At 35.4% G+C, this 144,179-nt stretch overlaps 2 protein-coding genes and 1 pseudogene across 6 annotated transcripts; all 3 read left to right on the top strand.

Moving 5' to 3' along the window:
* Nucleotides 1-19,907: 19,907 nt before the first annotated feature.
* On the top strand, nt 19,908-20,439 carry LOC124986471 (ribonuclease P protein subunit p25-like protein; annotated as a pseudogene).
* A 14,710-nt stretch (nt 20,440-35,149) lies between these two features.
* Nucleotides 35,150-35,635, top strand: LOC124987471 (high mobility group protein B1-like). Its single transcript, XM_047556731.1, has one exon. The coding sequence runs from the start codon at nt 35,150-35,152 to the stop codon at nt 35,633-35,635; it is 486 nt and encodes a 161-aa protein (XP_047412687.1).
* Nucleotides 35,636-63,715: 28,080 nt separating this feature from the next.
* On the top strand, nt 63,716-143,591 carry Tnpo1 (transportin 1). 5 transcript variants are annotated; one of them, XM_047555488.1, is made up of 25 exons: nt 63,809-63,936; nt 94,969-95,082; nt 97,735-97,810; nt 101,175-101,324; nt 106,289-106,395; nt 108,159-108,292; nt 113,389-113,470; nt 117,256-117,378; nt 119,212-119,330; nt 120,542-120,602; nt 121,349-121,517; nt 124,206-124,358; nt 125,056-125,281; nt 127,250-127,421; nt 128,540-128,626; nt 129,601-129,708; nt 129,821-129,979; nt 130,060-130,147; nt 133,537-133,635; nt 133,910-134,005; nt 136,726-136,801; nt 137,685-137,784; nt 140,203-140,277; nt 141,050-141,192; nt 143,164-143,591. In XM_047555488.1, exons 1-24 carry the CDS (start codon nt 63,922-63,924, stop codon nt 141,155-141,157), a joined length of 2,697 nt encoding a protein of 898 aa, XP_047411444.1. In that variant the 5' UTR covers nt 63,809-63,921; the 3' UTR covers nt 141,158-141,192; nt 143,164-143,591. The 5 variants fall into 5 exon arrangements, with proteins under 5 accessions (XP_047411446.1, XP_047411444.1, XP_047411442.1 ...); XM_047555485.1 differs by lacking the exon at nt 63,809-63,936 and adding an exon at nt 66,388-66,444; XM_047555489.1 differs by lacking the exon at nt 63,809-63,936 and adding an exon at nt 94,676-94,836.
* Nucleotides 143,592-144,179: the final 588 nt, after the last annotated feature.

Here is a 144,179-nt window from a genome sequence, read left to right as displayed (position 1 = left end):
TATTTTCTCTCTGAATTTATTTCTTATGTCATCTTTTATCTTGTAAATCAGTTTAACCATGAACTTTCTGAATTCCTTCTCTGACATTTCCTCCACTATAGTGTCAATGGAGTCTGTTGTTGAGGTAGTCTATGTTGTTTTGAATCTTTTGTTCCCTTATTTTTGCATATTGTTTGTGTGTCTACCAATTTATCTGGATGGATCTGAAGCTGTAGAGATTCTACCTTACCTTATGAGTTTATAATTCCCTCTATGTTTCTAGTACCTCACAGATTGGTGGGGGGAGCCCAATGATAGCAAAAATCTATGCAAACAATCGATGTACTTAGTTCCTATTTTGTTATCCACAGTATTAATTGGTACAATATGCAGAAATAGTAGGATCAGCTATTTCCATCAGTAAAAACATGTAAATAATCATGATACAGTAAATAATCATGAATTATGTTTGGCATAAAATCGAATAATTGGTGTTATCTATGATTTTCACCATATTAATTATTGCTGTGACATTGGTAGTAGGGGAAGACATTATATACATCAATTAGTATTAAGAGGTGTTAAATATAGAGTTAAGTATGAGGAAAGAAGATAGGAAGGTAGAAAAGTATTTTCAATTAAAAAGGATGAATGGGACAGATATAGTGATAACTTAGGATATATTATTGTTAATGTGAAAGGGGAAGAAAAAATAGAGGAATATAAAGGACAGAGAGAAAGGAATTTGGCTGTCAGCAATAGAAAAAAAGAAAGTGGAGACAAGGAAGATAGAGTAGAGGCAAAGACTATAAAAAACAAAATCAAAATATGCTATTCAAAAGTCCTAACCAAGCATGGGAGAACTATCGCGTTCCCTCTGCCCGCAGAGAGAGACACGACAAACGTCTGAAGCTTTGGAAGTTTATCGCGTACAGTCTTCCTTTCTTTCCTTCTTATCTATCCCTTTCTCTCGCTCTCTTTCCCTCTCCCGCACTTCACTCTTCTCCCGTTCGGCTCTCGCCTGCTCCGGCCGCTTCATTTCTCCCGCTCGGCTCACGCCCGCTTGCACGCCTCTACTCCCAGCTTCTACTCCTACTCTCAGTTTCTTCTCTCTTTTCTTTCTCTTGCTCTCTTTCCCTCCGCTTAACTCTCACCTGCTCCGGTCGTTCCGCTTCTCCCGCTCGGCTCACGCCTGCCCGCACTCTTCTTCCTCCCTTCTACCCCCCTCTCTCAGCTTCTTCTTCTCTGCTTCTTCTGCTACTTTACTCTCAGCTTCTTCTCTCAGCTTCTGCCCTCAGCTCCTGCTCTCAGCTTCTTCCCTCGGCCTCTGCTCTCAGCTTCTGCTCCCACTCCCAGCTTCTTCTCCTACTCCCCTGCCCATCAAGTTTATATACACCTCAACCAATCAGGGGAGAGCACACGAGGTAAACGCACGGACAGCTGCAGGTATAGAATAGGTAAACGAGGGGAGCATGCTCTAATCACATCGTTAACTAGCCAATCATTGGAATTTGCTGGTTGTTTACTGTATAGCTGGCCACCCTTGGCTCAGCGCCAGGCGCCATCTTGACCGTGCTCAAGGCTGGGGGTCCCGGAAACCCCGACAGAGAACACCACCTTCAAAAAAAGACTAGAAATGAGGAGAGAGAAACAAATATGTATATGTATAGGAGTCCTTGAATCAATCAGTGCCTATTCAAATAAAACAAAAACCAAATATATAAAACCAAAAACAAGCTAGGCATTGTGGTGCACACCTGTAATCCCAGCAGCGTGGGATTATAGGCAGGAAGATCGAGAGTTCAAAGCCAGCCTCAGCAACAGCAAGGTGCTAAGCAACTCAGTGAGACCCTGTCTCTACATAAAATACAAAAATAGGACTGGGGATGTGACTCGGTGGCTGAATGCCTGAGTTCAATCCCCAACACCCAAAAGAAAACAAACAAAAAAAAAGGCAGGGGTTAATCTTGGTGAAAAGTTAAGAAATTAAAGAGTTCTTTCCAACTACGGTGGACAAAATAGTCAGGAAGCATAGGTGTTCACTGTCTGTGCCCAGCTGATTTTCTTTTTGTTTCTTCTTGAGGTCTGAACTGAGCATGGGAGTATGGGCCATGGACTATAAAGTCCTTCCATTTTATTGTGTTACTCACCCAGGCGAAGGCTGGGGCTTAAGACTTCCCTACTTCCCTTCTGGGGATATTGGGGTAGGCAGGCCAGGTTGCAGGCTGGGTGGCAAAGTCACTGGCTGGGGCAGGTTGCCTGGCAATAAGTGGCATGTTGGGCAAGATGGGCTGCAGCCTGGCAAAGTACCTGGCTAGGCCAGGAGGTACAGCTCCTTTTCAGGCAGGCCTGGCAAGCCAGGTGGCAAAGCAGTAAGCTAGGCAAGAGGGATGCCTCGCCAAGCAGCTGTCTGGGTCAGGAGGGCCTGGCTGCTAAATGGTAAGCTGCAGCTGCGTGGTGAAGTGGCTAGCCATGTTTGGCAGATGAGGGCCAGTCAATGGGCCTTGCAAACTTGTGGTGAAGCTCTGGGCTGGACCGGGAAGGCCTGGCAACAAAGAGGTGGACTGGTAGGCTGGGCTATGGGCCAGCAGCAAAGCTGCAGGCATAGTAGTTGGAGGGGTGGGCTGGGTTAAGTACCAGGGCTTCATGGGGCCTGGGGACTGGTGGACCAGAGGACCGGGATAGGTGCCAGTCTAGTGCCAGCCAGGCTAGCACTAGGACAGGTCAGCCAGAGCCCAGTGCCCTCACACCCACCCTTCCAGCTTACTGATCTGCTGTAGCTGGCCTTGTTAGCACCTGCAAGTCACAGAGGACCCACAGAGTTGTGGAGAGCAAGGTTCTCTCTAGCCTCTCCAATTTTTGTTCCCCCAAGGCAAAATGCTCTCTGTTTCTGATTTCCCACCAGTTTGTTAGGCTCAGTTCTGATTTCTTTTCTTTTTTCTTTTTTCTGATTTTTTTTTAACAATTATGAATAATGCTGCTGTAAGAATGAGAGTTGTAATAGCTAAAATATACAGCATCTGGCACTCTCTATATATTAACTTATTTCATCTCCACAACAACCTTGTGAGAGTTAAATAATTACCTTTATCCCACAGAAGTTGAAAATGCGGCACAGAAAATAAAGCAACTTGTCTGAGGTCACACAGCTATGTAAGTGGTGGAGCTTGGATTTTATCAGGTTAACAGTCTGCTGTGGACACTCAGCCACATGCTGTGAATATTTTTGTACATGTCATACGATGCATGCAAGAATTCCCCAAAAAATATCTGAGAGTGGAACTGCTAGGTCATTGATAGCCCATATTCAACTTTCTAGGTATTGCCAGAATGTCCTCCAAGTGGTTATATCAATTTGTATTTGTCATAGATGAAAATAATTTAGTTTTTTTTTTCTGGTTACAGACATATAAATTGCCTCAAGAAAAAGTAGTTTATTTTATGTATTTGCTGAGATTGGAGAAGGCCTCTCCATTTCCCACCCAGGACCCATTCTGCTTCTCATGGCGTAGCTCACTTCTAAATTTTCCTTTCAGAGTTTCAGGAAATAGACTTGACAGGTTCCACTCCTACTATTTGAGTCAGGCCCAAACAGAGATTGTTAGCCACCCTAAGGTTAGCTGATCTTAATCGGGTGCCTACATCTGCCTACAAGATGTGACTGGGTGGCAGAAGAGCCGTATGGTCTAGCAGAGATCAGAAAATTACAGTTTGTGGGCCAAATCTGACTTTAAAAACAAATACAAACCTTTTTAGTATGATCCCAAAAACTGGTGGAAAAAAAAAGACACTGGAAGAATATTCCAGAGGCCTAATGTGGGTTATAAAGTCTGAAAGTCAAACACTACATAATGACGTTTTGGTTAGTGATGGACCACATTTCTGATAGCAGTCCCATAAGATTGTAATTGAGCTGAAAATTTTCTATTCCCTAGTGTTTTCACTGTATTTTTTCTATGTTTAGCAATGTTTAGATACATAAATGTTTACCATTGTGTCACAATTGCACAACATGCTGTACAGGTTTGTAGCCTAGAAGCTATTGAATATATCAGAGAGCCTCAGTATGTGGTAGGCTATACCACCAAGGCTTGTGTAAGCACACTGTAGGATATTTGCACAATGATGAAACCACCTGGCAATGCATTTCTCAGAACAACTGTATTTACTATTGAAATCATCTAACAATGCATTCTCAGAAGGACTGTATTTACTATCTGGCTGTTTATAGAAAAACAAATTTTTGGCTTGCACATGCAGCTACTTTTGTAGGGGTTGTAACAGGCAGGTTTTCTAAGCCTTTGCCTTTTCAGTGAGGTTCACAAATATAAAAAGTACAAACCAGGAATGGAGGCACACACCTGCAATCCCATGACTTGGGAGGCAAGAAGATCACAAACTCAAAGCTGCCTCAGCAACTTAGTGAGACCTTAAGAAACCTAACAAGGCCTTGTTTCAAAATAAAAAAATAAAAAGAGCTGAGGATGTGACTCAGTGGTTAAGTGCCCCTGGGTTCAATCCCTGGTACCAAAAAAAAAAAAAAAAAAAAAAAGAAGTTCATAATTGACTTTTCAAATCATTGGAACCAGAAGGGTAAATACAAATGGTAGTCAATAATCAGGACAATAGTCTAATCACTTACAGAAAGCTTTTATTATATACTGAGGTGTTAACTTTGGGTGAAGGGAATGAGGGAGCTTTCTACATGTTAGTCTTTCTAGTTGTGTGTGTGTGTGTGTGCGTGTGTGTGTGTGTGTTTGTGTTAAAGCATTTTAAAAGCATAGAATTTTAAAATAAAATTCTTGAGCAAAAAAATCTCTTGAATTAGAATTTAAATATATTTTTTAAGAATATAAATTGGTTTCTGATTATATAAAGGCATGTGTATAAAATGCTCTCTTGCAGAATATTTTAACCATTTTTATTCTAAAATATATGTTACATAAAATTTACCATTTTAACCATTTTAAGTATATAGTTCAATAGCATTAAGTACATTCACATTGTTAGGTAGCAATCACCACCATCCATTTCCTAGGACGTTTTCCCAAACCAAAATGATACCAATTAAACAGTAACTCCTATTCCCCCCTCTCCCAAACACTGGCAATCCCATTCTATTTTTAGTCTTTATTAATTTATTCCTCTGGGTACCTCCTGTAAGTGTAATCATATAATATTTGTCTTTTTGTGGCTGCATTATTCACTTAGCATAAGGTCTTCAAGGTTCATCTATTTATGCTACATAACAGAATTTTCCTCTTTCTAAAAATGAATAATATTCCATTGTATATACATACAATATTTTATTTATCATTCATTTATTGATGGACATATGGGGTTGTTTCCACATATGGGCTCTTATAAATAGTGCTATGAACATGGTTATACAGGTATCTATTTAGGTCACAGCTCTGAATTCTTTGGAGTATATACTGAAAAATAAAATTGCTCAATCATACAGTATTGTATTTGTGCGTGTGTTACTGAGGTTTGACCCCAGGGTCTCACCCATGCTAGGCAAAAGCTCTACCACTAAGCTACACACCTGTCCTCATATGATGATTCTAATTTTAATTTTTTAAGAGACTGCTATACCAGTTTCCATAGTAGCGTTCCCTCTTCACATTCCCAGCAGCAATTTACAACGGATCCAGTTCCTCCACATCCTCAACAACCTGTATCTACTGTTTTTGTTGTTATTTTGGTAATGCTATCCTAATGGGTATAAAGTGGTAAGCTCCTGTGGTTTTTGATTTCCATTTCTTTAATGATTAGTGATGTTAAGGATATTTTCCTGTGTTTATTGACCATTTGTATATTTTTTTCAAGAAATGTCTATTTGAATCCCATTTCCATTTTTTTTTTTTTTTTTTTTTTTTTAGCTGTTGATGGACCTTTTTCTTCCTTTATATGCAGTGCTGAGAATCGAACCCAATGTCTTACACATGCTAGGAAAGCGCTCTACTACTCAGCCACAACCCCAGCCCCTCCATTTCCATTTTTAAAATCATGTAGTTTGGTTTTGGGGTTGGTGAGTTATAGTTGTCCTTCAAATATTCTTGATTCTGATCCCTTCTCTGATATATGATATGTTAATGTCTTTCTCCCTTTCCTGGGTTGCCTTTTCACTCTGTTCATAGTGCTGTATAACAAACAAAAGTTTATCATTTTGACAGAATCCAATTTGTCTATTTTGTCTTTTGTTGCCTGTGCCCTTGATGTTAAATACCACTGTTTTTTATTATTATTTTATGAGAAAAATATTTACTAGAGTAATATTTTTAATATTTTGAAATCAATTCTTAAATACATAGATTTTAACATTTGAAAACAGTTTTACATTAGCTAACATCCTGATTTTGATCCTTCAGAAACATATACTTTTTACATCAATAGGGCCATTTTACCAACTCTTTTTTTTCAGTCTTAAACCCTATTACTAGAGTCAAATAATTGGCAGAGACAAAGTAGCACAGACTGGCAGTAGTCTTCTAAATATGCATTCCTTCTCATATTCCTACTCCTCAGAAATGGAGTCCCCAGTTTTTAGCTGAGCACATGGCTGCCCAGGCAAAGACTACATTTCCAAATCTTCCTTTGAGCAAGGTGCATCTTTATGATCAAATTCTGATGAATGGAAAAGTATGTGCAACTTCCCAGAAGTGTCCTTCAATAGCAGCCAAATGCTCTTTTCCCTTTCCTCTTTCCTGCTAGCCAGACTGCAGATAGGAATGCTGGAGCTGCAGCAGCCATTTTAAACTAGGAGTTAAACCAACATATTAAGAATGGTAGGGCAGCAAGATGGAGCATTTGGTCTGATGATTGAACTGCCTTTCCAGACCATGACTGCCTGTGTTTACATAAGAGAAATAAAACCTTAACTTATTTAAAGCACTGTTAGTGTCTATCATTCATACTTAAACCTAATTCTAATAGACATCCAGAAGATTATGGACTGCTACACAATGTGGTCAGTCTGAAAATGAGGACACACTTATTAAATAAAAACATATTAATCCAGAAATGGAGGATGATGAATGTCTTGTGTATTTGCCAGATGATGTTGCTCTAAAATGAGCATGCCATTTAGCAGCTCTTTCTCAGGGATATGCTGTGCAGATGGCAAGAGCTTGTTTGTTATTAGTCTGCTGGACACACGATGTGATTTTTGAAACATTATTCAAAGTACAGAGATATATGATAGATTCAAAGAGGATAGGAAACAGAATTTTCTACTAAAGTTAACAACATAAGCAACACATGAATTTTGTGGTAATTCAAAACTAGAGACGCACAATATAAAAGATGCTATATACCAACAAGCAAGGACAGTGCTGATTTTGTAATAAAAATCACCCAAACAACACAAGTCTAGCAAATTTAGAAACTTTCTCTAAGTTTGGAAAACTTGCTTTAGAAATATATAATGCCATCTCTCAGATATATACTGTCATTTACTAGAATTGTTTGAAGACTTGCTATGCACACTGGCAGCTTGTTCTAGTATGAACTAAATGTCTCAGAAAGAAGTGGGGAATAGGTAAGTACCCCTAAATCTAATAGCACCTTATGTGTGGTTCTGATACTTGTCTCACATTCAGAGAACATTCACTGCCTCCATTCCACTAAATGCTGAGATAACAAAGACAAGGACCTTTCCCTTAAAAGTTTAGAGTCTTATGGAACAGCAAACTGAAAAGAAAATTATTGGGAACAACTGAGAAGCACTGAATGTTCACACTGAGTTAGGCATCATTGTAAGTACTCTATATGTGTCTCTTCAATGTAAAGACAAGGCAATCACATTTTAATCATTTTAATCAGTGAAACAGACATTTAAAAAGCTAAGAAATTTGCCAGAGGTTGCACAGGTCGTAAAACAAGAAATGTCATTTAAACCTGCATCCTCCAACTCCAGAGTCCATAGCTTAAACCACAATGCGATACTGCATCTCACAGGGATAACACAAAAGATGCTGTGGAACATCAGAGGGGCAAGTTAATCCTGCCAGAAAGGCATCTTCAAGGTCCTGAAGGACCTAGTCTTGAAGGATGAGTAGAAAATGCACATAAGGTAGAAGGGATAATATTTGCAAAACCATAGGGTATTAAGCAGTATTAACTTGTAATTTCGAGTCAAGTGACTGTCAACAAGCACAAGAGGAGGGATGCTGGGAATAATGTCAGACAGGTAAGCAAAATTGTGTGGGCTGACTTGTAGCATGAATTTGACCTCAGTACCTTAGGGAAACCTAGGAAAGAACTTCAAGCAGGAGAAAGATATGATTTTGTTTATATTTAGAAAGATCATCCTGACAGCAATAACATGGAAAATGAATTAAAGCAGAGTGAGACTAGTTCACGCATTATTGGAATTGTCCAGGAAAGTCTCAATGAGGGCCTAAACCAGGTCAGTGGCAGCAGATATGAAAAAGAAGTGAGAAATTTGAAAGGTATTTAGAATGCAGAATCCACAGGAGATATGTACAATGTGTGCAATAACAGAGAAATCTCCAATAAGAATTCCCAGGGCTTTTTAGCCCAGGAGACTTAATGGATGGATCTGGATCATTCGTCGCTGTTTACTTAGCACTTCCATGTAGCATATCTAGACAGCTTGAAGAGACAGTTGTAAATACTGACACATAAGGGATAGAACAAGAGTGTTCAAAGTGCAGAGGATCTGGCAAAGTCAAGTGACCTTGACCCTTAGTACTCACATAAAACTAAGAAGAGAACAGCTTGAATTTTTAATAGTTGGGACCATTTCTTATAACTTTCTGCTGTGCCCTCATCAGGTATTGACATATTTTCTTACCCTTTACAGCTTATTGTTTCAGAAGACATTTGGCAGTATGGGGGAATGAAACAGACTATGTAAATATGTGGGGAGAAAGTAACACCCTGTAAATATGTCAGGTTGTAAGATGAGTCTGTTGCCTTCAAGATGAATGGTTCAGAAAACGATTTGGGTTATCAGCAAAATGGAGTGACTATTGTTTGGTTCTGGCCTTAATTTGGAAATAACCAAGGTATATGTTGTTTTGAAATAGAACTTCAATTGAAATCTTATTGGGGAAGATGATTCTTCCAAACAACCTCTTCAAAACTTGAGGTTTTTTTTTTTTTTAATAGCAACTGATAAACTATTAGGTAGAAAATCATCCAGGGTATAGAATATCTGAACAATATGATTAACCAACAGAGTCTAGTTGACATGTAACACTGTCTACCCAACAACAGCAAAATGCACACTTTCTTTCAAGTGCCCATGGAATAGTCACCCAAGATAGACCATCTCTTAGGCCATAGAATCTCAACAAATTTTTAAAAGTTAAAATTAGAGTATTGAAGGATATGAAAAATGATATTCCCCAAGACAGCCCCCAGGAAGAAAGGAGGAGAGTGTGGCCCAGTAGAAGGAAGGGGGCAAAAAGGCAAACATTCATCCTTCCCAGTGACAGTGGGTCCTGAAGGGAGGAGGCAGATGCTGAGGGCGGGCCCTGGACTTTCACCCTTTCCCATTGCTGATGAGAAGGAGACAAGCAAATAGTGAAGCTCTGGGTAACAATGGATCCCGGAGGAAGAATAAGCAATGAGCACAAGTGGCTAGCTCTGGGCTTTTATCCTTCCCAGTAACACTGAGTCCTGGAAGGGAAGGCAAACAAATGGGCTCTGGGATCCAAGTTTTAATCCCCATAAGACTGAGTTTCAAACGTTTACAACTGTTTTTCTTAGTTAGATTTTTAGCCTGTACAACTAGTATCCTGACTGCCCAAGTCTCTAATGATTAAGTCATACTAAACATTCTGCTATGATTAACTCTCATTAAGACCTGTAAAAAGCAGACCCCTCTTGTAACCAGTGCTCATTTTCTCCCCTGAAAATGTGCCACGTGCTGATCCATTTGAGGTCTGTTCCCATCTCAGTTATTTGTACTTACATAATGAAATCAAACCAGAAATCAACAATAAAAATAAGAGAAAAATTCTAAGCACTTGGAAATTAAACAAGATACTTTAAAATGTTATGATTTGGATATGAGGTGTTCCCTAAAAGCTTCTGGGTTAATACAGAAATATTCAGAAGTGAAATGCTTAGATTATGAGAACTGTAACCTAATCCGTCCATCCTTGTTTGAATGGACTAATTGGATGGTCACTGGCAGGTGGGGCATATCTGGAGTAGATAGGTCGCTGGGGGTGTACCCTGGAAGGGTTCATCTTCCCTGCTGCCCCTTTCCCCATTCTCTGCTTTGTGGCTGCTATGAGTGGAGTACCACCCCACCATGATGTTCTGCCTAAGCTTGGGCCCAGAGCAATGGACTAGGCTGACCATGGACTAAACCTCTAAAATCATGGGCCACAATAAATTTTTCCTTCTCTAAGTTGTTCCTGTCAGGTATTCACAACAATGAAAACCGAACTAACTCATACAAAATGGAGTTTCAAATGAAATTTTTAAATTCCACTGATATTATAACATATCAAAATATGCGAGATGCAGTGAAAGCAATGCCAAGAAATTGAAAGCATTTAAATGCTTATATTAAAAGCTGGGCCAGGAGGCACAGGCCTGTAATCCCAGCTATCCAATAGGCTGAGGTGGGAGGACTGCCAAGTTTGAGGCCAGCCTAAGTAACTTAGCAAGATCCCTGTCTCAAAAAAAAAAAAAGGTCTCAGGTTAATAAATCAATTTTCTACCTCAAGAGCAAAATAAACTCTAAGCCAGCAGAAGAAAGGAAATAATAAAGAACAGAAATCAATGAAACAAAAAAAACAGGAAAGCAATAGAAAAAAAGTCAACAAAATAAGAAGCTGGTTCTTCAAGTAAAATTGATAAACTTCTAGCAAGGTTGACAAAAATGATAAGATATTGCCAATTATAAATGATATTACCAATAACAGGAATGAAACAGGGGATATCACTACAGATCCTCCAGCCTTTGAAAGGATGATGAGAAAATACTACACAAAACTCTTTGCATACATATGCAACAAGAAGAAGAAATGGACCAATTCTTCAATGGTCATAAACTACCAAAATGCAGTCTAGAATAAATAGATAATCAAATTAATCCTAAAACTTTTTCAAGAATAAATTTATAATTTCAAATCTTCTAAAAAAGAAGCCTTGGACTTCCGATTTCTAGTCTAGCATTTGGACGTAGCTTAGAAGTGGTCACTTTGCCCTAACAAGTAAAAAATGAGCACATTGAAAAATCAACAGTTTTTCTCAGGTCCACAAGAGAAGTGAGGTCACAAGGCACACCGCTGTCCCCAACATTGTAGAGACAGACAAATACAGAGAATCATAACTAATTAGAGAAGAAGCTGATGAACAGAAGAGGACCTGGAAACCATCCTGGAATAGGAAATCCTGAACTATAATTGAAAAATTGTTGGAGTTTCAGTGTAGATAAGTCTGATGGACAAACACTCCAGAGGGAGATCAAAGGGAGGATAGGGGGCATGGGGATAGAAAGGATAGCAGAATGAACAGATGTTATTACTCTACACCTAGTGGGATTCTACATCATGTATAATCATAAGAAATTATACTCCATCATATATGATGTATCAACATGCATTCTACTGTGCATGCATAACTAATTAAAACCAAAAATTTTTTTAAAAAACTCCAGTGGAACTCAGACAGGGGTGGGAACGGGGAACACTTTTGTGGGTTTTATCTCCTCTAGCTCTACCCCCTTCTACAAGTGAATAATGGAGAAAAATCCCTTTGTGCTTCTCAAAGGGGCGGGGGGAGAGGGGGGCGAGGAACCATTTTTTTAATTAATTTTTCAATTTGTTCTAATTTGTTGTATATGAGAGTAGGATGCATTTATACATTTTGATAGATCATACATAAATGGAGTATAATCTCTCATTTTTCTGATTATACTTATTGTAGGATCACATCAGTCATATATGTATGTATCAGTCATATATGTACATGAAGTAATAATGTCTGTTTCACTCAACTATCATTCCTAGCCCCATACCTCTTCCCCTCCCTTCATTCCCCTCTATCTAACATAAAGTAACCCTATTCTTCCCTATCCCCCTCAATCATGAATTATCATCTACATATCAGAGAAAACATTTGGACTTCAGTTTTTTGGGTTTGACTCATTTCACTTAGCATGATATTCTCTAACTCCATCCATTTACCAACAAATGCCATAAGTTCATTCTTCTTTAAAACTGAGTAATATTCCATCATACATATATACCACATTTTCTTTATCTGTTCATCTGTGGAAGGGCATCTAGGTTGGTTCCATATTTTAGCTATTGTGAATTGAGCTGTTATAAACAATGATGTGGCTGTGTTGATTTTAAATCCTCTGGGTATAAACTGAGGAGTGGGATAACTGGATCAAATGGTGGTTCCATTCTAAGTTTTCTGAGGAATTTCCATACTGCTTTCCATAGTGAGGGTTGTACCATTTTGCATTTCCACCAGCAATGTATGCATGTACCCTTTTCCCCACACCCTCTAAAGGAACCATTTTTAACTATGCCAGAACATTCTGTTCCTAACAATGTCTGTCTTCAGGAGAAACCAATCAGAATTTAGTCTGCTGGGGTTTTATCAGAACTAACTTACCTGGGAGAAAAGCAACACCCACTTCAACTTACTCTAGTCATCCTGTCCCACCTGAAGGAGGGAAATAATAAAGAAGTGCTTTCTAAATTCAAATTCAGCCTAGAGGTACATGCTCAGGAAAAGACTGAGGCCCAATCACAGGACTATAGAACACTTCTTCTCACCCCAGACTTTATCACCATCTGACCAAAGGCCCATTTACAGAAATTCCCTCTACCCAGAATAAATAATTATATGCAAAAATATTAAGGTCTAGGTCCTACAGTCCCATTACAGTACCATATAGGTAGCAAGTCAGGCTGAAAGTTCCACTAAATTATTTCATAATGAAGACAAAATTGGTCTAGACACTATGTATGGGTAAACAACATCTTTACACTCAATTACCTGACAGAGAGAGAAGCAGGAAAAAAATCTGACAGTAATTTGATTCTAGAAGAGAGCTATGATAAAATGCTATTATTAAAGAAAAACTGAAAGGTGTGTTCTCCAAAACAAAATGCCTACGGAAACATGAACATACTAAAAATGTGTTACGAAGCCCTGAGGAAATTGTTGGCCGGCACATAAGTTGAGATCTTAAATAAATCTCAAAGTTCCAAGCTTCTGCAAAGTTCCAAACAAATCAGATGTTTCCAAGAATTAGCACAAAAATAAATCACCACAACTAGAGACAACATTCAAGTTTTGGAGGATCTCAAAGTTGAGATGGTGCGTCATCATCATGTATGGCTTTGTTTTTAGTGTATGCTTTACTGATCTGCCCCTTCCAGAATCATAAGCTTCTAGAAGGTAGGAAGGATTTCAGGGACTCACTCAGTACGTGACTATAGTTCGTGTCTTAGTCAGAGTTCCTTTAGAAGATGATTCTGAGGCAAGACTTTATTGACAAGTTCAATCCTGGAACAGCAAGAATGAAGGCAAAAAGTAGCTTTGAAGCAGAATAGGATAGGAAGCAAATGCAAGATAATGCATCAACCATGCTGGTATTATTCCATAACAAGCCTTGACTTGACCAGTACTCCCACCTGGCCATGCAGAATGTGTCTGGATAGGCTATATGAAAAACACAACTCAGAACAAATGGAGGGAAAAAGAGAGAGGGAATATATCTGCTAGCTCCATCTGGACTCCTATTTCTCACTGATCAAAGTTTACTCTGTGAGTTTGTTCCCCTGAATGCCCAGGCTGGATTCCCTTCAGCAGCCACTAGGGAAACAATATCCCTATGGCATTGCACTGCATACGAGTATGGAAATGGTAAGAGGGGCCAGACACTGAGCATTAGGTAAGAGAAGTGCATGCGCCCACAGAGTCCTTACTGCAGCGGCCGCGGCAAGGTCATAAAACCCCAGGCTTCCAAAGTCAGGCGAGGCTGGAAAAATGCATTCCATAGAGCCAGTGTTGGCAGATACCTGCAGATAGAACCTTCTGACTGTCTGAATAGCAAACATGAAAATGACAAGTACCAGTACAGCTTCACAGTCCTGTCTTACCACTTCATGCATCAATCTCACTCATTCAGTCAGCTTTCACACACACACACACACACACACACACACACACACACACACACCGGCAAGGCAGTGTTGTCACAGAGAAAGGGCTGAGAGACAAAGGATTTTTATTATCAGTGCTCTTTCAAGACTGGTTGTGTAAGAAACAAAGGCCAGGTTTGGGTCAAATTGCTATTCTCACATTTTTCCAATGATTCAGGCCGTTTTCAGAGTCCCCAAAATGCAACCCCTATCCTAAATAGCTGCCTAAGTCCATTCATTTGCTTGTATTTTATGCAAATTTTGAGTGCAAGAATTTGAAATTTTAGTAAGGGCATATTTTTGTGTGTAAAATTCTAATAAATAATTCTAATTCCCTTGCAGAGTGTGGTGGCGCATGCCTGTAATCCCAGCAGCTTGGGAGGCTAAGGCAGAAGGATGGCAAATTCAAAGCCAGCCTCAGCAATTTAGCAAGACCCTGAGCCACTTAGCGAGACCCTGTCTCAAAATTAAAAATAAAAAGGGCTGGGGGAGTAGCTCAGTGGTTAAGTGCCCATGGGTTCAATCCCTGGTATCAAAAAAAAAAATTTAATTCCCTAGTTTTTAAAGGAATTTTCAATAGTTGTGTAACTTTGAAGCTGTTGAGCAATTGTTGAGTAATGCTATGTTGTCACTCCTTACTGGGATTCTTTAGGTGGTAAATAAGCAAGCCCGACACCATATTTCAGAATCAGACATGAGTTATATGAGATCTGTAAACACATATATTCATATAAAGTGTCTACCTGGCATTTTGTTAACGTTATGATCATTTTACAGATGATAAGACTGAATGATCATGTGATGGACTTTTGAGACGCAAAGCCAGTTCTTCTGTCTTCAAACCCCATGCCATTTCTACTGTATTGCATTTATGGCTCCGTTCTTCCCGACTCTGTGTTATTATCAAATGTAATAAACAAGCTTTATCTTCGTGCATGGCCCTTCGACCTTTGACTGAGCCTGTGGTGTTCTACCCAATATGTTCCTTTACACTGATGTCAAGCTAGTAATGGATATTCTTTTAATAATATGGTTCAACTACCCGGCCACTTATCTACTTAAAATGGCAGCAAGACACCACTAATTTCCAAGAAAGTAATAATAACAGTAACAAGCATAGTAATACTAATATTTTCATTTTTAAAAATACTTTTTTAGTTGTAGATGGACACAGTACCTCTATTTTATTTGTTTACTTATTTATGTGGTGCTGAGGCTTGAACCCAGGGCCTCAGACAAGCCAGCCAAGTGCTCTGCCACTGAGCCACAACCCCAGCCACTCCTTTTTTTTCATTTTTTGAGCATGTGATCCTGTCTTGGAGTCTTAACATACATCTCTTCATTTGACTCTCACAATAGCTTATTGTTACTCTCAATTTTACAGGTAAGAAAACAGAGGCTCAGCAACATTAAATCTTGATCCAGATTTTTTTCACACTAACAAAACTGCCTTATATTTGCAAGTACTTTAGAGTTAAAAAAAAAAAAAAAGTTTGCTTGGTTTTTTTGTTTTTTTTTTTTTTTACTTAGGCATTTGTTTGTTAATCTTTATCACAACTTATTTTACAAATAAGGAAAGTAAGAATCAAGGATTTCTGATACCATTTCTTATATCTTACAGCTTCAGGTGACGGAGTTGAAAGTGAAATCTCTGGACTCCTTGGCCGAAGTTCTTTGTATTCAGTTCTTCTCATCAGAGACTGTCAAATGCTTAGCTGAAATCAAGACTGGCTGTGTTCTATTTGTTTGCTAATCTATCATCACAGAAACACTGTCTGGGAAGGAAAAGGAGGATCATGAACTGAAATCCACCTCCATGCATGTACGAGCAAGTCGGGAAGAACCCAACTACCATGTATGACCATAAAGCTCTAATAAAAAGAAAAAAGAAGATCGTGACAACCAAAAGGAAAAAGGAAAAGAAACACTGTGAAAATTATTTCCCACAAATCATATTAAATAAAAAATCACTTAGAACCGTTGGGTCCACAAGTTTCTACCTGCTAAATTAATGGGAAACCTGTATTCATTGATTAACTGTGATTTTATCCTGGGCTCTCATGTGGATTTCAGAAATGAGAGATATCTGAGACACATATAAGATCTTTACAGAGATACTGAAAAGATGAATAAGGAATAAGCATTAAATAGCCAACAACTTCAAGGGAAGCTGAACAATTATTGAAGGAGGGAAGATAGAGCAAGGAAGCTAAAAATGAACGGATCTGAAGCACCATAAAATGACAGTACCTTAATATGCTGATAGAAATATAAAATTTTCTTGAAGAGTTTCTATCACTTTTTGGAATAATGGTTTATTTATTAGGATTGAATTTTGCTGTGTACAATAATAAAACCCAATATAAGAGTGGAAATAAGATCAAAGTTTATACTTCTTTCACAGAACAAGAGGCCAGATATTGGTAATGTGAAGGCTCCATAATATTAGAGATTCTGGATCTTTCTACATTGTTGTTTTGCCATTCATGACTTTCATTTCCGAAGTTGCCTCATGGCCCAAAATGACTGTGAGAGCTCCAGCAATTATATATATGTTTCAGGCAACAGGAAGACAGGAGAGAAGAAGGGTCTAGTCACTCTCTTAAGGAGATTTTCCAGAAATAACTCACACTTCCATGTTTACCTTATTTAGCAGAATTTTAACATATAATCGTATCTACAGTAGTTACAAAACAGAGTTACTTTTTTAGCTGGGTGTACTATCCCCATATAAACATAAAACTCTGTTCTTGAGGAAAGAAAATGGTTATGGAATGTGCAGTTTAGCCAGTAGGCTCTGACACTAGTGGGTAACCTGTAAATATAACAACAATAATAATACAATAGTAATTTACTTGATTTATCGCCTCAAAGACATCCAGAGCAGAATATTTCAAAACCATAGATGGGCACTATGGTACATTTTATATTTACAAAAAAATTTATGTGAAATCAATCTAGATACTTTTGTAACAGCATAATGGAAACAGATTGGCTATGAAGCAAAAAATGGGAAAACTGATTTTGTATTATACTAAAATCACACTACTCCGCTAATCTGGCAACTGTGTTTTGTCCTCAGGCTGTGGTGACTGGATGTATTTGATAAGAAACCCTTTTACATTTAGTGGCATCTGTATTCTCATATTGTTACACTGCCGATTGCTTAAATTGAACTTTCAGCAGCCTACTTTTTACTTAACTATATTCATATTTCAAGCAAATGCAGTTCAAATTTCAAGGGAAAACTTCATTAAAAATGATATTTAACTACTACACAATCAAAATATTTTTTTATTTTACTTTATTTTTATTGTAAACAAATGGGATACATGTTGTTTCTCTGTACATGGAGTAACAGCATACCATTTGTGTAATCATACATTAACATAGGGTAATGATGTTTGATTCATTCTGTTATTTTTCCCTTCCCCCCACCTCTCCCACCCCTCTTTTCCCTCTATACAGTCCCTCCTTCCTCCATTCTTGCCCCCCACCCCCCCATTATGTGTCATCATCGGCTTATCAGTGAGATCATTCGTCCTTTGGATTTTTAAGATTGGCTTATCTCAACAATCAAAATATTACACAGAAACAAAATGCTTACCTCTTTCTAAAATCATATGAAAGTATACATAAAGGAATTTGGGGAGAAATATAAGGTATTTTATGCATTCCTATGCAAGAATAATTGTTCTTCTAAATAAATATACTTTAACGTTCAATGATAATAATAATAGCTAACATTTATTGAGTGGTTATTATGTGCCAAGAGCAGAGCTGAGTATTTTATATTATTCATTAAAAAAAAAAAACTATTCTTGGGCTGAGACTGTAGCTCAGTGGTAGAGCACTTGCCTTGAACATGCAAGGCACCACATAAAAATAAATAAAGATATGGGTCCATCTACAACTAAATAATTTTTTTTAAAAAAAAACTATTCTTCAGTGTGTTGTTCAACATTTTTGTCCATTTGCTTCTTTCATTCATCTTTCCAAAAATGTTTGTCAAACATTGTGTGCCTAACACTATACAAAATCATAAGGATACAGAGACAAAAGACTATCCTAAGGAAGATCATGTCTTAGGTGGATAAGAGAAAAGACATTCTAATTCCTATGTACTTGGCTCTAGGCCAGACACCTGGGTTCAAATCCTGGTTCTGTGATTGCCTTGCTGTGGGACCTGAGGAAAACCACATAATTTTTGTAAGTTTCAGAGTGTCCTCGACCAAAAAAAAATGGGGATAATCAGAGTATTGAATGAGATAATCCTTGTAAAGCACCTAATTCACTGTTTGGCACAAGATTAGTACTCAATAAATGTTAGTTGTTAATATTGTTTACTTATATGAACAATAGCACCCAGTGGGCTAATGAAACACTAAGAAAGACAATGAACTCGGTCATGAGGCTGAGGAGGTATTCAGAAGAAATGACATCTAAACTTGGCGTTGAAGGATTTGCAACTTGGCTATTCCCCCAAGCTCTCCAACTTCCAAAAGGCAAGTTTCTCTCTCTCTTTTTTTTTTTTTTTTAACTTTCCACATTTTTATTGGTGCGTTATGGTTGTACATAATGATGGGATTTGTTGTTATATATTCATACATGTATACAATATAACTATCATTTAGCCAATATCACTCCCTAGTCCTTGCAAGTTTCTCTTTAATGACAATAATCTTATTCACATCCCTATAAAAGCAGAAAGTCACATCTTTCATTGGGTTACCCTCTCAAATATCATGGTGAAAATTTGAATGTGTTAGTCAGCTTTCTATCACTGTGACAAAATTCCTGAGACATCAACTTACAAAGAAAAAAGGTTTATTTGGCTCATAGTTTCAGAGGTTTCAGCCCATGGTTGGTTGGTTCCATTGCCTTTGGGTTCATGATGAGGCAGTCCATCTTAATAGGCAACTTGTGGTGAAGAAATCTGCTCACTTGGTGGCAGCCAGGATATAAGAAATAGAGAAAGGAACTGCTGTCCCAACATCCTCTTCAAGGGCAGGCTCCCAGTGACCCAGCTTCCTCCCACTCGGCCCCACCTCTTAAAGTTCCACAACCCCTCAATAGTGCCACAGGCTGGTCACCAAACCTTTACCACATGTGCCTTTGGGGCACATTAAAGAGCAAAACTGCAGCTCTGAAGAATGATGATAGGTTCCACAAATCCCCAGGTCAGAGCGCTGTTTTTGGATTATTGCTTTACTTCATGCATAGCATCTCTGCTCACTCTAACTGCCTATCTCAGACTCTTTTTGCCTTCCTAGTTTCACTTTGGCCTTAAGCATGGACATCGATGCTCTCTACCACCACCACCATCACCAGGCCCCAGCCTCTACCTCCAGAAGTGCTGTCTCCTGTCATTGCAGGTCCCTTGTCTCGTAGACCCAGCCTCAACTCCTAAACCCACACACCCACAGAGCTATATGGCCTTCCTACCTCCCCCATGCTGTCCCTGTTGCAAAACTGAGGTTCTTTGGGACTTTCCTACCTTCAATTTCCTTGATGGAGGTTGAAGCCTGATCAGAGCCTCAGCTCACTAACTTCCCTCAGGTGGTTGGACCACATCTTGGATTCCAAGTCAAGATGGGCCCTCTTGAACCCATAGATGGCCTCTGATCACCTTACAATAGTCACCAGGCTTTCTCTCAGGCTCCGCCCCCGTACGGCGTGTGCGGCCCCGCCGGCTGGGCGCACTCCCGGCTCGCTCACCAGCTTGACTGCGCTGCGAGGATCGAGTGTGAACCCTCCCGGGCTGCGGAGGTGAGATCCAGTGGGCAGTGAGATTCACAGAAACCACAGCAAGCAGTATGGAGCACTCCCGGAAAGCTGGCTCTGTAGAGCTCCCAGCACCTTCTCCAGTGCCCCAGCTACCTCCTGATACCCTGGAGGTGCGGGTCCGAGATGGCAGCAAAATTCGAAACCTGCTGGGACTGGCACTGGTGGATTGGAGGGAGGCAGTGCACCACATGTGGTGTTCTCAGGTTCTGGCCAGGCTGCAGGGAGAGCTGTCAGCTGCGCAGAGATTGTCAAACGACGGGTTCCAGGCCTGCACCAGCTTACCAAACTGCGTTTCCTGCAGACTGAGAACAGCTGGGTCCCAAATTCACCTGACACAGGCCTAGACTCCCTCACAGTACGTCTCAATGTGCCTGCAGTGTGGGTACTGCTCAGCCGGGACCCCCTGGACCCCAGCGAGTGTGGCTACCAGCCGCCAGGGGCACCCCCTGGCCTGGGCTCCATGCCCAGCTCCAGTTGTGGCCCCCGACCTCGAAGAAGGCCTCGAGACACCCAGTCCTGAATATTTGCTGAACCAGGCTGTTCTCTAGACCTGGACATCTGAGATGGCTGTGCCTTTTCTGAGAACCCCTTGTGACTGCTCAACATTCCTAACAAAGTTTGAATCCACAGAAGTCCTGCTGCCCCTTCCCTCTGGCCTATGGGAAAGAACTACTATGAAGAATGCCATTTGTGGGGTCTCTCCTGATTTCTGGATTGTTTGAGAAGGGCTTCACATTCAGCCTACAGTACATCTGATCTTCCTCCTAATAGAGGTCCAAGGATAGAGAGGAAATAAAGGTTCTGCCCATTCGGCGGATGAGCCTTGGCCTGCTGTGTGGAAGTGGGAGAAAAGGAATGGAAGTCCCTGCCTGCCTTTTGCCCCCTGAGAGCTAATGGACTGGAGACAGAGGAAAGGTAGGCTCAGGATGGTGTTGGGAGGATTTAGTCAGTAAGAATTCTGAAGCAGTGACCTGAATCTGTATAGGCCTTTGGGTGGCTGTTTGCCACACTTTGAACTAGTTTGCAAGCTCAGATATTTCTCTCTATCTGTGGCATATGTTACAGTGGGCTCATGGACTCAGGCACCAGCTTGTCTGGGTTTGAATCCTGGTTCTGCCACTTGAAACTTAACTACCTTTTGACCTTGGACAAGTTACTGTTGTGTGCTTTGGTGTTCTCATCCACAAAATGGGGACATAATAGTGTTTACCTCATAGGGTTGTTATGAGAATTAAATAAAGAGATATACATTTGACACTTAGATTTAAAAAAAAAAATTGTCACCAGTTGGACACACAGCTGTGCTGTCCCATGCCTCAGGGGTCCCTTTGGGTAAGGTTTCCTGACTATGTCACTTCTGAATTATTTACACTGGCCTTTTGGATGTTGCATGTCAATCAACTGGTAACTCCTCTGGATTCAAGCCAACCCTGCCCTTCTTCTTTTACCCTTTCCCCAGCCAGTGAAATCTCAATGTCCCTCACAGCCAACCCCATCTGAGCTAAGGCATAATGAGGCTTTGTCTTACCATGGCGACTCTATAAGTGTTTGCCTCACATGCAAAGTGTCCATGCTGAAAACATGTGACTGAGAACTACATGACTACAAAGACTCAAGAGTGTCATAATTCGTGGCCACATCAATGTTTATAGCAGCTCAATTCACAATAAGTAAGCTATGAAACCAAACTAGGTACCCTTCGACAGATGAATGAATAAAGAAAATGTGTACGTATACACAGTTGAATATTACTCAGCCATAAAAAAGATTGAAATTATGGCATTTGCTAATAAATGGATGGAGCTGGAGATTATCATGCTAAGTGAAATAAGCCAATCCCAAAAACCAAAGACCTAATGTTCTCTCTGATATGCAGATGCTAGCACACAATAAGGTGGTGTGGGGAGAATAGAAATTCACTGTATTAGACAAAGGGGAATGAGAGAAGGGAGGGAGGATGGGAATGGGAAAGACAGTAGAATGAATCAGATATAACATTTCTATGGTCATATATGAATACACAACCAGTGTAACTCCATATCAAGTACAACCACAAGAATGGGAAGCTATGCTCCATGTTTGTAAGATATGTCAAAATACATTCTGGGGCTGGGGATGTAGTGGTAGAGCACTTGCCTCACACATGGAAGACACTGGATTCGATCCTCAGCACCACATTAAAATATATAAATAAAGATATTGTGTCCATCTAAAACTAAAAAAAAAAATTAAAAATATATTCTACTGTCATGTATAACTACAAAGAACAAATTAAAAATTGAAAAAAAAAGTGTCACAATTTGTCAAGACACAACTTGACTGGAGAGTCACAGAAAAGAACAGAAGTTCATATGGCAGGAACATGTGTCTTTTAAGGATAGATCATGAAAACTTTAAGATATTCTACCTTGGTCCCTTGGAACACTCATTCGAGGGAAATAGTCACCCTGCATGAAGACATGTGACCATGTCTTCAAGGAGAAGGTCCATGTGACCAAGAATTCTCACCCCCAGCCCACAGCCAGCACCAACTTCTGAGCGAGACACCTTCAAGTCCAATATTCCAACCTCAGTCAAGCCTTCAAGCCTTAGCTGGCATCTGGATGCAGCCTCATAAGAGACCCCTCAGCCCAAAACCTCCTATCAATCTACTCCAGAGTTCCTGACAATCTGCAACTGCTAGAGATGATAAACTATTATTGTTGATTCTAAAATGCACGTTTATTTTCACATTTTACATCTTTGAAATTAGAATAAATTTTATATTCTTCCATAGTTTAGTGAACAGGTTTTTTGTTGTTGCTCCTGCTATTTAACCAGGGATTGAAGCCCCAGGTGCTTAACCACTGAGCCCCATCCCCAGCACTTACTAGTTTTTATTTTGAGACAGGATCTCTCTAGGTTGCTTAGGGTCTCGTTAAATTGCTCAGGCTGGCTTTGAGCTCAAGATCCTCCAACCTTAGCCTCCCAAGCTGCTGGGATTACAGGTGTGTGCCATCGCATCTGGCTCAGGTTTTTTTTTTTTTTTTTTTTTTTTTTCCCCTTAATAGTACATAAAACAACAGTACATCTCATAGTCAGGAGCATCATAATTTGACAAATACAGTAATCTCTTTTTCTTTTACCATAGTATCCAAGATTGTATTTTATTCCCTCCAAGACTTGACAGATCACACAGCAAAAATAAAAGCATCACTATAATGGATGGTGCCTTGCAATCATTTAAAACAATTGAGAATGATTCTTCCCCATGTCATCTAACTATTCCATTTTTAGAGCTGTAAAAAGAGCTACTGAGACATTTGTGGTATAACAGTTTTTTTAAACAGAGCCATTTTTACCTTTTTCACCAATAGGCTTTGTTAAAAATAGTAATAATAATAATTGCTAACTCTGTTAGTTGCTGTAATATTAGGTCATTTAGTTGTCGACTTTTTATTCTTTTCTTGAATGCACTCCATGAACAGAATTTTCCTCTAAATACTGCTTAGTACTGCTTACTGTCCCAGAGATTTTGATATGTTGTATCATCGTTCTCATTTACCTCTAAGAATTTTTTTTATCTCCTCCCTGATGTTTTCTATTATCCATGCATCATTCAATAGCATATTTTTTAGTCTCCAGGTGTTGGAGTAATTTCTGGTTTTTATTTTGTCATTGATTTCTATTTTCATTCTATTATGATCTGATAGAACACAAGGCAGTATCTCTATTTTTTTGCATTTCCTAAGGGCTGCTTTGTGGCATAACATATGATCTATTTTCGAGAAGGTTCCATGTGCTGCTGAGAAGAAAGTGAATTTGCTATTGATGGATGGAATATTCTATATATGTCTGTTAAGTCTAGGTTATTGATTGTGTTATTGAGTTCTATGGTTTCTTCATTTAGTTTTTGTTTGGAAGATCTATCCAGTGGTGACAGTGGTGTATTAAAATCACCCAGAATTATTGTGTTGTGGTCTATTTGATTCCTGGAATTGAGAAGGATTTGTTTGATGTACATAGATGCACCATTGTTTAGGGCATAAATATTTACGAACGTTATATCTTCCTGATTTATGGTTCCCTTAAACAGTATGAAATGTCCTTCTTTATCCCTTCTGACTAACTCCCTTAAAGTTCACTTTATCTGATATAAGGAAGGAAACCCCTGCTTTTTTACTGAGTCTGTGTGTGTGGTATGTTTTTTCTCATCCTTTCACCTTTAGTCTGTGAATGTCTTTTTCTATGAGGTGATTCTCTTGAAGGCAGCAAATTATTGGGTCTTGTTTTTTAATCCAGTCTACCAGTCTATGTCTTTTGATTATTGAGTTTAGGCCATTAACATTCAGGATTATTATTGACATATGATTTGTATTCCCAGTCATTTTGGCTTCTTTTTGGTTTTTAACTTGACTTGGTTTCTCCTTGATTGACTTTTCCTTTAGGGTAGTTCCTCCCTTTACTGACCTACATTGTTGTTTTACATTTCCTCCTCATGGAATATTTTACTGAGAATGTTCTGTAGCACAGGGCTTCTATTTGTAAATTCTTTTAATTTTTGTTTACCATGGAAGGATTTTATTTATCTTCAAATCTGAAGGTTAGTTTTGCTGGGTATAAGATTCCTGGTTGGCAACCATGTTCTTGAACTTGGTTCATGAACCAAGTTCTTGAACCATGTTCAGAACTTGAAATATGTTGTTCCAGGCCCTTCTAGCTTTTAGGATCTGGGCTGAGAAATCTGCTGATATCTGTATTGGTTTCCCCCTATATGTAATCTGATGCTTTTCTCTCAAAGCCTTTGAAATTCTATCTTTATTTTGGATGTTAGGCATTTTCATTATACTATGTCTTGGTGTGGATATGTTGTAATTTTGTGTATTTGGTGTTCTGTAAGCCTCTTGTAGTTGATTTTCCATTTCATTCTTTAGGTTTGGGAAATTTTCTGATATTATTTCATTGAATAGGTTGTTCATTCCTTTGGTTTGTATCTCTGTGCCTTCCTCAATCCCGGTAATTATTATATTTGGTCTTTTCATGATATTCCATAGTTCTTGGAGGTTCCATTCATGATTTTTTACCATCTTCTCTGTTTGGTCAACTTTATTTTCAAGATTAAATATTCTGTCTTCATTGTCTGAAATTCTGTTTTCCAAGTGATCTAGTCTATTGGTGATGCTTTCTATTGAGTTTTTAATTTGGTTCATTATTTCCTTCATTTCAAGTATTTCTATTTGTTTTTTTTTTTTTTCAGAATCTCTATCTCTTTGTTGAAATAGTATTTGCTTCCTGCAGTTGTTCTTTTTAACTGTTTATTGGAGTGATCATTCATTGCCTGCATTTGCTCTCTTATCTGATCCTTTGCTTCACAAATCATTTTAATTAAGTATGTTCTGAACTCTTTTTCTGACACTTCTTCTACCATACTGTCATTGGATTCTATTAATATAGAATCTTGGTTTCTTTGGAACATTTTCATCCCTTGTTTTTTGATGTTGTTTGTGTATCTTCCCCTCTAGCAGTGGGGATCTGGGGTTTTGCAGTTTCCCCCCTATAGTCTTATAGTGACTCTGAAGGTTTCCAAAACCTCTTTTTTAAGGGGGAGATCAATATTAGTAGCACCCAGTATAGACAATATGCAATCCTAAACCAAATAGCCCCTATGAAGACATTAGTAATATTGTCATAATAAACAGGGAGGATAAATTCAATTATTATTTATAGTTTAACAAATAGATTTGCAATGAAGTCCACAATTTCTAATGGTGGACAAAGAGGATGGGGAGAGGTGTAGGATGTAACGGTTAATGGGATAAGAAAAGAGTAATTAGAAGTACTAGATCATAGGAAGAGTGAAAGCATAATCAAAAGAAGTTGGTTGTTAGCATGAGAAAAGAGAGAAAGAGACTCTGAAGAAACAGGTAAACAAAAGTACAATAGAGCAAGAAAAATAAAGAAATAAAAACTTAAAATTTTTCAAAAAGGAGAAAAAAAATCTACAGTATAACAGTCCTATACTATTCAAACCTCCCAGTCTTTAGTAGCCTGATGCATGAGAAGTACCTGACAATCATCTTCCAGTCTCCAGCAGGCATCTCAGGATGGGATTGGCCCCACATAAAGATGGCTTCTTCTACTTCCAGGATAATCCAAGATGTCTGCACTGGCTTCCAAATGTGTTGGCAAATGGGGAGCTGCAGTGCAGGCCTGAGTGCCAAGTCCATGTGGGGTGCAGTCAGGCCAGGGGTCCTGCAGGTCCTGGCTATTGTCCCAAAATGGCAGCAGCCAGTGTAACCAAACCTACAGGTACTGTGACAGTGGACTTCCAGGCAACAGCTGGCAGCTGGCAATCCTCTGGTGGTCTGCAGGCGGTCCGCAGGCTACTAGCAAGTGATTGGCAGGTGAACCTCAGGCAGTGGGTGATGAGCAGGTGAAAGGCAGGCAATGGGCAGGCAAGAGGCAGGCAAACAGGCAAATGGTGGATGATAGGCGACAGTCAATGAGCGATCTGCACTCAAAAAGTAGTCAATATGCTGGCAGGCTGCAGGTGATTGTGATGGACAAATGGGGTAAACAACAGGGGATGGATGAGCAGCAAGGACTGCCTCACAGAGAAACAGATTTTCCTCTGCTTGAAACCCAGGTTACAGAGTGACAAGTAATGCAGCCTCCCTCTAGTCTGCCATCTTGGATCTCAAAAACAAAATTTTTAAATGGATCACAAATTATTTTAAGTGAATTTGCAACACAATAATCAATTGTACAATCCTTGTACAATAGACTTAAAGATGAAAAAGAACCATATAAATAATTATAAATTGTTTTTGGAAAGAATACTGTTGGTACAGTGTTACAGTGTTGGCACCATTACTTTGTGAGGCATATTTTGTAGGACAAAGAAAATGCATGGTTATATTAATATCCTTGGGACCAACCCAATTCCAGAGTGGAGAAAACAGATACAAATGACATCACATTGGAAATGTTAAATTAAAACCCTGTTATCTTGAGTTTGATTTAGAAGTATCACCATGTTTTGCTTTGTTTTTAATTCCTAGATCTGTCCACTGGAAAAAGCCTAGGAACTTGATTGCAGTTCCAAAACATGATTTTCACAAACAACAACAGCAAAACACACAAAACACCTTGGAAAAGCAATTGATTGTAGAACTGGGACAAAAAAAAAGTGCCAGATGAAGCTGGAATATCGCATCATACCAAAAAGCAAGGAAACTGTAAAAGACTAACAAACTTCTGTCAAAGTTACTCAAGAACCAACTTGATGATGCTTCCACAGATCAAAGATGGGAAAATTTGAACATTAATTTGGATCAAAATACATCCAATAAGGTTTAAGTCCATAAATTCATAATTATCCTTTATTTAAAAAAAATCTTTATTGAAGTTGCCTCACTAGTACAATAGGTAGCATGTCTGTCATTAAAAAAAACATATTGATCACTTTTGTAGGAGAAGCAATTTATTATTTTGAAAACTGGTAAATAAAGAGAAAGCATCAAGAAGATCTTATCATTTTTATGTATACTATACCTCAGACCACAATAAACCATCTTTTAAATAGAAAAAACTTCTCTTTATACAAATAGTCCAGCTAATAATGATACAACTTAAATATAATAATTTTGTAAACCCTCATGAAATAATGAATTGTAGAAAATATTTAATGGTTGCTAACATCAAGAAAGGGACATTATCGTGATAGAATAATACCTAGAAATATACAAGTCTACATTTGAAGTAACCACATGCCACATAATCAAAGATAAATCTCTTAAGCCTACAGAAACACAAAGAACAGCAGAACTTATTAAATAGTACCTGAGGGATATGACTTAGTCCATTTGCATTGCTTTAACAAAATGCAATAACCTGAACAGCTTCTGAACAAAAGAAATATATTTCTCACAGTTCTGGAGGCTGGAAAGTCTGAGATCAAGGCCCTGGCAAATGTTGAGGGCCTGTTACTGGTTCACGTACAGCAATCTTTTGTCTGTGTCCTCTCATGTAAGAAGGGACAAGGAGTCTCTGTTGAGCCTTTTATAAGGGCATTAATTCCATTGGTGAGGGTTCTGCTTCTATGATCTATTTACTTCTCAAAGGCCCCACTTCCTAATTCCATGACCTATGGAGTAGAAGTCCAACATATGCATTTGAGGAAGTACACCCATATGGACTACAGCAGGATGCAAGAAGCATTCTGATCATGAGCAGTTCTACAGGACAAGTGACTCTCTTTCTTCAGCTAATAAATTTCAAAGAATAAAAAGGGAGATGGGGCAATTATACATTAAAAGAGACTTGAGAGGCATAGCAGTATATAGGCCTTATTTATGTTGTGATTCAAACAAACTGGAAAAAATAGAGAAATCTAAGTAATAACTTTTATATTATGAATTATTGTTCAATTTTTAGGCAGAATAATGCTACCTAGTCTTTTAAAGATACATATTAAAACATTTGCAGATAAAATGAAAGGATGCTTGGGAGTTACTCCAAAATAATCTATAATTGAAAAAAGTGGTTGGGGGTGCAAAGAAAAGTCATGAAGTGGTTGAAGTTGAGTTAATGGATACCTAAGAGGGTTCATTATACTGTTCTCTCTACTTTTGTATATATTTGAAATTTTCCATAACAAAAAGGGTTTTAAATATACCACTGCAAAAAATAGTACAATGCATTTCACACCTACAGTAAATGAATCATGTAAAATCTTCAAGAAGTAAAGATAGCATGCGTACATATAAATAAACTCTTCAAAAGTCCTAAAGGTGGTCAGATATTTAGAAATAAAGGACACCATGGCCTGGAGGAAGTATAGAGTTAGATCAGCACATACTCATTCATCTCTACATTCTGTGCGAAAATTCATCTTTGGATATTTTGCTCCAAAGCATGCCAATCTTCTTGTTACACCATTTCTGGAAGATTTGCAGTCACCTCTAATACTAATTACATCTCTGAATATCTTGGAAACAATCTGCTTATTCCCATGGGACCCTTGGCAATAATAAGGGTTTTTCTCCAGGCATCTGTAGCACTTTCTGGGCCCCTGATTTTTTACTTACCAGTACTAGTAAGTCTAGCCACCAAGGCCCCTCACATTTGAAGCTGCAAAGATTTCTTACATAATTTTACAAAGAAGATAAACATCCCTGGCTCCTCTTCTGCAATATTCTGCTCATCTTTCAAGGTCTTAGGTGCACAAAAAGATTTTATTTACCAGACCAAGGCTGCTGGACTTGGACCTGGGCCCAGATAGGAAGCAGTGATGGTGACAGCAGTACAAAAACAGTGGTGACAGCAGCAGTGGCTGCAGCCACAAGAAAAAGGAGATGCTTTGTGTGCAGATATCCCTGCACTCTGGTGGAGGCTGGCTTGCCCATCAGCCCCTGGAACCTGACCCTGAGGCGAGGACTGGAAATGCTGGAACAAACTTCGTTGATAAATTATGACCAAAAAAAAGTTCACACATAGTCATTGCAAGACAGTATATCAGAGAGTCATTAAAGAGTTTAGTATCTTAGGTTCTGGAAACTGCTTCATCATTGCAAAGGACATATCCACAGGCTTAAAATAGAAAGTAAATGTACAAAACATGGCATTTGATGGAAAAGCACACTATATCCATATGAAGGTTCAGGTGAACAAATTATTAAGAAGGAAGATAATCTTAGAATTATTTTTTCCTTATAATTAAAGATACATTGGTAGAATGCATAAACCAGCATTTTGAATTTTATACAAATGATGAAGCTACATTTAGTTTCTTGTAAAAACCTCCACAAGTTACAGAAAATGTCAAAAGAAATTTCATTGTATAAATTTACTTTTAGAATTAAATTTAGATTTATACAAAACTTATTGACACGAAAAGTAAATATTTTTAGAAAAACTATTCCACAAGAATCATTAGCTCTACGAGCACTAAATTTTTTTATTTTGAAATAACTTATCAGAAATGTATTCCAAATGTCATCACAGGTTATAAAATACTTAAAAAACAGTTCTAATAACAATTCTATTGGTAGAAATATCCTTGCCATAATTTAATTTTTCAAAAATTATTTGCAATGTGTCATTGTCCAAGAGCAACTATGTCACTTTCAATTGTATCACTTGAAAATAAAATTGCTAAAAATTAAAATTTTGATGACATATTAAATAAATTTCTGGAAAAGCAAGACTGAAAAATCTTATGATTAACCAAGATATATTAATAATGTATATTATGTATTTATTACATTACATAAAATCATGCCACCCAAAATTTTTTGTACTTTGTAAATTATGTTGTTATTCATAAATCACTATTACCTCTATTGTATTTTATAAGTAATAAAATATTTTTAAAGGAAAAGCTTTATCTTTAATACCCTTACTGACATTTTTTTCCTATTTTTTGAAAAAGGAAACTGCATTATCCCTCCCCCCAAGAGGTGCTCTACTAATGAGCTACATCCCTAACTCTTTTAATTTGACAGGAGAGCTCCCTAAGTTGTTAAGGTGGCCTCATACCTATGATCCTCCTTTCTCAGCTTCCCAAGTAGTTGGGATGGCAGGCATGTATTACTGCGCCTGGCTGCACTTTCATCTTTTAAAGTAATTTTAAACTATGTGAGAGAAGGGAAAACTTATAACCCTTATAAACGTTGAACCATTTCTTACAAAGCTAGCATTATAGAAAATTCTAATTAGGTAGGGTAGTGGGGGACCTTTAAAGACCAAGATTCCACTGTATACACAGCAAAACTGAGGCACCAAATGGTGCTTGTTTCTAGGTCACAAGAGACTTAAGAGGCAGACTTAGGATGAAATCTCAAGTCTTTCAATTCTACCTGGTACAATTTCTACTATCCATTCTTGCTGATTATTATCAGTGATCCAGGAAGTCAGAAAGCACTCTGTTTTGAAAAGAAGGAATCTAATACAAGTGATATCAAAGCTGAGATTCCTAACAGGTTTGTGAGTCAGCCTCAGTAGCTACAGCACCACACCTCTGCCGCCAAGACAAAGGCATGTTCAGAGGGCTGGAGCGATGGAAAGAAGCACAGTTATTGTCTAAGACATCTCCAGAAGCATAAAGGAGAGAGACACCCTGCCTTCTCCCTTCCTCCCTCCCTGCCTTCCATCTTTCACCACAGATTCCCATTAGCAGAACTGAGCTGAAACCAAATGATAGAAGAGCCTAGAAAACACCCAGAGGAGTCAGCCCTTTATGACATAGAGCAGAACAGGGAGGGGCAAGGAGTGGATTTGAAGGCAAACAAGCAAATGACTACAGTGCATGAACCATGGCTAATAACTGGTTTTGAGCATTACCAGAAAATCTAAGACAGTCCAATGGCCAAATATTACTGGACATCCTCAATAAGTGAAATAATGCATTTAAAGCCTTACCATAGGGCATGGCATGTAGTGGAGGTTATAAAATCATCACCACCATCATCATCATTACTATCACTATTAGCACTAATAAGCAGAAGGAAATTTTAAAATAAGAATTGCCTAAGAATAATGAAACCACCACTCAAAATTCGAAATAAGACAAAGCTGAATTTATTGCTTACTACAGGAAGGACTAGAATGGTCAGACAATCTCTCCAAGCATTGCCAACTGATGACCTCATATAGGGATTTTGTTTGGGAGAAACATAAAGAGCCAGGAATGGACAGACTTTCAGGGTGTAAGTGGGCTGACATCTGGAGAAGCATGGTTACACGGGTAAGACTGTAGTTGATTATATTTTTGGCACTCCAAGGTGTGTTGATGGTTATGAGACTGTCCCTGATGGGCTGATTCTCATGAGTGAGGGGTTTGCTGAGGCAAGTTATTCTTTATCCATTTAATGGGTTTAAAACTTGTTCTTGTGGCTACTTGTTTCCATTGATACAGAAAAACAAATTGGTTGTTTCCTAGGTTTATGGGAACTTCCTTATTTTTCAGTTCATCCTCTTGTTCTTCTAGCAATCAAAGCTGCATGAGACAACTTCAAGTGTTGGGAAAATCTTTACCATTGTTGATTTCTTTGAAGGCGAAATTTTGTTGGTGAAGATTCAATTTTCAGTTTTCATATCTGTCAGTGTGATTTTACTCTGGTTTCTGTCTTTGAATCAGTTGCTGAATCATCTGTCAGAACAGTGGCTGCACAAAAGCATGTGAGACTCTACACAATAGACATTGAACAACAGTGAGGCAAGTAAGTATGACTGGAAGGGTCTGGAACACATTTCAGAACCCTGGCCCCAAATCCCCAGACCTGATCGTGAAAACAAACAAATCTCAAAGATTTTCCAAGTCATTTTAGATAGCCAGGTTTCCTTTTCTTTTAGCTTACATATAGATTACTCGAATTCACCTGTTGTGATTAGTTAAGACATACAGTGCTAGCAATGGTGAAGAATCTTCCCTGGTTGACCCAAAGAAAATGCATGGCCATTGTATTACCTGTAACTACACACTTGGTGTAAGCTAGTTTGTTTTGCCTCAGGGGTTGAGTTGTATTATTCACAATGCCAGTCAAAATATAGAATGTATTCTTTATGAGTACCTCTAATAGTTTCATTTCTATAGGTATGATCATTATTCTCAGAATTTTCTTCCCATAAAAAAATTTTATATGGGAATTTTATTGTACTCTTTCTGAAGGTTATAATCCTTTTGGGATGTTGGGAGAATTGTATTATGTATTGCTCTCTGACAAACCATTCCAAATTTGAAAGTAAGAATATTTACTCACAGCCAGGCACAGTGGTACACACCTGTAATCCCAGCAACTCCGGAAACTGAGGTAGGAAAACCTGAGCTCAAAGCCAAGCCTTAGCAATGGTGAAATGCTAAGCAACTCAGTGAGACCCTATCTCTAAATAAAATACAAAATAGGGCTAAGGATGTAGCTCAGTGGTCAAGTGCCCCTGAGTTCAATCCCCTGGACCGACGACTCCGCCAGAAAAAGAACTCATATAGTTTCCAAGGGTCCTGAACCTGGGAGGAGCTCAGCTGGGTGGTTCTGAACCAGCATCTCTTATGAAGTTGCACCAGGGCATCAGAGAAGGGCAGTGCTCTGAAGGCTTGAATGCCAGTGTGGGGTCTGCTTCCAAGAAGACTCGCTCAGTTGGCGGTTGACTGGAGGCCTCAGTTCCTCACTGATTATTGACAGGATGTCTCAGTTCCTTGCCACATGGATCACTCTACAGGGCTGCTCACAATGTGGCAGTTAACTTCCCCTACAATGAATGGTATGAGAGAGAACAGGGCAGAAAATACAATGTTTTAAATAATTGAACCCTGGAATTGGCATACTATCACTATTGCCATTTCTATTGGTCGTAAAGGCCAACCCTGACACAATGTGAGAGAGGTACAGAGTTCACTGACCCATATCATTAGGAGACAAGTTACCACAAAGCATACCCTAGGAATGGCCTAAATTATAATTCAACAGAAAAATGAGCATTGGTCCTACATTGGTGATACGGTCTGATTTCTTTGTAAGAAAAAGAGTGAAAAACTGTATGAGATAACTCAACTTTGGTGGAGCTATAATATATTATACCTAAGTCTTGTGTGACAAACACTTGTTGCTTGCATTTTGTCATTTCCCTGGTGTAAGGACATTTTACTTCATCTATGTATTAAATGCAAAAAGTTAAAGCAACATAGCCTATATCATTTATCAAAATGCCAAAATCAAAGTGGCTTGAAAGAGTTGAATTATAGAGTTAAGATGATAATTGTCTAAAAAAAGGGTCAGTAAACTTTTTCTGTGAAAATTTAGATATTAAATTTTTGGCTTCATGGATCATATATTCTTTCTTGGTTCTGTTGTCATAGCATAAAAGCAGCTGTCGATAATATGTCTTTGAAAAACTGGCTGTGGATGCATTCCAGTAAAATTTTATTTACAAAAACAGGTGGCAGGCCACATTTATTGTGCACGCTATGGTTTGACAACCGCTGGTCTCGCCTTAGGCAAGTCATTATTACTTATATGGGGAATATGATAGACTAAGTCAGAAGTAGAATGCCTTCAAGCTTTAATAAAGGGGAAAAGTATTACCCAAAAGATAACAAACAAGAATATGCAATGGAGTATATAATAGTTAGAAGACTCTTCTCCCAGTGGCTTTGGGCCCAACCCATTTTCTCCCTATGGTCATCACCTGGCTCTGAGGATCTTGGGTAAACAGCCATCTTCTCTAACCATCAACTTTCTTGAGGCCCTCTGAAGAACCTCAATTTACAATATCTAACTGGTGTAACTTTTCAGTTACACCTTTCATTAAGGACCTTTTTTTTTTTTTTTTTTTTTTTTCAGAAGATTGAGGAGGGGGAAGAGGAGCAATAAAGTTTGTGAGCAATGGGAAAAGCCTTACATAACTTAAAGTTATGAATAGGCATTCTAGTTAAATGTGTCTCTGTATCATTGACTAGATAATTGGAATATTCTAAGCAACACAAAATCTAATTGTGCTTCTGTTTTGTTGTTATGGTTTTGTTTTGGATTTCTGACACTGTGAATGCAGTGAATTTTTGATGGGGAAATAATTTAATCCATCCAGAAAATAAATGTACTAGTATTAGTACACATTCATCAATCACAAAGGGACATATGGTATAAAATCCATTTAGGGGTGTTCAAAGGATCACTTAGAATGTGGTTCTAGTCCATTCCCAACATGCACAATATTTTATCTTAATTTAGTTATAGATAAGATGTGAATTGGCCTTGTCTTCTGTTACAATTAGAGAAGTTTTCCAATTAGTATTAAATATTGTGGCAAATTTGTCCTGTGGTGGTGGGATGTTTTATAGAGAATTTGAGCATGTGTCAACTTGAGGTTTCGTTTGGTGCTGCAAAATCTGTTTTGCCAGATCTTACCTCTATAGATCTCAAAACCAGATGATTCCAGTGTTTCTTTTAAACAATTGGGCACCCAGATTCTGTATATCCTCTGTGGAATTTTGTAAACTTCCCCATGGATTTATTATTATGTAATTTTTATTTACATGAGATCCTTGTACAAGGACATTAGCCCATCTTGATAATGTGTACTATTCAATTAAAATACTTCCAAGTTACAGAGTGGAGAGAGTGAGGAGGCTGCGTCTGGTTCCCGCTCTCACAGCCATTGCCATGCATTGAGCTCCATAGAGACAGAGCCCCGGTAAGTGACAGAGGGACCGGCACTGGGCGACTCTGGGTCTCACTGAGGAAGAACAACTAAACATGGGCAAAGGAGATCCTAAGAAGCCGAGAGGCAAAATGTCATCACGTGCGTTCTTTGTGCAAACTCGCCGGGAGGAGCATAAGAAGCTGCACCCAGATGCTTCAGTCGCCTTCTCAGAGTTTTCTAAGAAGTGCCCAGAGAGGTGGAAGACCATGTCTGCTAAAGAGAAAGGAAAATTTGAAGATGTGGCAAAGGCGGACAAGGCCCGTTATGAAAGAGAAACGAAAACCTATATCCCTCCTAAAGGGGACACAAAAAAGAAGTTCAAGGATCCCAATGCACCCAAGAGGCCTGGGTCAGCCTGCTTGTTCTGTTCTGAGTCTCGCCCAAAAATCAAAGGAGAACATCCTGGCCTGTCCATTGGTGACGTTGCAAAGAAACTGGGAGAGATGTGGAATCACACTGTGGCAGGTGACAAGCAGCCTTATGAAAAGAAAGTTGCTAAGCTGAAGGAAAAGTACGAAAAGGATATTGCTGCCTACTGAGCTTTTTTTCATCACAGTTTAAATAACTGAAATGTTTTAAAATATATAGCCACTGGTTTATCTATTTATTCTTTTATCTTTGTAATCTGAAGTACCCTAAAGAAGACCACAGTCGTTTGTACAATTTAATCAACTTGGTAAGGAATTGGATTTTATATGAAAGAATGGACTCATTACTATATAAAAAGCCTGGTATTTTATTGTAGTAAAAAATTATATAACCTATAAATTACCTTCTTAACCATTTTAAAGTGTGCAGGTTAGTAGTATTAAGTATATTCAAAATGTTGTAAAACATATCTCCATAACGTTTTCATCTTGCAAATCTGCAACTCTGTACTCATTAACGGTGATTTCTGGTTTTCCCCTCTCCCCAAACCATGGAACCCACCATTCGACTTTCTGTCTCTCTGAATTCATGTTTCTCATGTAAGTGGAATCATACCGTAATGGTCTTTTAGTATCTGGATTACTTTATTTAGTGTAACATCCTCAAGCATCATTCCTGAAGAAGCAAAAAGGAAGATCAGTAAAGGAAGGAGAATAGGGGGAGGAAGGAGAGGAGAAAAAGAGGGGAATGGAGATTGAAATCAAATTCCTTGTCAAAATGAACACAATTACTATGCTAACTATAATGCTCTAATTTTTTTAAAAAAATTCATTCGTGTCGTAGCATGTGACAGGATTTTCTTCCTTTTTAAGTTTGAATAAAAGCCCTTTCATTCATTCATTGATGGACATTTGAGTTGCTTCCACCCCTCAGTTATTGTGTCTAGTGCTGTTATGCACATAGGCGTGCAGATTTCTCTTTGGGACACTGATTTTGATTCTTTTGGATATATATCCTGAAGTGGGTTATTAAATGATACATATTTTTAATTTTTTGAAGAACCTCAAGACTGTTTTCTATACTTTTTGCACCATTTTATAATACCACTCAGTACACTAGGGTTCTAATTTTTTCACATTTTCTTCAATATCCATTTGGATTTTTAAAAATTAGTAACCATCTTAATGGATGTGAAGTTATATATCATTGTGATTTGCATTTCTCTGATATTGAGCATTTTTCATATGTTTGCTGTATGTTTGTATTTATCTTTGGAGAAATGTCTGTTCAAGCCATTTGGCCATTTTTCAGTTGGATTATTTGATTTGCTGCTGTTGTGGAGTTATAGGAGTTTTTATATATCCTAGATATTAATACCTTATCAGAGATAGAACTTACACAGTATTTTCTCCCATTCCCTACATTGTCTTTCACTCTGTTTTGTCTTTTGATATTCAAAAGTTTTTAAGTTTTATGTAGTTCTATTTGTCTATTTTTGCTTTAATTGTCTGTGCTTTTGGTGTCATGTTCAAAAAATCATTGTCAAGTCCAACATCTTGAAACTTTCCCCCTACCTTTTCTTCCAGGAGATTTATAGTTTTAGGTCTTAATTCATTTTTGAGTTAATTTTTGTATATGGTGTAAGATAAGGATCTAACTTCATTCTTTTGTATATGGAGATTCAGGTTCCACAACACTATTCGTTGAAGACATTGTCTTTTCCCGTTTAGTAGTCTTGACACTGTTGTTGAAGATCGTTTAACCATATGCAATGAGGGTTTCTGATTTGGCTCTCTATTCTATTCCACTGACCTATTTGCTGATCCTGTTTTAAAAATACAAGACCCATCAACAAATATTGTCAGCATATAGGATTGGAACTACAGACTATTAAGTCAGCAGTTGATACCAAGTGTCCAAAATTCTTTTCTGGCCATGGAAATACAGAAACACAATCAGAAAATTTTTCTCCACTTAGTAAGGGAAATAGAGTTAGTGGAATAATAGTATTTCACTAATGAATGATATTGTAAGAAGAAAGTCTCAATATTTTATAATTAGCTAATAATTGACTAATTTCAAAATGCCAAGTATTTCTCATTAGCAATGAGTTAATACATGTAACAACATCAGATTTAAAGGTGATCACAGAGTTGGGTTTCATGGCACATGCCTCTAATCCCATTGACTCAGGAGGCTAAAACAAAAGGATCACAAGTTTGAGGCCAGTCTCAGCAACTTAGTGAGAACTTCAGCAATTTAGCAAGACTCTGTCTCAAAATAAAAAAAATAACAAGGACTAGGGATATAGCTCAGTGGTAAAGAGGCCCTGGATTCAATCCTCAGTACAAAACATAAAATAAAGGTGTTACAAGATCTGAAGATGTTTTAACTAATTTAGTTGAAGCCTATAATTTTTCTGAGGCAAGACAGCTAAGTATCAGCTACTGAATTGAAGGATAGGCTTTAAATCGGTGATATATCTTCAGTGTGTGCCATATTGTGAGTTAAGTCTCCGAGAGCGTGACTTAACTTCTTTATGTTTGTACCAAAAAAGCAAAAAATAATCTAGGAAGACTTTTAAGGGCTTTGTTCTAATCATCTGCCTGCGTCCGTAGACTCTTCTGCCCATCAGGAAGGATTCTGGGATCACAGTTATTTTAGTTATTTCTTGAATTATACATAGTATAGGAATGTCCCTAACCATATCATCTATACTTTCATTGTGTATGAGAAAATTTCTGAGAATTTTAAAAGTAATCCTTTCACAGTATATTTTGTCTGCCATTTTGCAGTAAGCTCCCTACCTATTGGATTTACAGAAATTATGAAACAGAGAAGAAATGAATGTCCTTTTGATAATGATCCCAAAGCATCAATTATAAGCTAGGACTTGGGAAAGGACTTGGGCTTTTTAGATATTTTCATTATTTTAATTCTTCCAGTAAACCAAGAAAAATAAAAGCGTATTTTTTTTTTCAAGCCTTCCATGATTTACTGTATAGCTTCAAATTTTTTAGTATCTTTTTTTGCCATTTCCCTCAGGATAGAACTTTTCTCTTTTTTGTTCATATTAAAAGTGTTTGTTGTTCTTCAAATAACTTTAAATTTTTACTCTGTGGAATCTGAAACTCTATAAAAAACAGATTAATGGTAGATAAAGTTGCTTTTATAGCAACAGGAAAACTTATTTAATCTCTAAGAGTCTGGATATATCTAACCCCATATTGAATATTTTCTAAATTGGCAATTTTACATTTCAACTTATTTTTTATGATTCAATTACCTATTGCAGGATTGATCTCATCTACAATAAATGAGAATATAGTTCTAAATTTTAACTATGAATTCACACTAACTTCTTGAATATTTCCTTTTGTTTACAATTTGAACCTTTTTTCCCCATAAAATAAAATTTTGAACCAATTTTCCCCTTAAAATAATGCCTTGTTAGTATAGTCATTTTTTAATTATTTTTATTGCTGTTTTAAGGCAACTTAAAATGTTTTCTAAAACTGGATAATTTAAACATTTTCTTTCAAGTCTTTCTGCTTAGTAAACATTTTCTCTATCTGGGAGGATAACAGTTGAACTGGTACAAATCTGTTATAGAAGAAATCAGGTACCAAGAAAGTATTGAATTCTATTATAATTTTCTATCTAAATTCTGAAAGTTTAGGAAAATCCTTAATTATGGCCCTTAAGTTAGACCAGAACTTTTATACCAAAATTTTTAATTAATCTTACATTCTAAAAGTTTTATAATGGAATTGTTCTTTCCCTAGCAGGTGGGGGAGAAAAAAATTTACAAAGACAATAGCTCATTTATAAGTTAGAAAAATAGAAAGAAGTATAAAGAGGATAGATTTCAAAAGTTTACAGTCTTTGAGATAGACTCTTGAAGTTAGAATTTTTTTTGAAACTTTTGCATAACAATTAAAGAAAAGGACTACTGACTAACATATTGTCTCCTAATATTTTTGTATTTCTTAAGGATAAAAATTTAAAGATTTGAACATGTCAAAACGTGACATTATTATTCCAAGTCAGTTTTTCTTTTTGCCATTTACCAAGAGAAGTCCAAAAGTTAGAATGATAGAGCATCTTAAAGGAAAGAGAAGCTCCTCCAGAAAGAGGATAAGATGTTAGCATGAACAAACCTGTAACCTAAAAAGGGGCTCCTTAACCAAGTAGAGGTTATGAAGAAGGCATACAATCAGCAACGTGACAATTATTAATTTGAACATGGACAAAACAAAATGAGCTTCTTTCACAAATTAACAAATAAAAAGGAGACTCCATGAAAGTTTTGTGGTTGATCCCTAGACCAATCAATCATTTTCACACCAAAAGATCATAAGTGTAATGGACTTCTAGCCATTAGTTCCTAAAACTGACTTCGCTGGGTTGGAAACTTACTAAGTCTGTGCTTCTACATGTTCTATATGGAATACTCCCTCTACACTCCATGGAAACAAGAAATTCAGTACAAAACAAAAATACATGAGACAAGACTCTGTTTGTATAGACAAACAGCAGCAAAAGCAAGGCAATAAACAGGAGAAAAAAACAGGTTAATGTTTAAAAAGTTATCAGATGGCTTACCTCCAAAACAAAAGGTCTAGTTACCTTGAACTAATACCTAGATCTAATTATTTACTCTATGGGGCATCTTTAAACCAAATGGTCTAATTGTTTTCTACAAAGGCCTAAACGAAGACCTATTTGGATACAAATACTAGAATAATAAAAACAAATTCAGCAAGAAGAACTCTGAAAATTGTTAGAGATCAGATTATTGTTGAGCCTAACTTACTTGAGAGCATATTTAAAGGGTAAATGGAATTGTGATACAAGATGCCCCATGAGTACACCTATTGGTATAATGGTCCCCTGGAATGCTGCCAAACTGAGACTTCAAAACACTTCAGTGGAACCTCCATAATTGTCCAAAAACAAAGAGATCATTATTCAATAGCTAAAATAAAAAGACAAAACTAACATTGCTTGTCACAGTAAGAGGTGCAGGTCAGGCACAGTCCTTTCAAGCAGAACAAATGGCTGATCCTACATAGTGTAAGGGAAGCATGGAGTTCAGAACTGGTTGACTCTGAGAAAAGTAAGTAGGCTGACCTCATCTATACAAGTATGGTTACTCAGGTGAGACTATTATTGATTGGGCAGCACTCACAAACATGCTTATTGGAGTGAGTCTGTTCCTGATTGGCTGACTTTCAGAAGTGAGAGATTGACACTGAGTGGTTGCCTTGTAAAATTGTGTTTACTGAAGCAAGTTGCTCTTTGGTTGAGCAGATTTAAAACCAGTTATGGTGGTTACTTATTACCGTGGTTTCAGAATAGTCAGTCTTTTCCTATGTTTGCAAGACATTTTTTATTCTCAAGTTCAAAAAGAAGATAAAGGAAGAGTGGGGAGAGTATGTTAAAGATTGGAAATTACTCATGGCAGAGCATGGAAAAGCTCTATCATATACAGTACAATTCACCACTGTGAAACCAGTGCCAGACTGGTAAATTTTTCAGTGTTAGTGAGATTCCTTTGTGTAAAGCTATATTTTGTAAGTTTAGGTCACTTGGCAAAGGAGGAAGGAGGATTCTTCTGGCAGAGCTGCAGCTGAACTTGGTACATATTTAGGTAATTTCAAGTATTATTTCCTACAGGCATTAAATTTTTTTTTTTTGTTTTTACAGACTGCATTTTGATTCATTGTACACAAATGGGGTACAACTTTTCATTTCTATGGTTCTACACCATGTAGATTCACACCATTCATGTAATCATACATATACATAGGGCAATACTCTCTGTTTCATTCTATCTTTCCTTCCCCAACCACCTCCCACCCCATTTTCCTCTATACCATACCAAGTTCCTTCATTCTTCTCTCTCCCCGCAACCACCCCCCCTCATTATGTATCATCATCCACTTATCAGAGAAAACACGGCCTTTGGTTTTTTGGGCTTGGCCTATTTCACTTAGCATGATATTTTCCAATTTCATCCATTTACCAGCAAATGCCATAATTTTAATTTTTTTATGACTGAGTAATATTCCATTGTGTATATATACCACAGTTTCTTTATCCATTCAACAATTGAAGGGCATCTTCGTTGGTTCCACAATCTAGCTATTATGAATTGAGCTGCTATGAATATTGATGTGGCTGCATCACTATAGTATGCTGATTTTAAGTCTTTTGGGTATAAACCGAGGAGTGGGATAGCTGGGTCAAATGGTGGGTTTATTTCAAGTTTTCTGAGGAATCTCCATACTGCTTTCCAGAGTGCCTGCACCAATTTGCAACTCCATCAGAAATGTATGAGCGTACCTTTTCCCCACATCCACGCCAACACTTATTTTTGCTTGTATCCTTGATAATAGTCATTCTAATTGGAGTTAGATGAAATCTTAGGATGGCTTTAATTTGCACTTCTCTCATTACTAGAGATGATGAGCACTTTTTCATATATTTGTTGATCACTTGTATATCTTCTGTGAAATGTCTACCCAGTTCCTTAGCCCATTTATTGATTGGGTTCTTTGTATTTTTGGTGTAAAATTTTTTAAGTTCTTTATAAACTTTGGACATTAGTGCTCTGTCTGATGTGTGTGGAAAAAATTTTCTCCCACTCTATAGGCTCTCTTTTCACATTATTGATTGTTTCCTTAGGTGAGCAAAAGCTTTTTAGTTTGAATCTATCCCATTTATTGATTCTTGCTTTTATTTCTTGCGCTAAGGGGGTCTTGTTAAGGAAGTCTGGTCCTAAGCCAACGTGATGAAGATTCGGGCCTACTTTTTATTCTATTTGGTGAAGGGTCTCAGGCCTAATTCCTATATCCTTGATCCATTTTGAGTTGAGTTTTGTACATGGTGAGAGACAGGGGTTTAATTTCATTTTACTGCATATGGATTTCCAGTTTTGCCAGCACCATTTGTTGAAGAGGCTCTCTTTTCTCCGTTGTAAATTTTTGGCATCTTTGTCTAGTTTGAGATAACTGTACAGGTATTAATATTTATTGTACACACTATTCCTTTTTAGGAAATGTATTTGTGATACATATATAAATTTGTTGAAAGGATACTCTGTATTCTGTTTCTATATTCCCTTACTCTTTTCTCTTTTCTATTTGATCATGGCAGATTTATCTTAAAAGAACTCTTTGTTCAATACTGTAAGCCATGTCCAGTTTTAATTTGATATTCTCCTCTTCATTTCCAAGGCAACTGGTTATAATATTATAAAGTTAGAGCTTCATAATAGAACTAAACATTAGAGAAAGTAACTCTAAATTTATTTTTGAGAAAGAAGAAGGAGGAAAAGATATTATCAGTATGATTAACAGCTTGATCTCTAGATTCAGACAGATCTGGGTTTAAGTCCTGGCTCCTCCATGTACAAATTGCATGTTTGGGGCAAATTGTTCAACTTCCCCAAGCTTCTGTGTTCTCAGATGTAAAATAATGATTTTAAATGGCTATATAGAAGACTAAAAGCAATAAATTATGTAGAGAGGTTAGGATAGTTCCTGACACATGTAATAAATGTGATGTATATTTTGTAATTTATAGGAAAAAAGTAGGAGGGGCTTGATGATAATATACTTAATGTATGTGTCTTTCCTTCCTTGTTTCAATTTGTTTCTGTTTAAATAAAATTATTTTTAATTTTTTGAAACTCTTTTCCTAACATTTATAATGCAAAAATCTACTTGATCTTCACAGCCCTCTATAAAGGAATGGACTGATAACTATGTTAATATATTTATGACATGAAACAGCTTTACCTGGATAAGATAACAAGGATGGAAATATGAGGTCAAAGAAATGTATGAGTTCATTAAATGTGGCTAAAGTATCCAGGAAAGATGATAATTTATACTCTTTAAAAAACTTTCACTCTAGCAACACCCAGTTCTTCTAATAGGATAATAATAAACGAAGTCACAGACCACTGCAGTAAAACACCATGAAGTGTCCATTTGGGACAAGGTCTCTCGATGTTTACGAATACCTCAATATGTAGGGACACAGAGAGGACTGCAAAAGGATAAGTGACCCTTCTGTGAGTGTATGGCCCATCCCATTCACCCTGGGAAGACAAAAGTTCTGAATATCCCTGGTTGAATAATTATCTACTGAGTAAATAAACCATAACATATTTAACCATTATCCTACTGTGGAACACGTAGTTTTCCCTCATATTTTTCTTTTCACATTATATGTGACGGTGACACCAGCATTTTTGTACAGAGCATTTTTTTTTCTTCTACTGAAGCAGTGTAGTAAAATGATAATGAATCTAGACCTTGGAGCCACTCTATCTAGCTTCAAATTCCAGCTGTGTCATTGACCAACCATGTGGTTTAAAGCAATTTACTTAGTCTTTGTGTACCTCCGTTTGCACATGTGTAAAATGGCATGGATGAAAATTTCTACTTCTTCTGCCATCTGCGAAAATTAAATCAGCTCACATATGTGAAGCACTTCATAAAGTACCTGGTGCAAAGTAGGCATTGTAGCGGGGTAACTACCAAACTATTAACATTGAAATTTTGACTTAGGATAAGTCCTCACTTGAAAAGGGCTCTTAATTTTTAATGCTAAGTCATTTTTTTAAACTATTAAATTGTATCACTTTACCCTGATAGTAACAGTGCCTGAGTGTTTATCTTTCCACCATTTCATTCACAGTTTGATTTTCTTATACTTTCAAATGTAGCAAGTATGAGATATTACCTTATTGTTGTTTTGATATGAATTTTAATTGCTACTGAAAGTACTCTTTTAAAGTGGATGCATATTGACTTATTTGAATGTCGTTAGTGTCCTTTTGTTCCCTAGGGGTTTTGTGTTAAGCTTTTGTTTCAACTAAAGACTAACATATTCAAAATTTCATTACTTCATCAGCCAAATTTACTACAATAATTCCCTCCATCTCCTGTTCTTTTATTTTTTTACTTTGTTTTCATTATAGACATGCAAAATGTTTATATAGCCATGTGCATCCATCTTCTATTTTTTCCATTTCTCTATTTGTTCTCCTCTCTTTTCTTTTTATTTTCTTGTAGTTTGAGTTGTTAATATTTAACTCCTGTAGTTTTCACTTAAAGGGCAAAGACTCTGTTAGTCATCTCTGTATCTACATGCCTTGCCCAGTTCCAACATGGAATGAGTGGCCAACAATATTTGTGGAATGAATGAATGAGTGAAGAAACAAGTGAATTGGTCCCAGTAGCTCACACACAACTCTGAGATTACATAATAAGGTCACTGTTTCCTTTAATAGCCACATTACAACAACTGTGAACCTATATTCCCAAATAGGCTATAAGAAATTCATTCTTCCGTGAAATTTCCCTGCCATGGGTCTATTACATGTTCCACTAAATCGGTCCTCCTGATCATTTATCACCATTGTTGATGCCATCTGATAACTATTTTTCCAGAATGCCACTCTCCCCTATCAGTTCTTCTCTAAGCACAGACTAGGTTCCTCCTTTAAATTCTCCAAAGCACAGATAAGGCAAAGATAAAACAATTAACAAAAATGTACTACAGATTTGAGTATAAAAGCAGTAAGTAGATTCTAACAAAGACTAGAAGGAGTTAACTTTTGGAACACCCAATGTGGTAGTAGCCAGTTCACCTCTACCAACAGAAAATCTCCAGATATCCGCACATTATGAAGGGCCAATGGCCCTAAGAACAACTGTGGTAGTGGGAAGACAGAGATGGAGGAAAAGAGGCAGAAAAAAGAGACATTCATATAGATCCTCTCTAAATCCATGCCATCTCAGAATCTGCCTGTTGTGAAGATTAAATGAGTTAAACACATTAAATAATTGGCATTGGGAACACCCACCCATGGCTCACACAAGGCAATGGTAAATATCAGTACTGCATTTCCCAGGTTTGAATTTCTTAAATACCACCAGCCAATAAACCTAATCAAATTTGTCATCTTTCTGGAAACTTCGACAAGTGAATACTTGCTCTTCATTTATGTAATTAGAAAGATCTACTTTAGTGGGTTTTTTTCCCCAAAAAATTCTGCTCCAAAGATGAATCAATAACTTCACCTCTATAAAAAAGAAAACAATGGCAACTTTTAAATGATTTAATTCCAGCTTAAAAAAATAAATAAAGTAAAATCCTGATGGACACTTCTTGCAGAATGAATAGAAATGTAGTGTGAAGTAAAGGTCTAAGCTAATTTTTCTCCATTAGAAATTATGGCATTTCCTGGTAAATGGATGGAGTTGGAAAATATCATGCTAAGTGAACTAAGCTAAACCCAAAACAGCAAAGGCTGAATGTTTTCTCTGATATGTGAATGTTAATTCACCAGAACAGGGTGGTGGGAGCAGGGTACGGGGTTAGGAAAGAATAGTTATATCAGGTAGAGGGGAGTGAAGGAAAGGGAAGGGGTATGGGGGTAGGAAGGATAGTAGAGTGAAACAGACATTATTACCTCATGTACATACATGACTACATGACTGATGTCATTCTGTAATATGTACAGTCAGAAAAATGAGAAATTACACTCCATTTATGTATAATCTATCAAAATGTAGGAATGCATTCTACTGCCCTGTACAACTAATTAGAACAAATAAAAAAATTAATTAAAAATTATCTGATTTGTTACAAATTCTTAAGTGATGATTCCTCTCCCATCATTTGGTTAAGCTGAGTTCATATCTTAAATATAAATGTAAACTAGCTTATCTATCCACTTAATTACCTTTTATTTCATTTTTTACTGGTTCTGTATTATTTCCATTCATTTCCTTTAAAATTCTAATGTCTAGCAAGAATAGTTCCTTCTTGTTTTTTCCCCTCTTACAGTACTGTTTGATTATTATTCCCAGTTATTTTGCAAAAACAATTTTGGAATGATTTTATCAAGTTCTAGAATATATTCTTTGACTTTTAATGGGAATATACTAAATCTGTACATTAATCCGAGATCATCTTCACTATCCACAATTGTACTATGTCTACACTCATTTGGCTTTTAAAAAATTCTTTCATTAAAGTTCATGAGTAAGATCACCTTTTTAATTATCATTTCTAGTTATTACTAATGTTTAGGAAAGATTAGGGTATTTGCAGATTTATATTGTACTTGCCTGTTCACTGAATGCTTTAAATATCCCTAGTAGTTTTTAGTAGCTTAATTTGGGTTTTATGTTTCTTCAAATACTTTTTTGTTTTCTGACCCTGCCCCAGTCTTTAGTTCTCATTTTTTAAAACTCTTACTATGATTTAAATTTAAATTTATTAAACTTAAAAATAATAGTGACAAAAAGCACCTTTGTATTTTTCATTTTTTTAAGGGAAATGTTGCTGTATTTGTGCTCCCATTAATGAAGTCATCTCTTAACTTTTTAAAATTCCTAATGTTTATTTTTTAATATCAAGAAAAACAACCCTAAAACCCAATTTTAAGGTGTTTTAAGACTAGATGTTGAATTTAATCAAATGTTTTTACTTTTATTAGCAGAATTTTATGTTTTTATTATTAAAGTTGTTGATATGTGGGTTTTAAAATATATTTTTAGTTATAGATGGACACAATACTTTTATTTTGTTTTATGTGGTGCTGAGGATCGAGAATCCAGTGCCTCACATGTGTCAGGCAAGCACTCTACCACTGAGCCACACCCTAGCCCCTTGATGTGTGGTTTTTATCTTGACAGTTTCCATTTCATTGAGTCATTTGTTGATTCAGAGAGAATTTCTCTAATTCCCCAATCTTGAGTAGCCTCTCATGACTTTTTTTTTTCCTCCCTGCAAATCAAACCCAGGTCCTCCTGACTGCTAGGCAAGTGCTCCACCACTAAGCCACATCGCAGCCCACCTCAAATCACTCTTTTACATATCCCTTATTATATTTTCTTCATGGCAGCTATCACTGTTATCTTTAGTCTATTTGTTTACATGTTTATTGCTATGCAGGGGGTACTCACTGATATTGCTTTAACATACTGATCAAATCAGATCATCGCTGCTGTATTAAATTGTGAAAGACCCTGATCTACCATTGCAATTACTCTCTTGGCGCTGGTGGAGTCCAAATCTGCTTCTTATATCCTGACTTTTCCTGCAGATCTCTTTGAAAGTCATCTCCGCAGAATGGCCTTTCACTCAGGAGGGAGTATGTGTAGAACTGATGTGCCTCAATTTCTGAACTAGTCTTCTGACCTGCTCTAAGTCTTGCTGCTACTGGACACAATGAGATCTGGGATTTAGGTACACTTTGATTCAAAGATTGTACAAATAAGAACTCATTATCCTTAATTTTTTTAAGCAAAAGATAAAGTATTTTCAAACAAATAATGAGATCAAGATAGCTACACTAGATAAGAAACAACACTTGAATTCCAACCCGGACATTTTCATTATTTACTGTGACCTGGGTCAAGTTATTTATCCTCTTACAGTCCTTCTCTGTAAAATGAAAGATCTGCATTAGATTTACTGATGCCTTCTAGCTATAGTTCAAAATGAATAATTTATGAGAGAAAATTATAAAATTAATATTAATAAATTACTATCTAAATTGCAAAATAAATCCTAGTAAACTTGCTATCTTATATGATGGTGGGATGGCAAGATTTTTACATCAAATCATTTATTCCAATTAAATTCAATGATTCAAAGAAGTATTTCTGCAAGAGAAACCTCTGGAATAGTCTCCCTATCCTCCTACCTGTTCTAGAAACTGCTCCTCTCTCTCTTTTTCTTCCTCCTACTATAATACAGCTGAAAAGTGATCCTTCTGGCCACATCTAATCATCTGTGGTCCAGGGGTGGGTACCTTCTTAGGACCAGGGAGTCCCATTCCCAGGAATTTGGGGTTTTTTAAAAAATTTTTTAAAATATCTTTATTTTATTAATTTATTTTATGTGGTGCTGAGGATCAAAGCCAGTGCCTTACATGTGCCAGGCAAGTGCTCCACCACTGAGCTACAACCCCAGCCCAGGAATTTGGGGTTTAGATAGGAAAAAAAGATGGAAAGCAAGTTGGTCCCTAATGCTTGAAGCCATGAGATATAGACCTTGAATGTACAAGGAGTTCCATGTTCCCCTTGGAAAGATGATCTGCAGAAACAAGAGGCAAGCAGAGTATCTGACATTGCTGGTTCCTAGGCCAGCTAAATCCCTGTCTCTAAAGTAGGTTATTTAGCTTGTGCTTGAGAATATTCCAGTGAACTTTTTATAAGTTCCTCTTTTTGACTAAGCTGGTCTGAGTTGGGTTTTGTTGTCTTCTTTCTTCCCCACTCCAAATATATCAAAAGTAATTTGTATCTGAATAAAATGAAATGGTTATCTTCAGATAATCTCCCATCAGGGATAATTATTTCTCTCCTAGCCTTGTTGTTCCGTATGACTTCTGTATGACTTCCTTGAGTTTCCTATACATATTACTCCTTTCTTTCAGTTTAAAAATTTCCCATTAGCTTAACGAGTGTAAGATGTATTTTGTCCAGCCAAAGTTGACCTGAATGGCCTAATGATATGTTCACCTTGATTCACTCACTTACAAACCCTTCTCCCCTTCATATCCGAAAACAGAATACTCTTTTCCCAAAGGAAAACTCATCAGACACAGATCTATTAACTATGTATAGATTTTTGTTGCACTTGTACAATGGGCTTTAATTGCATCTACTCATATCTTGAAGTAAGAGAAAAAAATAAAAAGATGTGTGATAGTTTGTTAGAACCTTGTCTTTTGAGCCAAAATAAGAAATACTCAACATAGTAATATGATTGATAACATCTTGCCTCCTCAACAACCCCAAATTCCATTTGTATTGTATCTATTTGTAACTGTGTTATTATGTACTCCATATAGTAGAACATACTCTGGAGAAAGAACACAAATTATGTGAGCAAAGTAAGCATAACTTAACCAACCAGCATGGAGAAAAGGAATGGGAAACTTTTTTTTATATATATACCTTTATTTTATTCACTTATTTTTATGTGGTGCTGAGGATCAAACTCACTGCCTCACATGTGCTAGGCAAGCGCTCTTCCACTGAACTACAGCCCCAGCCCTGGGAAAGTTTTAAGGGTTATAAATTAATAGCTTATCCATAACTATTGGTGACATTTTCCTTTTTTTTTTTTTAAAGATATCTTGTCTACATATATGTTCTTCATAATAAAATTTCCTAATGGGTTTTCTTTGTAATTTATGTGAATATATGCCTCAGAAAAAATCAGATTTCTCTTTTTTAATTACTTTTTATTGAAAATTACACTAGACTGCTAAATGTCCACCCTTATAATAATCAAATACAGTAATGTAATAGTAACTTACACCAAAACAAAACATACTTCTGAGAGCCATTATTAGAAAAAATCAGATTTCAAAATTATAAAGCTTTCCTTCTGTTTAGTCCTAAGGGATCAAGAGATATCTTCCCCCCACAGGCAACACAAGCCCTCTGAAATGCAAGCAGAGTTTTTAATGCCTTATAATTGATTTCTCTGACTGTATAGTCATTACCAGTATAGGCAAAGCAAATCCAAATTATTACTTCCACATCAGGCCAACTAGGGAAGAGGCGGCCCTGGTTTTACAATTCTTCAAACCTTCCCTGACAGGCATGCTAGGAAAAGCATAATCTAAAGGATCACTAATTGGTCTTTTGACAAACTGCCAATCTATTGACTTCTAAATGAAGAACAATGGTGAACACTAGAGACAAAACAAAGTTAAAAATTGAACTAAAGAGGCATAGTTGAAAATTGAACTAAAGAGGCAGAGGAGGGGCTGGGATTGTGACTCAGTGGTAGAGCGCTTGCCTAACCTGTGTGAGGCACTGGGTTCGATTCTCAGCATCGCATGCAAATAAGCAAATTTTAAAAAAGGGTTCGTCAACAACTAATAAAAATATTTTTTAAAAAAAGGCAGATGAAGAAAAAAGAAGAGCCAGTCCAATATACATGTAACTTAAGACCTTCAAGGAAAAATTTCGTAAGTGAATCTTTTATTGTTTTAAAAGTTCAGAATACACATATTTATAGAAGAATGGTCCCAAGGTTCAGAGGATATCAAGACCCCAGAATTTTTGTTACAGAAATTAAAAAATATAAACACATCTTCCTATTGCCTTTGTTTCATTTCCATCTCCGGGGTTAATTTATTTTAAATGGTATAAATATAGATATCTTAATTTTATTAATCTGTAAGTTTTGCCATAACAATCTGCATTTTAAAATAAAAACCTTTCTGGATATAATATCTCTGTCTTATGAAAACTGTTGTTTCATTTATAAATTAATTTTGTGCAGAATTTTCATGACATAAAATGTGAAAAAAAATAAGGTGATTTTTTTGGATAAATAACTTGTAATTCCACACGTATTAAAATAAAATCATAACATTCCTAAATTATCAATGAAACTAAATATCAATTTAATTTTTAAATATTTAATTCTACCCATTAAACTAGTTCAAAATTGTCTGCACTGTAATATTTTTCTCTTACCTAAAATTAAAAACGAAACCATGTCCAAAATATCATTTAATGGCTTTAAGTACTGCAGAAAATTCTGGTTCAGTCAGGCATGTTTGTAATCCCAGTGATTCAGGAGACTGAGGCAGGGGATCACAAGTTCAAAGCCAACCTCAGCAACTTAGTAAGACCCTGTTTCAAAATAAAAAATAAAAAGACCCGGAGATATGGTTCAGTGGTAGAGTGCCCCTGGATTCAGTCCCCAGTACCAAAGAAAAACAGATTTGAAAGAAGGAAAGAAAAAAGGAAGAAAGGAAGGAAGGAAAGGAGGGAGGGAGGAAGGAAGGAGGGAAGGAGGAAAGAAATTTTGGTTTAATAGGTTGGATGTATTTTTCTCTCTTCTTTCTTCTGAAATTACCTGAAAAGGAAAAAAATTTAAAGGTATAAGTCTATACTCATAAAAAGAACTGGAGAGAGACTATCAAAGATAAGGAATGCTTAAGTTGGTGAAGATTGAAAACAGAAAAGTATAGACTGGCTTAGAAGAGCAGAGAAACCTGAAATCAAAGAGCCTAATGATAAACTGAATTAAGCTGATTGTTTCCATAGATCCAGGAAGGGTTCAGGAATTGGAGGTACTGAATGAGGCAGAGAAATGCAGAGTGGGTCTGAAACCAGTTGAAAAGAACATTGGAGCCCTATCTTATGAAGCTGTCTAACCACTCTTATCTCACCTGTAAGTAGAGCAGAAGTTTATCCTCTATGGTAATTGACCAGACAGTCCCCAGATTTGAGGACTTTAGGCATGCAGAGTCTAGGAATGAGGCACCAGCCTGAAAACAAGAAACTCATCCATAATGAACCTCCCACCTTCCAGCCCAATCCTATTCCAAGTCCAAGAATGTCAGGAGTCATACCTATTCCTCCCAATCAAGACATTAGAGGGGTCTTTTCTGAAGTCCCATAGGATTCCCCAACACAAAAGCCATCTTATTTTACCATTGTGCTACAAAGATGTCCACAAATTTCTCTATCGCAACAGTTTTCAATAGCTTGTCAGTGTCTTACTCTTTAGTATGTCTGAATGTAGACCCAAGACTCAGCAGACACTTAAGGAAAGTCTCCAAAATGAATGGCAGAAACAAAAATAGAAAAGAAAAATAAATTGTGTTGGGGGAAGGGATGCAGTCAATAGAAGACAATTCTGTTTTTTAATATCTGAGCAATAGCCTTTAAGAGATAAGAGAAGATTAATCCAGTCCTTTCCCCCATGACTTCCACAAAGATCTAGATTTGAGATTCCTTTAGATATTATTCTAAGGTTTGCCACTATTTTCCATTATTTCTGCTTTGTTGGGATTAGACAATATGCCCAACTCATCTTTTATTTTTAGTTGAGTGTAACTCACTTAGAACTTATCAAGACCAAGAAATCACTAAAGTAAAAAAGTTTGCATTCCTCCATTTTGGTTATGCTGTTAAAAATAATATTATAATTGGCATTTTAAACTCACCTAAGACAAACTATTACTTATTCCAAATAATAATAATAGTAATTGCAGGTATTTGTTGAGTAACCAGTACTTTACAAGAATACACTCATTTAATCCTAGGTGGGTACACCATTGTTTTCATCATATAAGTGAGAAAACCAAGGATTTTCCTTTAACCTCCACATTCACTACTTTTTAAAGATAAAGAAAATTTCAGTTGTGTTATGATGATGTGGAAGGAAGGGGATTAAATGGTAAATTGGAAGGATTTGTCACTTGACAGATGTGTTCCTCAGAACTTTTATAAGTTGAAATTAAAAATAAATGTGAAAATGTTACAGAGAGGAGCAGAATTATTCTCCTAGATTGGGTCTCACACGAAGACTTTATCTTAATGGGGCTACCATGGTCCAAGATTGGGTTTCCTTGCTGCTGTTTCAAAAAAAAAGCACCCAGCAAGATCAGGGCTTGCCTGGCAAGATTAGGAGCAAACTCCGGTTAATCAAATATGGGAAGAAACATGCATAAAAAATAGAATGTCAGTCAATGTCCAAATACAACTGGAAAAATATTTCCCTAGTAATCAAATTTATAATGGAAGTTATAGTGTAATCAGAAGGTTGCTTAGTGAGCATGAAATCAAAATCCAGAGAGTGCTGGGTGTGGTGGTTTGTGCCTATAACCCCAATGACTCAGGATGCTGAGGCAGAAAGATTGCAAATTCAAAGCCAGCCTGAGAAACTTAGCAAGACCGTGTCTCAAAATTAAAGAAAATGAAAAGGATTAAGGATGGTAAAGTATTCCTGGGTTCAATCTCCAGTGCAAAAAACCAAAACCAAACAAAATAGGGACAACACAACTAAAACCAAAGTTCAAAGTCAAGCAAGTTATTCTAATGGTTCATTTCACTGAGTTAATCATCCATCCATCCATCTATCCACCCATTCATTCATCCACTTAATAATTATGTATGCTTCACATTGCTCTTACCACGAGAAATACGATTGTAAAGAAAGATGTAAGAAAGTTCTCAAATTAATGGAGTCAACATTTTAGTAAAAAAAAATCAAACAATGATTTTAGACACTGAAAAATATACTGAATAAAATTAAGGAAGGTAAGAAGAGGGTTTGGTAGCATGGTCAAAGAATTTAGCAGGGTAAATCTGAAGAGGTGAGATCTGAAGAGGTAAGATATTAAAATATTTAGGTCTGAAAAGATAAGAAAGTCAACTGGGTTAAGTCCTAGGGGAGAACAATCCAGCATAGGAAGTAAAATGTGGAGAGCCTAAGGTGGAAATGAGCTAAGTGTGTTTGAGGAACAGTGTCGATGGAACCTAGTCAGCAAGTATGGAACAAGTAGGAGTTGAGGTCAGAAAGTAGACAAGAGCCAGATCATGTAGTTTCATAGTTGTGATAAGGATCTTAGCCTAAGAGTTATTGGAAGTCATTCAGGAAGTTTTGAGCAGAAGCATAATGTAATCCAGTTTCTAGGAGGTAGGTCTTGTACTAGAAAAATACTTGTGTTTTTGTTGTTGTTGTTGTTGTTATTGTTGTTGTTGTTGTTGTTGTTTTGGGGAGTGGAATTAGACCTAAAGGCTAAACTAGAGAAAGATATGTGGCAAAGTTCTACCTAATGACAAATGAAAGTGCTGTATGCAAGTTTCTTAAAGGAGAGAACATACATCTCTCCTTTTCTCCTTTCTAATGGCAGCAATGCAGTTATAAATAGCTAAGCTGAAACCTGGGAATTCATATTGGACCATGAGAATGAAGTTTCATATTAAGCATGGAAAAGCAGCAAGATGGAAGAGACTACATCTCTGATCATTATGAAGCTTCCAGATCAGTTGTGAACCACCTATGCTTACATGAGAGATACATTTATCTCATTATGGGTTTTCTGTTACTTGCAGCTGAATCTAATCCTAGCACACTTATTTCTTATCTTGTTTGAGATTGCAAATGACTATATATTTTTTATTACAGCAATATCATTATATATAGTATTTGGTTCATTTGACAAAATCATACATGCAAGGAATTTCAATCCCCATTCCCACTCCCCTTTTCTTTCCCTCCTCCATCCCTCTATTCTCACTCTTCTACTCTACTAAACTTCTTTTCTTTATATATACATAAAGGTGAAATTCCCTTTGGTAACTTTGTATATGAATATAATACGATTTTGTTAAATTCATTTCATTTTTCTTCCCCTTTCTGATTTTCCTTCTTCTACTACCTCATCTTCCCTGTATCTTTATGATATATGATCCCCTCCCCAACTGCTTTTTTCCCATATTTTGCTCTAACTTCCACATATGAAAGAAAATATTTGACCCTTAATTTTCTGAGTCTGACTTATTTCATTTAGCATGATTTTTTTTCCATATTTATTCATTTACTTGCAAATGCCGTTATTTCGTTCTTCTTTATGGCTGAGAAAAACTCCATTTTAGTAATCCATTCATCTATTGATGGGCATCTGCATTGATTCCATAATTTGGTTTTGTGAATTGTGCTGCAGTAAACATTGAAGTGGCTGTATCACTGTAGTATGCTAGTTATAGATGTTTTGGATAAATACCAAGGAGTGGGATAGCTGGGTTATATGGTGATTCCATTCCTAGTTTTTTGAGGAATATCCACACTACTTTCCAGAGTGGTTGTACCAATTTGCAATCCCACCAACAATGTAAGAGTGTGCCTTTTCCCCCACATCCTCATCTGAATGTTTTTGATCATTGCTATTTTGACTGGAGTGAGATGAAATATTAGTGTAGTTTTGATTTACATTTCCCTAATTGCTAGATAATGCTGAACACTTTCTCATATATTTGTTGCCCATTTGTATTTCTTCTTTTGAAAAGTTTCTATTTAGTTCTTTTACCCATTTATTAGTTGGGCTATATTTTTTTGGCATTGAGTTTTTTTTTTTTTTTTTTTGAGTTCTTTATACATTCTGGTATTAATCCCCTACCAAAGGAGTAGATGGCAAAGATTTCCTCCCATTTTTATAGGCTCTCATTTCACTTTCTGAATCATTTCCATTGTTGTGCAGAAGCTCTTTAAGTTCATGGCATCCCACTTATTGATTCTTGGTTTTATTTCTTGAGCTTTAGGGGTCTTGCTGAGGAAGTTGGTGCCTGCATCTGTATGATGGAGTGTTGACCCTACGTTTTCTTCTATCAGTTGCAAGATTTCTGGTCTAAGTCTTTGATCCTTTTGATATGACTTTTGTGCAGGGTGAAAGAAACAGATCTAAATTTATTCTTTTACATATGAACATTCAATTTTCCCATCTCCATTTATTAAAAAGACTATCTTTTCTCCAACATAAAATTTTGGTACCTTCGTCAAGTATTGGATGTTTGTAAAAATTTGGATTTGTCTCTGTGCCTTCTATTCCATTAGTCTTTGTGCTTATTTTGATGCCACAATCTTTTTGCTACTCTAGCTCTATAATCTAATTTGAGATCAGGCATTGGGATACCTCTTGAATCACTTTTCTTGTTCAGAATTGCTTTGGCTCTTCTGGGTCTTTTATTCTTCCAAAAGAATTTTCGGACTGTTTTTTTCTACTTCTATAAAGAATGTCATTGGTGTTTTGATAGGTTTTGCATTGAATGTGTATATTGCTTTTGGTAATATAGTCCTTTTGGTAATGTTAATTCTGCCTGTCCAAGAACATGGGAGGTCTTTCCATCTTCTGAAATTCTCTTAAATTTCTTTCTTCAGTGTTCTATAGTTATCATAATAGAGATCTTTCACCTCCTTGGCTAAATTAATTCCCAGGTTGGTTGGTTGAGATTTTGTTTTAGGTTATTGTAAAGGAGAGAGTTTTCCTGACTTCTTTCTTAGCTGAAGCAATGTTTGGAGTACAGAAAAGTCATTGATTTATGAGTATTGATGATCTCCTGTCCTGCTACTTTGCTAAACTTATTTATCAGTTCTAGAAATCTTCTGGTGGAATTTTTTGTCTTCTAAGATATAGGATCATAAATGACTAAAAATTTTATTGATTCTTCCCAGTAATACTAATGAAACATATTGGATCTATTCATAGTTTGTAATAGATATTTTGCAACTTCACAAGTTGCTTATTATGATTCCAAATTCCATTCAGTAAGAAGCTCTGATCTATTCACTCAAATCTGTATCTTTTTTTCTGGTGGATCACTCAATATTATTTTTATTTGTCTTTTAAGATATGTAGATGCAATTCTGCATCCTTCTACTCCGAAGGTCTTTTGAAGTCGATGGAATTCTCATCTGTTCTTATCTTAGGACCACACAACTGTTACAAATATTAAAATAATGTCAGATTTATTTCTGGAAAAGTTTTGACTTTGACTTTTCTGTTGCAACTTCCAAGGTCATTCTACAGAAGATGCAAAGGGTTCAGTGGAGAGGGAGAAGTTGAAGACACTAGAGAGAAAAGGTTAAGGGAAGATCACAAAGGAGGGAATGGCCTTTACTAATCAAGGACCCAGGGATCAGGGTTTTTCCTAGTCAAAATTCCCTTAAGATTAATCCAAGTGGTTGTTTGTATCAACAGTTTGTTCCTTTTTATTGTTGAATAATATTCCTTGGTGTAGATTACCACACTTTTAACTATCTTACTCACTGAAGATATCTGAATTGTTTTCAATTTTAAGTTATTACAATAAAGCTGCTTTAAAAATTCATATACAGGTTTTGTGTGAAAGTAAGTTTTCGTTTCTCTGGGAAAAGTACTCAAGGGTACAATTGCTGGGGTCAAAGGGCAGTAATGGTTTTTGTTTTTTCCCCAACAGCAATGTATGAAGGATTTGATTTCTCCAAATCCCTGCCAAATTTTATTGTTGACAATTATGAATTTAATTTCAGCCATTTAGATAGGTGTATAGTAATATATCATTGTGGTTTAGTTTGCATTCATTTAATGGCTAACGATGTCAACTGAGTTTTGAATATTGAATCAGCCTTGAAACCTTACTTGCTCATTATTCTTTTATATTGCTGAATCATATATGCTAATATTTTGTTAATTTTTAAATCCCTTTTCATGAGAAATATTGGCCTGGAGTTCTCTTTTTTGTACTGTTTTTGTCTGGTTTTGGTATTAGAGTTAGGGTAACTACATAAATTGTGAAGAGTTCACCCCTCTCCTACTTTTCTGAAAAACATTGTGTGTAACAGGTGTTAATTCTTTAAATGCTTGGTAGAATTCTCCAGTGAAAACACCTAAAGATTTCAGGAAGTTTTAAAATTGTGAATTTAATTTCCTTAATAGATATAGGGCTATTCAAATTATCTATTTCATGTTGGGTGAGTTATGATAATTTGTATTGTACTATTGAATTTACCCTTTTTTTTGGTTTAATCTATTTTTTTCTTAGTTCCCAAGTTTCCAGTTTTCCTTCTTTTATAATTTCCTTTTCTGTTTAGAGAACTTACGTTAGCTACTCTTTTTTAGGAAAAGTCCCCTAGTGATAAAATGTTAGTTTCCCTTCATTTGAGAATGTCATTATTTCTCCTTCATTCATAAAGAATATTTTTGCTGAATATAGAATTTGGGTTGACCATTTTTTTCCTCTCAGCACTTTAAAAGTGTTGTATCATTTCTTTGTGGCTGCCAGGGTTTCTCATGTGAAATACAGTGTCATTTAGATTGTTCTCCCCCTTATAGGGAAGGTGTCGTTTCTTCCTCTCCACTTTCAAGATTTTTTTCTTTGATTTTTGTTTTCAAAAGTTGAGCTATGATGTGTCTTAGCAAGAATTTCTTTGGTTTTATCTTATTTAGGTTTCATTTCTCTTTTTTTTTAAATAATAACTTTATTGAGATATAATTTATATACCATAAAATTCACCCTTTTGAAGTTTGGAGTTCAGTGACTTAGAATTCACCGTATTGTACAACCTTCACCATCTAATTTTAGAACACTTTCATCACCTCAAAAAGAAACCCTATACCTATTAGTGACCACTCTTTATTTCTACTCCCCCAACCCGTGGAAACCATTAATATACTTTCTACCTTTTATATATTTGCCTATTCTTGACATTTCATACAATCATATGATACGTGGGTTTTATAGCTGGTTTCTTTTAGTCAGCATGCAATGTTTTCTAAGTTCATTCATACTGCAAAACATATTGGTACTTCACTCCTTTTTAGTGCCAATTAATATTCCACTGTACAGATATATTACATGTTTAAACATTAATCAATAATGGACATTTCAGTTGCTCTATTTTTGGGACATTCAAATAATTATGAATAATGCTGCTTGGATATTGTGCACAAGTTTTGTGTAGGTGTTTTCATTTCCATTAGGAGAATTTCTGGGAGATACAGAAACTCTATATTTAGTTGCTTGAGGAACTGCCAGATTGTTTTCCAGAGCGCTGTAGCATTTTATATCTCCACCAGCAATGTATGAGGGTTCCAATTTCTCTACATCCTTCCCAATATTTGTTCACTGCCCTTATTATTGCTTTCTTAAAGGGTGTGAAGTGGTATCTTCTTGTTTTGATTTGCATATCCCTAAAAGGTAATGATGTTGAGCTTCTTTTCATATCCTTATTGGTCTTTCATATAGACATTTGGAGAAATGTCTATATAGATCCTTTATCCATTTTGATGGTTGTCTTAATATCCATTAGGTTGTCTTTTTGTTATTGAGATAAGAATTCTTTATTCTAGATACAAGTCTTTTATCAGTTATGTGATTTGTAAATATTTTCTCATTCTAAGGGTTATCTTTCCATTTTCTTTGAAGCACAAGAGTTTTAAATTCTGATGGAGTCAACTTTCCTAGTTTTTTTTTTTTTTTTTGGTGGCCTATCTAAGAACTCAATGTCACAAAATTTACTTCAATGTTTTCCTTTCATAATTTTATACTTTCAATTCTTACACTAACTTCTATGATGCATTTTGAATTAGTTTCTGTAAGTAATGTGAAGTAGAGGTTCAACTCTACTTTTTTGCACGTGAACACTCAATTGTCAAAGCACTATTTGTTGAAAAGATCACCTTGCTCTCATTAAACTGTTTTGAAACCTTCGTTGAAAATTCACCAACTCCTCGAATATATAGGCTTATATCTTTTGCCAAATTTCAGAATTTTTCAGCAGTTATTCAATATTTTTTAACCCCACTCTCTTTTCTCCTTCCAAAAGTCTGATGACATGAATGTCAGTTATAGTCACTCAGTTCCATGAATCTTGTTTACCTTTTTTCCCCACTATATTTTCTCTTGTTTTAGACTGGTAATTTATATCTTCAGGTTCTCTGACTTTCCTTTGTTCCCTTTACTCTGTTGTTGAACCCATCTACATAATTTGTTATAATTACTGTATTGTTTTAGTCCTAAATTTTCCATTTGATTTTTCTTTATATCTTCTATTTCTTTGCTGAGACTTTTTTTTTTTTTTTTTTTTGGTACTGGGGATCGAACTCAGGGCCTTGTGCTTGCGAGGCAAGCACTCTATCAGCTGAGCTATCTCCCCAGCCCCGAGACTTTCTTTTTGATTCAAGTGTTTTTGTAATTGCTCAGTGAAGTATTTTTAAAAATATCTGCTTTAAAATCCTTCTCAGATAATTCTAACATTTCTATATTTTGGGTTTGTCATTTTTTTAAAAATGCAATTTGAGATCTTCCTGGTTCTTTATGCATACTTTTCAATTGAAACCTGCACATTTGGCATGTTATGAGATTTGGGATCTTTTTAAAAATATTCCATTTTAACTTTTTTTTTTCTTACCAGTGCTGGCAGGGTGAGAGGGGCAAGGAGGAACAGGCACCACGTTATTACTGTCAGTTTGGCAGAGAAGTCCAACTTCCTCTCTGGCCTTCCATTGATACCCAGGATAGGAGGTTCCTCATTACTGCCCCATGATCATGAAATCCTGGATCCCTATGTGATACTCACTAATATCATCTCTGCAAGGAGGGGGTTGGGACACCTTGTTATAGCCTGGTCAGTGTGTAAATCCGGGATTTCCATTAGGCCTTTGCTAACACGAGTTGGGTAGGGTTACAATTTTTTCTGTGTTTTTTGGCTGGTGTAAGCGGTTATTATCTAAAAGTTTTCTGTCTGCTGTGCTGCCCCTTTCTGATCCTTCAGCTACAGAGAGCATTGTTTTGATGGAGCTTTTTTGTCTGTGCCATTGGTATTTCCAGGTTGCAGGTTCTTCAGCTTCAAGTCTGGGTATACAGAACAAAAAGCAAACTCAGAGAATTACCATCATGATGTTCCTTGGATCCTGAGGTCTCTAGTTAGTCTGTTTTCTCTCCACTGTCTGGAGTTTTCTTGTGTTTTACCTATATATAATGGTCAGGACTTTAACCTGTACTTAGTAGGAGGAATAGAGAAAAGCATGTCTACTCTATTTCCCCAGAAGTGCAAGTCTAAGTAGACCTTTTTATAAATCAAATTATATTTGAAACACTAGGAGGTATTAATAGTTAAAGGAACTTTGAAATTAATCCTTTCCCAATTAATAATAACTCCCTAATTTATCATTTTATAAATTAAAATTTTACATATGGGTTTCTTCAAATGAGAAATACCAATAGATGATTTACATATTTCTAAATATTGGCCATAATTATCCTCTTTCAATATTTGAGTTAAATTCTTCTAAATAATTACTTTATAAAATTTTTTCCTTCAAGCCATCCTGAAGACAGTTCAGTGGAAAGGCAATTCCTTAAATTGTCTAGTGTTAAATAATACAATGAGAATTCTCATATCTTTCCATAAGTATAAGTAGAAACAATATTTCTCAGAAGTATTATGTTTTAGAAACTTGCCTGTATTTAAAAGAATATCTCACTATTTTCTTGAGTTTCTACATACTCGCTAATAATTGCCTATCAAATATATTTATTTAACAATTTTTGGACTATCTATTGGATAGAGATTTTTTAAAATAATCATTCCTTCTCAAACTTCTGTTCATATACAGAAAGCAATGCTTTCATTTATTGCCCTCTATCTGCCTGATATTATGCTAATGAGCCCTATAAATATTTTGTCTTATTTAATCCTGTTTAACACAAAGAAAGTGAATCTTACAGGGACTGGAAAAAAGCATTCACAAGTAGTAGCCCACATCTGCATATAGGTCTTCTGCCTCCAAGTTTCACACTCGTTTTGACAATGTTACATCTGACAAATTAAGCATCTTGTCCTTCCTAGGTGAAAGATTATAGGTATGTTTCCTCCCTTGAAAGCTATTTTGTAACTACTAACATTCCTTGATTTTTTTTTAATCTGAGTCAATTTTTTCACCTAAGGAAAAGATTAATATAGAAATTAAAAATATAAGGTAACTGCAAAAAGTTTTAAAGTTCAAAACAAAGTTTATTATTTTTAATTTTAGTATATGTCATTTTAAAATACCAACAAATCTTCAAAGTTTTATTACATGAGCATTGTAGTACTGTATTTAGGTATAAAGAGAAAACACTATTGGATTGCTGCTATTATATGTGCAAACTGTGCAAAGAAAAAACAAAAAACAGGAAAAGAAAAATAAAACACCCTTATCAATGGTCAATTACTGTTTAAAGCATGTATTTTTATTTTTAGTAGAAGATAGAGATAAAAAGACTACATGTGTAAGCATTTCAATTCAAAACAAAACTTTTACTATTTTCACTTAAATTTTATAAAAGACTATCTAATTTGCCTAGTCTCAATTTTACATCTGAGAATCAAATTTTTTTTCTCTCAAAAGATTTTGACCAATAATACATCTTCTTACGTATGTCAAACAATACTTCACTTCCCCCCAACTCATTTCAATTTTTTTCAAAGTATTAATCAGGTGAATTCCTTACTAATTGCTTAGTTAGTAGTTCTTTACATCTGTCATTATTTGCTATTCCTTTAGATTTTTAAAACATACTCCTTTTTTTAATCTTTAACAAAGTAGAAAGCAGATATGTCACATTCTCTGTGTCCACAATGTGACTTTTCAAATGCAAAAAAAGGACTGTTATTTGGATAAATATACTTAACTGGGTAAATGTCCCTGTTGACATGCCACACTACCACATTAAAAAGGTCATATTAAATTGTTTTTCTTAATAACCTATTCCTATTTGGGGGGTCTCTTCACACTACTGAATCCAATTGCTATTAAATTAACATTAGAAAATGTTTAAGTCAAAAGTGTTTTACTTACGATATTTTCTCTTGCTGTGTTCAACTTCTCAATGATGAAAATGGTTCTTCAGTTTCAAAATTTTAAGTTAAATACACTAGTTTTTCCAGTAAAATGGTTGTCAATCCAAATGAAATTATTAGCAGGCTTATTAACACATTAGTTATTTTTCTAGTAGTAGGTACTGCAGTCTTATCTAGAATGTACCTGGAAGATAACAATTGCCATACATTTTCAGAACATATTCAGCACTTTCAAGTAAGATAGTTAAAACAGCTGGCATTTTTACACTCGTTGATTGTGAGGAATATTATCACCGACATCATCATCACCTTAGGAAATAAAGACCACCTACTATGTAAATTTTAAATTAAATATTCATATAGAGTAAATTTATATCTGAGAATGGGAACCGACAATTGTCTATTCACTACCATGATACAATTGGGTATAAAAATGTCTACCTCTCCCATTTTGAATCATTTTCTGTTGAGAAAATAGAAGACATTTTAATTTACGATGGTTGGTTAAGGGGAGAAAGGTTTGTTATCTCTAAGCGCAAGAAACTAGTCTTTTATGAGATACACACCTGGAGACGTAAAACAATTTTACAAATTATTCAACTGGAACTCTATAATAAGATTATGCTAGATACAGCATTTCTCAAAAGCCTGTCTTGTACTAAGCAGGCACCCACACCTATCTCCTGATGCCATTTCTGCTTTTTACCAGAGAAGTTGGAATTGTATTATTGTGGAACATGCGGCATGTTCGGTGTTGAATAGGCTCCCGGGCACGGCTGTCACTTGGGGGTTATGCTGGGGTACAGAAGTTCGGTGGGGTAGGGTCATCCTCCTAAGAAGGCACCGCAAAGGCCCCAGGCAGTCACGCTTGCAGGCCATTTTTCTCCTGCTGCACAGTGCGGGGCAGCGTCCGCAGCCGCTGCGTTCAAGAACCACAGGCTCCGACCAGCGCGTCGGCCGCAGGGGGCGCGAGCATCTGTGAGCCCTGCACAGGGCCCAGGGCCCAGGCAGCAGAGCCGGCTTAGAAACCGCTGCCGCGCGCCGCTGGACACTGGACGCAGGCACGCAGGCCCACAGGCCCGCAGACCCAGGCCGCAGTTTTCCCAGCCCCGCCGTGGTTGCCAAGGCGACCGCCGCCGAATGTTCCCGCGGCGGGCCCCGCCCCCCGGCCAATCGGACCGGCGCTCGCCCGAGCCCAGATTCTCTTTGTTCCGCAGCCATTTCGGGCCCCGGACGGGAGGCAGCGCCGCTTCGGCAGAAGGCCCGAGTGCCGGAGGCCTCTGGGATGGTTTGGGACCGGGTAGGTGGCGTGAGGGTGCGCGGCCTAGGACTGGAGGGGCAGGAGCGGAGGCAGGGTATTCCAAAGCTGCCTAATGCGCGGTGGGGAGAAGCGCCGGGCTCGCCCGCCCTCCTGAAGCCTTCCTGGCCGTTTGGAGCCCGGGCGGCGACGGCGGCGCGATTCTAAGCCCAACAGCTGCCGGCCGGGGCACCCTGGGGTCGGGGTAGGGGTGGGCGGCGGCGCTCCTCAGGTGTCCCAGGGCACGTTAGAGGCGTCGGGAGGCGAGGGTCCGCTGCCCGGGGGAGCTTTTGCCTCCGCCTGTTAAGCCGCGGCGTGTGAGAGCCCTTGGGCGCGGTAGCCTGCTGCCCAGGGACGGCCGCTTCTCGCTGCTCGTGGCCACTGCCGGGCGCTGCCCGAGATGGGCCGGTCTTTGTCCCGCCCCGGCTCCATGGGCCCCGGGGTCCCAGGTCGGCGCACACCTTGGTTTCCTAACTCAGAGAGCTGATCCCTTCCTCCCCGCTCTTATTTCTCCTTGGGGCCTCTTGTCTTCACAGCGTGTAAACGTAATTTTGATGTTTGTAACTGCGCGTTTTGCGTGGTTTTGTGGGTTTTGCACTTCTTCACTCCTACGCGTACACGCAACCGGAGCAGCTGCTGAGGAGCCGACTGGCCACCGCAGACTGGTTTTGGAGTGGCTTTTTTTTTTTTTTTTTTTTTTTTTAAACGCGTGTTGTTTACTGTTTTTAAAAATCAACTGAATTTTGCAGTATTGCTTACAATTTAAATCTGTTATCTTAATCACTGATCAGTTTGGTCCAGCAGCAGATATAAATGTAGAAACTTGAAGTTGGAAGCTGTCTACTAATTGATTTTGTTAGTTGTATTAAGAAGCTAACTCCCCTCCCCCGAAGAAAAGAAAAATTTTAAATGCAAGATGTTTGATGTAACAGGTATTTGGAAATTTAAAATTGTAAAATGACTGTACAGTTGTGCTCATTTTTAAGATAATTAAGTACCTGCTGAATCCTGTGTTTCCGTATTATATACATGTTTTCATATTACAGTGATAAGGAAGTGAAACACAGGATTCAGTTTTTTCAGCAAGTATTCCGTTTTCCACTTTTCCCCCTATCCTGCACCCCAATTGTTCCTCGAGAATGGCTGCTCCAAGCCAAAACCTTGGAACTAAAAAAAGAAATTAGTTTGAAGGCACGGATTTGCTCCTTGGCAAATGCAATGAATACATACATAGTAGTTTGACAGTATAGTTTTTACTGAGTGTAATTTAACTTAAACCTATTGAAGTATTAATGCTCCATTTTCTTTTTCCTAAAATGGGTCTACAACTTGGAATAGCCTTGATGTGGTTGTATCTCTGTTATGTTCGGAAATTATTAAATTCCTTCCACTGAAATATCTCTGAAAAGATTTTTTATACTCCTACCTCCATTACTCAAAGCCTTTTGCCATTATATAAGGTGAGCAGAATAAGATTTTGGTAAAAATATGATATTCTGGTTGTAAAATTTTCCAATCAACACTTGTAATTGTACTCCTTGCTTTATGACTGTAGGGTTTTTTTTACTTATATAATGTTAAAGCCATCATGTGAATTCAGTTTTTCTGACAGCTGAATGAACTGAAATGTAAACATTTTGTGTTTAGAAGATTTTCTTGTGTTTGTTACTTACATTGGATTCTACAAACTTTTTTTAAGAAAAAATATCTGCTTATAAAGGAAACCAAGCCAAGTGACATACGTAATGAAATAAATTTATCAGCTAAAAACTGAAGAGAGGGGAAGAGCAGTAAGGGGAAGTTACTTTATTCAAAAACAGTGGTGAACAATGCCATATTCAAAAAAGAAGGATTAGAGAGTGAAATTCCCCAGAGGAGGCGCTTTCTCTATCCTATTTAGCCAGTGCTATGGTAGATTCCTGGGAGAGTATTGATAGATGAGGGGTTTACTGGGTTGCAGAGGGAATGAACACAATGGAAGAAAGATATTTGCAAAGTACTAACTATGATTTATAGTTAAGAAGGTGGGGTTCATGAAAGAGAGGTTCTAGAAGCCAATTTGATTGGGTTACTCCAAGACTTCTATACTAGGTAGGGTTCTTTGAAGTACTGTCAGTTGGTGTAATAAGTAATAATGTTAGTATTTAGCAGTCTCAGTTGTCAAATGAGATATTGAAACAGGAAATAAGGGCTGCAGATTTATCTTGGAATTTTCTGTAATAGATAAAACTCATATAGGAATGGTGGCCACATGTTACTCTGAAGAGGCAGATAGCAGGACAGATAGTTGAACTCAATACTAAAAGAAAGCTGGTAACTGAAGATTAAGGTTTGGGTTGACATATGCCTTTTTATTTTGGCAGTACTGGGAACTGAACCCAAACTCACTCAACCTCTGAGCTATATCTCCAGCCCTTTCTATTTTTTGAGACAGGATCTCTCTAAATTACAGAAGCTGGCCTTGAACTTGCCATGTTCCTGCCTCAGCCTCCAGAGTTGCTGGGATTACAGGTATTTACCACTACACACAGCTTGATATTGGTCTTATTAATTTTTAAAATTTTGAGACAAAACAAAACTTTTTAGTTTAGTGTGGAGATTAGAAAAGGAACTCTAGAGCCAGACTACTTAAATGCAGATTTTGGTTTCCTCTAATTATCTGTGTGACCTTGGGCAAGTTACTTAATCTTACAATTTTTTCATCTCCTAATATTATGAGGATTAAATGAGTTAATACAATAAGCTCTTAGAAGTGCACCTGGCATTGTGATTGCTCCATAAATAATAACTGCTGCTCTCATCAATATCATTATCATTGTTAATCATTTCAGAAAACTATAGGAAATAATCATAAAATAATAATTTTAGAAAATGATAGGAAATAATCATAAAATAATAAAACCTACCAATATCAGGACTTTGTAATAATTGCTATTAATCCCTTTGGTTGCATTTTCTTCAATATTTTTTCTAAGTTTGATATTTTTATATAGTTGAGACTTTGCTATATGAATCATTTTGAATTTTTTTTAACCTGGCATCATAAGCATTTTCTTATGCTATTGAATTATTTTGTCAGCTTTTCTTATGGACACGTAATGTTTGTGTGACTCTTGATAGCTAAACAGCTTCTTTTTTTTAATTATAAGAAATATTTTGATGAGCATCCTTGTTCATGAAAGAATTTCTATGTTTTGTATTGTTACTCTAGAGGGAAAGTATTGGGGCAAAGTATGTGATTATCCAAGGCTTATGGTCAATATTACCAAATTGCTTTTACTTAAGGACATTTAATAATGGTCTTAAAATAAATCGGAGCAACAGAATATATTGACCCTACTGACTGGAGTAAAAAGAAAGAATGAGTTAACATTTTGTTCTTGTAATGTGTTAGGCATTTTAGCATACATTGTTACTTTTACAACCATTATTTTCATAGTCCTCTGGTATAAATGGTAGTTACTTCCATTTTACTTATTGGAGAAGGAAGATTAGATAAGTACTTTGCCCTCTGAGTGTTCAAACCAGAATCAATCTCTTGAGTCTAGATCTGCCTGATTGTTAGGTCTTACTTAATTCGTATACTTTTATGGACTGTACATATTCAGAATCTTATATAAGTAACTATAAATCATAGACCACATTATCGAGATAGTTAATTGAGTTGGAAATAATGAATAAGTCACAAAGTTAAACTAGACAGAGCTTTACTTTCTATATTCATTTTAGAAAAGGATAAAAAGAAATCCTTACCTGGATGAGATAAAATTGTTAATGAATACATAAGGATGGATTCTAAAATGAATGCAGTATTTTTGGATGCAACATTCTTAGTGATGATATCATATACAAATAAGAGAAAGAAATCCATTAAATTTGTTTAACTTTGGTGACTCAGACCTGTTAAATAATTAATTGAAAAATATACTTGGTAAAATCTCTGGTAAAGTCAATGAAAGTCTTAAAGGAGAAATAAGCAAAAAATAATGAAGATGTTCCAAATAAGGAGAATAAAGAAGACTAATTTTATATTGAAAATTAAAGATAGAAACATATACAGATTTGAGTTGTAATCTTATAATTTTATAATTGACTCTGAAGACTTTAGTAAAATAATTATCATTGCAGACCCTTTATCCTAGATGCATAAATCACTACCATACATGAAATTGTTCATCCCCGAAAGATAATATCTCATTGCTTTTGTCTTTACTGGGGAAGGAATTGGGGAAGAGAGAAGTATTTTAACAAATCATGAATATACTAAATAAATGATTATGAATAGACGGTATCCACCAGATTTGAAAGAGATGAGCCTAAAATTATAGAACCATTGATCATTTATGTTTTTGAAAAATATTCAATAAATGAAAATATAAGTAGTTTATTTTAGACGGAGCATAGAAAAACAGGGAAAGATGACACAAACTATAAAAGACTTTGCCGTTTATTAGTACCAGGATTATCTTTTGTCCTCAAGAGATTTCTGTACCAGTGGGGAGAGAGGTATGTGCACATTTAAGTGCAGCACAGGTTTTTATGGTGTAAATCTGTGCAGAGCCCAAGGAGGGCTAATAAGAGACTCCTTAAAGAGAGTGGAGTAGCAGCCTTGGCAAACCCAAACCCAGCAATTCAGGAAACTGAAAGGTATAGAGCAGTGATCCACAAACTTTTTCTGTAAAGGGCTAGGATACTAAACATTTTCTACTTCCTAGGCCATACCAATTCTGCCATTGTAGTGCAACACAGTCAGAAGGTGAGGAAAAGAATGGGTGTGGCCAGATTTGACTGGAGGATCTTAGACAACTTCTAAAATACAATACAGGGTAGAGAGTTTGAGGCAACTTAGGGAACATAGTGAGAACCTGTCTCTAATAATAACAAAAAGTAATAATAAATAATTTTAACTTTTTTTTTTAAATGCAGTACAGAGGGATTTGAGGGGGAGACAACCTCCTTAGCCTTGTGTTGCTCTAGCATGAACCATTTGAAATGAGGACTTCATTATTTGTGTGAACCATTGAGAAAAGAATAAAATGTTTTTAAAGCATTATATATAAATAAGAAAAACAATTCAATTTTTAAAATGGTTGAGTTCACAGAAAAGAAAATAGAGGTAGTCAGTAAACATGAAATAATGTTCTGCCTCACCAGTAGGAAAATACAAAGTAAAGCAGTGAATTTTTTTCTTCTGTCATACTGACAAAAGTAAAAATGTTTTGCTAGTACATTGACAGATTGTAGGGGAACTCATAAATTGAATAAATCATTACAACTATTTTAATTATAAAGTAAAACCATTTTTAACTTAGCAGTTTCCATTTCTTAGAGAAACACATGGTATATCAAGAATTGAGTGTGCTAGGATGTCTTTGTTAGTAACCACAGAGCCTATACTTTGAGATCACCTTTCATTTCCTGCACTCCATTCATCAGAGCTTGTTCTTGTTGGGTGTGATGGCACACCTGTAATCCCAGTGACTTCAGAGGTGGAGGCAGAAGGATCACAAGTTCAAGAGTAGCCAGGACAATTTAGTGAGACTCTGTCTGGAAATAATTTTTTTTTAAAAAGGACTGGAATTTAGCTCAGTGGTAGAGCACTTGCCTACCATGCATGAGGACCTAGGTTCACTCCCAATACCACCACCACCCATTTTTCCCCCTAAGTCTGTCCTCTCTCTCTGTCTCTTAAAAAACAAAATAAGGCTAAACAAACAGAAAAAAAGCTTCTCCAACTCTTCATACACTCTGGAATTTACTGTGCAGCATCTGCAAAATCCAGTCTCAACCTATTCTTCAATAGTCCTTTAACTTTCTTGCTGATACAAACCTGACTCTTCCTCTGTGTAGTTGTGCCTGATTGTGTTTGGATTTTTGCAGAGCTTTTCTTACCACTTCCTGGAGATGGGAAACGTGTATACCACAAATCTCCTTACTGCTTTCAGACTATTCACCCTCCCTTCTCCCTAAAAGTCCTAGACTTCAGATTATATCATAAAGGCCCAAGTGCCACCTACATTTTTATATTGATCTAGAATATATGTAATGGAGATATAGACTATATATAATAGATCCTTCCAATACCCTGGCCTCTTTTCCTAGACATCTCTTTCAGTGCTGTTACCATCTACCTCAGCCAGTCATTTCCACAAAGATACCCTCTTTGCGTTGTCAACAACTGCCATGCCTCCAAAGTTACCATTTCATGTTGTTCTACTCTATGACCACTGCTTTCTAGTTTTGCGGTTCATTCATAGTGCCTCAACCCTAACCATCTTCTGCTGTCAATGGAATCTCCAGTCCATTGATCCTATTACCATTCCTCTCACTTATCTTCTTGATATTTCCACTTCCTTTCACAGGGAATTTACTCAGCTTGAATTCCATGGTTAATTGCTTTAAGAACCCCTTTGGATCCCATACCTTGCTTTTTGCTTGTTTGGCAAAATCAGAGCTGTAGTAAAACCAAGCTTTTTTAGTGTACTTGCTCCTGTGTATCTTGAGTGTGGCCAGAAAAAGCACACAACCACACATGACCACAAACCTCAATTGGGTGCTTCATGCTGCCTGGTGGTCCCGTATTTTTCTAGTCTCTTCATTCTCCCACACTTCTAAGTGACTATTTTCATGTTTTCTTTTCCTCAAATGTCCTATATCATCTCTCTTCCCATCCTCACTTTCAACTCATGACCTTGCTTTCTACTTTGTAAGAAAATAAATACAATTTCACAGACTCACCAGCCACCCCATTAATCTACTAGTATATGTGGTACTATATGCTGTCTTCCTGCCTGTTACCTTAGATTAATTCTTCCTGTTGTCATCTGCAGTGTTTTGAGGACATGGCTTTAGCCTCTTTCTTACATCATCCATTTTGTTCTCTCTATTGAATCATTTCTACCAGCAGACAGACATGTTATTACATTCATTCCTCAGTATGTATAGGAGATTGGTTCCAGAACACCTGCCCCACAGGATAGCAAATTCAGGGTTTGCAAGTCCCTTATAGAAAATGGCATAGTATTTGCATAGAACCTGTCATATTCTTTTAATCATCTCTGTTTTACTTATAATCCCTAATGTAAGTGCTATGTGAATGGTTATTATAGTCTTTATGAAGTGAGGATAAGAAGGAAAGTCTGTATTATGTTTTGTATAAACCCTGTTTTTTGTTTTTTGTTTTTTCCTCTAATATTTCCAATCTACTTTTAGTTGAATCAATGGATTTGGAACCCACAGGTACAGAAAGCCAACTATATTTCTCTCATCTTAAGAAGACGAAAAAATTTGACCCACTCTTCTCTACTTGTTTCCCCAATTTTTTGTTTTTTTCTCCAGCACTGTACTAATCCTTCTCCAGTCAGGCCTTTACCTGCACCCCTCTTGCAGAGCCATCTCATCAGGTTTTTCAGTAGCCTCCTTATTGTTCAGTGCCAAGTCTTTGATTCACTTCATCATACTTGACCTCTAAGCTGCATTTGACAATTTTTTGCTTCTTTAGTCTAAAACGCTTTCTACATGGCCTTACAAGGACGCCACACACTCTTGATTATCTCCTAGTGCAAAGCTGGCTCCTTGTAATTCTCCTTTGCTTTGCTTTTCACTGACCTCTTAGTGTTAGAGATCTCTAGGTTTCAGTCCATTTTGTTTGTTTGTTTGTTTTTTCCTATTTGCACTTCCTCCATTAGTAATCTCATTCAGTCCCATGGCTTTAAATACCTTCTAAATGTCAGTGATGCCCAAAATTTAGATCATTAGCCTTTCTCCCTAATTTCAGTCTCATATATACAATGGCCTATTCAACATCTCTACCTAAACATTAAATGATAGACATTGAACTCAATATATCTAAAACTAAACTCCTAAATTTGCTCTCCAAAGCCTACTTTAACCACAGACTTCCTTATTGTTGTAAATGGCAACTCTGTGCTCTGTTTAACTCAGGCCAAAATGCTGGAGTTACTCTTGACTTCACTTATTCTTTCACTCTTAAAATCCACTGTTTTAGGAAAAGCTCTTTTCTGTATCATCAAAATATATTCAAGATCCTACCGTGCTTCCCCACCCCCCAGCTATGACCACTCTCATCCAAGTTATTATCATTATCACCTGTTGGATTATGGTAATATGTTACTATCTCAACTGTCCATTTTATTCTAGCCCCTCCTAGCAATATTTTCTCAATATAGTAGCAGAGTTAAGCTTTTTACAAACTAAGACAGTTCCCCTTTTCTATTCAAAGCCCTGTAGTGGCTCCTACTATGGTCTGAAAGTATTTGTTCTTCTATAACTTGTAAGTGGAAGTCCTAACATCCAAGGTGATAATATTAAGAGATAGGGCTTTTGGAAGGTGATTTGGTCATAGCAGTGGAAACCTCATGAATAGGATTAGTGCCCTTTATAAACATGCCCAAGAGAGATCCCTTGCCCCTTGTCCCTTGAAAGGATACAGCAAGGAGCCTCTGTGCTAGAAAGCAGACCCTGACCAGATTCCAAATATGACTGTGGATTCCCAGACTCCAGAATGGTGGAGTAATTTCTGTTGTTTATATGCTATCTAGTTTTTTTTATTACAGCAGCCTGAATGGCTTTCACTCAGAGAAAATCTAGTCCTTAGAGTGGCCTATAAAGCTCTCCATGATCTGCCCATCCTGCTCCCCTTTCTCCTTACCTCTACCTCATTTCCTACTACCACTTTCCCTCCTTGCTCATTGGCTTCATTGCTATACCTCTACTATCTGGAATGTACTTATCCCAAATATCTGTTTGGCTTGGTAGCCTCACCTTCAAGTCTTTACTCAGATCTTACCTTCTTTAAATACTCTGTTTAATACTACTATATCCTCCCTTACACCACCCTAACCCCACTGATCCTGGATGTGTAGTTATTTTTTACACAGCACCTACCACATTCTACTATCCTCTATCAGGGGCCAACAAGCTGGACCCCCTGGCCTAATTTTGTACAGCCTCTGAACAAAGAATGTTTTTTTACACTTTTAATGGGCTATAACAAAGCTAAGAAAATGCAAGACATATATGACCTGCAAAGCCTGAATATTTATTATCTGGCCCTTTTCAGAAAAAGTTTGCACTGCGTATCTCATTCTTCTTGTCTTTTTCCTCCCTCAAGAATGCAAGCTCCAAGAGAGCAAAATTCCTTATTGGACTTATTTCTGTATGCATAGCAACTATAGCAGTGACTATAATGTAGTGAGCTTTCAGTAAATATTTGTTAAATGGACCATTTGTAGTGGTGCAAAATTTTAAATAGGTTGAGTATTCATCAGTGAATTACCGTAATTAGTAATGAAAATGACCAATATATAACAACTTGGAAAATTAAGCCATATTTTGAAAAACAATTTGTTAGAGAATTGAAATAAAGTTGAAATGCACAGAAAAGAGCTCTCTGAGTATATATATCAAATGAATACCAGAGTGCCCTGGGCTGGGGGAGGGAGGAGATTAGGAGAGGTAGTTGAAAGGAGCTTGAATATTATCCATATTGTTTACTGTTCTTTTTCTTTAACAATGAAAAGCAGTCACATATTAATTTTTCATTTATAGATTTTTTTAAATGAAGCAAAAGGAAAAGCAAATAGATATTCTAAAATGTAAAGCAGTTAAAGAAAATGGAGGGTAATGTGAAGAGGGAGGAGCACATTGCCTTTCTAAAATGTCATAGCTGACCAGCAACCTGAAGGAGGAGGAGTGAGCAATATGCATATTTGGGAAAAGAGCATGTGAAAGTAAAGACCCTTAGGTCAGAACAAGCTTGCATGATGAAGGAACTGTAAGAAAACCAGTATGACTGGAGAATGGTAAACAAGCAGAACAAAGACTATAGATGAATCCAGAGAGATAGGCATTGGTCCAGATTAGATATAGCTTTGTAGGCTATCATAAGGATATATAAGGTTTTATTTTAAGTGTGATAGGAAGCATTGAAAGATTTTGATGGGAAGACACAGTAAATTGTAGGTTTAACTAGATCATTTTGCTCTTTGTCTCAGAGGATGGGCTATAAAGGAATAAAAGAGAAGGCCAGAAATCTATTGTAGCAGATTATGTTCTTAGACTGAATGGCATCTGGACCTCCCAGGTGGAGGAGGTGAATGGTCAGGTTCAGGATATATTTTGAAAGTATATTTCGATATCACTGGTAGATGGTTTGGATGTAGGGATATAAGGGAATTCAAGGATGACTGCTTAGTAAGGCCTAAACAACTGAATGAAAACTAGTAGTATTTAGTGATAATAGGCCACTGGAGAAGGACCAGATTTGGGTGGGATGGAGAAAAGGGATCAAAAGTTCTGTTTTAGCTGGGTGTGGTGATGCACACCTGTAATCCCAGTGATTTGGAAGGCTGAGGCAGGAGGATTGCAAGTTCAAGGCAGCCTCAGCAATTTGCTGAGACTGTGTCTCAAAATAATTGAAAAGGACTTGGAATGTAGCTCAGTAGTAAAGTGCCCTTGGGATCAATCCTCAGTATCAATTAGAAAAATAAAAGTAAAAGAGTTCTGTTTTAGCCAGCAAAGTATGAGATCCCCATATGCCCATTTAACAAACAAATGGGTATGTCTGGTAAGAAACTAGATACTTGAGTGTGAAATTCAGGGTGCTATTAAATGGTGTAGACTGGATGAGATCATGAAGCTAGGGAAAAGAAGGGTACCTAGGGTACTTTGAGATAAGGGGACTAGTTAGTAAGGGAGACTGTAACAAAGACCAACTAGTGAAATACTGGGGGAACCAGGGAAATGTGGTGTCATAAGCTAAGAGGTGAAAGAGTGCTTGCCTATGTTCAGCACTGTGAAGAAAATAAAATGAGGCCAAGAAGAAATTCCTGGGTTTGGCAATAAGGAAATCTGTCTCCAAGGAGTGGAGTAAAGAAGATGAGACAACTGGGTATGGTATACTACTTGAAAGACTTGTGCAGGAGGATCACAAATTCTACCATCTGCCTGGGCAGCTTAGTGAGACCCCGTCTCAAAATAAAAAATAATTGAACTGGGGGTGTGTAGCTCAGTGGTAAAGCACCCCTGGGTTTAATCCCAAATACCACAAAAAGGAGGGGAAAAAAGATATTACAGTAACTGTGCACAACTTTAAAATGTTTCTGTGTAGACAAACAGAAAAGGTGTGAGAGTGAACAAGGTTAAAGCAGATTTTTTAAAGATAGTTATAAAATGATTTAAATTTTACAGAAAAGCTGTGGAAATAATTCAGTGAACTTCCATACACATTTTACCTGGATTCCCATATTTTAACATTTTGCTCCATTTGTTTACTGCCTACTTCTGCCATACTGTTAATTTTTTTTTTTTTAATCATGTCCAAGTGTACTGGTTACATCTCAGCCTTTTAGCCCTTAACACTTTAACATATGTATGTATCCTAAGAGCAACATATTCTCTTAGGAAACCACACACAATTGGCAATACCAAATTTTTTTATGGCCCGTATTTCAATTTTTGCATGTTGTCTCAGTAACATCCTTTATACCATTTTTTGTTCTGCCAATACACAGTCTAGTTTTTACATTTAGTTGTCAAGTCTTTTTAGACAGAAAGAGGTATTTTCTTTTTATTTTTTAAGCTAGAACTTTGCCATTTAAGAAAAATCCCATGAGATATAGGTACTATTAATTATCTCATTTCATGGATCACAGTTTAATTATTTTTTTCTTGACTAATAAATGACATAGTCAGAACTCAAAGCTAAGCAGAGGGACTCCAGTATTGCACTACACTATAATGACTGCCATGTAGTACCTAGAAAAATCTGAAATTCCTTATTTGAAGTGGGCAGATAAGGATCATCACAGACAATGATCCTTATATCAAAATGAAAATTTTTAAATTTGGTGTAGTGTAATACTTCACAATGGTAGATCTGTTTAATGTGTCACCCTGACAAGGACAGGAGTAAGAACAAGAAAAGTAAGGATATTTAAAGTTTTATATATTTTTTTCAGACTTTGGTATAAATTATATGTTTTCAAAGTTATTGGTACTGATTGCTTAGGAAGGTAAAATTAAATATTTGGATTAATTCTTCTTTGGTAAGGTTGAGTTAGCAGTATAGGGGACTTGATCAAAAGGGTCTGATCTGTTTCACTGAGTTTGTTTCCACTTATAAAATGCTGATTGTCAGGCTTTTGTCAGAAAATATTAAGAGAATTTAGGAAAAGAGCGTTCATGAGTAAACCGTTGAAACCACAGGTGCTCCAGAACAGGAATTAGAATGTTCAATTGGATTTTTGGTTCTATAATGTTTTATATCATCCAATTTTGAGGGCATAATGAATAAGGACTTATGTTGCATAGAAATCCAGGTTACAATGAATTTTTTCCTTTAACATTTGCAACCAAAGGTTATTCTTACTATTGAATGTGACTTCTATAAGAAGTGACTTAAGGCAGGCACAGTAGCACATATATTTGCAAAAGAATCAAGTGACATGTAATTCTTACTCAGGTAACTTAGTAGTCCCAGAACTACACTTGAACAATTGAATTGAATACAAATTTCCCTTAAGGATAGGAGGGATGTAGAGAATTTCAGTAGCAAGTATAAAATAAAAGAAAAAGGGCTGACTTTTGTGTGTGGAGTATAACCATATTTATTGTTTACAGTCAGTTGAATGTTTTACTTCTAGCAGTTGAAAGGAACATGGTCTTTAGTTGTTTTATAGGTGAGGAAATAAACCAAATGAGTGCAAGTGGTTTGTATGAGATTGCCCAGCTAGCTGTTCTTAGTGCAGAGAACTGAGAGTTGAGTACCAGAGCCCTAATGTCCCTTCCTTTTTTCTGATGAGTATTTTGATTCTTCATGGCATGGAAGACTTACTAAAGACCCATGGTGGGAGGTAATTTGTCCTAAAGCCTCCTGAAATTACACTGGGCTGTGTTAGCTCCAGACAGGCTGTGGTTGTGAGTTCAAGTGTCTGTATTGCCTCCCCACATACCTAATCTTTGTGGTTGTCTAACCTCTCACTCAAATAAATAAAGGCTGAAACAGTGGAGAGGCACTGTAAAGGCGAGGAATTTCTGTAATCTTATTTTAGTGTAGTTAGTAAGCTCTGAATCAGGAAAGTGGTACGGTACTTTAATATTTAGCATAAGAATTTGATGGAGAAGAATAAGAACCAGTAGCAAAATAAAATGATGAGGCATAAAAAAGAAAAGACTATAAATTCTAGCTTTGCTTTTAACTTTACCTTCTAGGAATAGTGGCTTTTGGTATTGATACTTGCCATTCCAGGTACACAGCCGGCAATTCTTACTTACAAAACAATATACACATTCAAACTCCACTCTAGGAAAGGTTACATTCCCCAGAAACCAGAGGTAAATTATGATTTCAGACAAAATCATCATTTTTTTGGTTTTGGGAAATGCAAACTCCTGAATGTCTCAAATGGTTTTTTTTTTTTTTTTTTTAATCAAGTGCATAGCCACATAATGAATTATTGGATTTAAGAATTTAAATCTTAGGAATTTCCTAGTCATCACTCTCACTCCAGACTTTTAAAAATTACATTTGTAATTTCCAACTATAAAATACTGCATATACAAGCACCTAATAAGTGTTTACTTTCTATTTAATATCAAGATTCCATAATCAAAACTGGGTGCAGTTGGGTGTTCTTATTTCCCAACTGCTTAGAAGGCTGAGGCAGGAAGATAGCTTGAGCTCAGGATTTTGGGACCAGCCCAACCTACATCTTGAAATAGTGAGAACCCTGTCTTTAAAAATAGAGAGAGAGAATCAAGAGTTGGCTGGCATTGTGTTTTTATTAACTGTAAATAATATGGATTAGTTACTACCTGAAATTACTTTGTAAATTGAGATATCATTTCATATGACTTAGCAAAGATTTACTATCTTTGTCCTTAACATTACTCCAGGAAAATGATTTAAGAGAAGCTTATTTTGTAAGAAATTAATTCGTGTTTCTAAGAATCAATTTAGTATAGTGTAAATATGCGATTTTTAGACAGTTCATTAGACTCCCTATGTCTAGGACTTTGAAGTGTATGTTGATAAGTGGTATCTACCTAAAAGACTAAATAGGCACACAGATCTACATTATTCATTTAAAGTATAAATATATATTTTCTTTCCATCCCTTCACATTTATTATATTTGCTTCCTTAGAAAAATGTTAAGAATAACCCATTGATAATTCTAACATAATTTAAAAATCTTAAATGAATAGTTTTATTTGCTCTTTTCTTAAAGTCTTAATTTTAAATTATTTAAATGATTTATGAAATACATTCTTAAAATAGGATTAAAACAGTACATTACACAGTGGTTGATTAGCAAGATAAAAAGTACTAGAATATTTACTTTTCAGTTCAGTATGTGCTAAGTGATAAATTTAAATTATTTGTAGACCTTCCCATTTACTTAGAATTTATTTCTGCAGTAGAGATTTTATTACAGTGCATTTAGTATGTAATTTTTTCTTAAAATATTTATGGTTATAATTATTGAGAAAATCTGTTGAACTTACTACTACAAAAGTCTCAAGAACCATTTTAGAAGAATTATAGGTGCTCTCTTTTCTAAGCTTAAATTCATTTTTATTTGCTTTTTACTTTAACATCTTTGGGTTTTCTTTTCTTAATTCTTCTTGATCCAACATGTTGTTTGGGCTATTTTTAAAAATTTTTTTCCTATGTGTTATTTTCAGAGTTATGCATCGATGTTTTGAAAAATTAGAAAATTGATGAAAGATGCTTGTTATTTCTTTTGAAATTCAAATTAAATAAAAATTTGCATTTGTTCTTGTTTTAATTTTATAGCAGTGTTACTGTTTCTGTATATGTTTGTTTACTATTTACTTTTTTTCTTTTTTCTTTTTTTTTCTTTTTTTTTTTTTTTTTTGGTACCATGAATTGAACTCAGGGGCACTTAGCCACTGAGCCACATCTCCAGCCCTTTTTTATATTTTTATTTAGAAACAGGGTTTCATTGAGTCTTAGGGTCTGCTTAGTTGGAGGCTGACCTCGAACTCATGATCATCCTCCTCCCTCAGCCTCCCCTTCTCAGGCAGCCTCCCAAGCCACACTATTTACATTTAAATTAGTCAACATTTATTTTTAAAGCATTATTAAAAATTATTTCCATAAAAAGCAGTAAGCACAAGTAATCACCTCTAAGTGATTACCTATCTAAGTAAAAATAAAGCTCTGTTTCTAGTATTCAGAACAGACATTCTGAGAGTAGGACTCTAAAATTATAAGACAACTTTTCTGTTATAATTCTTGTGGTTTGCAAAAGTAGATTTAGTTTTCTTCCATTACTATAAAGATTTTTAAAATAATTTTATCTACGCATTTCAGGGGCATAATCTGGAAAAAAGTTGCTCCAAAGCACATGAATTTTCTAGATAACTTTATCCTTTAAGTACTATAACCTTTAAGCATTTTCACAAAATTATATTTCATAACTACTTCTTCAAGTGTCTTTTTTTTTTTTTTTTAGGTGTAATTTAAGCATCCTGATGACTTCAGTCATCATTTTGAGTAGAAAGCATTGCACCATGAAATAGTGACATTCCATGGGTCTTTTGCCCCTGTTCTATATATGACTTCTGACAATTTTACTATTGTCATTACCCATAATATTGAAAATGTTTAAGGCAGAATAAAGGATCTACAATGCCAATACTTTAAAATACTGCTAACTTTTTCTTTCCAGTCTTTTCCATTTAGTAATATGGTCTTTTTCTTATACAAATTTTTACTTATTTGTGATTATACTCTGTATGCATTTTTTATCTTTTATCACTTATTAAGCATATACACTTGTCATTATAGAAATTAATCATCTTTTTTTATGATTTGATAATAGCCCATCAGTTGAATATTGTGTTTCCACCACTAAATTTATTGCTGTTAGAAGTAATTCTGGGATAAAAATCTTTGAAATTAATCCTTACTTTTCTGTATTTAGGATTCTTAGAATACAGTCTTGGAAGTGTAATTATGAGGGGAAAGTGTATAAAATGTATATGATTCCGCATAGATTGCCAAGTTAATTTCCAATAGGTTGTATTAGTTTTACACTGCCATCAGTAATTTGATACTAATTCATCATATCCTCAGCAGCAGAGGATATTATCATTGTAATATTTGCTAATTAAACTAAAAACATGACTTCATTATTAAATATATTGATTACTAGTTAGGTTCAGTATTTTCCCTTGTTTAATGTTATATTTCCTCTTGCGAATTTTGTTTTCATTGTGCTAATGGTTCCAAGTTAGTTTTCCAGGTAAAGTTATTTATGTATTGCTATCTTATTGGAACATCTAACTTTGTATTGCTGTAATATACTTGGATATCCCTTTTGACTTGTTCAAATAAAGCATATTTATCTACCACATTTGTAAACAGTGCTGCCTCCTGGAAATGCACAAGAGTTGTTGTAGGTCTTTTGAGATGGGGCGTGTCTTAAGAAGCAAGTATTACCTGAAAGCTAACATTGTAGTGCCCCTGTCCCCCATCTCCCGCTGGCATACACTTTTCATAAAATAAATATTGAGACAATCAATTTTCCCTTAGTAGTGACATTAGTGACAGTGATTGCCTTTTCTCCAAAACCTTGGAAAAGGCTAGAAGAGGGATAGAAAGTTGGTGGGAAAGGAAGTCTGTTTGTAAAGAGGGTGCACACCTGAACTGGCTACTAACTTTATTCGTGGTTTTCTCTATTCTTTCCCCTCAGTTTACTCTCCAACCATTTGAGTGTATTCATTATACTGAATACCTCTCAGAGACTTCCATGTCAGCTCTCAAATATACACTGATGTTCAAGCTAAGGAAATTAATTCCCACGATCATTATCCACCTTCAGTGTATCTACAGTTCCTAGAGAACTCTAGGAAAGTTCAGTACCTTCTACTTAAAGCAGGAACATTTTGGGAATAGTTGTTATATAATATTAGTTTGTAATCATGTAGTCTGTATAGTCATGTGGTATATATTTGAAGAATTCTTTAATATTCCTATTCTGATTAAGCGCTCTTGTTTTCAAGGAAGAGACACTGATTCAGGTTGGCCTAAGAGAAAGGGAGAGATTCATTGTAAGCATTTGTGACTTAGAAATAGAAAGTCGTCAGGAAGCAGTACTCACTGTGGTGGATCATACAATCTTACTCAACCCTTCCTTGCTTCTCTCAATGCTGGTTCTTTCTCCTGGGTGCTTGCAGTTTCTGCCTCTGCTCAATTTTGTCTTGCCTATGGAAAGTAATCTACCCTGCTACATTATGACATTTTAGCTTTTGGTTTCAGAAACTGGTAAAGGGTAAATTATCTTAGTTCTTTCTGTTTATGTTTCCAAGAAAGGAACTTCAGTTGATTTATTTCATCTTTTTTGTGTGTGTGTCAGGATTCATTATATGAAGGGCCGAGTGCTTAATCCTGGTTTAATCAGTTATTTAGGAAATATGGTCACAAAGTATAAACTTGACCATTAGACTCTTCCCTGAGACATGGGCTGTATAAGCCACCCAATTTCCTTTAGAAAATTAGTGTACTATTAAAAAAAACGAAGGTGTGGGGAGAAACTTCATAATATAGAACTGGATGTTCTGTTTTTAAAGTTAGAAATTCAGTTCTTCCTTCTAATTGTAATATTGTTGATTTGTGGGTCTTAATTTTCCCATTTTTTAAATAAAAGGATTAGATAGATGTTTTCCGAAGTTCTTTTCATCCTGATGATTAGATGCTATAATTGCCATTCTCTAATTACAGTTAAAGTTTACATTGTTAAATTACAATTTTGTGGATTAGGAAGATGAACGGTGATAAGAACATGATATTCAACTGGCTGTTAACTTAGTATCTCTACTTGCATGTGTGGTAGATTAGCATTCTCCTTGTGTCCAGCATAATCTCAGATTCCCTTATCATATTCCATTTTAATTTCTATATTCACTAATTTTTTTATGTCTCATTAATCTTGGTTGAGTCTTATTCTTTGTCCCAAGGAAAAGAAAAAACGCTTGAACACTCATAGGATATATATATATGTTCTGGTATTTCAAACTAAACAAAGTGTGGTACCATCTGTCATATGACATTATTTTCTACAAAATTTTTTCCATTTTTGTATCATCTTTAAAGAATTTTATTGTGATACTTTTTTACCTCTTTTGCATGCTACAAGGACCACCATTGATCAACTGCTTAGTTTTTCCTTTCATATAATTTTTGCAGACTGATTAAATTCATATCTGATTTAATATTTGCAACTTGATTTCTATTTTTCTTTGTTCCTCTTACTCTTCCAATATTTCTCTTTTGATTTCTCTGTTTCTTTAGAATATCACCTGTCTTAGTCCATTTCTGTTGCTATAACAAAATACTTTAGATTGGATAATTTGTAGATAATAACTTTTTCTCACAATTCTGGAATCTGGGAAACCCAAGAACAAGGCACCAGCAAGTTGGATGACTTCTGGTAAAAACTCTCTCTGCTTTATAAATGGTGTCACTGGGCAGAAGGGGAGCAAAAGGACCAAACAGGCTCCCTGAAGCCTTTTTGTAAGAGAACTAATCCCATTAATGGGGACTCTGTGTTTGTGATTTAATCATCTCCTAAAGGCCCCACCTTCTAATAGTGATGCACTGACTATTAAGTTTTTAACATGAATTTTAGAAGGATACATTTAAACCATAGCATCACCTCATTTAAGTGACAAGTTAAATAGCCCATTTTTGTTGCATATATTTTGTCAAAAATAGTTTAAGTAAACTGGGCACGGTGGTGCACGCTTGTAATCCCAGTGACTCAGGAGGCTGAGGCAGAAGGATTGTGAGTTCAAAGCCAGCCTCAGCAATTTAGGGAGGCACTAAGCAAAAAAATGGGCTGGGAATATGGCTCAGTTGTTAAGTGCCCCTGGGTTCAATCCCTGGTACCAAAAAAATAAAAATAAAAATAGTGTATGTAATCTTCATTTTTATCTGATGGTAAAAACTGCCTTTGGTAAATTTGAGTTTTAGTGGCAATTCTAGTCAGTAGTGTAATGTGAAGGCAGTGAACATTACATTCCTACTATTTGTGGCAGTTAATATTCTCATTTAATCTGATCATTCTCGCTAAGTCCCATTTCACAGGTGGCTAAATTGTGACTCACAATGTTTACTAAAAAAGACAACAGGAGAATTGGGATTAACCTGTGTATATATATATGACTCTGGATTCCATGCTTCCTCTATGCTTATCTTCCTGTTTGCCAGCAACAAGTAGTGTAGAATAGTATTCAGCCCAGGAAATAAAATTATAAAAATTGATTTTCTTTCATTAGTTTTTTTAATGCTGTGTCTGTCTTCCCATAACTGAAATATGACTGATATATGTTCCTGGTATGTGTAAGATCTCAATGAAGAAATGAAAAATTAGTTAAAAGTTAATGCTAACCTTTCTGTTTTACTGGTTAAGCTGCTCTTTTTTCATTCAGTCCTTGCCAGTGAACATAGTGCTGTGTTCTTTCTTTCTGTTTTCACTTGAAAGAAATTGTGAAATGTTGAATCAACATATTATACTTAATCAAGGATGGTTTGGGATATGAATGAGAAATCCCAGAACCCTCTCATTCAGAACTTTAGGAGCGATCTAACTAACTGCAGTGAAACAGTATACTTGCTACTCAAATGATCTGTAATGGTTATCCGCATGTGCTAATTTTTTATACCTTTATTTTATTTATTTATTTTATGTGATGCTGAGGATTGAACCCAGTGCCTCACACATGTGAGGCAAGTACTCTACCACTGAGCCACATCTCCAGCCCCTATGTGCTAATTTTTAAAAAAGTTATCAGGTTGGTGTCCTATCAACTGTACAGGTATGTTCTCACTTCATAAATAACTACAGTGGATTCTAAAATATTGAATCAAATCTTTTATTGACTAAATTTGTAATTTCTGATGTGTTTCACAGGAAAATATTTGGCTAATTGTATCACAGCCATTTTTTACCAGCTCCTTAAATTCAGTTAAGTGCAGCTATAATCAGTGACTTGCCTGGTGCTGTTATAGTTTTAATCATTCATAGCCAGAATTTTACTGAGATCATAGTCTTGCAAGAGTACTACAGATTTGTGTCCATCTATTATATTTGCTAGCCTGTAACCCAGCAAGTAATAAACAGTGGAAAGCAATGTTACTTTAAGATGAGTCACTCTTTTAATTGATTACATGCATATATTTAATGAACTATGAATTAAAGAAGCAGTTTGGAGTACTAGAAACATTGAACCCAAAGTAGGAAGACATTCATTCCAACTCAGCTGTTAACATTTACTAGCCGTGTGACTTTTAGCAAGTTACTTAACATCACTGATGCTATTTCTTCAACTCACAGGTAATTTCCAAAATTAAATAAGATGAAATATGAAGTACTTTGAAAATAATTAAGTACTTGAAACCCTTTGGCAATGATCAGCCAATATTATGAAATGGAATTTACAATCAATACTTAGAGAAGACTTTGAGATTCTTTTTCCCCCTTAAATCTGTGTCACAGAAATGAAACTATTTGAGTAGAGTTGACATAGACAATGAAAGTAGTCCATGAAACTATTTAAATAAATAATTCACCAGTCGAATGTAGCGGTGGAAGATCCCTAGTAAAGTCCATTGATGAATACTGCAATGCTACAAGAATCAGGAACCTAATTTACTTATTTTGTGATTTGGGTTTTAACATGTGGACTCCTTATTTAAGAGCTCTTGCCTTTAGTTTTTAAGAATGAGTTAATATCCCCTTGAAGGAAGATGTGGTTATCATTCTTAGGATAAGTTGATTTGCTCTACAAATTCAAATCATATTTTGCCAATCATTTTCTAGCTTGTTTTACTTTTAATTTATTGGAAATAAATGCTTATATTCTTCCCACCAAACTTGGCTTTCCCCAAGTTTTCTTTTTTATCATGAAACTTAAGTACAACTCCTCACCCAATCTCTGTCACTGTTAAATTGCAAAGTAAATAAATATTGCACTTACTAGCTTCTTTAGTACAAATTATTGTAGTACAAATTATTAAGCAACTTTAAACAGTATGTTCTTACGTTTTGGTTTTCATCAAAGACTTTTTTTTTTAGCTGTCAGTTATGTTTCCATATTAATCAGAGGAGTCTGCATTCTGTTCCTCTTGTCTTGTTGTCTAGTACTAGAACACTGCTACTCATTAGAGGAAGAAATATGAAACTTGCCAGGAGCAGATATATTGAGTTAATGCAGTGGTCCTCATCTGGCTCTAAGTTTTCAGTGATAATAATGTGCAGTCAGTGTTGAGAACCAGGGTCTTAAGTTACTTAAATATACATGGAGAGTGCGACCAACTGTGAAGGTTAAATTAGTTGTGGAACCCAGAGTTAGTGTTTTGAGGGTGACAATGTTATAATCAAAAGTTAAATATAGGGGCTGGGGTTGTGGCTCAGTGGTCGAGCGCTTGTCTCATACATGCAAGACTCTGGATTCGATCCTCAGCACCACATAAAAATAAAGATATTGTTGTATCCACCTACAATTAAAAATTATTTTTAAAAAGTTAAATATACAGAGGTATTATTCCTATTAGCCTTTTGTTTAATTAAAAATTAAGTTTGAATTTTGAAAAACAAAGTGTACTTATCACAACCTGAAGTGATCGAACTGCACAAAGTAGAAACCAATCAAGAAAGTTGTTCATTTCTTGATGATGCATGGAATGGAAAGGGAAAGAGAAGAGTGCCCAAGAACAATCATGGTTGACATGCTGTTGAGTTCTTTTAAGGGTTAGTCACATATTCATGGGAGTGACTATATTAAAAATAATACAGCAGTGTGGTTCAGTGCACTAGTTCTGAAGTCAGGTGTGTTTGGGTTTGAGTACTGGTTTTGCTCATTACTGTCTTTGTGACCTTGGATACTTTGCTTAATTTCCCTTAAGCCTGTTCCTCTTCTGCAAAAGTAGAGATAATAATAGTACATATTCAAAATTAAATGAGATCATGCATTTGAAGAACTTAGCATGATAAGTGGCACACTAGAAGCACCTCATTAATGATAGCATGGTTGTTGTTGTTACTAGGCATAATCCAGACTTTGGAATCACACAGATCTGATATTGAATATACTCAGTCACATACAAGCTGAATAGACTCCTTAACCTCTCAGAACCTGAGATAATATAAATTGGATTTAATACTAACCTCATTGTCCTGTTGTGAATATTAAATGAGCTGAAGTATAAGAAGTACCCTGCTTACAGATTGGGTTGAATTTTGACATCAAGCTTTCCTTCTTATCACTTACTCCTTTTTTATTATCAAACTTTTTTTTAATGTTTGTTTGTATATTTTTTTGTGTATTTTTCCAGTAATCTTAAAGGTCTCCCTGTACTCCAAAAATACATTTATTTGATTTTTCACGAACCTATTTTCCATGTTCTTTTTGTTCTATTAATTTTCCAATTCTTGGATGGCAATAAGTTTATAATGCCAGAAAAACCAAACTTTTAACTTCTCTCTTTTTTTTTTTTTTTTTTTTTGCGGTGCTGGGGATTGAACCCAGGGTTGACTGAGCTATCTCCTCAGCCAACTTTTAACTTCTTGGCATAATTCTTCCAAGTGATGAATTAGACCATTAACCCTAATTAAATTAATCAAGGATGATTTAAAACCCATGTACTGAATGGCATGTGGGCCATACTGTAATCCCAGCTACTAAGGAGGATGAGGCAGAAGAATCCTAAATTCAAGGCCAGCCTCAGTAATTTAACAAGAATCTCAGCAACTTAGACCCTGTCTCAAAATAAAAAATAAATAGGATTCAAATGTAGCTCGTGGTAAAACACCCCTGGGTTCTGTCCCCAGTACCAAAAACCAAATAACAACAACAACAAAATGTGTTTTCCTGCCATTCTAATCCAATTGAGTTCATTTCCTCAACTAGCTTGGGTGCAACAGTTTTGATTTTTTTTTTTCCCCTTTTCTTTTCTGATCTAAAACCTCTGACTACTCTATAGAATTTCTCAAAGGGTTTTCTGATTCCACTGATAGCTATAGTTTATTTAACAGCCTTCTCAACATTTTGATTCTTTGTTTAAAAATTTCTTTTTAAAAAATATTAGCCAGTTGCTTGTAGGTTTTCCCTTTGTACCTGAATTTTGGTGCAAGTTTTATTAAGTAATTATGTTTTTTAAATACCATTCTCTTTTTAGAACCACTAGATATCTCTGGGTTTTTTGTTTGTTTTGTTTTTCCTTCTTTGCTCGTGATAACATCTTTTTTGTAAAAAACAAGTATAGGAGACATTTACTGTGGAAGTCTGCATATCGATTCATATTCAGCAAATGATTCAACATATTTCTTGGCCAGGCACGGTGGCACACACCTGTAATTCCAGCAGTTCAGGAGACAAGAGGATCTAGAGTTCAAAACCAGCCTCAGCAAAAGTGAGATGCTAAGCAACTCAGTGAGACCCTGTCTCTAAATAAAGTACAAAATAGGACTGGGGATGTGACTCAGTGGTTGAGTACCCCTGAGTTCAATCCCTGGTACCTGCACCCCTCCCCCCCAAAAAATCTTAAGTTGTGTTTTGATTTATCTGCTTATTCAATGAAAATAATACTTGCCACCTACTGATAACAAAGGGATGTTGGGAAGATTAGATTTAGACTTTTAACAGTCTAAATACTACTGAAATATCTCATATTTTCATACTGCATCCACACTGCTTTTTAAGATGTTATGATTTTTATAATACCAAAATATGGCTTTTACTTTTTTATCTCTTCACGGAGGTATAAAGTATATATATTATTTCTTTATTATGTAATTTTTAAAAAATGAATACTTTCCCATTTTACAGAGATGGATGTTTCCATTGGAAAAGCAGTGTTAGCAGGGGCCTAGAGAGTGAACTCTGGAGGCTAGATTAGTGGGGTTGAATCATGGTCTGTATGCCTCAATTTATATATCCATACATATTAATCAGCTTTATCAGTGTGATCAGAATACCTGAGAAGAACAGTTTAGAGGAGGAAAGATTTATTTTGGCTCATTTGTTTTGGTTTCAAAGGTTTTAGTCCATGGTTGGCTGGTCACTTCTTTGAGCCTGAGGTGAGGCAGAACTTCATGGCAGAATGGCAGATGAAAGCTGCTCAGCTTATGACAGCCAGGAATCAGGTGGGGGAAGGGGCCTAGGACAAGTATAATCCCCAAGGACACACTGCCAGTGACCTACTTCCTCTAACCATGCCCCACCTGCCTATAGCTTCTGCTACCTCCAAGTAATCCATCAGATTATTAATCCATCAAATGGATCTAATCATTCCCCGAAAGCCCTCCCTCTGAACATTCTGATTTGGGGAACAAACCTTCAACACATGAACTTTTGGGAGGACATTTCAGATCCAAACTGTAACACTATAGCATGATCCTGACTTCCTAACTGGTTAATATAATGTCCTTAAAGCCCCTTGTACTTACCATGCCATAGTTAGAGTCATAGAGTTGAGATTAACTTAGTTAACCTGTATAAGTGCTTAGAACACTGGTTGGTAGTCAAAAACCAATAGCTGTCACCATTATTTTGGCTCTCTGAAATGTGACCACCATTCTTCTAACAAACTGGAGGTCCTTTTTTTCCACTAATACTGGATATTACTCCCTAGGGGAGCTTTATCACTGAACTACACTTCTAGCCCTTTTATTTTGAGAATAGAGTCTCATTAAATTGCCCAGGTTGACCTCAAACTTGATATCCACTTACTTTAGCCCCCAAAGTATCTGGGATTACAGGTGTACACCACCATGCTAGGCTTGGAGCTCCATTTGAGATGCAGGTTGGACAGTTAGGTCTTCTGTGGCTCTTCCTGTCCTCATGCAGCCTGACATGGTTTCAGAATCATTTTTTATTTTTATTATTATTTTTAATTCTTTTTAGCTATACATGACAATAGAATATATTTTGACATATGATACATACATGGAGTATAACTTCTCATTCTTGTGGTTGTACATGATGTGGAGTTACACTGGTTGCATATTCATATATCAATGTAAGAAAGTAATGTCTAATTCATTCTACTCTTTCCCATTTTCATCCCCTTCTTCCTTCATTTCCCTTTGACTAATCCAATGAACTTCTATTCTTCCCTCCTCCCTCTCTTATTGTGTGTAGGCATCCTCATATCAGAGAGAACATTCAGCCTTTGGTTTTTTAGGATTGACTTATTTCACTTAGCACGATAGTCTCCATTTCCATCCATTTACTGGCAAATGCCACAATTTCATTCTTCTTTATGACTGAGTAATATTCTATTGTGCATATATACCAGTTTCTTTACCCATTCATCCATTGAAGGGCACCTAGGTTGGTTCCATAACTTGGCTGTTGTGAATTGAGCTGCTATAAACATTAATGTGGTCACATCACTATAGGTCTTTTCAAAATCATTTTTATTATGAAAATGAGCTATAGAGCAGAAGATGAACCTCTCTTTCCCCATTTTTAATCAGGTCTTTTATCAGTTTAAACCCCCTTCACAAACTTCCTATTAGCTGTAGGATCTTTACTAACAAGGTCTATGAAGTCCTCTTAGCATCTGCCCTCCTCTTATATTTGCTTTTTGGTAATTCCTGTTAGATCTCAGATGAAAAGTCACTTAAGGGAAGCACTTTCCTGACTTCCTAACTGGTTAGTATAATGTCCTTAAAGCCCCTTGTACTTAACATGCCATAGCCATTCTCCATTGAGGCAGTGTTGCTCTCTGGGACTGTCCTTGTGATTGGAAGGTGCTCTTGTCATTTACTGGGTAGGACTGAGGGTGTAGATGCTCACCATAAAGAATTATCCTAGTCAACCAATCCCAAAAAACCAAGATCAAATGTTTTCTCTGATAAGTGGATGCTGATACATAGTGGTGGGAGTGGGGTGGGGGTGGTAAGGGAAAAATGGAGGAACTTTGGATTGGGCAGAGGGGAATGAAGGGAAGCAGAGGCGGGCAAGGAGTGGGAAAGATGGTGGAATGAGATGGACATCATTACTTTATGTACATGTATGATTACATGAATGGTGTGACTCTACATCTTGTATAACCAGAGAAATGAAAAAGTTGTTCTACATTTGTATACAATGAATCAAAATGCATTCTGCCGTCATGTATAACTAACTAGAACAAATTTTTTAAAAATTAAAAAGTTCCAAAAATAAAGATCTCACATTTGATAATGTGAAAATAAAATAAATAAAAAAGAGAATTATCCTGAGTCCTGTATGACTTGTGAGCAACCCACTAGATGGTCACGGAGGTGGAAAACAATATTTTTAGAGTTTTTGGAGCCAAAAACCTAATTCAATTTTCACTTATACTTTTGGCAGGATTATAATATATATTGAATTTTCCCAGAATAAAAAGTATTGTCTTATTGAAGGATGATTGTACCTTGTTTTATTTGGAACTCTACCACGAATTGTTCATAATTTTTGTGTCACTGGTGGCAACATTTATCACATTTATAGTGATTCAACATACAGGCAGAAACATCTGACTGCTTGGCAAATATTTATTTGCATTTAATTGAAATGAAAAGGAAAGAAAAGCTGTGAACCCATTGGGGGAAAAGCACTTTCCTTTCCTGGCAGAATATATTTGCTCTTCTTTTTTCCTATTATACTCTGTCATAATTCATTCATAGATAGCACATGTATCCCTCTCACTAAAAGAGAATTTGGTGGGGACAGGAACTGTATTTTACTTGCCTTTGAATCTCCAGCACGTGGTAATTGCTCAACTTAATATTTATTTAGCTGAATTAATAGCAAAACAATAGTATTTATTCAACAAACATTTATTTAATCATACTGTGTTAGGCAAAGAGGACAAAAAGACACTAACCTACTCTCAAGGAATACATAATCTAAAGGACTGGAAATAATTATAATACAGTATGGCAGTTTCCAGAATGTAAATGGCTATAAACTATAATTCTGTAATGAAAATACCCTTAAGATCCTAGAAACATGCACTGAAGAGAAATGATATTCAGTATCAATCACAGTGCCAAAGCGGACTCTCAAGAACCATTTGGAACTATAGTGAATGAAGGTAGCTCTATAGGGTAGGAAGGGGTTTGCAAAATTTTCGAATTTGAAGAGGGCATTCCAGACAGGAAATCCCTATTCAAAAATGGAGAGGTATGAGAGGTGCAGGAAGAATTGTTAGAGCATAAAATTGGGGACTGAGTTGGAAACTAAAAAATGAAAACTGCCCCCTGAAGGTGATGGACCATTTCCCCAAGAGCCTTCTTCCATGAATTAGATTTTATCTTGGAGACAATAGAAAACCATTGGCTTAATTATTAAAACAACCATTCTTCAAATCATACTCTGTTCTAGGTGGCTATAACCCTATTATAGAGTAAGCCTATTCCCATTTTATAGTTGAGAAACTGAAGCTCAGAGAGATTAACTTTTACAGGTAGGTGAGTTGAAAAACTGATTCAAACTTAGGTCAGTTGAGCCCATACCGCCTGTCTTGCTATTTAGGCTATATATTACATCCCCTCCAGCAGGGAAGAAGCTAGATATTATGGAATCTAGTGTATGATTTGGTCTTCTGAAGGTCCACAATGGTATCCAGTAACTTACATCTTAAAAGCTGCTTTTCATTCTGATACCATCTTCTATCCACTTAGTTCTTCAAAGAACTGCCTTTTTGCTTAGTGGTTGTTTTTTTACTCACCATTGAATCATGCCAATCATCGTTATTTGTATATTCTAAAGGAAAAAAATTTGAAGGACCACTTCCTTTTTATTTTTTTATTTACCTATTTGTGGGGACATTCAGCATACAAAATAAATGCCTCATCTCGTAATTATTTAAATTTGATTAAGATCAGTATTAACTGATATTTAATATATTTTAACATTGATACATAGTTTATTATATAAATAAATGATTTCTACCTCATAATAATGCTGGTGTGCTTGGTTAACTTAAAGTACTTCAGGTGTTATCTAATTAACCTGGTTACTATGCAATAAGATTCTTCCTAATTTTAGTAGCTATCAAAATGTAAGTTCTGGAGATGGCTAGTGGTGATGGTTGCATGAGAATATACTTAATGCCACTAAATTGTACATGGAAAACAGTGAATTTTATGTATTTATATTTTATCACAGTTTTTAAAAAGAAGAGATAGAGAAGTTCAAAGTGACCTGGGGTCTCTCTTCACACATTATCAGTCAGATATTTTTGAGAGCCTTTTGTTACAGATAATTTGAATCATATAGAACATCATCCTGTCAACATAGTCTGATCAGTTTAGATATTCTTTATACTAAGCTGTTCAAAAAAGAAAAATAATACTATTTATTTAGTGCAGGGATAAAAAGGGAAGCATGGTAGTGACCTGATATTATGGTGCTGCCATCATTAAGGTGGATACGTTGAAGATGCTTTTCAAACTTGACCTCTGTTAACCCCTGGCTTTAGTCTCTTGTTCAAAAGCACAGCAGAGGGTCTAAATAGACTTTCAAATGTCACTTCAGCAGGTAGGTTTTGTGCATGGTAGCAGCTCAAACCCAGAACTAGAACTAGACTCTTAGGTTCCCCACCCCTACTAGTAACAAGAAATGGTTACCTATTAACAAAATTTAAAAGAACAAGCTGGTGTTGATATGAAATATTCATATTGTGAGTAGGAATTGCCTAACTTTTTAGAAAGTAACCTGGTAATAACTGTTAGGTTGGCCTAATAAAGCCACAGGGTTGCCACTATTGTGTAGGAACAGTGGTACAAGAATTTTTTTTTTTTTTCTGTGTTGTTCATAGTTGTAAAAAAGTAGAGGCACTCTGGAAATCATTCAGGAAGTGGTTGGACAAATTATGCTCTATTCATTCTAAAGACCAACGTGCATCTATTAAAAAGTGAGTTAAAGCCATGTATGTTGGCATGGAATAATAGCCACACTATATTATGTGTAAAAATGTTGTTGGGTTAGTGTGGTATGAACTATGATCTAAAAAAAATAAACAAGAACTATATACTGTTTGAGACTAGAGAAACGTATACAAGAATTCATATCAAACTGTTAAACATGCTCTGTAGAGGTAAGCTTGCCAGTAGTAGTGAATTAACTTTCCTTGTATGGTCTTGTTGTTTGGTTTATTATAATTATGTGGCTCTTGTTAATTTCTTAAAAAGTTATTGAAGTTAAAAGAAAAGAGGGAGGGGGAGAAATCTGTAGTGATAGAATGGGCACAAGAGAGGGGTTGGCACTAGTTAATGATCTCCATCTTGAGCTCAAGGTGTTGGACACACAGGTGTATTCCTTTTGTAAAAATCCATCTAGTTATATGTTTGATTTGTACAAACTTGTGTCTGTATTATCAGTTAAACATTTATGAAATTATAACAGCAATACAATGGAATAGTTATGTCATTAAAATATTTTCATTGATTATGTAATAAAGTCAGGAAAGAAAACTACCCCATTTTTATAAAATAGAATAAACATTCTGTGTTTTATAAACACAGAATGGAGACTAACATAAAGGTACTACAGTATATCAATAGATATGTCTAGATGATGGTTGTAGTTTTTTGGTTTTTAAATTTTGTGTTTAAGAACAGTTTAGGACTGAGGGTGTAGCTCAGTGGTAAAGCACCCCTGGATTCAATCCTCGGAACCTTCCACACCAAAAGAAGAGTTTACTGGGTTATTTAGAAAGTCAATAGAAGATGGTAGGCAAAGTCAGATGACAGGATATTTAGTAGAAAATAAAGGTGAAGAAGAGAGGAAAAAATATTTTTTTAAAAAAAGAGCTCACCAGAGACGTATAGTAAGGTCAGGAATACTTTAACCTTTACTAGGACTTTAGTAATTTCACCTGCCAGACCATCACATAATAGTCATATTTAAAATATTCTCCTTTATTAAGTTCAGTTTGACTTTTAAATAATTCATCCTTGATACTTAAATTTGTCGTTTTTATTTAATCATTTCGCTGTAAGAAGCGTCATTGATATAATAGTTTCCGTTGGCGGTAGCACTTTCAGCTTGTAGCTTAAGAACCCTATATTCTCGCAATCTTTACTGATAACAGTAGTAATTTGCTCAGATCTTTTTTCAGCCTTAGTTGTCACAGTAGGGCAAACAATACCTAAGTTGTAGTAACAAATGAGAAAATGAATGTGAAGATACTCTAATAGAATTAAACACCATTCATCTGTAAAATTACATTTTTCTTGTTTTTTTCTTCCAGTCCTAAGTCCTTAGTTGTGGAATGTAGTTATTTCCTGATGAAATTTCACTTATTGAGATCAAAAGTTGAAGTTTATGAAAGAATGAAAATTTATTCTAGCCAAATTCTACAAAGGTTGCATTTAATGTTTTCGAAGCGTGGGTTGTGGTTATAATGCATCATTAGTTTAAATATTAATGTGGCTTAATATATCAAAGAAATGTTAACATTTTTTTTCTTACCAGTTACGGTTGACCTGTCAGAGGAATTAAGGGCCCTTTTTCCCTATTTCAATCATTCGTCTTTATTCAACCATGTTTACTTAACATAATGACCCAAGACAGATTACTTCAGGTGTTTTCGAAGAGGTTTTAATAAGGTCTTGACTTTTGATTGCCCTTAAATCAGTAGTACTCCAAACGGAATGAGTTGGGTTAGAGAAATCTGCGTGGCACTAGGACCCAGGGGGCTCGCGTGAGCGGATCTTGGGGCCAGATTGCAAATTCGCGGTGACTCAGTCTGGTCGGCTCCTTGCGCTTGGCGGCCGCGGCGGCAGCAGCAGCAGACGTTGGCGGCCGAGCTGCTAAGAGCAGTTCCGCCGGGCTTCACCGTCCGAGACTTCCTTTGGGGCACCCCAGGCAGGTCCGAGGCGTCTGGGGAGAGATGGGGTGGCTGTGGTGGGGAAAGGGGGTTGCCCTGCACGGGCAGCCCTCCGGCCTGTGCACGGGGAGTAACATTTGCTCCGTCTCTTCCTGTGTCTGGCTTTATTTGCAGCAAACCAAGATGGAGTATGAGTGGAAACCTGACGAGCAAGGGCTTCAGCAAATCCTGCAGCTGCTGAAGGAGTCCCAGTCCCCAGACACCACCATCCAGAGGACCGTGCAACAAGTATCCTTCCCAAGGCCTGGCCTCCGCCCGCGCGGCTTGCCGGGCTCCTCGCGCCCGGGGGTTTTGCCGCCCCTCCCCCCGACCCGCTCCCCGCCCGCCTGCGCGGGGAGGCCGGCCGCCGCGGCCCCTGCCCTGCGCCTGGCGCACGCGGCCCTCGCGCCCTACCGGGGCGCCGCCGCATGGGGCTGGCCGCCGAGCGGCCGGCTTCCGGGCCGCCGCCCGAGATCGAGACATGTGCGCGGCGGGCCGCCACGTCCCCGCCCGCCACAGACCTGCCGAGGGGGTGGGGAGCGGCGCGGCGGGAGCGGCCGGGGCCCACACAATGCGCCCCGCGGGGCGGGGGCGGCAGCGCGCGAGGCCGGGTGGAGGGAGCTTGCGAGCGCTGAGCTGCACTGCCGCTGGCCGGCTGGGGATGGGTGGAGCTGGCGCGGGGTTTGAACTGCTGCGGGGCTGGGCTTGGGGTTTTCTCCACGACCCTTGCCCTGAAAGGCAAGAAGACCTGCAGGTTGGGGGGGAGAGGGGTCTCTGTTGGGGTCTCACGCCGGGCTGCTCTTGTGAACACCTGTTGCGAGCTCCCTGACTCTCAAGTGAGATTTTCTTTTTAAAGCTTTGGCCCAACCTGTGTGTGCCACTGTAACCTAAGTCGTTATCGAGTGTGCTGGTGTAGCGGTCCTGTTGCTGCAGTTTTAGAGCCAGAAAAGGCAAAAGAAGCGGCAAAACGTCCGCTGTGTATGTATTCTGAGGTGTCCTAAACAGCGCTGAGGGAAAGTTCTTACCGGATCCAGTAAAGGAAACATTCACTAAACCAGATCATAAGTAACCTTTTTTACCCGTGTTCTGTTAAGCCCAAAGAAGTGAATTCTTTTAAAAACTTGTCTATTATTTTTATTGTCAATAAGCAGGAAATTACCTAATATGGAATTTGGTAAGTTCTTTCATATTGTTTGAGTTGAGGATATTTATCAGAGGGTTTCAAAGAAGTACTGCATTGCTGTAACCTAAACCTTCAATAAATGACAGAATAAGTACTCAGCTTCTTGGTTCATGTAACACTGCCCATTTAAAAAATGGAGGGGATAATAATTTAGATCTGCTTGGATTTTTTTAAGTTGTTCAAGAAAGAACAATGAGGGGTATGTTGGAACTTTTATCAGGAACTCTTATAGTTCAGTCTTGTGTTGTTAAAGCTCTGAGTGATAGAAGTTGACATTTAATTAATTGTAGGTATTGTTTGCCACAGTTATTAGATTCTTAAATTAGTCAAGTCCAGAATTGCATTGTAATTTCTTGTTTTACTGTATATTCATTAAGTACATTTTATATCCCAGTACTGTGCTTGGCCCATTCTAGTAGTCATTTTACAGTTTATTGTGTACATGAAGAAAATAAGACAAAAAACCTGTATGTCCTGAGTAAGAACAAAGTAAATTGTTGTTCCTGAAAGAGGAAAACAATATTTTAACTAAAAATATGCACCGCTTTATATTTTCACAGTGCTAATAATGACTGTTCTTTTGTGTCACCTAAAGATAGAATGTATTTAATTATTGTTTTGTATAGGCTTGAGCACTTTTTGAAAGACTGTTACAATCACTTAAGTGTAGCTCAAGTTGTAAAATAGTAAGCCTTATCAGGAAATATAGAAAATTTATTAATCTTCACCTTTCATTAAAACAAGTAATTGTTGTCTGGGTTTTTCTTGGAGAAAGTAATCACACCTTGGAATTTTACTAAAGACTATGTTTGGTTAGAATTTACATTCAGACCCTAAATGTTTTGCGAGTAGTCACATATGTGATAAATAGCTAAAATAGTATACCTTGCGTTTGTATTACGGATTTAATCAAATTTAGGTCTATTGAGTAAAAAACATTTTCATTTTCTGTGTAGTTAAATAGTTGGCAAGTATATTAGAGGTTCAGAGTCAGGTCTTGAAGAAAAATATAGAGCATTATGCCACATTCCTGCCAGCCTTGGTGAAATACCTGCAAATTTGTGTCACCAGACATGTTAGGTTTTTGGAATGAGAGGTTGTAGAACTATTATAGTACATGTTGCTGACTTTATATAATACAGCTTTGGTGTATATAGGCTTAGGCATAAATGACTTTTTTTAAGTGCCCCCCCTTTACATTGAAAGGCTGTTTTATTAAGTTAATTTCCCTAAATGCTCTTCACCTCTAAAAAACTTCTTCTCAATTTTTTGAAATGCTTTTCTTTTTTGTATTTTATACTGAAATAACTGGTTTGGTTCATTTCCCCCCCTCCTTTCTGTGGTGTTGGGGTTTGAATCCAGGCAAACGCCCAACTAACTGAGCTACATCTCCATGCTTTTGTTTGAATGTTTTAAAGTTGTTCAATTAATCTAAGAGTTCTGTTTTGAAGAACAGTTTTGCCATATTGAGCATGCTGAAGCTGAAACTTGCTTATTTTGTATTGAATATAATTGATATAATTTCATCTGTAAAAGCATCTAAGGCTTTTTAACAAACAGGTGTGTTTTTTGAACTACAAGTCACTAATTAGTTTAGATACCTTATTAGTAAAAAGTGGAAAACTAAAAATATCACAGAAAAAACTGTTAGATTTAAAAGTACTTAATTTCTTCCTTAGATTACACAAAGAAGCTTCCTTAACTACTGTTTGTTCTAGAAACTGGAACAACTCAATCAATATCCAGATTTTAACAACTACCTGATTTTTGTTCTTACAAAATTAAAATCTGAAGGTAAGTAGTGTTTGTGTTGATAACTATTTTAAAAGTGTCTCTAAGACTTGTTAAGACATACTGGGAATTAGTCATTTCAAATAATTTCATTTTGTATTAACCACATGCTTAATATACATGTGATGTGCAGAGTCTTAGCATTACTGCCCCTTAAGCATTTAAATGTTTAAGAAGTTAATGAGTGCAAACGAAGAATGTATTGCAAAGTCTACTTTGGTGTTTTGCTTCATTGCATGTACAGAAGTGTAGTATTGATTTCTTTTTATATACAGATTAAATTCAAGAATTAACTGAATTTTTGTTCATTAGAAGAAAAAAAGTCATGTAACCAAAATGAAATTAAATAACAATATTTTATTTTTAAATTATTTAACAACAACAAAAAAAAACCAAATGCAGTTGTGTATACCTATAATCCCAACTACTCAAGAGACTGAAGCAGGAGAATTCAAAGCCAGCTAGCCCAGGCAACTTACTGAGACACTGTCTTAAAAATAAAATTTTGAAGAGTTGGGGATGTAACTCAGTGGTAGAACACTTGCCTAGCATACATGAGGCTGTGAATTAATCCCCAGTCCCACAGGAAACATTTTATTAAAAATGGTATTATTCTATTCATAAATAAACTTTTGTAACTTTTTTAAAACTTTAATAGTATACATGAAATTTTTCATTAATTTACAATTTGAAATTTACTTCTATGACAGTTTAAAGCCCAACTAGTCTGATTTTTTTTTTTTTTTTTTTTTTAATGATGCTCATATGATTATTTCTAATTCATGTGATACGTCCCTCTGGACTTTATTTCATAAATATTTACTGAGCATCTCTGTCAGGCAGTTTGTAAACTTATAGGAAAATGTAGAAAAAAAAAGTTCTCTGTCCTCAAGTAACTTACATTGTAGTGAGAAGTGTTCTTGGTACCATTATTTGAGTATTCCCTTCCTGGAACATTATTAGACCATAGAAATACTTGGTATTTTTTGACAATTGACTGACCTTGAATGAAAGTACTGCCCCCTATTCAATGATTAGTGTTTTAGAAGCCATGGTAAAAACACTGCTCTTGGAGTTGTGAAATAACAAGTTTTATTTAGAATATGACACCAAGTCACTTAACCTCTACTTGCTTCTTTCAGCTATAAAATGCCTGTGTTAGACAAGATTTCAGCTCCATCCTCTAGCAGGTTAATGCTGGTTAACATGTAATAAAATCTTAGAAATCTTGTATTTAGATTTAGGTAATTCGTATACATTATGGTGATTTCTTTTGAATTGTTTTCAGATGATTTTGCTGTTTAATTTTGTGGGTTTTGTGATTGAAAAACATAATAGGGAATTTAAAACTCTAAATCTAGGTTTTGAAAAACTAGAAATTCTTTCAACATATTTTTTTGAATCGGCAATGAATGTTCTAATTTGATAGTATGTTTATGATTATTTCTTTTGACTGTGCCAAGGGTCGAACCTAAGACCTTATACATACTAAGCAAATAAATACTCCACCACTAAGCCACATCCAACCCTATTATTTCTTAGTATAGAGGTTTTTCCCACAGTAATGTAACACTTGGTATTTGTACTTGTGTGGGCCTATCAATTATTTTCCCCCAGAAGATTTTGAGACATATATTTAGCATATCTAATTTTCCTTTAAAAATTTTTAGTAATAATATTAGCATTGTGGCCATCCACATTAAAGAAGAAACATAAGTCATGTCTTTAAATGAAAATGCTTATTTAGTAAACTTATTGCTGTATCATGGAGAAGGATTTTTAGATCTGGAGAACTGAGATGAGTAATTTGAGGGGCGGTGAAATAAAATCTTAATTTTAAAAGAAGTTGGCTTTTTAAAACATTTTGGACAGAAAATATATACTTTTAATGTTAAATTGTTTCACCTTGTTATTTTTTTTAACTCTTCAACTTATGACTATTATAAATGTGATGTGTACTTGTAAACAAATATGCATACCATTTAGTCATGTGGCTAACTTATTTCACTAATATAGTAACAAGCTTATTGCTTGAGGAACTTATCTGTTCAGTTATTTCACAGCTGTTTTAAACTTAGTGTTTAGAAGTGTTTTTCTTTTAAGTTATGTGTTGAAATGAGTTGTAATTGTGAATGGCAAGTTTTTAGGTGACATAGAGCTCTTGGTAGGTTATATTCCTGTGATGACTCGAATAGAGTTTATGTGCAGAGAAATTTTGCTCTTTTTGCCTCTACATGTGCTTTATACTTGAAGATTTCAATGCCAATCAGTTAGAGGGCATAATGCTAATTAGAACAAGATCAAGGTGTTTACTTGTGTGAAGATGGCTGAAGCAGTAGTATTAATAGCACATCTGTTCAACACCCTGGCTTTTACATCTGCTCTTTCAGCCCTTTGAGAGGAAGGTAATACTGAAGAGTGGTTCAAAGTGTATGCTCTAAAGACAAACTACGGAGGTTGATAATTTGTCTTCCTCACATTATTGAGGAATTTGGCCTTCTGTAACTTTGGCCAGGCCTCAGTTTTTTTCCCTTATGCAGATGGGTTAATAATATCTGTCTCAAGGTTTTAAGACTTAAATGCAGAAATACTTAAAAAGCACGTATCAGCGTTTAGTACATAATAAGCATTTAGAAGATGTTAACTATTACTAAATATTGGTAGTGTGGTGATGGTGCCAATTTTTAGAACATGGTTTGTATTCTAGTATTAAATTGCTTTTTGAAAATTTGTTAACTATGTGGATTAAACTTTAAATCTAATTGTAAAATAGTTTTGGAAAATTTTATTTTGCCTTTTTTTAAGCTCACAGGTGAGTGAAAAACATAAGTTATGGCAATCATTATGTGAAAGTGGTCCCATGTATTATATTTTGATGTCTGTTTAATTTTTAATTGGATTTTTTAGTGGCTAATACTTTGAGATCTCTAGTGTTTATATACGTTAACAAAGCTTTAGTATAGTGACATATGTAAACTAACTCTTAAACCAAATTAGTGGTTCTCAAAAAGGAGCAATTTTGCCTCCCTAGGAGATGTCTGGCATTACCTAGAAATACTTTTGTATGGGCAGTGGTGCTGCTACCTATCTTAACAGTGTACAGAGTAGTGCCCCACAACAAACAGTTATCCTTAAAATGTCAGTAGTGCCAAGGTTAAGAAATTCTAAACTATAATTTATAGTTTTTTGTTGTTATCATTATAGTTTTTTTGTTATCATTCGATTTTTTTTTAAACTGGTTATAGCAAAATTAATTGGAATGTTGCAGTCAACCATTGAATAATAAATGTTTTTAAAATTATTGTTCTTGGAACATTTTGAGATGAAAACTACTTTAAAACTCATTGCTGTTCTTACTTTATTACAGATGAACCCACAAGATCATTGAGTGGCCTCATTTTGAAGAATAACGTGAAAGCACATTTTCAGAACTTCCCAAATGGTGTGACAGACTTCATTAAAAGTGAATGTTTAAATAATATTGGTGACTCCTCTCCTCTGATCAGAGCCACTGTAGGTAAGTTACATTACAAAAAGTTGACTTATCCTAATTGGATTCTTTTTAGAGGTGACAAATCATTTTCATAGGAAAATGATTTATTATGCATTCCATGTTAAATTATGATGGGGGCATTTTCATTACCATTTAAGTTCTTTTGAAACGATGTTAACCATTACATTAAAAGCTTACCCAGTGAGACCAAAGTCACTGGTAGTTGCTAAATGAAAGTTAGTTCAAGTGGAGCATCAACAAATGATTTAGGCCTTTCCTTTGACTCTGTAAGTTGGAGTTCCTTATTGTCTGTCTAGTGTAATACTTTTACATGCAAAGAAAAGCCTGTTATAAAAACAATCTAAGTATAGAATTCTATATGTTTACTATTTTTCCCCTTGTGTCTAATAATATTTGTCTTGTTCACACCTAATTCAATGGCAATTTTTTAGTCTTTTCAGAGTTTATTTTCAGAAAAAGAACACCTTCTGTCAATTGTAGTAAAATGTTTATAATAACTGCTGTAAACCAGTTTGGGAACACACAAAACTGGCTCTTAGCAAGCACATGTATGAGTGGGTAGCAGTAGAAATAGGAAGTACTCCAGAGTAGCCTACTAATGGGCAGTGTTCAGCATGCCACAGGGTTAAGCAAGTATATTTTATAAGGACCTGGAAAAGCTGCTGTTAATTTAGCAGGTTGGTTAAATGGAAGTCAGTTATACTCACTGAATTTCTTAGTTTTGTATATTTTGTCTTTTAGGTTTGAAATGTACTGTTTGTCTCTTAAAAAGCAGAGATTCTGTGATTTCCCTCCAGGCAGTCTCATGTTAAAAAGAGTGCCATTGTTAACACTGACTTCAGATTTGATGGGTAGAGGATAATTATAGTTTGAAGAAAGGGATTTCTAGGTTACTCTAACATACCCCCATGTACCCTCTCAAGATTTCCCTCTTGACCTTGATAAAAAGAATGGTAGAGTCTGTGCTAGCCTTTTCTGTTTAAAATCAAAGAGAGAGATCCCCATACATGTGGTCAAATGGGATTTGAAAAGAAGTAGGTTTCCTTAGAAGGCAATTCTGCTAAGAGGAAAGGAGAGGGCAGGGTTAAAGACAGGATCTCATTATTTCGTCCAAACTACAGTACTTTGTGCCTTAAGTTTGAAAGTAATAGTATTGGGAAGAAGAGAATTGATACTCCAGTGAGTGCTGGATTTTTTTTTTTTTTTAACTTTCATAAGGGTTTTTGAATATGTTTGGAACTGGGTTTATGTTAGAATTATTTTTTCCTTATACTGATAATCAAACCCACAGTCTTGTTCATATTAAACACACACCCTACCTCCAAACTACATCTATAGCCTAGAATTGTTTACATACTTGAAAGTATCTTCTGACATCTTATTTTGAAATAGAGATGAAATTGACATTCATAGCTGTAATATTTGTTTCTTGGTATCTATTTGTAGAATATGAAAGATCCTTGGTGTTTTGGTTCTGGTTTATGTTATGTAAGTAAGTATCCTAATTGTGAGAGACCACTGAGTTTTCAGTATAGAAACCAATGAGGTGGAGTTTTGATTTAGTAACTTGTTTTACTCTGCTTCACTAAAAATGAGTGAATAAACTTCAGACATAACTGCAATATATTCCAAATGACATGTATCGAATTTGATAAGAAACAAGTTTTGACTGTGAAGGTGAGTGGTGTGGATGGAAGTACAGATGAAACAGTGATTGAGCATGTATTAATGACTTGTTGAAGGTGGGTAGTGGATATTTTTAATTATTGTATTTCTTGACATTATGTACAGGTTGGACATCCCTTATCTGAAATGCTTGGAACCAGAAGTGTTTGAGATTTCACAAATATTTGGATTTTGGAATATTTGCATGTACTTTATCAGTTATCATCCCTTTTCTAAAATTTGAACTGCTACAAAATCTGAATCTTTTTGTTTTTTGTTTGGGTACTAGGTATTGAACTCAGGGCGCTTTATAACTAAGCTACATCCTTATTTTTTAAGACAAGGTCTAACTAAGTTGCCGGGGCTGGCCTCAAACTTCCAATCCTCCTGCCTCAAACTCCTGATTCACTGGGATTACAGGCATACACCACTGCATGCAGCTCAAAATCTGAATCTTTGTGAGCATTCATAAAGTTTCAATTTTGGATATTCAGATTAGGGATGCTCAATTTATATATTTAGATTTTCCATTTTTAAAAATGTCTGTGACATTAACTGGATAAAACAGCTATGAACTTAAAGTGGCTTGGCCAATTAAATTATCTGTTGTTGAATTAAAAATAAATGACTTTTGTTCTTCCCTGTGCCCTTTTTTGATGCAGATTAGAAAAGGTGATGGTGAAGTAGGATTGACATACAGAAATTCCTCCCAAAGAGGAGAGAGATTATTGGAGGAGGAGTGCACACTATTAATGATTCTAAAGTTGTGTTGTATGGCTTTTGTATCATCCGGAGCATCACCTCAGAATCATCAGGAATTCTTTTTACTTTTGATAAAGCCAATTTTTTTTTTTCTTAAGGAAAATTGATGAACTTATTATAAAATATTGGCACTTTCCAACCAGTAAATCTGGAAAGTTTCCTTATTCTTTTAAATTAGTTCTCATAAGAAAATAAGTAAAAAATTTTTGTAGGTTTTTGAAAGGTATGTCTAAGAATTAAGAACTGACTTCACACATCAACCTTAATAGAAAATTCTTGAGATGGGTATAATAGCATAAGCATACTAAATTATTAAAGTAGGATTCTGTTTGTCTAGACCAAGGTTTTACAACCTCACTCAGCACTTGACATTTTAGACTAGATAATTCTTTGTGGTGGGCTGTTCTGTGGATTTCAGGATAATAATTAGCATTTCTCATGTGTACCCATTGGATTCAAGTAACAGCCATACCCTCTGTCGTGCCAGCCAAAAGTGCCTCCAGGCAGTGCCAAATGTGCAAAAGGATAAGGATAAGGACCACGTGGGGTTTTGGGTTTTTCTGTTTTTTGTTAGCACCTAAAACAATGCTATGATTGCTTCATATTAAGAATTTAGTAAATATTTTACTTAAAATATTTCTGATTCTAAAAAAGTAAATTTGCCTTCTTGGCTTTTAATTTTTTTTCTTTGAGACAAGATCTTACTATGTTGTCCAGGCTGACCTTCAACTCCAGGGCTTAAACAATCCTTCTGAGTCAGCCTCCTGAATAACTGGGACTACAGGTGTGCATCACCATGCCCCACTTTTAAAAAAAAAAATTTGTGGTCTTTACAGTGCATATCAAGACTCTTACTAAGGAAATATATTTGGGAGGGATCACATATTACTGTAATAATCTGGATCAATATAAAGTCTCACTGAAAAATACATGGTTTGTTTGCAATTTTACTATTTCAGTGAATTTCCTTTTATGTATGCTTATATACCCTTTTGGGAAGTTTCTGTACTGTAGGATTAATTTGTAAAGTAGTATTTGGGGGTCCAAGTGTTTTACATTTAAGGTTTTATTAAGTATTGCCAAGCACTCTTGATTTTTATCCTATATTCTAAACACAGACCTTTCATTAGATTTTTTTCAAGAGGGATAAGATTAAGGGGCAGATTTTTGGAATTTTTCAGTCCGTCAACATTCTTTATTACTTTACTAGCAGAAGTAATAAATGTCAGTAGTCCGTTATTATCAAGTTGTAGATTATGTCTAATCTTTATTAATTATTGCTTGTTTGCAATCTTAAGACATGCTTAGTTTCTATTAAGGCAGTTCCAGATAGTTTTCCTCAGTTCTTTTTATGTTTTAACTTCAGGAAAGAAAGTTGGCAAGAAGGATTGGGTCTTGCTGCCTCTGAATCTTAGTGAAGAACTATTTCATTGAGGTTTATATCTTAAAAATGTAATCAGTACATTGATCCTTACTATTTAAATTTTTTTTCTTGAAAAGTGAACATTTACCAACAGCTTAATATGTTTTTTCAGAACAACTGTCTCAAAACTAGAGGTGGAAAATTAAAAGAAAGTTTGTCCACACAGTGAGATTTGCTGTTCAGTGATAATTGAGTATTTACTTGAACAGTCATTTTCTATATATCTCCTTGAATTTTTAAGATAAGCCTAGGAAGGGAGTACTTTTTCTTTTTTTGTTTTTACAAACTAGTTTTTGCAGTTTAAAATACTTATAACTTTGTCTACTATCAGACTTTATACTCGGTGTACTAAAAGATCCACAATCACCAAGCATATTACATATTACTAATGATATATTTATCAAGGCAGATAAAAATGTTAACACAAAACTTTTGTGTTACATTTTTGTGTATTTGCATAATCCCTATCACAATGCAGCTGTACAACACAGTTGAAATACTCCAGTCAGTCAAACGACATGATCAGTCAGCATGTGCCACCCAACCTCCAAGATCGAAGATCGCCTTTCTGGCGATTCATCTTTGATCCAGTAAGTGGGAACTGTTGTAGGAGTATGTAGCCTATCTACCTGAGGGGGAGTGTTGCAAATTGCATTAACATGTAAAATTATTCTCAATTGATGATCAACTACTTTACTTTTCTCAACCATGGTCCTCAGCTTGGATTCCATATTGTCAGGGAGCTATTCTTAGCTTCTTCAGAATTTTTTATTTGAACTTAACAGACTACAAACTTATCACCTGGTGATAAGTGCTAGTAATGACATTTTGGTCTATTTTTTTTTCTACTCTTTTAGTGTGTAGTTTTTGTGAATTGGAGTACATTTTAAGTAGTGGAGCTATCTTGGTATTATTGAAGAAAAGCAGGTTCTTAATAATAAAAAGCAACAACTTAGAGGGTGAATTTCTGGGAAACAAGATTAGAAACATCTGATTTATGCTGTGGTTTTTTCCCATAGATAGGTTTTGGTGATATGGGGGTTGGTGAGTGTTGCTCACATGGTGCTATTTAACACAATGTAGTCAACTTTCCTAAAAATGTGTATTTTCTTTCAAGGTATATTGATTACAACCATCGCCTCCAAGGGAGAATTGCAGAACTGGCCTGACCTCTTACCAAAACTCTGTAGCCTGTTGGATTCTGAAGATTACAACACCTGTGAGGTAAGAAAGAATATTTGCTTCTTATAATTTACTGTATTTCCTACAAGGAAATACCTTGTTTTTCTATTCAAATTATTCTTGGGTATTACATGTATGCCATAAAGTTATTATCAATCAGTTGATGTGATTATGTTCATGTCTAAAAATAGATTGAAACTTACCAAATTCCCAGACCATGAGTATTTTCTTAGCTTCTCAGACCATTTTTATGTTTAAACAGATCTGAGGCATGTCCTATTTGGTCTAGTTTTAATCATACTTTAATTCTGATCTTGTTTTTTTGCTTGATCAAGTCAGTGGCAACCTTTTGATTTGGAAAGGTAAAGAGGAAGTCCATGAATTTCTTCTCTTACTGTTTCTGCTGTTAGTAAGTACTTCTAAAGTATCTTGTTTCACTAGCAGGCTTCCAGTTTGAGCAGAAATCTATTTTAAGTGAAACCATTTTTAGTGTTTAGACTCTTTAAAGCAGTAACTCCTTCCTTTTCAAACAGTAGCAGGGTTTATGAACAGGGCAGGCATAAGAATAGCCTGACAGTAAGGAATCAGATAGTTTTATGGCTTAACCTGTCTTAGGGAGGAGGAAATAGGTAGAAAAGGTAGGGAGAAAAAAGTGTTAGCAAAGTAGTTGGGATACCTCAGTTTTCTCTCTCCCTTTAGAAAACAAAAAAAATTACAAAGGCACACACAAATTCCTTGGAAATACATTGATAAAATTACAGGAAAAGTAAGTAATATTTAGTTGTTTCTATTTAAATATTACTTTGGTATGATGGTAAACATAAAAGATGAAGATTTTAAGCAAAAATTTTCCAAGAATAAAAAAAAAAATATATTTTTTAGTTGTAGATAGACACAATACCTTTGAATAAATGTTTTGTTTTTCTTATCTGTATTGAAGATGTGGACTTTCCAGATGTAGGTGTGAAGAGATTGCTAAATGTTCTTAGTTGAAACTTGATTTTTCTTGTTGACATCATAAGTAACAAGTTCACATTTAATTTGACTTCAATAGACAGAACTGAAGCTTTTTTTTTTTTTTTTTCTTTTTTCTTTTTTGCGGTGCTGGAGATTGAACCCAGGGCCTTGTGCTTGCGAGGCAAGCAACTGAGCTATCTCCCCAGCCCAGAACTAAAACTTCTTTCAAAAATAACTCTTTAATATTCAACTGAAAGCTGTTTTATGATGACAGTTAAAATTCCAAATATTTAATGTGTTAAATCTAAGACAAATTTTATATTTTTAATTAAATTATAAACTTATATTCTTAAGTTTCTGTTTTGATGCATTATAAACTCTAAAAGGGTATTGGGTAATTGCCTTAAAAGACTAATTTCTGTTGGGCAGTTTTTTAGTTTACTACAGAGAATAAGCAATACCACTGATGAAATTAAGAATTTTGAATTATCCACTTTCGTATAAAATGATTATAGGGAAATAGTTGCCAATTGAATTATCTGCCCTTTAAATGATTGTGTCACCATTTAACCTATAAATGGTTTATCTGTAAATAAATTTTAAGTGGTGTTAATTCCTTTATGTCCTTCCAAAAGAGAAGTCTTACAGTGGTTACATAAAATTCTGTGAAAATGTAGATATTCAATGGTATAATTTATTTTAAAATTGAATAATATGTGGATTTTAGAAAGCAGCATTTTATGTGGGCTGAGAACGTTGATGCGTAAAATTAGGCAATATTCCTGTTTGCTTTTAAATGCCTTTGTTTTGAATGAATTCCAATAATTTAAAATATGTATCTTTTACAGGGAGCATTTGGTGCCCTTCAGAAGATATGTGAAGATTCTGCTGAGATTTTAGATAGTGATGTTTTAGATCGCCCTCTCAACATCATGATTCCCAAATTTTTACAGTTCTTCAAACACAGTAGCCCCAAAATAAGGTATTTATATGGCCAATATTAATTTATAAACTCTGATATAGGCCTTACTTCTGCCCTATTTTTGTATTACCTGATGTTTTTGTGATTAGCAAAAGATTCTGGGCCAGGTATATTGGTGCTCATCTGTAATCCCAGAGACATAGGAGACCGAGGCAGGAGGATCACAAGGTCAAGACCCACTTCAGGGGCTTGGTGAGACCCTGTCTCAAAAAGGATCGGTGTTGTTGCTCAGTGATAGACCACCCCTGGATTTAATCCCTAGTACTGCCCCCTTTCCCCCCCCCCCCCAAAAAAAATATATATATGTGATGTTCCACAAAGGAAAATTTTAATAAGTTGAAATTTACTGCTTTAATAACAAATCTCACAAATCGTTGACTCTTATGGTGAAAATTTCCATTAAATATGATAGAGATTTCTACCTTCTACTTAGTTAATTACATTCACAGTATTTAACAGCCATCCTCTTACAAGTCTTTCGTTTAAGACAGATTTAGTTGAGGGGTTTGGGGGTGTTTTTTGTGGTTGTAAGTTTTTTAGAGTTATCAGTCTTCTGAGTTCAAATACCTTCATTTGTGGCTGTGTAACAAAAATTCCTGCAGCATAACATTTACATATTCTTGTCCATTAGAGGCAGACCACATTTTCTGATGTAATACTGTTAGCTCTTGGAGCTTTTCAACATATGTTATCTTTTCCCTTCTACCACTGTTTTCATCTTCAATGACTGGCCTATTTCCTGCTTTTCTTCATCCTCTGATAATTAAACTGATGAAAATATATACTTTTAGTTCAGGAGTTTTACATCTAATTATGAGGGGAAAGCGTTTTAAACACAAAGGTAGCAGAACATTTTATTATACCTTGAAATCACATAGTAGGCTTGCTTGGCTAATCCTGAAATTAACCTGATCTGTCTTGATCACCTCTATCTCTAGTTCCTAGAACAGTACCTGGCATACAGTTATCAAAATATTATATTTAGAACATGTAAACTAACAGGTTAAGTTTGTTGCCATCAGTTGTCCTATCAAGCTATAAACATGATGTCTTTGTTTTAATTGTTGAAGTGTATGAGGCTCCATAACTTGACCAAATGTTCCCCAAGCTGCTGTACAAGTTTGTTTTGTTCTTTATTTTTTTTTTTGTAATCCAGTTGTGTGATTTTTTTTTTTTTTTTTTTTTTTTTTTTTTTTTCCTAATTTGTTTCTTTGGAAGACATAGCTCTTTCTTTAACTGTTGGTTACTTTGGTTTTTGCTATATTTGTTGGTGCTTCATGGTTTTATGTAAAATAATCAAATATCACATTACTATTTAAATGAAAATCATTGCCTAGAGGCACTTGTTCAGGGGTCCAAGAGCATGATATTTATTCCATAGATGAACTATTAATTGGGCTTCAAAATTCCAAACTGTATTCCCAAGGATTGTGGTATCAGCAATGTTACAAAGGGGTTGTAGGAAATATATATCTTAAATCCTATTTTTTTCTCATTCCTTTATACTTAATCTTAATTTCATTTACTCTTCTTTGTAAGTAGTACTTAATTGTGTCATGCTTGGAGTGAAAATTATTTAATAGATGGGTGTTTGTGGTAGTGTCATGTGTAACTATTATTTGATCATTTTATTTTGTAGATGGTCATTTGATAAAAACTTTACAGTTCAGCAGTACAGAAATGATTCCATTTAGTCAATGCTAATGATTACCCACTTGGGATTCTATTTTACATAGTTAGAATTTTTCCTTTTGATTTATATTTGAGTGATTATCTGCTGTGTATTTTAGCTATGCATTAATACTCATCTTTATATAAATGTTTGCAATTTATATTTTTAACAACTTATAAAGTTTGGTATTTACTGAGTGCTCTTAAAAATGTTGTCCCCTCTTCATATAATTGTTTGGAACTTGGAAGAAAAATGAGGAGATGGAGTATAGTTTTAAATTTAAATCTTGACTCTATCCTTCCCTTGCATTTCTTTCTAAATAATTTTATCACATTTATACACAAATTGTGTATCAGTTTGTTCTTGGGATCGTAAAAATGGCTTTGTGCTAAATGAAATCTCTGGTGACTATTTAGTATTATGTTGCTAAGATTCATTCATATAATGTCACTATAGCTGATTTGTTTTGACTGTTGTGTAATATTGCCTTTCATGACAAACAATTCACGTACACTTTGCCCCCCTTCAGCCTTTGGATGACTTATAGGTTTTTGCTACTGCTAATAGTGCTGCCAGTACCAAAGTTCAGAACAGGTTGTACCAATTCATACTCTTTATTAGTAAGATTTAAAAGATTTCTGTGGATACACATGTTCAGCATTTGGTATTGTCACACTTTAAATATCGCTAATCAAATATAAAATATCATTGTATTGCTAGTGTACTTTTGTATCATTACAGAATGGTAGATATCTTACTCTTTGTTACTGGTTCTATGCATTACCCTTTTCTGTTGTCCTTTTTTCCTGTTGGGTTGTGTTCCATTGACACACAGAAATTTTCAAGTTGAGATTTTTTTGATGTTTAATAGATTAATATATCCGGTGTCTCTAGGGATGTGCTGTTAGATGGGAATTTTTTTTTTTTTTTTGAGACAGGTTCTTCCAGTATTGCTCAGACTGGGCTCAAGTGATCCTCCTGCCTCCTCCTGTGTAGCTGGAACTATATAGGTTTGTGCCACCTCACCTGGCTCAGGAGTAGGGATGTGTTCCTTTTTTTTCCATTTGAATAACAATTTTTTGCACATTTCATAAAAGTAATTTTTTCTTCTCATTGATTTAAAATCTCACTTACATGCAAAATTTTATATATATATATGGTCAGTTTATGGCTTCTCAGTTTTATTCTATTGCTATTATGTACATTGCTTCAAACAATTCTGGCATATATTAGGGCAAAAATTTGAGCTTTGGAAGCTTTTAGCAAATTGCAGTTATTTAAAACAACTTAGTTACTGGAATATTTTGCTTCAACAAGGAAAGAAGTGAACAGATTAAACAAGGGGACATCAAACTACTTTAGGATAAGTTTTCAACTTTTTAAGTTGTACTCTGAAATATCTTGATTTGGATGAACTATTCAGTAGTGCTATTACTATTTATAAGTAGTTAAATTTTAATTCTGTTCTGGAATTGAATGAAAATAGTAAAGTCTGTAGGTTTGTTTTTGTTTCATTTTTTTGGTTGGGGGTAACCAGAGATTGAGCACTCCACCACTGAGCCACATCCCTTTATTTTATTTTATTTAGAGATAGGGTCTCACTGAGTTGCTTAGCAGCTTGCTTTTGTTGAGGCTGGCTTTGAACCCCCAGTTCTCCTGCCTCGGCCTCCCCAGCCACTGGGATTACAGGCTTGTGCCACAGCACCTGGCTAAGTCTATAGTTTTAAAACATGAATTCGTCAGTGGAAATAATCATAAGCAACTTATTTGATGAGTTTTGTCTAACAAAAATTGGTTTTTGAACACAGACCAAGCAGTATTTGATCTAAATATGCAAACACTGTAATTGAAAAGAACTGAAACATTTCATTTTGCAGAATTTACTCTGAGCTTACTAAATGCTTCAGCAGTTTCTACAATTTTTTTTCCATTGTAAAAATAGGGGAGATACTAGTAGTAGTTGTCTTTGCAGAATAGAGTATAAGTTTGCCTAACATGCGCGCACACACAGAAATTTTAAGTTCTAGATTTAAAAACGTTTAAAAAGTTACTTTCCTTATTAATATTTTTCTTTCCTGTTTGCTTACTGTGTCAATGACTTAGCATTTATTTGCTTGTTTAGTTTAATCCCCTCAATAAATGGATCAATTATGGTATTTTATAGATGAAACTTTAAATCATAACTGCTTACCTTATGCCACACACTTAATGTGATTCGGCGGATCTCCTTATAACCTGAAATCTTAGATGTTTGGTCAGTAAATGGTTATGTTCTTGCCATTACTGCTGAATCAAAAACCAGTAATTTTCGGCACAGCTGTTAAGACAAAGAAAGGTCCTCATAGGCTTTATATTTTATAAAGGAGGCAAACAAGACAGACAGTAATATAATTTCAGGTAGTGATGAATATAATGGGGAAAAAAAGAGTAAAGTTGTTATTATTTTTGGGGTTTTTTTGGTTTTGATTTTGTTTTCGCAATTGTTTGAAAGATCAGAGTAAGAACATTTTAGACAAGAGCAAGTGAAAGGGCCCTGGAATTAAGATTAAACCTTTTAAAAGAGTAAAAGACCACTTTTCACTCTAGCACCACAGGAATTAAAGGTAGAGGCTGGGGAGGAGGAGCCCTACTGTAAAGACTATCTTTAGCTAGTTCTTACGCATGGAGTCAAATTTCAGCTCATAGTCTGCAAGATCAGAATGATTTTTTTTAATGTATTTTAAAAGATTGTAAAATCTTATGAAAAATTTTATGTGGTGAAAATCTTATGAGGTGCATGAAGCTTAAAATATTTACCAATTAGCCTTTTGCAGGAAAAGTAGATTAGGTTTCATTGGAATAATCTGAAGAAGTGTTTTTATTCGTGTATGTCAGACAGGTTGTAATAGGGTTTGACACATTAGAATTCAGGAAACCAACTAGGATGTATGTAATAACTCTGGAAAGAGATCATGGTGTGCACTAGATAAAAAGTGAAGGCAGGAAATTGATTGGATTAAGGGTATTTGATCATGATACTGAAGGATTGAATTGGGTGTGCCACAACACACAGACCACTCTACATTTTTGTTTCAAAAGGAATGCATACTTTATTGAATAACCTGTAGCATATAAAATAAGTTGCTCCCCTCACTGAATCCTCTACTTTTTAGTGTTCTGCGCTATTAAAAATTTGCATGTCTTTGCAGACATTTTTGTTTGCTTAGAAACACTAACATAGCTTTATAACTTTCATTTTTTTCCACTTAGTATGTCATTCACATTCTTTCTTTATTGATTATACAGAGATTTAACTCTTTTTAGTGGTTGTCCATATGGAGATGCATATACCAAAATATTTTTATGAAGGAATGTTTAATTTCTTGCTAGTCTTAGACAGAAAAACCACACTGAGCATATGTTAAATTTCAAACTTTGTTTCTAGGTCTCATGCTGTTGCATGTGTCAATCAGTTTATCATTAGTAGGACTCAAGCTCTGATGTTGCACATTGATTCTTTTATTGAGGTAAGATTTGTCACTACCACGTTTGTTTTCAAGAATGTTAAATAATGCTAATAGCATGTATTTTATAACTAATTTGTAATTATAAACTCAGTATTTGACTTAATATTTCTGGTAGTATTAAAATTGGATATAGTATAGACTGTAATTTTTACTAGCTGAAAATAAAATTTTTTTCTGCTTGTGTTGTGATAGACATTGATTACATGGTGTGTGTGTGTCTGTCTGTCTGTATTTAATATCTTGATACTTTAAAAGTTTTTCCATCAGTATATTATTCAGTTTGTATATGAAGTTTTTCCAGTATTTGAAACATGAAAAACTGGGGTTGGATAAAGTTGACCCAATAAAGAATCTCAAAGTATGGACCAAATGGACATAGTAATTATCTTTCATTCAACAGTGGGCTGGAAATGATGGTGGTCCTGTATAACCTCAGTATGTAGTAGACTGTACCATTTAGGTTTGTATGAGTGGACTGTGATGTGTGTACGGTGATGAAATTGCCTAGGGATGCTTTTCTCAGATTGTGTCCCCATAGTTAAGCAAGGCGTGAATGGATTTCTGTTGTTCTTAATTTGCTTACATTGTAAAATTAGAGGTATCAAGAAAAAAAATTGACTCAAATCTCAACAGGCAACTCTAAAGACACTTTTTGATAAAAGCATAGTTTTTGGACATGAATCAGAAACAGTACTTACTTTTCAAAACTTCTGGTGCTTGATAACAGTTGAAGAGATTAAGGTTCCCTAGGCATCTTCCCTTCTATTTTCATCAAATGAAATTTAATCAAATAGTCTGTTTCTTTTCAGCTGTTCTTAAAAATTCTTTAGATCAGGCTGCTGATGATACTGTTGGGAAATTCTAGGAAGAGGAGGGGGGTAATGGGGGTCTTTTTTCTTTGCTTAATTTTTAAATGGATTGGCTTCTGAGTTTTTTTTGTGGGGGGGGGGGGTTGTAGTTATTTTTGATACCAGGGATTGAACCCATGGGTGCTTTACCACTGAAGTATATCCCCAGTTCCTTTTATTCTTTGAGATAGGATCTTATTAGGTTATTAAGGCTGGCCTCAAACTTGATCCTTCTGCTTTAGCCTCCAGAGTCACTGGTATTACAGGTGTGTGTTACTATATCTGACTTGTTTTGGGGGGTTTTTGTTGTTTTGGTTTGGTTTGGGTCTTTTGATACTGTGTCTCAATGTGTTGCCCTCAAATTGTTGGGCTCAATTGATCCTTACCTCCATCTCTCCCAAGTAGCTGAGATTACAGGTATAGACCTCTGCTCCTGGCTGTTTCTGAGCCCCCTGCCCCTAGTTTTATGCATGCAAGGTGTTTTCAGTATACTTTGAATAGAGATAGTATGGTGTTCTGGGTGGTGTTAGAAATCTTGGATAGGGGCTGCGGTTGTAGATCGGTGGTAAAGCGCTTGCCTAGCATGTGTGAGGCCCTGGGTTCAATCCTCTGCACCACATAAAAACAGATAAAATAAAAGTAAAAAAAAAAAATACAATAACATTTTTTAAAGTCTTGGATCAACTGCCTAGGTTCCATCCTTAGCTCCTTAGCTTTGTAGCTGTGTGACCTTGAGCATTTAATTTAACTTATGTAACATTTTTCTACTTTATCATCTGTAAAATGAGACTAATAATTGACTTGTGTTATTACAAAGCTAGTTGCTATAAATACATTAGAACAGTGCTCACAACAAAACAAGCTCCTTGTGTTTGCTGTTCTATTTAGAGGTAATAGTGGTATCTGTTGTAATTTTAGTGGCATTTCCTTACAGTATTCTTTCTTTCACAGCTTAACAAAAGAAACAGTGATAGATACGCCAGTATCTTACAAGGAAATATAATTTAGAATAAAAAATTCTCTTCTGGACATAAAAATTTCTCAGGACTGTACTCAGTGAGTGGGTCAAGAACATTTCCTGGCATTTCATGTTTTTCATTACTGATAAGTACCATAGTAACACATCTTTGCTGCTTGATAATCAAATAGTAAACCTCAAGAGGAAATGCTGGCACATAGTGGGCCTTCAGTAATAATTTGCTAAATGAATTAGACTATTCATTTTCTTTAATTATCTTTCTTCAGGGGTAGATGTCATGTCAGAATGTTAATGAAAAGCGTATTTGTTATCAGTACATAATACCTTGGCAAATCTGGGTGTTCATTCAGTGATAGTAGTAATGAAAATAATGGGTACAGGGTGATTAATTGAACACAACACCATCACCCTCCAGCTCCATTCCTATTCTCTAGAGGTAAAAATGAATTAAATAGAAAAATTTAATGAAGGGTACTTGTGTAATATGTAAGTAGCATCTGCTGGGAAGAGTTTTCTTCTCTGGCCCTATAAAGTATCTGTGATTAAAAGAAACTTACAGAATTTTGAGTGTCAGATGTAGGAGCAGAACTTAGGGAAATTGAAGTTTAAAATGTGATACTTGACCCAGTGTCGCATTTAATCATTGCACCTCTCTTTGGTCTTTCTCTGAGTCGGCTTTCATGTTCTGGGGAAGGAGGAGGGAAAGGAAAGGGGAAATAATAGGGAGTGATACTGGCCAAATTTTATTGTTATAATGTGTGTATGTATGAGTATATAATGACAAATCTCATTATGTACAACTATAATGCACCAATAAAAACTATGGAAAAATTTAAAAATTTCAGGTTTTTTTTTAAAGACATTCTGTGATTTCCTGAAAAAAAGACATTGGGACACATTGGATTTTGTGGGGTTTTTTTTTTTTTTTTTTTTAATGATCATTTTTACTGCTTTCAATGTGTGTAGATAAAAGTTCTTGAGTGATTTGAGGAAAACTTCATGTTTTTTCACATCCCCTTTTGCAGCCTCTATAAGAAAGAACTTAAATGGAAGGAAGCTTGTTAGTAGTGAAGTTAAGGTGGACTTAAGATTCCAAACAAGCCCAATTCGGATTCCTCACTGACTAGGCCTACTATTACTTAGGGATTACTGGATGTCTGCTTTTCCTCCAGAGTTTTATGGCTTTTGTAGGGCAGAGAACTAACTGTAGGATTTTCACGTAGCAAAATCGTGTCCATATGGTATTTAACAGTAATGCAAACTATTTTAAATTGTCGGGAAATGTTCTTGCCCTCACTGAGAATAGTCCTGAAGAACTTTTATCTCCAGATAAAAGATAAATAAATCAGAGAGAATTTAATTTCTTCTAAATTATGTTTCTTTATAGATGCTGTCATGTCTGTCATTGATAACCCTCCCTTATCCTCTGTTGATTTCCAGTTCCTTATCTGTAAAATTGAACCTTGGAATTGTGAAGATTGAGTGAAATAATCCATTTTCCATTCATACATTCTTTTTTTACCTTGTAGAGGAACTTGTGAGGAATAGCTTAAGATTGATTGCTGTAACTGCTATTAAAATTGTTTTTCCAGTAGTTGACTTGGTGAACAGCAGTGTAGGGTTAGGTCATTACCTCTGCTTCTGGGTGCCCTGTGTCCTAATGATACTGTTTTGTTCTTATAAGCTAAAAATTAACTCAAACAGCTGATTATACGGTAAAAGAATGATTTTTCATCTGTTATCAAAATCATAATCTTTAGCAGTTATTCTATATTTAATTGTCTTATCTAACTGGAGGCCATTTGATTGTCTTTTTCTTTTTTTTTTTTGGATATTATATCTTTTCAAGGTTTCTTTAAAAATCACCAGTTTCCAGATTTCTTTTTATTGTATATAAACCTTTCTAATACATTGGAATTTTTTAACCAGAAAAAAATACTGTGTTTCTCATGCAATAGAATCTCTTTGCATTGGCTGGTGATGAGGAACCAGAAGTACGAAAAAACGTGTGCCGGGCTCTTGTGATGTTGCTTGAAGTTCGAATGGATCGCCTGCTTCCTCACATGCATAATATAGTTGAGGTAACACAGGCAATTTTAAAGACTTTCCTCATTGTTCCCTCAAGAAAAATAATGGACACGAAATACATAATGTGAAACGAGTTTTCTAATTTATATAACACATTGGGGGGGCTATAAAATTAATTATGATTTTATCTTAAATTAGTTATCTTTATGGTGATTCTTATTTCATAAGATTTGAGATACTATAGGAGGAAGTTATTTAAAGGAGTAGAGAGCTTATAATAGTGATAACCAGGAAATATTTATATTGAGTTTATTAAAAGGGAATTAGACTAAATAAGCAATAAAACTTTGGGAGATAATTAGCATATTCTTGGGTTGTTCGAGTTGAAAATGTAAAAATTTCTTCCTACACATTACTGGTAAAAATTTATCTGATTAACTGACTTATGAAAAGATACTGACAAATTTTAGCTTCTATAGACCATTCAGATTTTCTATAGACTATTCTGAGTTTCCATGTAACTTAAAGTATTTATTAGGAAATTTTTAAGTACATCAATCACAGTTTAATCATCGTGAAAGAGGAAGGGAATATTTAATAACAAGATAGTAGTTATTTTAAAAAATTTTTTGTTTAGGCAATACTCGGTACTCACACCTGTACCATCTGTTTCCAGATTGCTGAGTGTATTTGTGCATGAGTATTATATTGCCTTGCAAGTGTGTTAAGGAGTATGTTATGTAAAGCCTCCCTTTCACTTTCAAAGTTCCGTATCATGTGAAGAGAGAGGATCCTTAAGAAATGTTAGAAGGCTTATTATCATGGTATGCAGCAACTTCTGTTCCTCAAACATTAGGAAAGGTAGTTATAGAAATGAGGAAATGTATCAGCATCTGATTGGGATAAATGATGTTTTCTTTGAAACTCTTCTGTGAAGAGCCAGGTGGGATTGGTTAAAAGATAAGTGAGAGTTTGGCATTAATCAAAAAGTTAAGAAATTTTATCACTTGCTTAGGTAACAGCTGGGGAGCCAAATTTATAATGTTACAGTTCTTTATTTAGAAATACTCAGCATAGGAGTCGGACATGATATGGCATAATATGACAACTGTTGTGTTGCCTTATTTTGTCATGTGAGGCATTTGAATCTAGAAGAGGATTATGTAGTAGGAATTCATTAGTTGACTCCTGAGTTCAACTTCAGGCACATTGGAAAATCACAAGTGAATTTGGTTTGATATGTTCAGAGGACATAAAATTATTTTGTTAAACTACAAATTGTAGTCATGCTAAGAAATGTTACTACTTTCCAAATTTAAAAAGAATAATGTTAATTCAAATATGTAAATACCAACTTGAAATATGTGAAAGTCTGTCTATACTATGAGGCAACCTAAGTAGTTGTTAAAAAAAAATTCTCCATTTTAAGAAAAGTATAGAGTTGGGGTAGAGCACTTGCTTAGCATGTGTGAGGCACTGGGTTTGATTCTCAGCACCACGTATAAATAAAGTAAAGGTCTATTGACAACTGAAAAAAATATTTTAATAGTATCATGGAATTCTGTATTGTTTTGTTTTTGAGTGACAATATTTGATTAACATTCACGTTTAAAAACTCAGTGGTTTCATAAAGTAAAATATGTAAAAACAGATGAATAATGTATGCAGTGAATACATTTCATTGGGCAACATTCTAATAACAGTAGTTCTTAAATTTAGCAGCATTTTAGAATCACCTAGGAACCTTTTTTAAAAAATCTAAAAGCCTAGATTGAAAACCACAATAAAGAGCAAGACTATTGTAAAGGTCTGGTACAGGCCTGAGTTTATATTAATTATTAATTTGCATGGTCTAAACTGATTAATATTAAGAATTCTTTCTACAGTATATGCTACAGAGGACTCAAGACCAAGATGAAAATGTAGCTTTAGAAGCCTGTGAATTTTGGCTTACTTTGGCTGAGCAGCCAATATGCAAAGATGTACTCGTAAGGCATCTTCCTAAGTAAGTATTCCTGCTTGTAAATGCTGCTTTGTTCTTAAATTTAATTTCTTAACAGTGATTCTTCATGTTTATATTTTTATAAAATTCACTTTTCTGCCATCAGAGAGTGAGGTTCTAAAGAAGTCAGGCTTAATTTTACTATTGTTAAAAATAAAGGTATTTTCAAGATCCTTTTTAGAATTGCATGATTAATAAATTAGAATATTTTAATTCATAATTAATCATGAATAATTTATGGCATAATTCTCTTTTTAAATAATACTTCTACTTTGTGGACCCCAAGACAGAATTTTTTTCCCCAAAAGATGATATCCACTAATTGAGATGCTGCAAAATTTTATTGTTGTCTATTTTTAACTCAAAATAGTTAATTTTTAAAACCGTGACTTTTAAAAGTAATCCTTTTTTGAAAACAAAGTAGTACAGGCTCATGGAAGAAAATTGCAGAAAACTTTTCACTACCCTGAGTCATTACTATATTTTTGATGTGTATTTTTTAATGTTATTTTTCCTTGTGAGCACCTTATACCAAATACGGAGCATTTGGGGAAGAGTTAGATTTGATAATGTATAATGTGCTTAAAATTGCTTCTCACATATAATTAGTGCTTTAGAATTTGATCAGTTTTAAGGTTTGCTCTTTTCAGTTTTTGTGTGTTGAGCACTTTCTTCCATATCATTAGTCTTTAACACTTCAATGACTCTACTATTCTATATCATAGTGTACACTGTTATATCCACATACTATGTACACACTTTTTCTCATTGATCATTTGTTGGCTTTTTTCCCCCAGTCATAAATAATCCTGGAATAATCATCTTTCTTTGTCATAAGTGATTATCTTTCCATTGGAATTTCTAGAGTGGTTTTTAACCAAAGTTTATGAGCTTTTTCTTTTTTTGGGGGGGGGGTACTGGGGATTGAACCCAGGGCCTTGTGCTTGCGAAGTGAGCACTCTACCAACTAAGCTATATCCCCAGCCCCAGTTTATGAGCATTTTAAAGTTCTTTATAAATATTCCAAATTGTTTTCTAGACAATTTATATCTGGTTTAATATTTGTGGAGTTTCAGATGGTTCTGTTACCTGGATGCTCAAAGATGATAATATTACCAGTGGTTGTCTCATTGCTTTTATTAGTAATCATAAAGTTGTTAACACTTTTTGTTCATATTATTGAATTTCTTTTTCATGAATTGATTTCCCTATAGATTGATTCCTGTGTTAGTGAATGGCATGAAGTACTCAGATATAGATATTATTCTGCTTAAGGTAAGGAAACTTCTGATAAATAGGGAAGATGATTTTTATATTTACCTGGTAGATTTTAAAAATTTGACCCATAAACAGTTATTTAAAATAAACCCTGTGTAAATAGGCTTCCTGTTGCATATAATAGGCTACAGAAGTTCAAAGAAAGAACAATGAATTTAGATTGTTGTAAATTCTAGCTTAATTAGTATTAGTGACAGTAGGGTTATCATTAATTTATCTTTGATTTAAATTTCTTAGAGTTTGTTTAAAATTATTCTTAAACATGCTGCTCTGAATTTGATTCCATTACACTTAGATTGTACCAGCTCATGTAAGTCAATATATAATGCAGGTAAAGGGCCTGATAGGCTAACAGGTTTTATATGTTAATCTTTTCTTTCACAAGGAACTATTTTCTGCACAGGGAAGTAGTTGTTGACCGTGAAGTATGCTTCAAAATCCTGTGCATTCTGAACACTGGCACACACTTTATAATCCCAGGTTTACAAGTTTAAGGCCAGTGTAAGCAACTTAGTGAGACCCAGTCTCAGAAATTTTGGGGAGAACAGATGTGAGTCAGTAGTAAAGTACTTGCTGAACATGTGCGAGACCCTGGGGTTCAATCCCCTGTACTGTAGAAAACAATCCTTTGCATGACCCCATCCCTGGATTTTCTGATTTTTTTTTTTTAAACTTATATACATACATATCACTAGCTTTAATGAATATCACCAAAAATTTCACTTTGAAAATAAATAAAACAGGGTGATGTTGAAGAAGATGAAACAATTCCTGATAGTGAACAGGATATAAGGCCACGTTTTCATCGATCAAGGACCGTGGCTCAGCAGCATGATGAAGATGGAATTGAAGAGGAGGATGATGATGATGATGAAATTGATGATGATGACACAATTTCTGACTGGAATCTAAGTAAGTCTGAGAAGGAAAAATACAGTTGCCCACTTTGATACCAATTTTATTGAGCTATAAAGTACATTACTTAGTAGGTATTCACACAGCTATCAGCCATCACCATCATCAATTTTAGGACATTTTTCATCATCTGAGGAAGAGACCTCAACCCCATTATCAGTCATTCCCCATTTTCCCCCAACTGTAGGCAACTACCAATTTATATTCTATTTCTATGAAATCTGCCTCTTAAGACATTTCATGTAAATGGAGTGATCCTTTCTGTTTTCTTCCACTTATGGTTTCAAGATTCATCTGTGTCATAGCATATGTGAATACTTCATTCCTTTTTATTGTAAAATAATATTCCATTTGGATACCATGTTTTTTTATTCTTCATCTGGTAGACATTTGTATTTCCCTTTTTTGGCTGTTGTGAATACTGATTCCATGAACATTCACATATAAGTTTTTGTGTGAACGTGTGTTTTCATTCCTCTTGAATACATGCCCAGGAGTGAGATTGCTGGATCATGTGGTTACCATTTATTTAACCTTTTGAGGAACTTCAGTATGTTTTTCCAAAGAGACAGCACCATTTTATTTTCCCATCAGCAGTGTCTGAGGATTTAAGTTCTCCACATGCTAATACTTGCTATTACATCTCTTTTTTACTGTAGCTATTGTAATGAAGATAAATCTGTATCATTGTGCTTTTGGTTCACATTTTCCTTAAGCTCTGTTCTTACGTTCCTTCATGATTATATTCATTAAAAAAACTTCTACCCAAACTCTCAAAGGATTATGTATTTCGATACAATAAAATAGGAATGTTATCACAAGCTTCTCATGTTTTAGTAAGTTTTTTAAATATGTGACAATTTATGTTACCATAAATCTAAAATAAATTCCTTCGCCATATTCAAAACTTAGGGAAAAAAACTATTTATTTTCAACCTTAACTGCAAATTCATATACCCTGTGCAACTGGCATTCTGACTCACATGAATTGGAATGGGGCCTATACACCTTTGTTTTATTTTTGCTTGCTTGCTGTTTTTTTTAAACTATTGCTCTGTTTCAGTGTTTCTCAACCTTGGCACTATTGGAATTTTGGATCACATAATTAATTCTTGGGGGGCCTGTTCTGTACATTATAGGATGTTTAGCAGCATCCCTAATTTCTATCCAAAGATGCCAAGAGTGCACATACCATTGTGACAACCAACAATGTCTCCAAACATTGCCAGATGTCCCCAGGGGATAAAATTACCCTCAGTAACCACTGGGCTGCGGATGTAGCTCAATTGGTAAGTGCTTGCCTTGCAAGCACAAGGCCCTGGGTTCAATCCCCAGTACAGCAAAAGAAAAAAAAAAAGGAACCACCACCTTTTATTTGGAATTTCAAATAATTTTTTGAGAAAGTGATTAAGGATATGTATCATCAGCCCAGTGTGTGTGATTGATTTGATTAGATGATACTAATTCTTACCCTGTTGCCTGTTTAGTTTTCTATAACTAATGTGCCTAACATATACAGGCACTAGGCCAAGAACTTTGCAACTGTAGGTAGGTAAGGAAACTGCAGAAAGAAACTATTGCAAGATTAAAAGCATAGGTCCTACTAATAGCACATCCAGTATTAGAACCCAGGTCTCACTTAACAAGTGAGATCCAAGATCTTCACACTGCCATAGATTTAACTGCCTGCATATACCTACGTTCAAGTTGGAAGGGACAGAAAAGATAAAGATAAATCTACTAAAGCAATAGTAGTGTACATGAAGCGGAGGAAGGGGGGACACTTCCTCTTCACATTCTTACGTCTCATCTTTATATCCTTTAAGAAGCTGTTTTTTGGGGGGTTTTTTTGTTTTTGTTTTTGTTTTTTTCATATATGACAAAACATATAAAAGTTGAAGCCAAATATCCATTTCCAAAAGTAAAATCAGATTATATGCACTTTGCTGCTCTGCCTTGTATAGTACAGTGTACTGTTCAATTCTATGGATCCAGCATATAGTATAACTAAGATTCTTTTTGATGGGTAACATGACTAACATAACAGCTTTTTTTCCCCCCCAAGAATTTTACCGTTACTAATAGTTTGTGATTAGTTACTTGCTGTTGTTCCTATTTCACATTGGAAAATTTGTAGTACTTTATATTTTCATTGGTTCTTGTCTAAATTGTTAAGTTAGTGGAATTCAAGTTATTTATAGTTAATCCTTTGTAAAGAATATTTTCTGACATATTTTATGCTTCATTTTGTGGTGATTTTGTTCCAATTTATGGGCCTAACTTCTAGCTAAATAATTATATACTTGGTTCTAAATGGCATACCACTAGACATGTTAAATGGAAATAATAAATGGATATATTTTTCCTCAGGATTATAACAGTAGGCATCCTATTATTTTGAAAGTATTGAGTGGAACAGTATTCACTTTTAATTTTTCTATGTAGACAGAAAAGTTGTAGTCTGACCTCCATGTACAGAATTAAACGTCTGCATAATTAATTTACTAATTATTTGTTATAAAAGCATATTCTCTTTCACAATTCTTTTCATGTGACTACCTATTTAATTGAATTCTTAACTTTATAAGTACGATTAGAGCATTGTACATGTAGTACTTATGTTTAAATATGTAATTAAATGATAAAAGAGATTATATAATATTTTCTAATTAAATATTTCCTTAGGAAAATGTTCTGCTGCTGCCCTAGATGTTCTTGCAAATGTGTATCGTGATGAGCTATTGCCACATATTTTGCCCCTTTTGAAAGAATTGCTTTTTCATCATGAATGGGTTGTTAAAGAATCGGGCATCTTGGTTTTAGGAGCAATTGCTGAAGGTAAGTCCAGTTTGAATTGCAAAGTCCTCAATAGGTTCTATAAAGCTAGTCTACTTTAAGGACTTGTTACTCTGTAAGCCAAGAGGATTCACTCTGGGTTAACATACTGCATTGCTCTCTTGTAAAGCCAGTGGGGCAGAGATAAAACTGTGGTCTATATTAACCTAAAAGGAATAATTGAATCCAAAAGCCATCTTAGGATAAGTCTCTATTTTGAACCATTTTAACTGTGGTTAAACAGTCATGGGTTTACTTCTTAAGCTAGACAGGTCACATTGAAGATATTTTTGTTTTTATAGAAGGAACAGAATGAGAGGGCTCTGATGTCTGAAACACATTGCTAGAAAAATAACTTTGTTTTCTAGAAAGTATGGGAAACCTGAGAAAAGCAAGAGTGTCATCATCATATATAAAGATTTGTTATTGATTCTGTTTTGGTTATAAACATTCATGTACAAGGGGAAAAAAGGCATTTCTGAAAGCTGTTATTTTTTAGCAGAGGTAAAATGAGGTCCTAATCCTACTAAAAAGATATTTAGGGAGCATTTAGCTCTGTTTTCCATTATTTTAAAATAATGTTGGTACAGATTATTGTAATCTATTTATAGCAGTGGGAATACTGATGTATTCAACTGAAATAAATTTTTTAAACCACATTTGGCACCTTTTGAAAGACTTGTTGTTTTGTTTTTTCTAGGTTGCATGCAGGGCATGATTCCATACCTGCCTGAGCTTATTCCTCACCTTATTCAGTGCCTCTCTGATAAAAAGGCTCTTGTGCGTTCTATAACATGCTGGACACTTAGCCGCTATGCACACTGGGTAGTTAGCCAGCCACCAGACACATACCTGAAGCCATTAATGACAGAATTGCTAAAGCGTATCCTGGATAGCAACAAGAGAGTACAAGAAGCTGCCTGCAGGTGAGACAAATTTATATCATAGTCTTCAAGTTGGTAATTCAGTGAGAGGCAAAATTTCAAACTTGTGATGAAATGTTAGTATTAAACCATTAATGTAGTATTTCATAATAGAAAATCTCCAGCTGTGAGAGGAAGTTGTTTTCCTTACTTTTTTCTTTTGGTACTAGGGATTGAACACAGAGGTGCTTAACCACTGAGCCGGATCCCCAGCCCGTTTTTATATCATATTTAGAAACAGGGTCTCGCTGAATTGCTAAGTTGCTGAGGCTGGCTTTGAACTCTCGAACCTCCTGCCTCAGCCTCCAGAGTTGCTGGGATTACAGGCATATACCACCACACGCAGCTCCTCCTTGCTTTTCTTAGTGAATTTTTTATAGGACTGATACATAGTGTTAGGATTTGCACATTAGTATATTTTACACATTTTGTGAGGCCAGGAAATTTTTATTAACAGCTTTTATCTGTTTTTGTGAATCAAAATTGATTCTAACTGGATTTCAGTCTTTGCTTTTCCTCCTCAATTTGTTCTTTATCCATTCAGTGGCTATGATAATAATAGAGTTATCTCACATCCTCTTTCTCAGACAACTGAGGTGGTGGTGGCAGGACTCCTACTCTTAAAGGAATAACAAAGTTTCAGTAGATTCGTGTTCTTAGTCTACTGGTCAATTACCATAATCCCACAGGAAGTCCTATAGGTTTATGGTTTGTCATTTATCATCTGTGACTCTTAATACTTAGTGGATCTATGCCCCTAGCTGTCAGTTGGATTTAAGATTCTCTTTATATCAGATCTACTGCAAATACCTCCTACTACAGGTATTTGGTTCCTAGAACAAACCTTTATGTTCTAAAAAAGCCTGCCAGTTACTACTCTTTTTCATGTAGAAATGCCTTTACCATTGACTTTTTTTTGGAATGGAAGCTGAACCTAGTCATTTGCCACTGAATTAATGCTCCCAGTCCTCCTCATTTTTAATTTTGAGGCAGGGTCTTGTTAAGTTGCCAGGCTGGGCTTGAACTTTTGATCCTCCTGCCTCAGTATCTGAAGTTGCTGGGTTATAGGCATGCATGCGCTGCCACACCTGGCTTACCATTGACCTTTTTTTTTTTTTTTTTTTTTTTTTTTTTCCTCTTTCTTGTTCCTAACAGCTTGACTCCCACTGACTTTTTTTTTTTTTTCTTTAAGTTGTTGATGGACCTTTATTTTACCCATTTATACGTGGTACTGAGAGTCGAATCCAGTGCCTCACACGTTAGGCAAGTACTCTGCCACTGAGCTGCAACTCCCCTGAACCCATCATTTTTACAATCAAGACGTTTAGATCTCAAGTTGAAGTTATTGCACTGAGACCCAGTAGTTTTTCCTTTCTTATATATTTGTCCTAATAGATCCTACATAACACATATTTGTAGTAGCAAGTGCACTGTGCATTTTGATGTAGGGCTTAGAGAAACATTTGAGGAGTGGTGATGGCTTGTGTTCTTAACACATCTCAAACACTAAACATTAAAATGTTTCTTTTGTAACCCTTGATGTGCATGCATGTGAAAGTAAGGTATAAATTAGAATTTAACTGTTTTAATTCCAGTTTCATTAATTAAGAGCAATTCAGGCTCCCTGAGAACAGAGGCATTGTTTTGTTCATGAGCATATTCCCAGTACTCCGTGACTATATAGTTAAGAACTAAATAAACTTGTTGAATGAATAAATGCAAGAATAAAAACAATATTTTTAGATTTTACCATTGTAGCTAAGCAGATAACCATGGAAACAACCTCTTTGAAAGGAAGAAGTGATTTTTTTAAGAAACAGAAAAGAAATAATAAAAATAAGCAATTGGTGTGATGAGGCAAGGAATGTAAAATGTAAATAGGTATTCTGTAAACAAGATTGTTTCCTCTCTCCATTGTAAGCTATTTCTTTTATACAACAGTAAATGTTTATTCTTTTTAAAAAATTTCAGTGCCTTTGCTACCCTAGAAGAGGAGGCTTGTACAGAACTTGTTCCTTACCTTGCTTATATACTTGATACCCTGGTCTTCGCATTTAGTAAATACCAACATAAGAACTTGCTCATTCTTTACGATGCCATAGGAACATTAGCAGATTCGGTAGGACATCATTTAAACAAACCAGTAAGTATCTAAGCTATTTTCAATAAGTTAGCATGAATTTGGGAATAAAAAGACTTGGGAATATGAACCATTGATTTTTGCTTCTGTAAGAATATACATCTTAGAAAGGCAGTAAGTGTATCCTTTCAAATAGTACAATTAATATAGAAATTACAGTAGTATCTCTTTATGAATGCACCAACAATGACTAGAGAAAAGGGGAAAAATTGTTATTTTTATTTAATTTTAAGTGTTTTTGTATCTACCACTTCGTAAACACTAGCTCTTGAGTACCACCTCTAGTTTCCTCTTCAGAACATGCAGGTATGTAGGTGTACTATATGAAACAATTAGAAATTGGAGCAATAGACTAAAAATGCTAAATAGTGGTAGAAAAGGAGGACCTTGTCTGTGGCAGACAGTGGATTTGTTTGAGTAGGATTTATGTGATATTAGAATTTTAGTGTAGTTTAAATTTCCCCAATGAAGAGTTGAAAAATGTTTTCATACATGTGATTGCTAAATCAAAAGTCTTAAATTGTTTTAAGTTAGGCTTAAAATTATTGCAAGATGGTTGGTTTGTAGGTTTGCTTTGGTGTTAGGTTTGGTTGGAGGTTGTGTTTTCTGGGTGTCTTCAGAATCTGTACCCATTGTTTACATGATTACCATGACTATTTACTTTTTATTGGGTTATTCTTCGGTTTAAATAAGTATGCTTAGCTGATTGTGAATCTTTCTTCTGTCTCATGTAAGTTTACCTGTTCATTTATAATGTGCTATATAACAGCAAAACCATTTTACATCCAACATTCTGTTTTACATGTAACATTCTTTTACGGAAGAGTAAAACTTAAATGTTCTTTGTGATTTAACAAACAGTACATTTTGATGTAGTGATACATTTATTAATGTGCATTTTGTTTCAAAAAGAATATAACATGACAAGGTCATGTAAATGAAAAAGTAGGCAAAAATATTTTTAAAGTGACTATAGTATACATATTTAAAACATGAGTTTTAAAATGCCTTTTGTAATGATTTTACACATTTGCTCTAAATGGATTTTAATTTTCATAGACTCAATGGACTTGTTTACATATGATAGTGGAGCTTTACATGTTTTTCATCATTGTAAATAGGAATATATTCAGATGCTAATGCCTCCACTGATCCAGAAATGGAACATGTTAAAGGACGAAGATAAAGATCTCTTCCCTTTACTTGAGGTATGCTGGACTCATACTCAATGGTTAAATAGAAAAAGCATAATGGACATTATTTTTTAAAAGTAGACCAAGGATTTTATCATATGGTACTCTAACCTGCTCTACTTGATAACATTTTTATCATTATAAATACATTTATTATCTATTGTTTTTTGTTATCTATTCACATATATATGTGAAGTCGTTAGGACTTGTTGCCAACATGGAGAGACTCCACTTTGAATCTTTCTAAACTGAAGTTTTCTTCCATGTATTCTTCTTACTTTTTTCTTTAGCTAAAGATATTTTATATGGTGTTCAATATGAAATATAACAAACCAACTTGAATTGACTTTATTAGAGCCAATTTGAGTCATTTTCATTCTTATTCCCCCTATAATTTCAAGGGTCACCAACTTCTGCCTTGGATTATCCCTAGAAAAGTTGAAAATCTTCTATGACTAAGAACAATGTCTATTTCCAACAGAACAAAAAGAATCATGGTTGTTACATAGTATTGTTTAGGGAATGACGACACACACCCCTAATTTGTGCATGTTCAATACAAATGCACCTTTCTTATTTCCCTAAATATTTTTGATCCACAGGTTGGATCCATAGATAGAGGGTTGTAAATATATGTTTATGTTTTACTTTTAAGCAAGAACTCAATGTGTCCAGTAACATCTTTGACTAGAATGGGAATATAAATTATCACTTACGTTTGAGGGAAATTATGAACATATAATCTGTCCTTGAAGGGCAAAGTTCATTATAGAAACTTCTTTACATTCTCTTCTCAATAAACTTCTGATAGACTGGCAAGCTGATGACAATGGTAGCATCCAAAGGAGAGGTTTGAAAAGATAAACTGACTGCTGTAGACTAGTAAAGCAGACTCATAAACAGCTAGGATATTTTTAGTTGTTTTAAGCATTTACCACAATCTTAAGTTTATCCAGACATTTTTAGCATGTGTACTTTATTCTCTCTAGTGCCTATCTTCAGTTGCCACAGCCCTGCAGTCTGGCTTCCTTCCATATTGTGAACCTGTGTATCAGCGTTGTGTGAACCTAGTACAGAAGACTCTTGCACAAGCCATGGTATTTCTTTTTAGTATTTTCCCTTCCCAACATACACGTTTTTCTAAAGGTAGACATAAAGTATACAAATGTTTTCAATAATTGAATAAAAACAAAATGTGTTTAATTGTAGCTGAACAATGCTCAACCAGATCAATATGAGGCTCCAGATAAAGATTTTATGATAGTGGCTCTTGATTTACTCAGTGGCCTGGCTGAAGGACTTGGAGGCAACATTGAACAGCTAGTAGCCCGAAGTAACATACTAACACTAATGTATCAATGCATGCAGGTAAGATTTGTAAGATTAAAATGAAATGAAACCTGGTTCTTCATGTCACCTTAGGGTTAATTTCTTCTTATCTTTTGTAGGATAAAATGCCAGAAGTTCGACAGAGTTCCTTTGCCCTATTAGGTGACCTGACTAAAGCTTGCTTCCAGCATGTTAAACCTTGTATAGGTATGAATATTTTCTGCTGTGGATGTGGTTTTTTTAATTATTTTATATTAGATTTGCTTTTTATTAAATTTTATTAAAAATTTTTGTGGAATCTGTGTTTATATGTTTTACTATTGGCTAATGTAAAGGTGTTTTCATCAAAGCAGGATGTTGGGAACTCCTGTTTCCTTGTGTTTTCTTTAATATATCAGCATACCTTTTCAGATATTTAGGAAACTTGAAATAAATGTTGACTTTTAAAGCAAATGATAGGTTGGGGAACAGAGCTCAGTGGTAGAGTACTTGCCTGGGTTCTGGGTTTGATTCCCAGTACTGCAAATATGATTATTTGTTTTAATAGCATAGTCCTTATGCTGGCCTTTTATGAAGGTAATGAGGGAGTCCTTAAATATTATAATCTTGAGTTTCTCAAACCCATGGGTTAAGTAATTTGGGTGTTTTTTGTTTTGTTTTGTTTTGTTTTCTCTTCCTCTGGTGATAATTATTTATAATATTTTATTTACTTAAACCTAAATTTAATTTAATTTTATCTACATGGTTTTTCACCTGTTACAGTTGTGCTTTTGAATAATAATTATTTTTAGATTTTGAGTAATAACATTAGGATATATTAAGAACCATACTTAAGTTTTAAGCCTAACTTATAAAAATAGAATGAATGCTTGCTTATATTTTGGGAAAATGGTCATACAAATATTTACTGCCTAACTATAATTGTTTTAATTGAAACTTATAAACAAATTTTTTACTTTTTGTTAAAATTTTTTTTAAAAAAAGAGAATCGATAAAAGTATAACAAGCCTTCTATCAAACGTCAACTGGTGTCAGTACATGTCCTATCATGTCTCCTTTATACTGCTCTCCATAGACACAAATAACAAAAATACTTTTCATTATTTTCTGTTGTTAAATGAAGTTTTTTTGGTCCTAAAAAGTTTGCCATATCTGGATTTTACTGATTCATCTCTCTGGTGCCAGTGAACATGTTCCTAAGTTTTGTATTTACTAATACATTGGCACTTAGATCTAGAGAAAGGTTTAATGAGATTCCTGGGTTTTGTGGTTTGATTTTGTAAAGATTTATAAGTGGTATTGTGTACCTTCTTAAGAGGAGGTATTTGATATCTTGTTTTCTTTTGGTTTGTTTTCTGTTTTTGTAATGTTGTCAATCTTGGTAATTGTCTAGATTAATGGTTCTAGTGAGACAGTTTTGGTCTCCAGGGAACATTTTCCAATGTTGAGGTATTTTGTTTAACATTGGGGAGGTGTTACTGATATTCGGTGTGTAGAGGCAGAAGATATTTCTAAATAACCCATAATAGATGAACTAAATATCTTGTAACACATCCTTTCCCCAGCAAAGAATGATGTGGCCCAAACTAATATTTCCCAAATTGAGAGAAACCCTATATGTTTCTGGAGGCTCACCTGTGGTGAGAGCCTTCTTGTTGCATTCTCATAGTAAAAGATATCACACAGCAAGAAGCACACAAAGAACTGGGGGTGAATCTCACTCTTTTACCAGAAATCCACACCAACGATAACACAATCTATTCATGAGTAAATCATGTATAAATAGCAAAACCCTTAGGGTCTAATACACACACACACACACACACTTTTTTTTTTTTTTTTGTACTAAGGATTGAACCCAAGGCCTTATGCATGGGAGGCAAGTGCTCTATCACTGAGCTACATCCCAGTTCTTTTTTATTTTATTTTTTGAGATAGGGACTTGCTTAGTTACCCTGTCTGACCTCAACCTTGTGATTTCTATGCCTAAGCTTCACAAGTAGTTGGTATTAGAATTATGCATTACTTCCCACCCCACCCTTCTCCACTCATTTCTTTTTTCTTTCTTTTTGGTGCCAGGAATGAACCCAAGGGTATTTCACCACTGAGCTACATCCCCAGCCTTTTTTATTTTTTGTTTGTCACTAAGTTGCTTAGGTTCTCACTAAAGTACTGAGTCTGGTTTTAAACTTTAGATCCTCCTGCCTCAACCTCTTCCTGTCATTGGGCTTACAGGCATGCACTACCACACCCAGCAAGTTCCTACCTCTTAATACCATTATAGAGGCAATTAAATTTTGACCTGAGTTTTGGAGGGGTCATTCAAATCATTGCAATCCACTAGTTTATTAAGAGTTTAAAATTTATGATAGGCTAGGTGTGGTATGCATGCCTGTAATCCCAGTAACTCCAGAGACTGAGGTAGGAGGATTGCAAGTTTAAAGCCAGCCTCGGTAACATAGCTAGACTTTTAAGTAATTTTGCAAGACCCTGTCTCAGAATAAGAACTAAAAAGGGCTGGGAATGTGCTCAGTTGTTAAGCACCCCCTAGGTTTGATCTCTGATTTCTAATAATGATAATTTTCACTCTTCATTTAATAGTGAGAATATATGCAAAAGGCACATGTGCCATATTAATAAATTATTGCCCTGAGATATTAATCATATAAGAGATACAGGGTAGTTACTTGTTTCCCTTTATTTACCAGTTTTCAAAATAACGACTTGATTCCCAGCATCCTCCAAAGGTATCTTTAGTGTTTCAAAGTTTAGTTTTTTTGTGTTTGTTTTTTGAATATCATTATGAAGTCGTAATCAAATTGTTATACTGCTAGCAGTAGAAGTTCAATCAAGTTGGTTCCCAGGGTTTTTTTTCCTGTTTTATAACAATATAGTCTAGACTTGTTTTGCACATTTATTGCCTTATCCTATAATGAGATATTTCTCTGAGAAACTCCTTCCTTTTAATAGAAAATGATATTTAGAGACCTCAATTTGGGCACTAGAATAAAAGTTGTTTTAAAACCAAAGTCATGGATTTTTGTTTGTCTAATTTTTTTGTGTGAAAAACTAGTTTTGAGGAAAATTCCATTTGAGACACGGAGGTCTCACTGAGTTGCTTAGGGCCTCGCTAAATTGCCGGGCCGGGGCTGGTTTTGAACCTCCTGCTTCCGCCTCCCACTCCCAAGGCACTGGGATTATAGGGCGTATACCACCTCACCCGGCTGTGTTTTCTCCACTTTGAATTTTCTGAGTCTCACAAAAGATTACTCTTCCTAAAGATAACCTAAATATACCAAAACTTCGTTTCTTGGTCTCGTTCAAAATAAAAATTCAGTGGCCGGGTAATTGCCGCCTCCTGTTTTTGAAGATAAATTTTACCAGCCTCATTAAGAAGTATTTTTTAATGTAGTTGCCTGTTTTTCATCAGTTTCATAATTGATCTTGTAATGTTATTTTACAGTGAAACATGATTTCTTGCCTAGATTTCAGTTTTTACCAAGTAGGTTTCCTTTAAAGTATAAATAATAGACTACATCGAGAAGTTCATTACTTAGGTTTTTTTGTTTTGTTTTGTTTTGTTTTTCTTCTTCTAGCCGATTTCATGCCAATATTAGGAACCAACCTAAATCCAGAGTTCATTTCAGTCTGCAACAATGCCACATGGGCAATTGGAGAAATCTCCATTCAAATGGGTAAGAGGTTTTTTTTTTTTTTTTTCTGCCCTAGAAAAGTGTAAATTTTAGGCTCATTGATGTTTTCATAATTGCTTTTTTGCTTTTTTTTTTTTTTTTACTTTTAAAATTTTTGTGTATGCATATATATAAAGCTATGTCACATTTAATAAGGGAAGCAAAATATTTTACACTGATGTTTTAACATTCAATTTTTCTTTTTTTTTCTTTCTTTCTTTCTTTTTTTTTTTTTTTTTTTTTTTTTTCCTTTTTCTCTTTTTGTGGGATGATCTAGGTATAGAGATGCAGCCTTATATTCCTATGGTGTTGCACCAGCTTGTAGAAATCATTAACAGACCCAACACACCAAAGACGTTGTTAGAGAATACAGGTACCATATGACTGAACTGTTATGGTGAAGAGAAAATTAGTTGCCTTTTAATATTAAATTAAGATGCGTAGAGAAACCAAAGCAATAAGCTAGCTTTAAAAACTCAGCTTTTTAATATTTATTTTTAATTCTCACTAACAAAATATATTATTTTAACTACATTCCATAACCAGTCTTCAGAAACATTGAAAAATACTTTTTCTCCCCTATTTCCATACTTTAACACTCCCTGAAATGGATTCCAGCTAAGATAACTATTGAACTTATGAATTTTGCTTTTTAAATTAATCCAGAGAGTAATTGGGAGATGAGAAGTGCTGATTTTTTTTATTTATAAAAATCTGGCCAAAAATAGATTGCAATTCAGTGACTAGTTGGTTAACTGTGGTATTTGTATTTTGTATTTCATCATAAAATTTCCTTCAGTTGGGAACTTAGGCAGTTCCTTACAGGAGTTTTACTTGGGAGGCTTGTTTCTCTTTTGCATTTACAGAGAGCATGTTTACATTAAAGAGTACCTTCCATACTATAGAACACACTTAGGGTGATTTGAGTCCTGTTCTTTCCACCATCCCTGATTGTTGCTAATAATGAAAGATTTAAAGTTTTGTTTTCATTCAGGCACACCCCTTTATATCCTAAGATAATTCTAGTAACTTATTCATAGTCAATGAGGTTCTTACCAAAACACTGAACAAAGAGTAAAATAAGGTTTTCCAAATAAGAAGTTTGTTTTCAGGCACTTTAATTTGGTATTTTTAAATTATAGTTGATTTTTGTCCTAATGTGATTAAAATTGACATTGTTTATTGGTATGGAAGGAAATCTTTTAAATATGAAAGTTATCTGGCTGTTTGGCTGTATGGGTACTGTTTACGTCACAAAGTTAATTAGATTTTCTTGCTGAAAAGTATTGAAGTCTTGGTTAGAATGGTTATGAAACCTTGTCAGATTTTTATCTCCTTAGAGTGCAGTACCTATACATGACATTCAGATTTGAAACACTTGCCATTATAAAATTATTGTTGACCCTAAACAAAACTTCCTATTTATTTTAAATGTGAATGCATAACTGCAAATAAATGTTGAGTGTAATGTATAATAAAGTTTCTTGTGGGATATCAGCTGGCAAATTTGTTACTTAGTTCCTTTAGCAAATTGGCTTTATTTTATAAGATATATATTGTATTGATTATATCCTAAGTAAATAATAAAGTAATTGATAATACTCTACAAATTGATGAATGCAATCAGATTGAAAAACAAACTTGGTGTTCATTAGATTACTTTTAATTACAAGTGACGACATAAAATGCTGTCTTCTTTATTCCTTACCCAAAAGAGTGGGATTTTTTTTATTATTAAATGAAAATCATCTGTAGATTTTTAGTAGCTTAATTACCATTATCTCAGTATTTCATAAAGCCAATTCCTTAGTATGCCATTACTTGCTTTTTTTCTAATTAGTATATCCTACACTGAACTTTTTTCAATGGACCATCATCTGCTTTATCGCATGTTTCATTGGATTGTTCATACTTGCCTGTTTAATGAGAATGTTGCATAGTTTGTGTCTTTTGAACATAGGTTTTCTTTCTCTTGCTTCATATGAATCTGCTGAATTTTAGTATTATCTGTGTAGTTTGCTTCAAGTAATCCTTAAACATTTTTCTTTACCCCCCCACCCCCTTTTTTTATGAAAGGTTAACCTGTAAGTTTTTGAGAGAACACCATTAAAGCACTTCATGGTTTGTTTTCTGTTTGTATTTTTTCCCTTTGTTTATAAATGTATTTATATGTATGTACTTTTGAATTGCAGAATGCAGTTCCAAATTGCACTTGTTTTAGGTCTTTGTAAGTTTCAGAGCTCCTGAGTTTTGATGATAAATGTTTGTCCCCTTCAAAATTTTTAAAAATCAAATGTTAGCGTGTTATCAGTATAATGTGTTAATAACTATTTTATGCTAAACCTTTTATAGTACAGATAATATTTTTTCCTATGGTCCACATATCACATGTCAGTACAGTGGACTATATTAGAATTTTATTTCAAATATGGTTTGAAATTAATGGACTATTAACCTGAGTTTTCAGAGGTTTACTGGAATGGAATTTGACATCAGGCAACAGATATCTACTGACTTGTTTGGGAAATGTTAAGTCAAAATATATACTAGAAAAATTTGAATTAATTTCCTTAGATAATTTTTAAAGAATGAAATAATTTATAAAAGGAGATAAAGGGAAATGACAAGTAAATTTGAACTTTTACAGCTATAGAGACTTGTTTAAAAATTAATGTATTTACTATTTTTGGGGAAAATGTAGATTTCATATTAAATTCTGAAATTTTGACTGGCTTTAAAATGATTCTCTAAAACCATTCATTTTAATCGCTCATATTTTTTTTTAATTAAACTTGATTTGAGCAAGAAAAGCAATTCATCATGGTTTTTGGTGTTCTCTCAATCTTTAGAGTTTTTTTAATTCCTTTTGTTTTTTCTTTTTCCAAGAGTATGCCATATATGTTGCTGCCCCTTATTTAGGGGGTGGTAATAAACAGCACTGGTGAAATCTTATGTTTATTATCATACACAAATTCTGTTGGTTTCTGTTTCTGAGTTATTTGTTGTTTTTTCTTTATTTTTTCTCCTTCCCCCTCATTTGCTCATGTCTTGGTTGGCGTTTGGTGGTGTATAACCGTGATTGCGTTACCTTAGCAATAACAATTGGTCGTCTTGGTTACGTTTGTCCTCAAGAGGTGGCCCCCATGCTACAGCAGTTTATAAGACCCTGGTGTGTATTATTCAATCTTTTTTTTTTAATTCATTTTTCTTCACTCTTTCTTTCTCTATCTCACTTTTAGATATATTTTCAGTTGGTTACAAAATTCACAATCCTTAATCATTGCCAACCATGTGACTAATCTTGTCCTATCAGGTTTGTGAGGTTTTTCAGTAGCATCGTCATGTATATTTATTTTATGTTGTGGCTAACGACTAATTGATGCATGGGATAAGATTGTCACATGCTTGCTGTGTTAAAAAGCTTGATTATACATAAAAAGCATTTAAATATCCACCAGAAAATTAAGATGCATGCAATTTTTATAAATTTAGGTTTTTGCATTACGTTTCTTTTTTAGAATTAATTTGGAAACTTGAATTGCATTAAATACATGTTTAAATCTGTTATGTATAAAATCTTATTTGCTTGTTAATGTAAAAGTTAAACATCTACACCATAAGTTGTATAGTAATAGTTTATACTGTGGCAGTATATTCTATGTCCTGCTTTTTTCAATTGATGATCTTTCAATTCAGATTGTTTTTAGTAGTGTTTAATGGAATACAAGTCATAATACAATTTTCAAAATTTGATAATTTACTCTTTTTGGCTCTGGCTCATTAGTAGTTTAAATGAGCCAAATCAGTTGTCCATTTTTATAGATGCAGTCTGTTAAGAAAATGTGATTTTTCATTGTTCACACTGTATTGAGATGAGATGTGCCCATGATACAGGAAGTATGAGAAACTGAAAGTTTAGCTTTCTGAAAAATGCTCTTTTAATATAACCATTATCTACACTGTGGTGCTTATTCCATTAAATACTGTCTCTCAGTGTTATAATAGAATATGCTTTTTACTTAAGTGCTAAACACAATTCTGTAATTCAATAGGTGTACCTCTCTGAGAAACATAAGAGACAATGAGGAAAAGGATTCAGCATTCCGTGGGATTTGTACCATGATCAGCGTGAATCCTAGTGGCGTAATCCAAGTAAGATGTTCACAATGATTTGTTTTTAACTTTAATGTTCTGAATAATAAAATTCTAAAGGAGGAAACATTTTCAGACTTTAATTACAAAAACATTAAATTTTTTTGAAGATAATAAAATACAATTTATACATTTAAAATGTTAGATTTTCCTTAAAATCTTGAAATGATAGTGCCAATTCTTATTTTCTAAATATTTTTTACTTTTTTGTCATTAAGAAAGATTGTAATAGCAGATTTGGAGAGTAAGGTCATACATATTCTTGCCTTGAATTAGGCCAGTTTTAAGGGATTTTTTTTGTAGTTGTTGTTGTTCTTTTTTATCCCCCCATCTTTATTCAGGCTTCATTTATTTATCTTGTACATGCCTCCTGTCATGAACATCAATCAAATTGCTGAATTTGAGGATAAATGCACTTAATAGAGTGACCAAATACTATCTTAACAAATCAAATTTGAAAACAGTAAATAGAATACTGAATCAGCCATTGAAATTGCCATAATTTTGTGAACTTATCATTTATTCATCTTTATTTTGATTCTTAAGTTCATGTTACATTTAGACACTTTAATTATTTGGCATCAGTACTGAACATGAGTCTAATCAAGCTTATAGATTCAATTGCCAGTTTGCTAGACAGAAAAAAACAAAGGAGCAAATTGCACTCACTATACCATGTGCATGCAAAAGACAAAACTCGGACTGTGGGACCCTACATTAAATGTGAAAAAATAAAAATCTTCGCATTTTCAAGAGAAAGGTGCTTTGAACCTTTTCAAATTGAGATTTTGGTAATTTTTATTTCACATGTATTAACTTGGTTTTAGAAATTGAAATAATTACTTAAAATTCAAATTGATGTGATTAATAGGCATGGAAAATGTACAACTTAGAGTTAAAAAAAAGATCTTTGACTAATTTCACATTCAGGAAACATTAATCCCTTCATAATCAGAATAAGCCAGTATTACCTTGAAAGATCCTATTGTTGCAGAATAACCTCCTAGTATTGTTTTTTTAGTAAAGTCACTACCAACTTAAGAGTTGGTAGATATTTTCATTTGTAAACTTCATTCATGTACCTCATTTGGGTATGGTTAAAACAAAATGTTTTAATTTCTACATAAGTTTTGAATTATAATTTTTATAGATTCTGGGGGGTTATTTTGTTTTGCTTTGTTTTGTTTTAGTACTGGGAATTGAACCCAGGGGTGCTTAACACTGAACCACATCCCCAGCTCCCCCCCCCTTTTTTTTTTTTTTTTTTTTTTTTTTTTTTTTTTTTTTTTTGAGACAGTGTCTCTCACTAAGTTGCTGAGGCAGGCTTTGAATTCAGAATCCTCCTGCCTCAGCTTCCCAAGCTGCTGGCCCTATGTTTAAATTTTTAACATTAGCTTTGTATATTTAGAAGATGTAAGAATCTTGATTTGAATAAATAGTGAAATTAACGTAAAGGGCATTTTGTTTGCTCTAATAATTGTTTTATGCATGTTAGTAAATTTTTTGTAATTTTCTGAACTGAATGATAAAATCTAAAGTTGTTGACATGTCAGAACATCAGCAGTATGTTGAGGCTGGGCTTTGAACATGGAATCTTTCTGTCTCTACCCACTAAGTAGCTGGGATTACCAGTGTGAGCCACCATACTTGATTCATTACCTCATTCTTGTAATCAGAATAACCTGATTGTCTTTTAGGTACTTGAGAATTGGGGTTCTCATTTTGTTTGGGGGGGTTAGGTATTTGTAAGTACATTAATTTTTCTTCTTTTAGTCATTTACGTTTCTATCTAAAGACAAGCCTCAAAATTTAGTTCCTAATATTTCAATCAAGCCATTTGATATATATTTAGCTAGCTTTAAGTTGTTTCTATGCCAGATCAGATCTAATATTTAGTATTGAATTTATGATTCATTAATCCAATAATTGAAGTATTTTTATTAGTGTTGATATGGTGCTCTCAGTCCATTTCTGATGCTAAACATTTACAGGGCAGGGATTTGCTTTTGTTTTATGATATAATAGGAGAATAAACTTGGGGACATCCTAAATAATCACTTCTAATTCCTTATCCTAATAGTTGTATTTTTTTGTTGTTGTTTTTGGTTTGGTTTGGTTTGTTTTTTTAAGTTTCTGATATGACCTATGCATTATTTTTTAATGTTTTATAGTTGTAAATAGATACAATGCCTTTATTATTTTATTTGTTTTTATGTGGTGCTGAGGATCGAACCCAGTGCCTCATACATGCTAGGCAAGCACTCAACCACTGAGCTACAACCCCAGCCCTCCTAGTTGATTTTAAGTGTTTTCCCCTTTTTAGTTATTAATGTATCATGACATAAATTGAGGTTTACATATTTTGATCTGTTAAATTTGATAAATGTCAATCTAAGATGTGTTTTTTGCTTGTTACAGGATTTTATATTTTTTTGTGATGCTGTTGCATCATGGATTAACCCAAAAGATGATCTCAGAGACATGTTCTGTAAGGTAATTAATAAGTCTTCGTGATGCATGTTAGGACTATTAAAATTCTAGTTGAAAGTTTGAATTTTTTAAAATCTTTAGTTTAAATTTAGGCTCCTCACTATTGGTAGATTACATGACCTCTGTTCTTAGTGAAGAACTTCGTTTGGTTTTAAAATATGGCCCTGACTCTCTGAATAGATTATGTACTTTGAAAATACTTTCCCAAGGAATACTACTGATTCATGTAGTTCCATTATTCCATGTACAGAAAATAGCATGTTTTTCAAAATGGATGCTGAAACTATTGAACAGAATAAAATCAAGTAACCTTCATGGGAACTGAGCCTACATAGTTCTTTGCTTTGTGCCCCCTTTGATTAATTCCATTCAGCACTCAGGTATAACAGAATAAGAAATAAAATGCAGCTACACATTTGAATCATCTGATATTGAAATTAGTGAGCTATATTTTTGGTCGTGAACCGAAAGTTTCTGTATTTCCAGTTTGAAAAAACTTACCATGACAAATTTGTTGTTGTTGTTGTGATATCAGAGATTGCTTAGAGTGCATTTGTTACTAGAATGCTTGTTGAATTGTAAGCTTACCCAAAGTATATTTTGTGAGGTGCTTTTAGGCAAGTCACAGTGGGATAGATTCCAATGAAGTTTGAGGCTTACTACTTTGAAATGGATAAAATATTTTGAAAAAACAATATTGTTTGATTTCAAAAACTATACAGATCAGAGTTTTTATTTTGTTAATGACAAATTAATGGTTTTTCACTCTTTGCAGATCCTTCATGGATTTAAAAATCAAGTTGGGGATGAAAATTGGAGGCGTTTCTCTGACCAGTTTCCTCTTCCCTTAAAAGAGCGTCTTGCAGCTTTTTATGGTGTTTAATCTAGTACACTTAAGCTGCAGTCCCAAAATTAGGGGTAAGTTATAAGAAGTTTGGAAATTTTCAGGATGAAGAGATTTAGGATTGTAATCTAAAACTGAAAGAGAATAAAAATGTTTGTTTTTGATAGAGTTGGAATAAAACATAGTTTCTTATGCTATATTAGACTAAAATTAACTAATTAAAGGCTAGAATTTTCTTTAAAAAAAAAAAAAAAAGAGCCATCAAGTAAGATAAAATGAACAGACTTCCCCTTTGAATCCTAGATAAAAAAGAAATAATACAGGTTAGTACATTGGTTAGATTTCTTAACTTTGCTTTAGCTCTTCCTTTTTTTCTCTCTCTTTAAAGAATTTTGCCCCACAAGGGGACATGATAGATTGTTTTCATTTGCAGAGGGCCAAATCCAGTGAAAACTTTTTTTCTTCAGGTTCTCTATGTGAGATTAACAGTTCTAACCTTTTTCTTTAGTTCCTTCATTAAGTTGTGTCGAGGATTAAATATTGTACAGTATGCAATGCCATAACTTAGTATATTGTCTAGTACACTGAATCGGCTCAGTAAATGTTAGAAACACCAGCCAGTACAGTGAAACAGAGTTTTGACATTTTTTAGGTTTTGAAGGTGAATTGAGATTCATTTGACTGGAAGCCAGAGGTATACTGAAAGTGTATACAGAAGATGTACACCAAATTGGGACTTGACACGGGTTTTTCTTTGCTTGCTGCCTGTTTAATCTGAGCTAGATTTTGAATCTGGAGAGATTCTACTATTCAAGTTATCTAACCTAGAATGCAGTATAAATGCGTTTGGAGCCTTAGGAAGGTCTCAGGCCCTTTGTATAGTTGTCCCACTTAGGTGTCAAGTCCTCAGAGCTGTTTTGTGACTTTAGCATTTTTTTTAAAAAGTGCTTTAGTTCACTGTTGAATCATGTGAATGCAATAGATGAAGTAACTTAAAGGTTCAATAGTGAATTAATAAGTTTTGATCATTTTCAAATTTATTACCTCTTTGGTCTCATCATCAATTACAAATTAAACTGAGATGGGTATTTTCAGTTTTCTAATTAGAGGTAAAAGTGGATTGGTACCTCTTATTTCTGCCTTTTTGTACTCCTCTCCCATTTTTTCAGAGGCAGGAGAAAAGGGGGTTGAACTGTATTTTACAGATCCACTAATCACCCTCTGAATTCACATGAATGTTCATACATGTCCAAAGTTTGGCATGAGTGGGTGGTAGAGTTTGTTTAAAAGGACCACTATCAGATAATAGTTTGAATATCCAATAATCTTACCTAATTTCTTTATGTCCTTCTTACCATTAAAACTGTTGAGGGAGGGAGGTCAGCTGACCTAAAAGTATAGAAAGTAACTAAATGAAGTAGGATTGAAAGAGTGAGAAATTAGAACATTGAGAAGACAGTGTTACAGTTCTCTTTTGTGTATTTACTGAATGTAATATCTGTAGTGTAACACTTCTGGTCCCTATGGTAAAACATCAGAGAATCAAAAATAATTAATACTTTTCTGGTTTTTAAAGTGAAATTGTTTCCATAATACTGGATATACTGGAAAAGTGGGTGATGTTGTAATTCTCTGTAAGAAAAGTGATTGTTCTAAAGAAAGTGGTGTTTAATTTTGAAGACAGTCAGGTAACTTGTTATGTGAAATTAACCAGTTCTCTCTGGGGTCCATTTTGGGGAGAAAAAAGTGGGGGGAATGTAGAATTAGACCAATAGCATTGTGCAAGGCAAACTTTATCTGTACAAAGTGCTGTGTGCCTCTCTGTGCTTCAGCTTGGCCTTACTTTTCATATCTGATGCAGGTAACAATTCAGAACCATGGAAGAAGGAAGCAGTGTGGTTAAAATTAACTAACTTGATCTTAGGCATTTTGTCCAATTTCTTATTTTATAGGTAAAGATAGCATTGTTATCTGATTAATTTATGTTTCATTGGCTCTGAAAGACAGTTGTTAAAGATAAAATTATTTTTGTTGTTTTCTTATAGGTCCTTCAGTCTTGGAGACTATGAGGGAGCCTCTGCACCCAGGGAAAATGTTACCCTTTACAGGGGGGAAGGGTATACCAGTAGGGAATACAGTACAATCCCAACCCTACTGGGAGGGGCGGGAGGGAGGTGTGCCGTCACTGTATTAAGTCGATGTTGGGAAACGTTTTAACATCTGGAGCCTTTGTGGGTGGAAATCTGTCTTCAGTTACAACTCCGCACTGGAATGAAGAAGCAAAAAAAAAATCTATTCAGTCTACTCACAAAACAGTACATTCTGGAATATTATGGGGAATTGTACCAAAACAAGAACCATATAAATGATGCATAGGGATAAGAAAGAGGAAAAATTCTATAGCGCACAATAAAGGAAACCTAAGAATGGGGGTTACAAACAGTAAAGAAGCTTTTTTTTTTTTTTTTTTTTTTTTTAATTTAAAGGTTTTTATATAAATGTTCCCACATTATGGGGCCTTGTTTTGCATGCTGATGAAGAACTACACAAACAAAACTAATAGAGTTAAAGATCAGCTTGCCTTCCCATAGTAGAAGCAGGTTCTTGGAAATTACAATTTAAGGTACCCCCAAAAATGTTGGAAATAAAACAAAACAAATTTAAACAATGAAGCACCCTGTGAAATGCCAAATGAGTCACTCCTTTTACCTTTGCGGGGTGGGGAGGGAGGGAGGAATAAATGGGGCTGGGCATATCAAAATTAAAGTTGGCATCTTAATTTTACATTTAAACATTAATGTAGTGCATATAATTTGATGGTTGTACTTCATTAGATTTAATTTCTAGGCCAACACATTATTTTAAAGTGCAGTTTAAGGTTCAGGCATGCATTCTGGCTCATAGTGATTGAAAGTAAATTAGTGGGAAAGTAGCATGCTTGCATCACATAGAGTGAGATTGGTATTCATTGACCTATGTTGCGCCAGTTCGTATTGCATTTTACCAATTCAATATAGCCCTGCATTTAAAATTCCTTTTTAAGATTTGTGGATTTTATTTT

Source organism: Sciurus carolinensis, chromosome 6 (genome assembly GCF_902686445.1).
Source record: "Sciurus carolinensis chromosome 6, mSciCar1.2, whole genome shotgun sequence".
Taxonomy (NCBI): Eukaryota; Metazoa; Chordata; class Mammalia; order Rodentia; family Sciuridae; genus Sciurus; species Sciurus carolinensis.
The sequence above is the reverse complement of the archived record's forward strand: the minus strand, read 5'-3'. Positions and strand labels throughout refer to the sequence as shown.

Coding starts and splice junctions, on each gene's coding strand:
- LOC124987471 (XM_047556731.1), top strand. CDS start 35,150: ATGGGCAAAGGAGATCCTAAGAAGCCGAGAGGCAAAATGTCATCACGT.
- Tnpo1 (XM_047555485.1), top strand. CDS start 66,406: ATGTTCCTGCCTCAGCCTCCAGAGTTGCTGGGATTACAG. Junction 117,379..119,211: donor ACATGCATAATATAGTTGAG/GTAACACAGGCA, acceptor TTCTTTCTACAG/TATATGCTACAGAGGACTCA. Junction 128,627..129,600: donor ATCTCTTCCCTTTACTTGAG/GTATGCTGGACT, acceptor TATTCTCTCTAG/TGCCTATCTTCAGTTGCCAC.